General features: G+C 37.4%; 1 long non-coding RNA gene across 1 annotated transcript; it reads left to right on the top strand.

Annotated features, from left to right (window-relative positions):
* Positions 1-49,514: 49,514 nt before the first annotated feature.
* Positions 49,515-142,732, top strand: LOC134759766 (uncharacterized). The gene is made up of 4 exons (XR_010136494.1): positions 49,515-49,659; positions 70,303-70,419; positions 76,310-76,528; positions 140,714-142,732. It is a non-coding gene; the product is annotated as an uncharacterized LOC134759766 (long non-coding RNA).
* Positions 142,733-144,179: the final 1,447 nt, after the last annotated feature.

Here is a 144,179-nt window from a genome sequence, read left to right as displayed (position 1 = left end):
CAAGCGGTCAGGGATACAAGTTGCTGAGCGTTGGGGATACAAGCGGCTGAGTGGCAAGCAGAGAAGCAGCAACTAAAGTCAGAGACTATGGGTAAACGTGGCTAACTTCAGACAGTGCAGCTTCAGGGAAAGACCACGTTCTTCCCGCACCATCCCCTATCCACCTCTGGTAACACAGGTCTCCTAAGGTGAGCTCAGGGAGGTCAGAAACCTCCCGTGGAGCATAAGGGCAAAAGCTCACTTAATCTTGATTTTCATTACTAATACAGACCACGAAAGTGAGGCCTCACAATCCTTCTGACCTTTTGGGTTTTAAGCAAGAGGTGCCTCCATCCCACTGAGAGCCATCACCCAATAAAATCCTTCACATACACTACCCCTCAATTTGTTTGTGTGAACTGATTCTTCCTGGACACAGGACAAGAATGCCAGTGCCCAGAGGGCAGGGGCATGGACGCTGCTGTGGGGCCCGCACAGAGCCTGCTCCCACCAGAGAGGAGCAACTGGCCACTTCCAGTGTTCGTTCCCTCTGGCTCCCACACTTGCTTGCTCACACGCTCCCTTTCTCAAGGAGTGGCCAGCTGCGGGCTGAGTGAAAGGAGACATTCCAGTTCCCACGCATGAAGAGGGTCAAGGGAACAATCCCATCTTAGAATCACTAAGTTGGTTTCCTTCAGTTATTTTTTCCCCTGATGTGGAAACTTGTACTTCTTTGGCTAAATAAGTTTTAACTTTCTTTCCTGACACTTGAATTCTGTGGGAGTATACAGTGTAGATAGACAATATACAGGATATTAAGCTGTGAAGGTGCAAGTGTGTCCAATTCTTAATTGTAAATTGTCTTCTGAGATGGTCACAGTTGAGTTTCAGGTGACTGAGGACAGCTGAAATACGTGTAATTATAACGCCATTATCATTTGAGGAATGTCATTTTAATATACCTCTTTAGGGTTTTTAATTCACACAAAAATATTTGTGTATATACATATATTTTTTCTAAATTTTAATAATCTACACTGAAAGCCAGCATTAATTTCTCAAAACCTTAAAGAGCAGTCTATTTATTCTCACCCTATAGTTCCTTCACTTAGTTTCCAGAAGATCACAATTTTCTGGAATTCCTTTTACCTCTTGGACAATTTCTTCTCATTCTCTTTTGCATGTTTCTCGTCATTCACTTAATCTCTGAATATTCAGCTACTCTAGGGCTCAGTCTTTGTATCTCTTCTTTTCTCTTTTCTATCTACACTCAATCACTTAGCGATCATATTCCATATCAAGACTTAAATACCATCACTACAGATAACTTCCAATTTTATATCTCTAGCTCAGTTTCTCTGAATTTCAAAAGATTGTATCCAAAAGGAAACTCTATCATTCAGTTTTCTCAGGTCAAAAATGTAGGCATCACTTAGATGTTTTTACACATCATTTCACATTTCATTCATTAATAAATACAGTAGGTTCTGACTTCAAAACAGGTCAATAATTCAATCATTTCTCACCAATTCCACTGCTATCCCCCTGAAACAAGTCACCATTATCTTTCCTAGAATACTGCATAGTTTTCTATCTGATGCATGAGGTAATTCCAGGCAGGAAATAGATGGCAAATATGACTAATTAAGAAGGATGTAATAAAGAGACCATTTACAATGTTGTAAGCATATATTAGAAAGTCAGCAAGGGATAGTGTGGTCCCCAGTGCTGGCACTTTCAAAGAGACGTTGCGTTTTGGACTCAGAGTCATGAGACGGCTGCTGGAAGGGACTGTGGTGCTAGCTGATGGACACAGACAATCCTCAGGAACCTGGAGGGACAGAGGGAAAAGGTAATAAGGACATAAATTTCACTCTCCTCCCAATCTCCCTTGTGAGCGGCTCTCATTAGTTGAACACAACTGCAAGCTGGAGTTTAAAGAAGCCATTTAGTAGTTAATATATTTCATACAGGTTGGCCTTCTGAAGCGCAGAGCAGGAAGAAGAGGGAGAGCAAGTGACCTCCTCTGCTGTCATCCCTTGCTCATACCTTGCTCTTTTGTTAAAATCTATTTTTAACACACAGTCAGAGTCATTTTGTTAAAACATAAGACAGACTGTGTCAGGTAGCTGCCTAAAAGCTTCCAATGATTTTCTATCTCTGTCACAGAACAGTCTAAGTCCTTAAAGGGGCCTACAAGGCCCCGCCTCCATGCTTCTGCCACTCTCCTGGCCCCATCTTCTATTATTCTCCCGTCTTACTATGCACTTTCCTTGACTTCCGCCAGCTAGACTCCTGCTTTGGGACCTTCATTGTTTTCCTTCCTTCTGCTTGCAATCTGCTCCCCCTGAGTCCCTGCAATTGGCTTCAGGCTTCACTCACATGTCACGCTCTCCGCGAGGCCTTTCTCATTCATCCTAATGTAACACCTGCCTTCACATCACGCCCTAACTCCTTTTTCTCCAGAGAAAAATTCTACATTCTGTTCTAGTTCTTCCTTCCATTTTATTTATATTTTATGTTATATAACTTAAACATATGTTTTATTTGATATTTTGTTTAGCATACGCTCCATGAGGATGAGGATTGTCTTTCACTTTGCTTCCCTGTTTCTTCCCCAGTGCCTAGATAAGTGCTAGCACAAGGTAGACCCCATAAATACTTGTTTAGTGAATGAACAGCACCATAAAAGGATAAGATCTATCCTCTTTCCTAAGTATTTTCCTATGTTAAAATACTTGATATTGTATGAATGCTGCAAGTTGCTCCATTTTCAACATGCACTGAAACAAACAACCGGTGCATCCTTGCCTCAATCTTGCTCTTTGTGATTGCTAGGTAAGGCAGCATATGTAACATTGCAGCTTATTGATGGATAATAATCAGATACTTAAGCACAAAGTAGCAGGAGAAGGAAAGCTGGCCCTCACCATATAATTTCAATTAGTGGTTGTGAGATTTGCAATGTTCTCTGGAAGGAGATTAGCCCTTAGCTATTTAAATTCCATGTGTACAACTAATAGACTAATAGTAAACTGCTGGAGAGTGTATCTGATGTGGGTAGTGATATACAGAATTAATGGGAAAATGTGTTACATCACTTCAAACATTATCCTATGCTCTGGGGACTTACACTGTATCAGCAGCAAAATCAAAAACAAGTTACAGTGCCTGGCATGTTGTTTTATCTCTCTTTTGCAAACCAATTTGCCTCCTCTTTGAGAAGATGATCATGGCATTTGTTTATCTTCAGATGCTGTTTTATAAATGTTGCGCAAATAAACTCAAGTAATTTCAATTTAGAAATGCAAGTAAGAGTGATGATGACCTAAGCATGGTATTTAGGCTAAAGTAAAAACCCTCTGCTTTGCATTCCCCATCTGTACAAAACTATTTTAAAATGTAAAGAGAGATTAGATTAGGTGTCCTCAAATAATATCAGGGTAGAAGAGCGAAATATATCAGCATATAGCATTTCATTTTGAAAATGTTCCTCAGTTTGAAAACATAATTACAACTATAAATAAAATGTGCTCAAATTGTGTGTTGAAAGTAAATTCATGTTTTAAATATATTTGCTAATTACTACAGCAAACATTGTCATTTAAATGAGACTTCAAACCTCTATAGAAAAAGGCAAATAATTTAGTATTCCTTTATCAAGTAATCAAACACAGTTTCCTAGAAGTAATGAGGTGTGTATACTTGTTTCCAATAAACCCATCTTAATTATTGATTTACTATCGCCTCTCCACCTACTTATCAGTGTAATCCACATCTTTGATCTCTAAATATAACTCCTTAAATCCTGAAAGCAGAGAAATAGAAAACATCTCAAACATTTCTGAACTGCTTAAAGGAAATATTCCAGATATAAAACACTAAACGAATCCGGTATGTGATAGCAGGAAAATACTCAGGCATTAGTTAAGGTCAAATGATCTATTTGGATATATACACCAATTACTTGAGAAATCCTGAAACTAAAGAACTTGTCAACCATTTCAAATTCACACACACACACACACACGCACACACACACAAGAATATATTACAGAATATAAAAATGTATCCTCATGAAAACTGACTAAATCACAATCTTACTCTGAAATACATGCATAAAAATATTTATTTTGGTGATCAAAGCATCAAAGTTTTCTTAGCCAAAATAAATTCAGAATGGATTAACTTTAATCTGATCAGGATAATGACACTGAATAAGTTCTATTTAGAGTCCAAATGTTTACTGGTACTAAATCCGGCCTTACTGTCCCTTAATTGTCTTTCCCATTTCCTGGGGTGGCTGTTTAATTGTTAAAACCCTGCCTAAGTTCCCTGCTTACTTCACCTCACTAACTCTCAGCAGAGAAAATCTATGTAACTTAAAAGGACCTTCCTACTTTCTTTGTTTTCAGCTACTAATTTGTGTTGATCCTTAAGCCATCTTTTAAGTGTTTAAACACAGCAGCTCTAGGCTGAGGATGCCTGTTTTGTACCCTATTTCTACCTCCACTTTTTAGCTGTGTACCTCAGTTTCCCCATCTAACAAATGAGAGCTGCCGTCAGGTTTCAATGGATCTGACACATAGTTCTTGCTCAACCAATTCAAATACTTGAAAGGTGAAGGAACACTCCCTTGAGTCTGAAGTCTTACCCAACACCAAGCTTCACTAAGGATTAGTAAAGTAGACCTACAACAAATAGAATTTCTCTCTGGAAGGACCTTGAGCTATCAGTTGCAGCTTCCAGAAAGTTCCTATATTGGAATATGTTTTCGTTTCAGAGTAAGAGTTGAGCACTACATATCTATGTAGTCAAATCTCAGAGAAAGCCATTTAGTGTGGTTTCTTGGTTTTGAACTTGACTAGTTGCTGAGGTGACTTCTATTCTTGAGTTAACTGAGTCTCATAATAATGTGAAGCCCACCAGCATGTGCCACTACCTGGTCTTCTGGCACCAAGTCTCTGCATTCTTTTTCCTACTCAAGCCTCATACTCAGCACCCATGCCTAATGGCAGATATCTCAGTTCATTGCCACTTGACCCAAGTGGAAAGGGTTGGAAGAGATTTTGACCCACCTGAATGTTCCCACTGCAGTACACCAGCCAATTCCCTGTGGCACCTGTGCCAAGTTTCTTCTGCCATTTGCACATTTGGAGCATTCTGGGATTTGCCCTCACATTTGAACCAATCTTCCCCTTGCCACATCTTGACAGTTTTTTCCCCCCCTGGTTCAAATAATCTCACAAGTGTTTCATATTCTACCAATGGAAGAGAAGGAGGCCTTGCCAACTTATTTTATGAAGCATTTATGTATTAGTCCATTTTCACACTGCTGATAAAGACATACTCAAGACTGGGCAATTTATAAAAGAAAGAGGTTTAACTGTACTTACAGTTCCACATGGCTGGGGAAGCCTCACAATCATGGTGGAAGGCAAGGAGGAGCAAGTCACATCTTACATGGATGGCAGCAGGAAAAGAGAGAGAGCTTGTGCAGGGGAATTCCTTTTTTTAAAACCATCAGATCTCAGCCAGGCATGGTGGTTCATGCCTGTAATCCCAGCACTTTGGGAGTCCGAGACAGGTGGATCACAAGGTCAAGAGATCAAGACCATCCTGGCCAACATGGTGAAACTCCGTCTCTACTAAAAATACAAAAATTAGTTGGGTGTGGTGCCACACTCCTGTAGTCCCAGCTACTCAGGAGGCTGAGACAGGAGGATTGCTTGAACCTGGGAGGTGGAGGTTGCAGTAAGCCGAGATCACACTACTGCACTCCAGCCTGGTGACAGAGCGAGACTCCATCTCAAAAAAACAAAACAAAACAAAACAAAAAAACCCATCAGGTCTCATAAGATTTATTCACTATCATGAGAACAGCATGGGAAAGACTTGCCCCCGTGATTCAATTACTTCCCACCAGGTCCCTCCCACAACATGTGGGAATTCAAGATGAGATTTAGGTGGGGACACAGCTAAGCCATATCAATTTATATAAAAGAATTTCCATCCAATTAATTGATATATCCATGATATGGTCTGGCTCTGTGTCTCCACCCAAATCTCATCTTGAATTGTAATCCAAATTGTAATCCCCAGATGTTGGGGGAGGGAGGGGACCTCACGGAAGGTGATTAGATCATGGAGGCAGTTCCCCCATGCTGTTCTCATGATCATGAGTGAGTGCTCATGAGAGCTGATGGTTTTATAAGGGGCTTTCCCCGCTTTTGCACATTCTTCTCCTTCCAGCCATCATGTGAAGAAGGATAGTTTTGCTTCCACTTCCACCATGATTCTAAGTTTCCTGAGGCCTTCCCAACCATGCAGAACTCCATGAGTCAATTAAACCTCTTTTCTTTATAAATTACCCAGTGTTGGGTGTATCCTTATAGCAGCGTGAGAACAAATTAATACAGTCCATAAAGTTCAGTACCTAAGGAAAAAAAGCAGTGTTAAATATAAACATTGATGTGAGGTTCTACAAGAAAGAAGACAGGTTGGACTAAAACTATCCTCATGAGGCATGATACCAGCATTTTTTAAAATTTCAAATCACCTCGATTGTTATAACGAAGCTAAGTTTTAAATATTGGTTATCTTTCAAAGGAGCCTTTTATTTTCTGTGTATCTTTTCATTGAAATTAGTTTTTTTTAATTATTGGTTATCTCAGCCTTAGCTCACTTTGAGTAAGTCCTAATTTTATTTTACATAGGTTAAGTTGAAACCATGTCTAACCAATGGCATTTGTCTCATTCTTTAGAAATTACCATTCATTTGATTTTGATATTCATATTCTCATGCATCTTTTATATATTTACTACAAATGCAATTTCCATAGATACTGTGAAATATTATTTTATATGTTTTTACACCTTTACCTAAAGGTATCTTATTTTAAGTACAATTTTGCAGCCACATTTTTATATTCAAAATTATGTCTGTGATTTTCCTAGTGTCATTTATAGCCAACATTTATTCATTTCCAGCACTGTATAATATTTTATTGCATTAACCTTAAAACTTAATGCTGTGTGATATGGAGGTTGCTTCCAGTTTTGCACTATTGTAAACAATATTGCAATTAACATTTTTGTACAAGACTCTGAATATAAAATCAAATTTTGTTTAGTGTTATACTAGCTAGTGGGAGTGTATACATATTTTCAACTTTATTAATTAACGACAAATTGCTTTGCGACATGGTAGAAACAACATATCTTCATCCACCTCAGCATTGAATGAGCATTCCTATTTTTCCACAAGCTCATCAACAGTCAGTACTGTCAGATTTGGTTTTCTTTCTATTTTTTCTACTTACTCCTAACCAACAGGTTTGAAATGATATTTCATGGTTTTATAAATCTTGATCATTATTAATCTTGGGGCTCTCTTCTACACTGGAAATTGTAATTGATAATATAATTAATTGATATTTAAAAATTTAATTTTCATGTTCACAGCTGTTTTTATGTTCCACACTTTCTCTGTGTTTAATATTTCTGCTAGTGAAAAATATTTGAGTGGTACACTGTTAATCGTCACATGTCTAGAAATGTTCCTATTTTAACCTAATTCTTGAATTCCAGTTTATGTGAGTATAGAAGGACAGGTTAACAGTTTTTAGACATGTTTAATATGCCTCTCCATTTTCTTTTGACATTTATTTTATTGAGAGGTCTGTTCTAAATCTAATTGACATTTTTGGTAGATGATCTGATTTTCATGTCTAATAACTTTAAGGTTTTCTTTTTTCTTATCCTTGATATTATTAATTGTCTACTTTTATGTGCCAAGCATTTTTTGAAACATATATTTTAATTCATATAAGAAGCTTCTGTACTTTTACAGATATTCTGCAGCTCCAATGATATCCATCTTATTACATTTATTTTTATTTTTCCTGCCTGTAACTTGAAGTATATCTTCCCCAAGAACTTCGGTTTTTCTTGAATTATGGAAAAGTCTCACTCTATTCCTCTAACATTTTTATTTTTATCAAATTTCTAGCCTGAACAACATAGTGAGACCCCAATCTCTACAAAAAAAGTACAAAAATTAGCTGGGCATGGTGGTACATGCCTGTAGTCCCAGCTACTCAGGAGGCTGAAGCAAGGGGATTCTTGAACCCAGGAGGTCGAGGCTGTGGTGAGCTGTGATTGTGCCACTGCACTCCAGCCTGGGTGACAGAATGAGAACCTGTCTCAAAAAAAAAAAAAAGGAAATAAAAAGAAAAAATTTATGCCATTATCTAATTTAAGAGAGTCAAATGGAAATGCAGTTTCCTAGGAAAGTAACAGTTGCCATCATTGCTCTCCCATGTCTTTCTTTTCAGAGAAAACCACATTTCCCTCTCTTAGCAGATAATTTTAGTATTTGCCTCCACACCTCTCAATAAAATGCTCATATTGCTACTTATTTTTTCAGCTTTAAGCATTATCAATATTGACTTATCATTACAGAGAGTGAAAATTTAGCTTTCCTTCCTCTTTCTGCCTTCATGACACACATGCACATAGTCTTTTGTGGAAGACACACTCTGATATGGTTTGGCTGTGTCTCCACCCAAATCTCATCTTGAATTGTAACTCCCACAATTCCCATGAGTCATGGGGGGAACCCAGTAGTGGGTGATTGAATTGTGGTGGCTCTTTCCCGCACTGTTCTTGTAGTAGTGAATAAGTCTTACGAGATCTAATGGTTTCATAAGGGGAAACCTGTTTTGCTTGGCTCTCATTCTCTCTCTTGCCACCGCCATGTGAGATGTGCCTTTCACCTTCTGCCACGATTGTGAGGCCTCCCCAGCCATGTGGAACTGGAAGTCCAATAAACCTCTTTCTTTTGTAAATTGCACAGACTCAGTTATGTCTTTATCAACAGTGTGAAAATGGACTAACACCCTAAAGCAACCGCCTATGAGTTACACTATTATATAATCTCACCCCAAGTGCAAGAAGAACACTTGTGGCTTTCTTCTAGCCCATAGATTATGACAAAGGTGAAAGATTTTTGCAAATGTGACTAAGGCCCAAAAAAATGAATTTGGGGAGAATGTCGTGGGTAGGCTTGACTTATAATGTGAAATTGTTTACAGGAGGGAATGGGGCACTCCCTGAGGTCAAAGATTCTTTCCTAATGACCTTGAAGAAACAAGCCACTGTGAGTTCTACAGCCACAAGGAAATGAACTCTTCCAACAACCTGAGGGAGTTTGGAAGTGGGTCTTTCCTCAGATGACCATGCAGCCCAGCCAACACCTTAAATGAAGCCTTGTGAGAATCCAACCAAAGAATCTTGATAAGCTGAGCTTGGACTCCTACCCAACGAAAACTGTGAGATAATAAGTGGTGTTATCTTAAGCTGCCAAATTTGTGGTACTTTGTTATAAGCAGTAGAAAACTGGTACCCTTCTCCTTCTCAACCTCGCCAATAGCTACAATTTTTGTCTCGTAAATTTTGAGTGTTCATATGCTTATGACTGGCACATGCTTTTCACATCAGGTAACTATGGCTACTTTTCTTTAGTGCAGAGGAAGGGACCCCTTTTTTCAATATGTCTTTATCAGTTGATCTATTTTTCTCTCATGACATTGAAATATATTAAATATTCGATTAGTTTCATTATTCTGAGTCCATTCCAGAGTTTTCTGGTTTGAACTCATCTGAATTTTTTACTCTCTTTTCCTAGTACACAGCTTACATGCTGTAACTTCTCTTCACAATCATCCTGTGGATTCTCTAACTTCTGTGTTTCAGATGCTGTTTCCTAAGTCACATTTATTCCTCTTTCTTGGTGTACTCCCTTGTTTGGTAGATTATGTCTTCTAGGAGCTTCATGTCTTTATTTTCCTACTAACACTATTGACATTTTGTTTGGGTATATAATTGTAGTTAAGAGATAAATTTCTTTCAGAATGTTGAAGTCATTGTCTAGATAACTTCCAGTGTTGCTATGGGGAAAAACAAAGGTATTTCAATTTATACTTCTCTGTGTGCAGCCTATTTTTTCCTACCTGAAAGTTGGGAAACTTCTCTTAGTCTACAGTATTTGACATTTCAAATGGATGTGCTTTGGATAGTTTATACCAGGATGACTTGCTTTTGCTTTTGTGTCTATTTATACCTACCTTCTGTTTGTTTTCTCTTTTTATATTTTATTCATTATTGTTATATATTTATACTAAAGGAGGTATATCAAAGCATGAACTCTCCACAGTATCTAGACTGATATAAATTTATTAACAAAGTCAAAAACAAAACACTAAATTAAATACCAGCACATTTAAAGCTTTGAAATATATTCTTATTATGAGGCAAATTAAACCTAAAAGCATTAAACATTTAAAATCTGAATTGCACAAAATATTTTCTCACTATACAAAAACCTCTACTTGTCTCCTATTGAAATATACTTTTACTCAGATTTTCAATTTCTTTAAATCTAAATGAGGAAATTAGACTCTATATTGATAAACTTATTATTAGGTAAGTTTAAAAATACTTAATGGAATTTTCAGCTTTAAGAGTTTCAATTAAATTTTTAAAAAATGTCTCGAGTGCATGGATAGAGAAAGAGTTTTAATCTTTATGAAAGTGCTAAGAATAGAACAATTCAGAAAGAACAATAAAAATTTAAATCATGGTCTATATTTGTCAAAGAGAAATTAACAATCCACATAACTTTGCTAAAGAGATTTTTTTAATATCCCAGAATATTATAATTCTTTCCATTTGTTTCTGGGATGCTAAATACTTGGTAATGAGAGACAAAATTCTCATTTAGTTGACATCTTAGAAAAATAGGACGTTTAATGTTCATTGTTCCTCCAAAACAAATAATTATATAAGAAGGTTTTTAAATAGTGTTTTACTTTTCACAGAGAGCAAAAGTATTTATACAGTAAGAACATTGTAAAAATAATGTGCAAAAGTGTAAGGAGTCCTTTCTGTTATTAATTTGTACTTGTAAAATAATTGTAATAAAATTATGTATGGATTAATTATATCAAAGCCATGAGAATGAATGGAAATTCAAGAAATAGAAATAAACTGTTGCTAGAGTTCAGAACAATTAACTTTTTCTTTTGAGACATCAAGGAATTTGGCTTAGAATGGCTTTAACTATTAAAGTTAACTTTTATTTCTATATCCATAATATTATCCAACTCTGTGACTTTTTCCAAAAACCAATATAAAAGCATTTTGCATGTAAAGTAGTAAAGCATATAACATGTACCATTAAGTTTCTATTATTTGGGCCAAGCATTTTTCATCCTCTTTATTTTAATCCATATCACTCTGTGGTTTTAAAGAAGAGGAAACTGAGGGTCAGGAAAGTTAGGTGTTGACAAAGACTGTCTGATTTGACCAAAATTTTAGTTAGGATCCTCTGACTAGGCTTCACTAGGCTCAGCCTTGGGCTTCCTCTCTGTTCTCATTGAATCCAGTGTGAGCAAGAATCCTGCTAAGTGGGTTTATTAAAATCTCCTTCCCTCGATATCTGACCACACAAGCATAATCCTATCAAGTCAATTTAGCCATAAACCTCTTATCCTTCATGTTTCCTCTTAGTAATTTTCCATCCACTGACCACCTCCCTGCTCCTTGGTTATAAATTGTCACTTGTCTTTGTTGGAGTTAGAGTTGGATCCAATCTCTCTGCCCTACTGCAAGACATTGTTGGGATGGTCCCTATACCTAATGATTTAGTCCTTTAATAAAACCTGCCTTGCCATCTTTAGCAAGTGTCATAGATAATTTCTCTTCCTTACAGTACATTGTTCAGCGCTGTACAGCTGGTAAATAGTAGATGTGAATACAGCTTAAGTCTAACACCCAAACATCTATATCCTACTCCATCCAACTGTTTTTGCTCAGATATCTTCATAAACTAATTTCAGTGATCTATGGTCAACTCTACTGACAAAAGAGATAGCAAGAATAATTGCTTCAGAGTTTTCACATGATTTTCAAGAATATGAAAACTGGCCTATAAAGCACAAGCCCACATCGTCTCCCTTTCTGTCTTGAAGCTCACGGGTAGGCAGGTATCTCATTCAATCATAAAGTAAAATGGAGTTCCCACAAGGTTTTTGTTTCTGCAGCAGTCCCAGATCCTGGTTGGTATGATTGTCTGTTTTGGGAGGAAAAACCCAGGATAGGTGCTGTAAGAAAGCTTTGGTTTTCCTAAGTTTTGCATCTGCCCCTAAAAAGTAAGTGCAGGGCTGCTTAGTATGCCCCAGTAGTGGTCCCATTGATACCTATGTAGTCCTATTGCTATTACCCATCCTTCCCCAACACAGCTCCCAGAAAAATTCTGGTCTCTTCATTCCCAGAAGTCATCAGAACTTTAAATTGGAAAGCACTTGACTTTGTCACCCTAAACTGAGGCCTATTTATATGAAAATTGCAGGCAGTTTTACATGTTTATTTTTTTCATGCTACTAATTTCCCCATCTTGCAAAGCTAAGTGAAATAGATGCCCTGGAGAGGCAGCAGTCTGTTTGGTTTTTCTTATCATATGATGACTAACCTTTGCAGAAAAGTTAAAAGTTTTTAAAAATTAAGTATCTATTAATCTAGAAAAAGCACAGAAAACTGTGTTTTCCTTTGAAGGCATAAGAGTGAAATGACGCCTTTTCTTATTGTTTAGTAACATGAGTGTGAGCAATGCCGCATAAGGCAGATGACTTTGTCTGCTCTTCCCTTGTAAATCAATTACAGAGTGGGAAGAGAGCAGTACTTCACGCTATGCTAATTTGATTCTGCAAACTCCTTCAGCCTTATGTCAAAGTTCAATAGCTCTTAGGATCAGAACAATTTCACTCATACAAAATTTAACTTCACTTCTTTTTATGTTTCTTAGTGGAGAAGCTGTTACCTTCAGTAGAATCTCTTTCTATTTGAAAAAATATTTATTGTTACTTATTTTACTGTTCTCTTCTTTAAGCTGAATGTGCTTAAAATCTTTATTTTAATATGTTACATAGTCAAGAACACAATTCAGTAACTTTGAAAACATAAAGATATTCTAAAGCACAAAGTTATTTTTAAGATGCCCCCCAAAATATCTCCCATTCCACATGCTCTTCTACATAAGCTTGCCAGTCTTTCCATTAAAAAGTGCTATCTATGCCCCCTCCACTTGAATCTGGGAAGGCTTGTGACTGCTTCAATCTATGGAGCACAAGAGGAAGAGACTGTGTGGCTTCCAAGATCGTGTCATATGATGTGATGCAACTTCTACCTTGTTCCCTGGAATACTCGTACTTGGAGCTCTGGGTTACCATGCATAGAGTGTGACTACCTAGAGTGGCCATCTTGTGAGGAAACTAAGACACACAGAGAGGTCATATGTAGGCTCTCAGGTCCAATCTTCCAGTCATCCCGAATCAGGAACCAGACACATGAGTGAGTCTTAAGATGACTCCAGCCCCCAGCCTTCGAGATCCTATTCATCATAGAGCAGAAATAAGCCATCCCCACTGTACCATGTCCAAATTCCTGATTCACAGCAACTGTGAACATAATAAAATAGTCGTTGTTGTACAACACTTAGTTTTGAATTTGTATGTTGTGCAAAAATAGTAACCAGAATGTTTTCGCCTAAACTAACACAACATACTGGCTTTTGTTTGTCTGTTTGCATGCTTGCTTGCTTCTTGGTCTTATCTATTTCTGCTAAACTTACAGATGAAACAAGAATTTGCTCTTCATATATTTCTATATCCTTTCCTTCCTACTGCCACAATTCTTGGAGAAATCTACCTGACAGAAGAATTAGCTTTAAAATTTCTAGAGCAAAAAAGTATCTCTTCAGTTACCTATGATTTGGTCTCAATAGAGTAATCATCAAAATTCTTAAGCATCCCAAGCTCCCAGCTGAAAAAAAATGTTTTTTTCCCATTCACAGAAAGGTCCAGAATACCATTTCTGTGCAGAGGTTGGATAACATCTGGCATTGTTAAATTCCAAGTCAGGTTTTCACACACTCGTCTCATTTCTCAATATAAAGATATTTCTTAGTCAACTAAGTTATCTAGATTCCAAACATTTATTTTTAATAGTAAATAGCTCATAGAGGGAATTATTAACTTAATATGAATTTTTTTCATTTTTATCTTCTCAGTACTCAATATCTTGATACTTTGAAGAAAAGGCAGATTGTAAATTTAAAGCAATAAAAAAGTTAGCAAGTGTTATGTTTTTTAAATTCATTCAGTTTTGTCTGGAATCTCTTCTCACATGATACTGGCTACCATCACAGACTTTGTTTTTGCCATATTCTTGCCAGTTTCACTGAAGTTTTTCATTTGAACATATCTTTCTTTCACTAGGAGAAATATAATAAAAGATTAGCAACCAAGGAAACCATTAAGTAATCTGTGAACACATAAATAAGAGAATTAAGACAATTATTCTATACAGTGGCTCAGTATCTTTGTCTTTGCTAAAATTACTAATCAAAAATATTTGCAAGAAGCAAAGTACTTATACTGTATTTAGGTCTGCACAAAACGCTAAAAGGAGAATTTCTTACTAACTGTTCAGCGTCACCACACTGTTGTATACATTATAGGGTAAAGAAATGATAATGTCTTCACAGTGGTGGGAATGTTACATTATTCTGGGTTTGCAATAATACCCAGAGGAATGGCCAGTTTTAATAAAATATGTATAGAAGAAGAAAACCTATTTGGTGCATTTTCAGATTGATGCTTTCTCCATTTTCTGTTCAAAAAACATTTGCTTTTTAAATTAGTAAAATCATAGATGTATGTGATACATACATCCTGAACATTATGCTTATAAAGAATTTGGACTTAATCAAATTGTATTGAAATGGAAATTACTATAATAAGACCTGCAACTATACAGTTATTAAAAGTAATAATTTATAATAATAAATGTGAATATTTATGCTGTTGCATATTTTCAAGGCTTTGTCTTAAATACTTTATGTCTTTTCATACTTGGGCTTCACAAAACTTTCATAATATAGTTATTACTATTATCTGTATTGTAAAGGTAATATATTAAGAAAATTAACTCACGAAGCACATTGTGGAGACCACAGGACAGAAGCCCATTTGTTCTTCTCTGATTCACATAAATGTTAACTATCAGGGTGTATTTACTGATATTTCTAAAGACTTAGAATCTCAAACAAAAACACATAAGCAAAAAAAAAAAAAACTATCATATATATCTATTTTTTTTAATTAAGACATAAGACTTTTTTTTTCTTTTGAGACAGGGTCTCACTCTGCTGCCTAGGCTGGGTGTGGTGGTGCAATCATGGCTCACTGCAGGCTCAACCTCCCCAAGCTAAGGTGGTTTTTCCACCTAAGCCTCCTGAGTAGCTGGGACTACAGGTGCCCACTCCCAATGCCCGGCTAACTTTTGTATTTTTTAGTAGAGACAGGATTTCACCATTTTGCCCAGGCTGGTCTTGAACTAAAGGATCTGCCTGCCTTGGCCTCCCAAAGCTCTGGGATTACAGGTATGAGCCACCACACCCAGCCCAATTATTCTGCTTTATTAAAATTTAACTTCTTAAAACAAAGCAAAAAATACCAAATATGAACACCATAATTTGGAAAATTAATAACTGTTTCAATTATTTAATTTTAGGGAAGATGAAACAAAGCAGTCAGGTAAGATTACAAGAATGTGTATGTATGTGTGTGTTGGGTAGTGGGAGCGGGGAGGCAGGGGCAGGTTATGAGCATTTTCTTAATAGAAAAGAAGGGAAACGAAAATACAACCATTATATTTTAAATTTTCTTACATTTTTATTTACTTATTTTAATTGACACATTGTATAGACTCTTTTAAAATGTTAATCCCTAACTGTCCAAAGAAAGTGTTTGTATGACTACTTAATTCCCATAACTGTGGATCAAGAGAATTGCCAGAAATTGGCATAGGCGAGAGCTATGCTTTCATCTGTATAATCATCACAAACCTAAACTCAAGAGCCTACTAATATTACCTTGAAAGATAGGTGTTCATAAAATAACTTGAGATCTTTGAATTACAAGTTAAAAAATCTTAATTTTGAAGATATGCTTCATTAGAGGAATGAACACATTGTTTTATACATCATGAGGAATGAATACATGGTTTTATAAATCATCGTTTTCTGTATCTAAAATGTTGCTTACCAGTAACTGGAGCACAATGAATGCCTATTTGTGAAATAAATCACTTAAAGTTAATTTTCAAGTTCAGCTAGAATGACATCAAGACAGGGATCGTAAAGGAAAGATTTGTTAATCTGATAAACTTCTATCTTAAAACTTTTGAATTAAATCAAAAACAAAGACTACAATGCAATCAAAGAAGTCTACTATAAAAACAGAAGGCAAAGAGCAAATTGAGAAAATATTTGTAATAAGATGACAAAGTTTGCATACCAAAATCAACATAAAAGAATTATAAAAATAGCAGAGAAAGGTAGCTATCTTAATTGAAAAATGCACAAAGGCCACAAACTTGTAATTGAAAGAAGGAAATTTAAAAATTTTTAAAACAGTTTAGAGTATTTGGTGACTAAATTAATATTTTTACATTTATCAAGTAGGCAAAGATTTAAAAAATCTCTAGTGGTAGAGTGGGTGGTGAAGAAAATGTAATGTCATCGGCTGGTCTTGAGAGAATGAACTTGTATAACTCTACAGGCAAATTTGAAAATAATGTTGAATACTTACATCCAAAGAGGAGGTTGATTAAGAAACTGAATTAAAAATTGGCGATTTGATGAAGAATGCATTTTTATAATAATAAAAATAAAGATGAAAACTTCAGAAAAAAACAATAAAGGAAAGCCATGGTTAATGTATGCAGCAAACCAACTGTAAGACTACATTTTACTGCAGTTTAAGATTCTCCTTTGAGCTGCACAGGTTTTATGAGATACGTTTTTTTCTCTGAATCCAATAAGAATATGAGGTTCTAATTGTGACTGATATTTACATAATTATATTGATGTTCATTATTTATCAAATTTTAGATGAACTCTGAAGGCAAATCCTGGGAGAACTGATTACCGTAATAGAACACCATGTAAGAGTTATAAACTCTGATAGCAAAATAATGATATAGCTGAGAGAAACTGGCAGAAGAGAGAACTGGAAAGAAATATAGGGAAACTTATTTTCTCATTTTGCATAATGGGAAGCCAAGAGTTATGTCCAAAACTGACTAAATAGTATATCAGTTAGTAATGTGTTCAACTACAAGTAACAGGAAAACAAGAATTAAGAATAATGAGAATACACATGGATGTGCCTGTCTCAGTCCTGGACTGGTACACCTTGTCAGTAATTTAATGAAGATCTGAAGTCTTTCTTTCTTCTCCTCCAGGGCCACAAAATGGCTGCTGCCACTCCCAGCTTTATGGGAATTTAAACAGCAGGAAGGGGCACAGCCAAATAGGAACAGCTTTTACACTGTTAGTGGGAATATAAATTAGTTCAACCATTGTGGAAGATGGTGATCTTCCTCAAAGATCTAGAACCAGAAATACCATTTGACCCAGCAATTCCATTACTGGATATATACCCAAAGGAATATAAATCAGTTACAAAGACTCATGCACCCTATGTGATTGCAGCACTATTCACAATAGCAAAGACATGGAATCAACCCAAATGCCCATCAATGATAGAATGAATAAAGAAAATGTGGTACATATATACACCAAGAAATACTGTGCAGCCAAAAATGGAACAAGATTATGTCCTTTGCAGGGACATAGATGGAGCTGGAAGCCATTATCCTTAGCAAACTAACACAGGAACAGAAAACCAAATACTTATAAGTGAGAGTTAAACAATGAGAACATATGGACACAGAGAGGGGAACAACACACACTGGAGCCTGTCAGTGGGTAGGGTGGGGGAAGGGAGAGCATTAGGAAAAATAGCTAATGCATGCTGGGCTTCATACCTCGGTGAGGGGTTGATAGGTGCAGCAAACCTCCATGGCACACATTTACCTATGTAACAAACCTTCACATCCTGCACATGTACCCCAATAAAAATTTAAATTTAAAAAATGGTGTTGACTATATTCCCCATCTACCCCTTCCACTCTGAACAAAGGTTATATAGGTATCTAGGCTCCACTGGGATATTTGGATAATTACTCTGTGATTCTCCCCTGTGCACATTAATAAATTTGTATGCCATTTCTTTAAAAAAAGAAAATGGGTATTGAGTGAATCATTTCTTAACATCTGCCATAATGAAGAAAATAATTTTTAGTACATAATTTGTGGCCTTCAAACTAATAATGCTAACAATAGTCAGGAGGATAGCTAAACTGAGCTAAAAAGCCTCATTATTCATAGCAGGTTGTCAAAAATAATATCCTAAGTTGATATATTAAGAAATAAAGATAATAAACAGAAAAAATTAAACAGAATTAAAGGAAGTTTTGCCTTAGGAATGGAGATAAGATGTTGGTGTATATGAGTATCTAACAGGAGAGTTTTGATTTTTATTCCAATAACTCATTCCACAGACTCTGATAGGTTGGCTCTTATGTCCAAGGAGCTGCTCTCATCACATCACGTGGGATGCAGCCAAGGATAAGACAACAATGACCTTACCCTTCATTTATGTTCTAATAGCAAGTATGATAAATCAGATGTACATATAACATTAGACAGTAATATGTGATGAAAAGATAGAGATGTGGTTAAGGGTGATTTGAAATGAGGGTCCCAAAAGCCCTCTCGGAGGAGGTGAGCTCTGAGCAGAAATGGGAATGATGTACAGAGTGAGCCTTATGGAGAGATGCAGCTACAGGAAAAGTTGAGTCAGGTCTGCTGTATCTCAGAGATGGCACAATATTTTCTTTGAAAAGCCAGAGGGCTGACTCCAAACTACTCTACAAGGCACTAATGAGGTTCTAACTTTAACTGTTATTGATCAGGCTTGTCAGAGCAACAGTGATCAACTTCATCCAAGGCCACAAAATATATTCTAGTAGGACTAACCTTGAATCCATTGTATTAATGCAATGCAAAATAAATTTGTAAAAGTTTGTCTGGATTGTATTATAGTCAAACACCAAACCAAGGAATTATTAATTAATTATCCATTAATGGGAGGTTTATGAAAAGATTTTGCATAGAAAAGTAACATGATTATTCTGGCTGTCGTCGAAGGAGAGATTGACACCCACCTAAAAGACTACATTTTTCAAGCTTCTTTGCAACCATGTTTGGCCATGTGCCCAAGTTCTGGCCAAGGAAATTTAAGTGTTGTGAATAATTTCCAGAGGTCTCCTTAAAAGGGAGGGAAGTCCCACTTCTTCCATATTCCTCCTTCTTCCTGCTGGGAATACTGATATAGTGGCATTTGAGCAGCCGTAGAGGACTATGAAGTGACCTTGAGAATTGAAGCTATATGAGTGGAGGAATAAAATCGGAAGATTCTTGTTTTCTGATTCTGTGGATTTTGCACAACCTGATCTGGACCTCCTACTTCTAGATCATTCTTACAGAAAAATAATTTCCTACATTTTTAGTACCATTGTTTTTTGAGAGAGATTCTTGTTTTTGTCAAACAAGGCAAATCCGAATTAACCAGGTGGTACTCAAGAAGGTCATACAAAAGAAAATACAGCCCTTTTACCTTCAGTCTCCAGTTTAGAAAACTCAGCAGAGGAGAATTCCACTTCTGAAACATCAGAGGCTAACAGAAGGAAAATCACTTAAGCTATTGATCAAAAAGAATATAAGAACTGGAAAGATTTAAAAAGAAATTCATGCTACTTAAAATTTTAAGTCGAAGTCTATCAAATTTCTTTCTAATGTTGTATATGATTTGATCAACTTTGTTCATTGCTAAATGTATCTGATCCCTATTCTTTCATTTCCTATTTTGTTAATTTTGTGCTATTATTTATGGTAAAATGAAAATTATTTTAAAAACTGTCCTAAAAGAGTAGACTTTTGTTAAAAGGAAAAGTATTTCAATGGTATCCACATCTGATCACTATATTTCTTTTGCAAATATGGTATTTCTTAGCTTTAAAAGGAACTCATAGAAAACATTAGAAAGAGAAGACTGCCCAGACCAATGAAACATGCTACTCAATCTCACACTCACACTCTTGTATGAGACACACCAAAACACCGTCTGTTTCTCTTTTCTTGCCAAGGCACTGAGAACTTATTCCTAGTACTTCGTTCAACTCCACAAAGTATAGACCTAGAAATGAGGTGTAGAGTCACTATATTACCCAAGAGCAGAGGTATATAAACATCACATCCTCCACCCAAATGGCCACTCTTATTTCTGAATGAAGTGTGGATTGTACACTTTGAGTAACATATTTTGACATCTGTAACTTAAGAGCTTGCATGTAACTAACAGTGAAAGGACAGGGAATTATATGTATCATTTATAAAAATTCTCACCCTCTACAGGTTCATATATCAATATTTCCTTAGTGCTACTTCACTTTGATCTCTTTAATGTATTTGATAGCATTACCTCCTTTTCTGTCAATCTTTTTCTTTCTTAACTTCTATGGAATACTTCTCTACTTTTCTGTTTCTATTTTTAACACTGCAAAGACTTGCTTCCTTGGGTTTATCTTCCTCCTCCTGTCTTCCTTTTTTTTTTTTTTTTTTTTTTGAGACAGAGTTTCACTCTTGTTGCTCAGGCTGGAGTGCAGTGACACGATCTCAGCTCACTGCAACCCCCCCCTCCCAGATTCAAGCTATTCTCCTGCCTCAGCCTCCCAAGTAGCTGGGACTACAGGCACATTCCACCACACCCAGCTAATTTTGTTTTGTTTTGTTTTGTTTTTTTGTATTTTTAGTACAGATGGGTTTTCGCCATGTTGGTCAGGCTGGTCTCGAACTCCTGACCTTAGGTGATCCACCCACCTCGGCCTCCCAAAGTGCTGAGATTACAGGCATGAGCCACCACACCCGGCCCTTTCTCCTGTCCTCTAATTTTAGATTGTTATTTTGTCTCCCTCCTGCTTCAGAGTAATTACCTAAATATTTTCATCTTCTCTACATAAACTCAAGCTGTTCTTCCTAAATCACATCCAGTTCCATACTTTCAGCAGTAACATCCATGGCAGGAACTCTAATACCTACCACCATTGCTCATGCTTCTCTAATGAATTCTGGTCTTGCATATACATTTGCCTGGATAAAACACCCCGTCAAAGCCTCTTCAGAATGGATTCCTTAACATGTGTACAATTTTTCAAATGTGTACATGTCTTGTATCCCCAATTCTAGGTAATGGGAGCAATCTATCTTCAGTCCTTCAGGCTAAAGGTGCTTCTGTTCAGAAGTCTTTAACAGTTACTGATTGCATACTGAAAATAAACACACAAAATATCTTGAGATATTTTTGAAGGCCTTCATATCTGTCCCCAGTCTTACCAGTCTTATTTACAAAACTGAATACCACATTCCAGATTATCCTTTATTTGGTTTTCATTGTTCTCTCTACCTGGTGGGCTGTCCCCCCTCACTCCAAATCCATTTGCCAAAATATTAATTAATGTAAAAGGGTTATGTCAAATACCCCCATCACTATAGTGGAATGAACAGAAATCGTTTCTTAGGTAAAATAGAATTTTATCAATTATTCTTTTATGGCACTTTTTTTATCATGATTATATCTTGCGTAGATGTCTCATTATCACTACATGACTGGTCAATAAGGTTCATAAAATTGAGTTTATGTCTCATTCATTTTTTATTTCTCTTTAGTGCAGTTCCTATTAAGGAACCTTACATGTACTAATTAATCAATTTGTCCTGAATGAATGGATGAATTAGTGATTAAGTGGAATGAATTAAACAACTTAAAAGAAAATCAGCTGGAAATGTGCCAATAAGAGTGTTTGGAAATGTTTAATTTTATTCAAAATGCATCAGACGAAAGATAAATGGGTATCACTAATGTAGATGAGTATTTACTATATCATGAATCATATTGAAAAATTATTCCTAAAATATTTCTTAGAAACTAGATATTTCTCATTAATGCTGGTTTTCTACATGTTTATGTCCAAATAGTTCCAAGTGAATCTAAATGTCTTTAATAGTCCTGTTATAGACAAAGCAAAAGATGAATAGCATTCAATTAGGATCACAGTATGCAGTAAAATCACCTCACAGTCTAATATAATTAGTTACCATCTCATTCCATAATGCCAGAAAATGTGGCTCCTTTATTCACCATTGATTCTCCTAGTACCTAGCACAGTAACAGACATAGTAAATAATAATACACACACACCATGTATTATTTTTAGCAATTTTCTAATGTATTTTCCAGCTTTAATGAGACGTAATTTTCAAATTTAAAAATTGCATATTTTCCAAGTGTCCACCATGATGATTTGATATACATATACATTGTGTAATGATTATAACACAATCAAATTAATTAATACAATCAACATCATCCATAGTTACCTGTGTGTGGTAGTTGGGGGGTGGGGGTGGGGATGGTGAGGTCACTTAAAATCTGCTTTTTATCAAATTTCAAGTAACAATATAGTATTATTAACCATAGACACCATGCTAAACTTATTCATCTTATAACCAAAAATTTGTACCCTTTGACTCACATCTTCCCCATTTCCCCTGCCCCCAAATTCTGGAAATCACCTCTCTATGCTCTGTTTCTATGAGTTCAAGTTTTTAGATTTCACATGTAAGTGAGACCATACAGTATTTGTCTGTCTGCGTCTGGCTTATTTCACTTAGCACAGTATCCTCCAGGTTCATCTATATTGTTGCAAACAGCAGGATTTCCGTCTTTTTTTATGGCTGAATAGTATTCTCTCTGCCATTTTCTCCACATAGCATTTATCACTATAAACTTGTTAATTTTGCCATTTTCTCCACTTGTGTATGTACACACTACATTTTCTTTATGTATCCACCTTGATCGTTGTGAACAGTGCTGCAATAAATGATTTTTGTGAATAATACTGCAATAAACTCAAAAGTGTAGATATGTCTTCAACATACTGATTTCTTTTTCCTTGGATATATAGAGTGGGATTACTAGATCATATGGTAGTTCTATTTTTACTTTTTGAGAAGACTCCATAATTTTTTCCATAATGGCTGTGCTAATTTACATTCCCACCAACAATGTATAAGAGTTTCCTCTCCTCTGCATCCATGCCAGCATTTGTCATTTTTGGCCTTTTTCATAATACCCATTTTAACTGGGGTAAGATGCCATCTCATTGTGGTTCTGATTTTCATCTCCCTGATGATTAGTAATGCTGAGCATTTTCATATACTTGTTGGTCATTTGTATGTCTTTTTTCCAAAAATGTTTATCCAATCATTTGTACATTTTAAAATCAGATTATTTGATTTTTTGCTATTGAGTAGTTTGAGTTCCTTGTATATTCTGGATATTACTCACTTGTCAAATGAATAGTTTGCAAAATTTTCTCCCATTCTGTAGGTTTTCTCTTTACTCTCTTCATTGCTTCCTTTGCTGTCCACCAGCTTTGTAACTTGATATAATCCCATTTATCTACTTTTATTTTTGTTGCTGGTGCTTTTGAGGTCTTATTAATAAAATCTTTCCCCAGTCCAATGTCCTGAAGAACTTCTCCTATATTTTCTTCTAGTAGTTTCATAGTTTTGGGTCTTACATGTTTGTTTTTAATCCATTTTGAGTTGGTTTTTGTATATGGTGAGAGATAGGGGCCCAGTTTTATTCTTCTACATATAGATATCTAGTTTTTCCAGCACCATTTATTGAAGAGACTGTCCTTTCCCCAATGTATGTTCTTGGTGCATTTGTTGAAAATCAGTTAGCTATAAATATGTGAATTTATTTCTGTTTTCTCTATTCTGTTCCAATGGTCTGTGTCAAAAAAAAAAAAAAAAGCCCAATTTCATTATCTTTTCTTCTCTTTTTTTGTCTGTGTTTCTAATTCTAATTTTTGTCTAATCTTCATTATTTTAATTCTTCTTCTGACTTTGGGCTTAGTTTCTTCTTATTTTTCTAGTTTATTGAACTGTGAAGTTAGGCTGTTTATTTGAGATCTTTCTTTTCTCTTAATGTAAGCATTTATCACTATAAACTTGTTGATTCTGCCATTTTCTCCACATAGTATTAAGGAGTGAAATGACCTGATTCTCTAATGTTTCTCAGCAAAACAGCCATTATAAAATTTGGTGAAAATAATTTATATTTTCATATGCTTATACACATCACTTCTACATGCTTACACTTTCTCTTTCTCCCTCTCTGTCCTTGTTCTGACAGACATGTTTTAGATACATGAAATAATGCTATTCATGTAGGAAATAAATATTACTGAATAAGTAAATGAATTTAAATGAATTGGGGTCTGGCTTTTCTTTTTAATTAGACCGATATCTTAGGTAAATTTTACCATTCTGATATTTACCATTCTTTGAAAATTTGTAATTTAAGGTATTTAAATTAAATTTCCTTGGGGAAAACATATACACAATTCATTATACCAACATGTAAAATGTAATAGATTTTTTAAGTACCCATTCTCTAGTCATGAATATAAGCTGGATCTCTCTGAGCATCACTCACTTGGGATTGAGTATGACAAAGTTTTTAATAATTTATTTCTTCTCCCCTCTCATTCACTCCCTCACTCAGAACAATTTCCGTTACAGATGTCATGTGGACTTCTCTGAGGAGAAATATAGATTTCAAAATGTCAACTTCTCTAGCAGAAACGTGATTGTTTTCTCATTCCTTCTTTGGCACTTCTGGTTCCCAAACATATATTTGTGAAGTGTTTGACAGTCCTATTGCTTCTAGCTGATCTACTGTGCTGCAGTTTATACTTCCTTTTACTTCAAAATATCCAAGAATTCAGGGACAGATAATGGCTTTAGATGTAGCAACTCCTTCCAGCAAACCAATGTAATGATTTTGAAATATCTTATAAATATTCTTTCACTTTTAACATTCCTTGGGGATGATACTTTGAAATATCAAAATAAACTAAGAATGTTAATACTTCATAAAATTTTATGTAACCTTCTTGTAGCAGATGCAAAATGAGGAAATGATATAGTCCTTGAGGTGGTTAATTTTATGTGTCAACTTGACTGGGCCGGGTGGTGCCCAGATATTTGGTAAAAGATTACTCTGTGTGTGTCCATGACTGTGTTTTTGGATGAGATTAACATTTCAATCAACAGAGCTGAGTCAAGCAGATTGCTGTCACTAATGTGAAGGCTAATCAGTTGATGGTCAATCAGTTAGTTGAAGGCTTGAAAATAACAAACAAGGCTGACCTACCACAAGTAAGATGAAATTCTTCGTGCCCACCTGTTGAGCTTTTTTCCTGCCTTCAAACTAAAACTGAAGCATTGGCTCTTCTTGGGCCTCACGCCTGCCAGATTTTGGACTGGAACTGCACCGTTGGCTTTCCTGATTCTCAAGCTTTAGGACTTGGACTGGAACTACATCATTGCCTCTCCTGGGTCTCCAGCTTGCTTATTACACATCCTGGGACTTTTCAATTTCCAAAATCACGTGAATCAATTCCTTATCATAAATATCTTGAAAGAGATAGAGATATAGAGAGAGAGACAGAGAGAGAGAGAGAGAGAGACAGAGTGTGTGTGTGTGTGTGTGTGTGTATGTGTGTGTGTGTGTTGGCTCTCTTGGTTCTGTTTTTCTGGAGGACCCTAACTAATACAGTCCTAAATACATTTTTATTCCTGGAGGTAATTTGTATATTCTTAGTTGCTTAAAGCAAAGGTGAGTGGAAATGGGTCACATTTGGTAGAAGAAAGGACCTTTTGTTTAATAATCGAAGTTATGCCAGGCATCAATTATCCCAAGAGGTGTCCTCATTCCATGCATCAAAAAGATCCATAATATTCTTCCCAGAGACATCTTTTTGTTTAAGAGCATTGAGGGCATTATATCAAAACATTTTTGAAGGATTTTTTTTCAAGTGTTGACACCACTAGCAGTTTTGGCAAGGAAAATATTTTGAGCAACCACCATTAGGAATAGAACTAGAGTAACAACAATATAATTTATAAAACAAGTCCCTTTGTCTCCTCTAGCCATTTCTGCTTCAAGTTTTAAGACTCCCAAATATATGAAAACCCACTTTTAGGCTTAAAGACCCTAAATTTAAGGATCCAAAATATATAAAAACATATTTTAAAATTCAGCAAATAAAATAGAATGTAGCCTTTGTTCAAGAATCAAAAATAGCAAACTCATGCAATAAATTAGGTTGACCTAAAACAGACTAGAGTACATAGAGAAGCTTGATTGCATGAAAAATATCTTGCCTGGGTACGGCGGCTCATGCCTGTAATCCCAGCACTTTGGGAGGCCGTTGCAGGAGGGTCACTTGAGCCCAGGAGTTTGAGAGCAGCCTGGGAAACATAGCAAGACCCTGGCTCTATTTAATAACAAACAAAGAGGAGGGGGTTCCAAGATGGCCAAAAAGGAACAGCTCCAGTCTACAGCTGCCAGTGTGAGTGATGTAGAAGATGGGTGATTTCTGCATTTCTAACTGAGGTATCAGGTTCATCTCACTGGGGCTTGTTAGACGGTGGGTGCAGCCCACAGAGTGTGAGCCAAAGCAAGGTGGGGCATCGCCTCACCCGGGAAGCGCAAGGAGTCGGGGAATTCCCTTTCCTAGCCAAGGGAAGCTGTGACAGACAGTACCTAGAAAATTGGGACACTCCCACCCTAATACTGCATTTTTCCAACAGTCTTAGCAAACGGCACACCAGGAGATTATATCCCGAGCCTGGTTCAGAGGGTCCCATGCCCACAGAGCCTCACTCACTGCTAGCACAGCAGTCTGAGATCAAACTACAAGGTGGCAGCAAGGCTGGGAGAGGGGCATCCGCCATTGCTGAGGCTTGAGTAAGTAAACAAAGTAGCTGGGAAGCTCAAACTGGGTGGAGCCCACTGCAGCTCAATGAGGTCTGCCTGCCTCTGTAGACTCCACCTCTGGCGGCAGGGCATAGCTGAACAAAAGGCAGCAGAAACTTCTGCAGACTTAAATGTCCCTGTCTGACAGCTTTGAAGAGAGTAGTGCTTCTCCCACCGTGGAGTTGGAGATCTGAGAATGGATGGACTGCCTCCTCAAGTGGGTCCCTGACCCCTGAGTAGCCTAACTGGGAGACACCACCGAGTAGGGGCTGACTGACACCTCATACAGCCGGGTGACCCTCTGAGACAAAGCTTCCAGAGGAAGGATCAGGCAGCAACATTTGCCATTCTGCAATATTTGCTGTTCTGCAGCCTCCACTGGTGATACCCAGGCAAACAGGACCTGGAGTGGACCTCCGTCAAACTCCAACAGACTTGCAGAAAGGACATCCACACCAAAACCCCATCTGTACATCACCATCATCAAAGACCAAAGGTAGATAAAACCATAAAGATGGAGAGAAACCAGAGCACAAAAGCTGAAAATTCTAAAAATCAGAGGGCCTCTTCTCCTCCAAAGGAATGCAGCTCCTCACCAGAAACAGAACATAGCTGGACAGAGAATGACTTTCACGAGTTGACAGAAGTTGACAGATGATTGGTAATAACAAACTTCTCCTAGCTAAAGGAGGATGTTCAAACCTATCACAAAGAAGAGAAAAACCTTGAAAAAAGATTAGTCGAATGACTAACTAGAATAAACAGCATAGAGAAGACTTTAACTGACCTGATGGAGCTGAAAACCATGGTACGAGAACTACGTGATGCATGCACAAGCTTCAGTAGCCAATACGATCAAGTGGAAGAAAGGGTATCAGTGATCGAAAATCAAATGAATGAAATGAAGCGAGAAGAGAAGTTTAGAGAAAAAAGAGTAAGAAGAAATGAACAAAGCCTCCAAGAAATATGGGACTATGTGAAAAGACCAAATCTATGTCTGACTGGTGTACCTGAAAGTGACGGGGAGAATGGAACCAAGTTGGAAAACACTATTCAGGATATTATCCAGGAGAAATTCCCCAACCTAGCGAGGCAGGCCAACATTCAAATTCAGGAAATACAGAGAACACCACAAAGATACTCCTTGAGAAGAGCAACTCCAAGACACATAATTGTCAGATTCACCAAAGTTGAAATGAAGGAAAAAATATTAAGGGCAGCCAGAGAGAAAGGTCGAGTTACCCACAAAGGGAAGCCCATCAGACTAACAGCTAATCTCTTGGCAGAAACTCTACAAGCCAGAAGAGAGTGGGGGCCAATATTCAACATTCTTAAAGAAAAGAATTTTCAAACCAGAATTTCATATCCAGCCAAACTGAGCATCACAAGTGAAGGAGAACTAATATCCTTTACAGACAAGTAAATGCTGAGAGATTTTGTCACCACCATGCCTGCCTTACAAGAGCTCCTGAAGGAAGCACTAAACATGGAAAGCAACAACTGGTACCAGCCACTGCAAAAACATGCCAAACTGTAAACACCGTCAATGCTACGAAGAAAGTGCATCAATTAATGGGCAAAATAACCGGCTAACATCATAATGACAGGATCAAACTCACACATAACAATATTAACCTTAAATGTAAATGGACTAAATTCTCCAATTAAAAGACACAGACTGGCAAATTGGATAAAGAGTCAAGACCCATCAGTGTGCTGTATTCAGAAGACCCACCTCACATGCAGAGACACACATAGTCTCAAAATAAAGGGATGGAGGAAGATCTGCCAAGCAAATGGAAAACAAAAAAAAGCAGGGGTTGCAATCCTAGTCTCTGATAAAACAGACTTTAAACCAACAAAGATCAAAAGAGACAAAGAAGGCCATTACATGATGGTAAAGGGATCAATTCAACAAGAAGAGCTAACTATCCTAAATATATATGCGCCCAATACAGGAGCAGCCAAATTCATAAAGCAAGTCCTTAGAGACCTACAAAGAGATGTAGACTCCCACACAATAATAATGGGAGACCTTAACACCCCACTGTCAACATTAGACAGATCAACGAGACAGAAAGTTAACAAGCATATCCAGGAATTGAATTCAGCTCTGCACCAAATGGACCTAATAGATATCTACAGAACTCTCCACCCCAAATCAACAGAATATACATTCTTCTCAGCACCACATCACACTTATTCCAAAATTGACCACATAGTTGGAAGTAAAGCACTCCTCAGGAAATGTAAAAGAACAGAAATTATAACAAACAGTCTCTCAGACCACAGTGCAATCAAATTAGAACTCAGGATTAAGAAACTCACTCAAAACCCCTCAACTACATGGAAACTGAACAACTTGCTCCTGAATGACTACTGGGTACATAACGAAATGAAGGCAGAAATAAAGATGTTCTTTAAAACCGATGAGAACAAAGACACAACATACCAGAATCTCTGGGACACATTTAAAGCAGTGTGTAGAGGGAAATTTATAGCGCTAAATGCCCGCAAGAGAAAGCAGGAAAGATCTAAAATTGACACTCTAACATCACAATTAAAAGAACTAGAGAAGCAAGAGCAAACACATTCAAAAGCTAGCAGAAGGCAAGAAATAACTAAGATCAAAGGCAAGAAATAACTAAGATCAGAGCAAAACTGAAGGAGATAGACACAAAAAACCTTTCAAAAAAATCAGTGAATGCAGGAGCTGGTTTTTTGAAAAGATCAACAAAATTGATAGACCACTAGCAAGACTGATAAAGAAGAAAAGGGAGAAGAATCAAATAGACGCAATAAAAAATGATAAAGGGGATATCACCACCAATCCCACAGAAGTACAAACTACCATCAGAGAATACTATAAATACCTCTACACAAATAAACCAGAAAATCTATAAGAAATGCATAAATTCATGGACACATACACCCTCCCAAGACTAAACCAGGAACAAGTTGAATCCCTGAATAGACCAATAACAGGCTCTGAAATTGAGGCAATAATTAACAGCCTACCAACCAAAAAAAGTCCAGGACCAGACGGATTCACAGCTGAACTCTACCAGAGGTACAAAGAGGAGCTGCTACCATTCCTTCTGAAACTATTCCAATCAATAGAAAAAGAGGGAATCCCTTCTAACTCATTTTATGAGGCCAGCATCATCCTGATACCAAAGCCTGGCAGAGACACAACAAAAAAGAATTTTAGACCAATATCCCTGATGAACATTGATGCAAAAATCCTCAATAAAATACTGGCAAACCGAATCCAGCAGCACATCAAAAAGCTTATCCACCACGATCAAGTTGGCTTCATCCCTGGGATGCAAGGCTGGTTCAACATACACAAATCAATCAACATAATCCATCACTTAAACAGAACCAAAGACAAAAACCACATGCTTATCTCAATAGATGCAGAAAAGGCCTTCAACAAAATTCAACAGCCCTTCATGCTAAAAACTCTAAATAAACTAGGTGTTGATGGGATGCATCTCAAAATAATAAGAGCTATTTATGACAAACCCACAGACACTATGATACTGAATGGGCAAAAACTGGAAGCATTCCTTTTGAAAACAGGCACAAGACAGGGATGCCCTCTCTCACCACTCCTATTCAACATAGTGTTGGAAGATCTGGCCAGGGCAATCAGGCAGGAGAAGGAAATAAAGGGTATTCAATTAGAAAAAGAGGAAGTCAAATTGTCCCTGTTTGCAGATGACATGATTGTATATTTAGAAAACCCCATCGTCTCAGCCCAAAATCTCCTTAAGCTGATAAGCAACTTCAGCAAAGTCTCAGGATACAAAATCAATGTGCAAAAATCACAAGCATTCCTATACACCAATAACAGACAAACAGAGAGCCAAATCATGAGAGAACTCCCATTCACAATTGCTTCAAAGAGAATAAAATACCTAGGAATCCAACTTATAAGGGATGTGAAGGACCTCTTTAAGGAGAACTACAAATCACTGCTCAACAAAATAAAAGAGGACACAAACAAATGGAAGAACATTCCATGCTCATGGATAGGAAGAATCAATATCATGAAAATGGCCATACTGCCCAAGGTAATTTATAGATTCAATGCCATCCCCATCAAGCTACCAATGACTTTCTTCACAGAATTGGAAAAAACTAAAGTTCATACGGAACCAAAAAAGAGCCCGCATTGCCAAGACAATCCTAAGCCAAAAGAACAAAGCTGGAGGCATCATGCTACCTGACTTCAAACTACACTAGAAGGCTACAGTAACCAAAACAGCATGGTACTGGTACCAAAACAGAGATATAGACCAATGGAACAGAACAGAGCCCTCAGAAATAATACCACACATCTACAACCATCTGATCTTTGACAAACCTAACAAAAACAAGAAATGGGGAAAGGATTCCCTATTTAATAAATGGTGCTGGGAAAACTGGCTAGCCATATATAGAAAGCTGAAACTGGATCCCTTCCTTATATCTTATACAAAAATTAATTCCAGATGGATTAAAGACTCAAATGTTAGACCTAAAACCATAAAAACCCTAGAAGAAAACCTAGGCAATACCATTCAGGACATAGGCAAGGGCAAGGACTTCATGTCTAAAACACCAAAAGCAACGACAACAAAAGCCAAAATTGACAAATGGGATCTAATGAAACTAAAGAGCTTCTGCACAGCAAAAGAAACCACCATCAAAGTGAACAGGCAACCTACAGAATGGGAGAAAATTTTTGCAATCTACTCATCTGACAAAGGGCTACTATCCAGAATCTACAATGAACTCAAACAAATTTACAAGAAAAAAACAAACACCCCATCAAAAAGTGGGTGAAGGATATGAACAGACACTTCTCAAAAGAAGATATTTATGCAACCAACAGACACATGAAAAAATGCTCATCATCTCTGGTCATCAGAGAAATGCAAATCAAAACCACAATGAGATACCATCTCACACCAGTTAGAATGGTGATCATTAAAAAGTCAGGAAACAACAGGTGCTGGAGAAGATGTGGAGAAATAGGAACACTTTTACACTGTTGGTGGGAATGTAAACTAGTTCAACAATTGTGGAAGACAGTGTGGTGATTCCTCATGGATCTAGAACTAGAAATACCATTTGACCCAGCCATCCCATTACTGGGTATATACCCAAAGGATTATAAATCATGCTGCTATAAAGACACATGCACAAGCCAGGTGATATCTTGCAAAGCTCAAAATGTACTTATGCTATTACCCATCAATTGCATCCCTAGAAATTACTTATGAGGAACAGCAGAAAACGTAAGACAATTCATAACAGCCTCATTTTTAATATAGAAATACTGGGGAAAAAAAGCAGTGTTTCATTATCCTGCTACCTAGGTTCTAATATTAAATTCAGCTGCAATCTGAAAATTTAAACCAATACAACTCAGGGCACTCATTCTTTCATTTATTTTGGTTGAAGTTCCTTGTCCTGAGCACGTTTTTCCACTCTGTTTTCTAAGATCTTTAAATCTCATTTTACATTTCTAAGTATAGTTATGGACTTAATTATAAATTAATTCTAGCATATAGTAGTGAAAAGCACAGTTTTGAATCCTGACTCCTGCACTCAACATTTTCAAAGTCATTAACCTCTCTATGTCTGTTTCCTTGTATGTAAAATGAGGATAAGAATAATTCCCATCTACACCCATCTACACAGGGTTGTTCCTGTGATTAAGAGAGTGAACTGTTTGGAATAATGACTTGCAAATAGTAAGCACAACATACATTTTTACTATTTCCATCATTATTATTATTATTATTACCAGTAGTAATGATAATAATAGTGAAGGAGGAGGAGTGGAAGCTGTTACAGTAGTAGCATAATGCTATGAGCAGCATGAACAACTCCAAGCCAGGTGTACATATATTCCCATTGATAAGATATATTCCTAGACACCCCAGAATAACTAAATATTTCAGTTCTTTGAAACTTTTAACTACTAAGACAACAATGTGATACTTGAGACATCAAGTCTGCAGATTTCAACTTAGTATTTTCTCATTTACTTCTATGGGAAGACAAGGAAGAGGAAAGAAGGTGGGAGAGAGGAAGGAGTAGAGGAGAATTATATATATGTTGCTTCTATTTCATATTATACCATGTAATAAATATTTGAAATGTGGTCTTATTTGGAGAACTGACAAAATGTATTGCCTTATCAACATGAAAGATCATCTGAACACATTTCTTTAGAAATGTTTATAATATAAAATCAGTCATTGTCATATCAGTGACTTTATGAAGTTATATATGAGATATTTTCAAAGACAACTATATTATGTATTGTCCTCATTGCAACTTAGACTTGCAATTTTTTAAGTGCAGAAATTCTTTGCATGAGTAAACTATGATGTGAGATTTTAGAGTTCATACTTACAATGATTTTTTGGAAGTGACAGTTCAAATTGTATTTCATATTTGTTTCCTAGAATAAAATATTTTTATATGTGAATAAATACTAAACATAATCTTTGAATTCCAATGTGCCATATTACCTGAGTGATAGACTTGCATCCAAGTACACAGTCTGACAACTGTGCATGGCCGTTGCTCTGCATGTATCTGCATGGCTTTACATTGCACTGCATAGCTCTGCATGGCTGCTGCAAACCTTTGGAACTGGCTTTATCTATAGCACAGAGCATTGCTGATCTTATCCTCATGTCCTTTCTGCAATATACAGCCACCATAACAGTTCCATGCACAAGACCAAATAATAGTCAGACACACAAATGTAGAATCATTCCTCTTCCTGTTTTACCAAGACAGTAGTTCTAAACTCAGATACATAATAAAATAATCTGAGGAACTTTTAAAAAGTACTGAAGCCCAGGCCCCAGATTCACAAGCTGAATTGTTCTGGGACGTGGCATGAGCAGTGGTACTTTTAAAAGTGCTCCGGACAGTCTAATGAACAGTGTTGAGAATTACTGATCTAAGGTACATGGAAACGACCCGAATGGTACTACCATGCAGACTATGTATAAATGTGTTCTTTTCTAATAGCAAAAGCAAAAAAGTCTCCAAGGGAGATACTTATCTAAGAAGATATAATCCTGGCTTCTCTGAAATAGACATACATATAAATTATTATATTAACGTAGAAAATCAGCGTGATCTGATCACTAGATGGTGTTAGAAATACCATCTGATCACTAGATGGTGTTAGAAATACAAACATTTTCCAAATAGGCAGATTTATTTGCTGAAGTTACTTTGCAGAAATATGCCACACCCATGGAGATGGTTCATGAAGCTGAACAACCTAGGTATTACTGATTGAAATAATAATCACCTGATTATACCAAAAGGGAAAGAAGTTATCAGTTACATTTAATCACTGTTTTTAGCTCATATTTAATCAAATAAAATATGAGCTAAAAACAGTGATTAAATGTAACTGATAACTTTAGAATTAAAAATTCTTCTAAAAAATTATTGCTACTTGACATAATGATATTTTTAAGGTTCTTTTTAACTCTCTGTGGGATTGGAAGCTCTGGAACGCAGAGGCTAGGACGCATCTGAGGTTAGAACGACCAAAAACAGAACATAGAAATGACTTTCATAACACTAGAGCAAGAGCCTGACCATGCTGCCCATGCTCCTAAAAGTATCTCCAGAATGAGAAGGCAGGCTATGTGAAGTACAGACAATAATAAATAAAATAATTAAAGGAAATATGTCTGAGCTTGGCTCTTTAGGAAGAAAGGGCCCCTCTGAATGTAGAACATAAGTATTGATAGAAGGTACATATTTAGACATATCCTAGGGAAAATTCTGAATTGCAATGACAAAAGAAATCCCATAAGCTTCCATAAAGAAAAATGAAATAGGTTGTCTTCAAATGAAAGAGAATTAATCTGTCTTTACATTTCTCATCTGCAAGATTAATGCCAGAAAATAATAAAGCAATGTTACATAGTTCTGGATAAAAAAGGATTGTGGCCATGGGCTTATACCCAGACAAATGTTATCCATGTACGTGGCAAAAGAAAGGCATTCAGATACATCAGAATTCATGAAATATAGTATTCACTTCACTCTTTGAGAACATTTTCTGAGGAATTACTCTAGGGAAACAAAATAAATCAAAAGAAATATATCAGCATAGTTCTCAATAGAATATTTTGAAACCCTTGGAAGGATAATGTACAACCTCATAGATTAGAATTGAAAAAGAAAAAGGTCTACAAGTTATTAAGTAAAGGGGTTGGTATTAAGACAGTAAGTTCATTATAATTCATTATATTATATATATATTGCTATATAGATACAGATCTCTCTGTCTCTCTGTCTCTCTCTCTCTCTCTCTCTCTCTCTCTATATATATATATACAACCATTTTCCAAATAGGCAGATTTATTTGCTGAAGTTACTTTGCAGAAATATACCACACCCGTGGAGATATATAGATATAGATATAGATATCTATATATGTAGATAGATATAGATAGAGAGAGGGATGCTGTGTACCTCTGAAGATTAGTACAGTTAGTGTTTTATTTTTCAAAGGGAGAGAGGTAATAGAGAAAAATGCTGGATGCACGGGCACACCTTGATTTATTTTTTTTTCACATCCAGCTTACACAGTAACAAATAGGGCTTCAAGATCTGTTCAGACTGGAACAGTAGCTCCAAGATTTCTTTTGAAGTTTGGGTCAGGGAAACCTCAGCCTCGATTACCAGCACTTTGATGGGGTTTAGAGCCGAGTCCCCAGTAATGTGTTGCCTTTCTTTGCATCTTTGTGCATCTCTCTCTTCCACTCAGGGACCTTGTAGGAATGGTAGTTGTGGTTGAATATAGCATACAGATATCACTAGGACCCTCTCCAAATGCTGTCACAATCTTCACATTGTCACATAATGGCACCCTAAGCTGGGCCTGATACACACCCCGCTCCACATCCGTGACTGGTGGAAAAAAAAAATGTCTTGGCCTCATTCAAAACATATTCACCTTGATTCATTTTCAAACCAGCAAACAATGGTGCAAAGATTAATTATCAGTTGATGATACAAGTGAGTGAGTGTATGCAGATTTCTTGTCTTTAGAGTTTTTCACACAAGCAAGACTGAAGTTTGGTGGTCATATATCATCTTCATAGAGCCAAGAACCAGCTAGGTCACAGACCTCACTGCGTTTTATACCATGCTGTTAAGCTAAGGGAGGATCCCGTCAACAGTCTGTCTGCTACCAGCTTCTATTTCTTCCTGCAGTAGGTCTGCCAGGGCTTACACATACAACTTCTCACTGTGAGAAACCAGTTCTCAAGTCATTTTCACCTACTTTCCTAAATCTTTCATAGTTCGATTGCACAGAAATTTACTTTTGCATATATATCCCAAAGTAATAACCTAAAAGTAAAACTCTTTGAATATTAAGCTATCCATTGCAGTGTTCTTTATATTAATGAAAGCTGGAAAAAATTTTAATGTCTAATAATGTAAGAATAGTTATGTAAATTATGGCATTTCCACCCCATGGAATATTATACAACCATTACAATTATAATTATAAAAATTTATCACAGTTTAAAAACATTTTGACATAATTGAATGGAAAAAAGCAAAACCAAGAGTACACAATTATACCTATATTTTTCATTTAATTTTGCAAAATAGCTATCCAAACAGACAATAACCAAAAGCAGAAATACAATGATTATATTTTTGGAAATGACAGAATTCTGGATATGATGACTGTTATTTGTTTGGTTTTCATTTAGCAATCCATTATTTTCGCTCAGAGATAGGTCAAAAAAAACTTCTTAAATTAAATTTTGAGTTCCTACCGTATGTAAGTCATTTTGCTAAATGTATGTGGCAATGCAAAGATGAATCTTAAAATGCATTCTTTCCTATGGAATTTATAATGCAATTAGTGGAAAATCTATGTGTGTAATTTTTGCAAAGGGTTTAGGGTGAGATACTCTCGGAATTAACAAAGGAACACTTAAAATCCATTTTTCCTCTTCTTCCTGTAGTTTAATATAATGTTTTTAAATTAACTTAGTGTAATAGTCCATTTTCACACTGCTATAAAGAAATACCCAAGATTGGGCAATGTATAAAGGAAAAAGTTTTGACTCACAGTTCCGTATGCCTGGGGAGGCCTCAGGAAACTTACAAACATGGCAGCAGGTGAAGCAGGCACGTCTTACATGGCAGCAGGCAAGACAGCATGTGTCAGCGCAAGAAAAACTACCATTTATAAAACAATCAGATCTCATGAGAATTCACTCACTATCACGAGAACAGCATGGGGGAAACTGCCCCCATAATCCAGTCACTTCCTACCAGGTCTCTCCCTAAACACCTAGGGATTACAATTCAAGATGAGATTTGAATGGGGACACAAAGCCTAACCCTATCACTTAGCAAAAGAAAAACTATCTAAAGAATAAAGAAATTAACAGAAAGCACTCATTTAGTATGGAGCCATGAGAAAATAAGATCAACTGAGGTAGAATTTAGTAATATCCCCTCCCTAGTTCTGCCCTAGAGAAAAGAAACTACTCCCAACAAGTGAAAGAATGTGGCCGTTAGTCAGATGCAGTCCCAGAGTGGAGGAAGGGTCATTCATTTATTATCAACTGGTGTCACTTGTTACCAAGGTTTTCAACTCATTGCCAATATTTAGCTGATGGTAGTCTCATTGTCTTTGGAACTCTAATTCAGGGAGGAGTGTGCCCTTAAGATTGCTCAGAACATTGTGATCTAGATGGCTTTCTGTTTTCTAGATGACTTTCTCAGTTTTCATTGAGAAATAATGAATTAACACAATGCTCTTTATGACAGTTGGGTTACTGCAAAGCCACCTATCAGAAACAAGCCCTTATGGGATTCTGACATCATGAATCTCTTGCACCTACAAAGCTGAGGACTGGACATCTGAGGGAAGTGATCTGAGATAACTCTGCCTTTTTTTGCTCTGTCCAAGGGCCACAGCATTTTTTAAAATAACAGCCACTATGTCCTCCCTTCAAAATGCAACTTCCCTCACACAGACACAGAGTGTAGAGTAGGTTGAGTCAGGTGCTAAAATAGAGAAACTGAAAATCTACAATATGGAACCAGGTAAATGGAGGATCCATTCCAATGCAAGCACTGGGAAGAGATGGGCATGACTTGTGAGGTTAGGAAAGGCTCTTAGAAAATCTTGGAAGGAGATAACATTAGTGATAAGCCTTTAAAGATGAATGGGCTTTTGCTGTGCTGGGAAGAAACAACTTTTCATTTTTCTGACCGTGTGGGATTTAAGCAGTGAGAGGAAGCAGAGTTACTGAGCATATGTACAGTGAACTGGGAAAGGGCACTACATGATATTATGCCCCTGCCTCCCAGACCTGGGGATCCAGCCTAAGATGTAGAGATGAACATGAGGTATAGCTACAGAAAGGCACTCACAAATCTAAAAATAAAATTCAATATTTAAATAGATTGCAATCTACTATGTGAGAACCCCTGAATTTAAAAGGATATACTGAACTTCTCTCAAAAGGGGCATCAGTTGCAATGATGTGCTTTTGCTACTGCAAGACTTTCCAAAACACAGCTTGATATTTTGAGAATTTTACACCCAACAGTGGTCAAGAGTATTAGTCCCAGAGGGGAGTTTTTATACAAGACAATTTTATCTTTGTAAAAACTACTCTCGTATATAGTTCTATCAATATGTACTCCAATTGGATATTATACTCTTATTAAAATATGTTTAGCAAAGGAAAAGAATATGCCATACCATTAATATTTTATATCTTTAATTGATAGCATTCTTAAACTTGCATCCCCAGGGTAAGTATTCATCAAGAGAATTAGATGACAAGCAGTAGACTGGGAGAAATATTTACAAAAGACACATCAGATAAATGACTGTTATCTAAAATATACAAAGAACTCTTAAAAATTAATAATAAAAACACAAACAACCCAATTTAAAAATGGGCCAAAAACTTTAATAGACATATCACCAAAGAAAATGTACAAATGGCAAATAAGAAGATAAGAATGTTCCACACTATATGTCTTCAGGGAAATGCAAATTAAAACGACAATAAGACCCTACTACACACCTATTAGAATGGCCAACATCCAAAACACAGACAACACCAAATGCTGGCAAGGATGTGGAGCAACAGAAAGTCTCATTCATTGCTGGTGGGAATACAAAATGGTACAGCCATTGTGGCAAACAGTTTGGTGATTTCTTGCAAAATTAAATATGTTCTTACCATATGATTCGGCAATTGCACTTCTTGGTATTTACCAAAAGGAGCTGAAAACATGCCTGCACAAAAACCTGCGCATGAATGTTTATGAAACATTTATAATTGCTAAAATTTGGAGGCTTGAAACAACAACCATTATAATTTCTCATGCTGTCATATCTCTATGGGTCCGCTGGGCACTCCTGCAGGGACCCAGCTCATACATGCATCCGTGATCAGCTGGAAGACTGGCTGTAGCAAAGTCAGTCTAGGAAAGGCTTGCCTGGGAAGACAGCACTGCTCTTTATGATGCTCATTTTTCTAGAAGAAAATTCTGGACTTACGATAGTGTCTGGGTTCCAAGATCAAGAATGGAAACATAAAAGGAACTGGCTTACTGTCACTTCAACCACATTCTGTTACCCAAGGTAAGTCACAGGACAAGTACAGATCCAAGAATGAGACAATATACTCTACTTCTTGATGTGAGGAGCTGCAGAGTTATATTACAAAAAGTGTGAATACTAGAAGGTGGTAGAATTTTCATAAATCTACCACGAACATAAATATTATCCTGGAGTAGGTGTCTAGGAACATCGTAAGTAACCAAATATGATGAGTCCTTAGTGTCCCAAATGCATTTTCTTACACATCTAAAAGGATTAGAAACTCAGTAACAGACAACTTTCACCTAAATCACCCAAAGATACAATTTTATCACTCAGTAGAATGATATATCCATTTTCAGAAACTAAAGCTACTGTCTGTCATCCAGAACTCTCCTTTCCTGCCACTGAACTGTCTGGGAACCCAAATCAGACAGTTGTAAATAAGAAGAATATTAGAAGCAAAAGTGATTAGTCTCAGGTGAGATTGTTTTCTGACCATACTGAAGCCTCATGAAATACTGTACCCCATTGCTTGTCTTGTGATAAGAATGTTGTGTCTCACTCTCTTTCTCTCACTCCCTTTATGCCCTAAAAGATATAATTACACTAAGGATCTTCAGATGAAGAAGTCATCCTGGATTATCTGGTCCTAAATCCAGCTACAATAATCGTTATAAGAATAAGGCACTCCAGCCTGGGCAACAGAGCGAGACTCTGTCTCAAAAAAAAAAAAAAAGAGTAAGGAAGAAGGAGATTAGACACAGAGAAGAAAAGGAGACAACGTGACTATGAAGGTGGAGATTGGTGTGATGCTGTCAGAAGTCAAGAAATCAAGAAACACAACAGCCACCAGAAGCTGGAAGGATAAAAGCAGATCTTCCCCTAGAGCCTTCAGAAGAAACATGGCCTTGGCAACCCCTTAATTTTGGACTTCTGGACAACAGAACTGTGAGAGAATAAATTCTTGTTGTTTTAAGCCACCCAGTGTGTGGTAATTTGTTACAACCATCTCAGGAAACCCAGGAAACAGAGTATAAAATAATTTCTTTTTTAAAATAGTGGCTAAAGATTTGGGCCCGCAAAATTCATCAGAGCATCACTGCAACCCTGGCCTGAGAAGGTATCTTAAAAGCTAAGTATCTAATAATAAAGCACTTTTTAACTTTAATTATTCCACCCATTTGAATAGAATCCAGACAGTTTTGTTTCATAGCACATGCTATTCCATACATGGAAAAATTCCCCTTATGTATTAAACGAAAGGAAAGCAAGCCAAAACCAGTGTCTACTTTACAAACCCAATTTTTTAAAATATATAATTATATTTAAGTATGTATGTATAAAAGAGAGCATACAACAGTTTAATGATTAAAATATTCACAATTCTTTTATTTTTCATTACCATTTACAAAAACTCCAAAATTAAAAGCAATAATAATACTTAGCAGTAACAATTTGAAATTTTGTTCCATCATAACTTGTCTTTCAATGTAACAATACATGAATTCTGATGCAGACTAAGGTGTAAATATTGTTTTATTTCCTTGATGATTCAAAACTGTTGCAGATCTTGAGTGCTATAGATTGTTCATTCTCAGTAACACGATGTTTCCATATATTAAGCTAAAGAAGTAGATATAAAGCCCATATTTATTAGACAACTGCAAATTATGCCCTCTATCTAAAAGTAGGAAGACTTGACCAAATATTTAGGGCTAATACTTAAGTTATTCTGAATGCCAAGCTAGAAGTTGATAAAACTATGCATTTATCAATTTCCTTGTTACAGATCTGGCAAATTAATTACATGCCTCATCTATTGTGTATAAAGTAATACTCCTGGTATTTTTTCTTAATCTGATGAAATATATACATACATAAATTCATCTGACAAATATATATATCTCATCAGCTGAAGAAAAATATATACATGTAAATATATATACACACACAGACACATATATATACACATACACATACACACACGATACAGATATATCATGTGAGAAGGGCTAAAGCATCAACTTATAGACAGCAGTTCATAAATATCCCTCTTCTAATATGTGTCCTTCATTCTCAATAGCCAAATATATAAGATCATTCTGCTAAAATACATTTTCTATTAAAGATATCAGCCCATTTAATTAAAAGTATTTCTGATATATAAAGCAAAAGTTCTCTCCCCAACAAGTGTCTATAATTTTGGGTGTAGATGCAAACAGCAGAAAGATTTTGCTGTCTCAATAATATACCTTAGCCCATTTTTCTTCTTTTGAATCAATGCCTAGCATGCTTATAGGCTCATCTTGGTGCCATAGGCTGAGCATTTTTATACTTTTATACTCAAGCATGGTTCTAGCTGTCTATTAAAAAATACAGCTATGTCTTGTAATAAATATGGCACTAATTTTAATCTATCCTAAACAAAAATATATGCAAACTTTACCTCTCTTTGGGTAATGTTCAGTCCGTTGCAACAGTAAGAAAATATATTGTTTATCAAGTATTGGTAAGCATATAAAACAATAGGAACACTTAAGCAACCCTAATTAATGTGGGAATTGGTGTTTAAAAAACAATTTGGGGAACAATTTGGCATTACACAGTAAAGGTGAACATGCGTATACCTAGCAACCCAGAAATTCTGCTTCTGGCTACAGAAAGCCACAGACCCTGGAAAAACCATCACATGTGCCCCAGGGATGTGTACAGGAATGTTCCTAGTGGTCATAGTTGCGTTGTTGTGAAACTAGAATCCTTGAAACAGCTCAAATGTTCAGCAACTGTAAAATGAACAAATAAAGTGTGTTATATTCATTCAGTGAAATGTATACAATAGAATTTTAACAAGTTATTCAATGGAACTTTATATACACATATAATGGCTTCAGTAAAATGCATTAAATCAAACTACATGTCAGCATAGATAAATCTCAGAAGCATCATGTTGAGTGAAAAAAAAGCAAATTGCAAAGTATATATTATATTTCCATTCTTCTGAAGGTCAGAAATCACACCTAAACAACATATTGTCTATGGCTGCCTACCTTTCTGGTGAACTGATAAAGAAAAGCAAATAAATGAATACACAAAATTCTACACAATAGTTACTCAGAAGGGGAGAGAAGGATTGAAGGAGCCTATGGAGGGTTTCAAAAGTACTGGGTGGTGTGTATATTGGTGTTAATTGTATAGTGGTATTCTCAAAACTATATGTTATATACACTTTATGCTGAGCAGCGGTCCCCAGCCTTTTTGGCACAAGGGACTGATTTCGTGGAAGACAGTTTTTTCCACAGACAAACAAGGTGGAGGGGAGTAGGATGGTGGGGAGTGGTTTCAGGATGAAACTGTTCAACGTGAAAGCATCAGGCTTTAGTTAGATTCTCATAAGAAGCACACAACCTAGATTCCTCCCATGAGGGATCCTAGATCCCCAGTTCCTAACAGACCATGGACCAATACCAGTCTGTGGCCCAGGGATAGGGAACACCTGATACACTGAGTGTGTTTTGCAGTGACAAAAAATTTGAAAAGTAAACATTGTTCTATCTGATATTGCTTTGAATAATCTAAGAAGGGAAAGATAAGAAATGTAGCTTTTATCTGGCTTGCTAGGAATTAACACTATTCATAGGAGTAGAAGTTGTAAAAATACCTCATGAATTTAACATAAATTCTCAATTCACCTTTTTTTGAAAGGTCTTTGAATATCAGAAATTGGTCCCATTTTCATGCTAAATATCCTCCCCTGGCTGAGTCCCCTGAAGTCTTTCCCTTATTTCCAAGATCCTCAAGCCCCAGAGGCAGCTGCTTGAGTTGTAGCTTAACCTATATTTAGTAATAATGGTGTGGACTTTTATTTTAAACAATGTTTCTTTCAGTCTAAAACAACCCAACTGCAATCAAAATTGGCTCATAATTATATGAGGAAAATGTGATATGGCATTACTTTCATAGTTCTTGTGGGTTTATTAAATAATAAATATCATACTTTGTGTCTATTGTTGTGATTCTGCCTTCCGAAGTCTTTTTACCATCAGGAAATGACTTCCGCAGAGAGCATATCTAATTCATACTTTTCTGTGTATTTTTTACCACTCTTGAAATCTGAGAATGTATATTAAAGGTGCCCTTTTCCTAAAAGCCGTAATCTTCATAGAGTTCATATATAACATTGATGTGATCGTGTGATCGATTTTATAAATTTATAAACACTTTATAGACTTAACTGTTAGACGTTTGAGTTTCATGTTAGAAGTTCTAAAAGCCATAATTTTAAAAACTTTTACACAAGATCAGTCTTTCTGTCACATTAAAAAGTTACAGTAAATAAAGCTAAAAATGCAGAAATAGCTTTTTCCTCTCTGGGTTGATATTAAAAGACATTATTGCTTTCTCTCAGGATTATTTTAGTGTCTTAATTATAGTAAATTAGAATAATTAGAGAGAAATTATGTGAACCCTACCATTCCCCCAAAGCCTTTATCCTGCCTTTTAGTCAGATAATGAATGTTAATATAAATAATTGATACATTCTGAGTGCTTCCAAGTCTTCACACCTTACATTTTTCTTTTAAATTTTACTCCTGATAGAAGGTGAATCATGTCAGGCATTATTTCTTTGGTCTAAAGAGTACTAATTAAGCTTTTGGTGAACATTCTTGCAAATAAAACAAAGCAATTCCATTATAATAGAAAGGCATATGCATTTATTTTTATTTTTTTAATCCTCATGGACTCAGATACATGCAAGGTCTGTTCAACAAATATAGCCAAAGCATTTTTTTTTCTGTTTGTTTTCATGAACATATTGATTAATGTTTTAAGTTTTTATAAAATGTGTTCGGTTACACTTTAGACATGAAGGTGTAGTCAGATAAAACAATTTGAAACATATTCCAGTGGGCAAAATATTACATGCAGACTGAATATTAATATTTAACACTTCCAAGGACATAAGGAGTGCATACCGGTGCCAGGGTCTGTGCTGGGCACTGGCAGTTCAGCGGCGTTTTGTACATATATCACCATTGCCACTGTAAAGTTTGTAAGAAGTCACAATGTGATGCACCTTACATCACATTGTAAAAAGGGAAATATGATGCTATAGTAGGACGTGACAAAGGGACTGCTCTGGTCTGAAAAGCCCAAGGAGACCTTGCTGGGGAAGCTATAACTCAGGGAGGGACCAATAGAGACACAAGCTGAGGCTGTAAAAGAGACTTCCTGACGGAGGAGACAACATGGGCAAGCGTGTGGCGTAGACAGGTCATGTTTGGCTCCAGGGATGAAGAGAGCGCCAGGGTGGCTGGAATATAGAGTGAGGTGTGTGTAGGAGTGAGATTAGTCTGAAGAGGAAGCCAGGGCCCAGCAGGTACCTTTTAGGGAAAAAAAATGTTCATTCTTGCGGGAATTCAAAATTCTAATGAAAGCAAACTTGAAGCACATTTCTGCACCTAGCACACTTAGTTTTGGGGGAAAGAAACATTGGCAAATATCTTTCACATGATAACTTACCCACCAGTAGCACCCATCTTCTCTCCACATGCACATCCCAAGGTAATAACATAAGTGTTCAAATATGAGTTTGCTAATGTATGTGGCCATTGGCACTGGAAATTTGCATCAGCTGGGTAATCCTGTTTCCTAATCTGTGAATCTGATGTGAATGTATCTACCTCAGAGAGTTGCTGGAAAAATTGAATGAGGTGATTAATGCAAAGGCCCCAGTCCGTGGTGGATGACTGGCACAGAGTATATGATGCCCTCAATCAATTATTCTTCCTCTTAGCCTCCCTCACACTCTCCCATGGATGTGCAAGATGCCAGAAGTGTGTCGTGTGAGGCCATGGTCACTTACCTCTGATCTAGACAGACACTAGCCCGGAGCAAACAACCAGCCCTTTCTACTGTCCTTGTCTCTTCTTAAAGCATTTAAAGCGTTGGATGGTTCATGCTATTGGCATGAGAAGATACCATTTTCTTCCATCCAGCAATTAAATCCACATCCCACATCTGTTATCAGCAAAGGAAAATGTAGTAAAAATACAAATTAATAATTCAGCTTCTTCTTTTGATTCTGATTTTGATTGTATAATTAGAATGACCACATAATTTGTCATTACTTACTTTTGAGAGTAAAAAGGGAACACTATAAATAATTATTCCGAGACAGTAGGGGAAAACTTAAATATATGGTCCTGCTCATTATAATACACATCACAGATATAAAAAAGAAATGATTGTAAGACACACCTGTACCAATCAATTGTGGCCAAGAGAGGAGAGAAGTGAGCATTAAAATGCCAGTGAGTTAATGCTTTCCAAATTTTCCTGTAGCTATCATTAATAATTAGAAAAAAAGTTAAAGAATATCATATGTATGTAAATCTAAAACTAATTTATACTATGGTCTTACATTTTTATTAGTCTGATCTAAAAGAATACATTTTACCTTACAACTTCAAATTGATATTAGTAGCAACTATAAGTTCTGTGAGTTGTTAGATCCTAGTAACAGATGTTAGTGAATGTTGTTGTGATTGCTGCCCTTTTAACAGTATTTTTTTAAAAGAATGCTCATATCATATTCATCTGTAGGATATTTATTTCTGTAAAATATATAATGAATTTTGGCATTGCATGCTCTTTTTAAATGACGGTGTTAAATGCCAGTTTCTTCACTCAACAAATGTTTATTGGGCAATATGGGGAGAACTGTGTTAAGTATTGAATGAGCAAAACACTCAGACTATGCCCTCAGTAAAACTCTGACTTCTTGTGGCACACAGAGAAGTGGCTGATTTATTGCAGTGCAGTTTGATAACAACTGTGATGGTGAAGTATGAGAGCTCTGAGAATGTATTTGCAGAGTGTCCCTGAGGAGCCACACCATCATCAGGGCAATATGATAACTATTCTCTGACTAAAAACATGAGTAAGATTTAGCTTTGCAAAATGGAGTGGACAAAAATGATGCTGCGAGCAGATGGAGTAGCATGTGCACAGGTGTAGAGAGGGCACGGGATGCTACAGGATCCAATAGGGAAGAAAGCATCAGGTTCTGGAGGATACTGGGATTAGGTGCTGTTTTTCGTCTGGAAGAAGGAGGACCCTGAGCCCTCCAGCTTCTGGTCCAGATACCTTGATGTCAGCATTCCAAAGTTTTGGAAGACAATCCTATTCTTTGCGTTGTGGCTCTAAAACTCTACAATAAAAATGGCACATTTTAAAGGAAATGGACAAAGGTTACCTATTAGGGAAATTTTTTAAAGGTATAATTAAAACATCAATCAAAGACAAATTGGAAAGCATCTGGAGAGAAACTGTCTGATTTAATTGGTGATGTTCAGGTTGAATTAATTAATGAAAACAGAGCTTGTCTAAAAGCCTAGAACTGTATGACTGTGAGAAGTGTTTACCTTCTAAATATTTCGTCTGCTGTAAAACAGTGTTTTTAAGGCGTAATGCTTTGCTATATGTCTGAATAAACAAAGGTTAATTTGTTCCCTATACACATTGTATTTAACAGAATAAATGTAATACTAAAATATGAAAAACTTCTTCTGTAATTATCCTTGTCTCTCACAAGAATTCAAGTAGATTCTCATGGATAAACAGCACTGACTAAATTTCACAAGATAATTGGCATGGGATAGGCCCAAACTAGTCAGTATCTCCTGGCCTCTTCTGAGTCTCATTTTTCTTATCAATAAAATGAAAAATTTAAACTTAATGATATTTACCTCTCTTCTACCTTCAGAATTCTAAACCGTAGGAGTTAAATGGAGAAGAAACAGAATGAAACTTTTTTATTACAAATAAATTTGAATTAAAACCCTAAATGAACAGATAACAAGATACAACCAGTAATTTTACTTTCTGATTCATTTTTGTATCAAATTTATTAGTTTATGTAACTAACATCTATTGAACACTTGCTGTATGCCAGTCACTGTCTTAGATAGTAGAAATATAATGAAAACCAAAATAATTATATTCCTATGCCTCATGAAGTTTGTAGTGTACAGGGATAGATATATTTGAAATAAATAAACACAGGAATGCAGAGATTGTGTTATAATGGAAAAGTAAAGGGTTTGGAGAGACCTGATTTAGACTGGATGAGAAGAAAAGGTGGGGGAGGTAGATGGCCCCAGGACTGAGCACATTCCCTGGGACAAGAAAGAACAGGGAGCTTATCAGAAAGTGGAAGAAGTTTGCTGTGGCTGGAGCTGCATGAGCAGGGGAGAGCACTGTGAGATGAGGCTGGGGAAGTTGGCAGGGACCACGTCACACAGACCTGTACATTTGCCCTCCTCTATGCAATGAGACTTTGCTCAGGAGCATTAAGCAAGGGAATTCCATGATGATCTTTTGCATTAAAATAATCACTTTGGGTCTGGAGTGAAGAAAGGGTTGGTGAGGGGTAAAGCAGAAATAAGCAGAATCTTTAAAAGACTCTTCCAAGATTCTAGGTGGGAGCTTACAGTGACTAGTCAGGAAGGTTGGCAGTACGGATGGGGGAAAGCGGGAGCTTTGAAATCAGTCATAGCAAAAGGGATGCTAAGACAATTGCTTAAATAAAATGATCTTCAGTAGTCTTTGTAGTCTTAAAAAAATGAGATTGTCTCTCTCATCTTTCTTTCCTATTTTTAAAGGCTTTCCAAGAAAAGTAGAAATTGCCTTTGCATTTTTCCCCTAGACAGAGAAAAGCAGTGACGCACACACTTTACCGAGTCTCTCAATCTCTCTTTCTCTCTTTTGGTCCCTTCAGAGATGGATAGACGAGCGTTATAGTTTCTCATAATTACAAAATACCAAAAGACTATTTTCATGTGCTACAAAACATCTTCACAGACTTATATTAAAAACTATTGGTATTTACATTTGCAAGGAATGAAAATTCTTTATGTCTCTGCAGTATTTTTAATCATAACACTTTAGTGGATTCTGTTAGTAAAATATCTGATACCATTTATTTTTTACTTTTACTAGCATCGATGAGTAATCACTAACTGTCTGTTGGTGAGATTGCCAAAGACCTTCACTTAGAAATCAATCACTCCACCACAGGGCTGTGAAGACACAACACACGGCCTACTGTTTCTGTAAAAAGGTTTAAGCATTCCTTGCATTTTCCCACTCGATATATACAGGGGAAATATTTTGCCAGATTACTACCCAAAAATTAGCTTAAACATGCATATGTTCAATCCATCTTTCAAGTATGATTTAGCAAACTATAAGAATACCTTATGCAGCACTTTGAGAGGCTGAGGCGGGTGGATCACTTGAGGTCAGGAGTTCAAAACCAGCCTGGCCAACATGGTGAAACCTCGTCTCTACTAAAAATACAAAAAAAATTAGTCGGGCATGGTGGTGGGTGCCTGTAATCCCAGGTACTTGGGAGGCTGAGGCAGGAGAATCACTTGAACCTGGGAGGCGGAGGTTGCAGTGAACCAGGATCAAGCCACTGCACTCCAGCCTGGGTGACAGAGCAAGACTCCATCTCAAAAAAATAAAATAAAATAAAAACCCTTGTATTTAAAACCATAAAAGAAACTAAGCAGTCACTAAGCAGTTCTGTTCTCAATTTGGAATAGACTCTCATTCCATATATTTCACAGATATCTAAATCTAGGCCTGTAACCATTTCTGACATTTTACTATCTCAAGGTTCATTATGTCTAGATTGTTTTTCTTCAAATAATCTCTCTACCCTGATTTATACTGTGCATAGATGGTTAATCTTTAGATTTTTAATTGCAGCATGACTATATATTTTAATCTAATTTATTGCCTCACATTCAAAGGCATTTCATATATTTTATTTAAAGGTAAGACTGGAGGCAGCTAATATTTCCATTATGAATCTTCAGTTTAGATTTGACCTTTCCTTTGATAATATTAAAGATAAATTATGTCACACTGCTATCTAGAATCTAATGAGTTTTTTAAACGTTTTATTGAAGTTAAAGAGATTTACAAAGTGAACACATCCATGTAATCACTATCGAGATCAAAACACAGAATACACCAGCACCCAAGAAGCCCACTCTCTCCAGCATCCAAGTCATTAGCAGTTCCACCAGAAGTAACCATTATCCATCATCATAGGTAAATTTCATACATTTTTGAACTCTAGAATTGTGCAATATATATTTATTGGTTTTCATCCATCAATATTAAGCTTGTAAGCTTCAATTCTTTTGTTATATATAGCAGTTAGCTCATTCTTAGTCCCGTAGGTTATTTTATTGTATGAGTATACCAACAGTTATTTATCTCTGTAACTGTGAAATGACTTTCAGGTGTTTCCAGTTTGAAGCTATTAACAAATGCTGTTATGAAGATTCTTGTAAATCTTTTTGGTGCACATGTGTATGCATTTGTTGCTCTTGGGTATCTATCTAGGAGTGAAATTGTTGGATCAAATGGAAAGAGTATTCAGTTTTATTACATAATGTTATGCAAAGTGGTTCTACCATTTTAAACTCCCTAGCAGCAGTGTATGAGAGCTCCAGTAGCTCCACATCCTCATCAACTTTTAATATTATCAGTCTTTCATTTTAGCCATTCTGGCTAATGTATTATAGAATCTCATTTTAACATTGAAGTCTTAACTTCCATTTCCCTGAAAAGCAATAAGGTTGAGCACATTATATTGTTTGTTGACTATTTGGATATCGTTTTGTATATATTTGAGACAGTTTGGGTTGTCTATCTTTCTTTCCCTTTGAGTTGTAGTTGTTTATATATTCTGGATATAAGACTTTTGTCAGATACATGTACTACAAATGTCTTCTCCCAGTCTGTGATTTTTCACTTTCTTAATATAACACTTGGATGAACAACAATACTTAATTTAATGAAGTCTGATATTTGAAGCTTTCATTTATAATTAGTGCTTTTATATCTTGTTTTATTTTTAAAACCCACCTACTGCAAGGTTACATTCTTCTGTTCTACTTGTAACATTTAGACTTATAATCCAATGTATTAGAAATAGATTTTTATTTATGTTACAAAGCAGGGATCAGCAGTCATTTTTTCCTCACATGGATATTCAAATACCAAGCACCATTGATTGAAAAGGCCATCCTTTTTCTACCAAACTGCAGCATCATTTTTGTCATAAAATCAAGTGATCATATATGTCTGAATCTATTTCTAGACTCTATCCTTTTGGTCCCTCTACCTTTGTCTAATAACATACTGCCTTAATTGCTGCAGCTTTACAGTGTTTGGTTTCTGATAGTGTAAGTCTTCCAGGTTTCTGCTTCTTTCAAGATTTGGCTATATTTTAGCTATCTGAGAAGCTAATCCTGAAGTTCATATGAAAGTAAAATTTACCAGCACCATTTGTTAAATAGGGAATCCTTACCCTACTTCTTGTTTTTGTCAGGTTTGTCAAAGATCAGATAGTTGTAGATGTGTGGTATTATTTCTGAGGGCTCTGTTCTGTTCCATTGGTCTATATCTCTGTTTCGGTACCAGTACTATGCTGTTTTGGTTACTGTAGCCTTGTAGTATAGTTTGAAGTCAGGTAGCATGATGCCTCCAGCTTTGTTCTTTCGGCTTAGGATTGACTTAGCAATGCGGAATCTTTTTTGGTTCCATATGAACTTTAAAGTAGTTTTTTCCAATTCTGTGAAGAAAGTCATTGGTAGCTTGATGGGGATGGCATTGAATCTATAAATTAACTTGGGCAGTCGGGCCATTTTCACGATATTGATTCTTCCTATCCATGGAAAACTGTAGAAAGCTGAAACTGGATCCCTTCCTTACACTTTATACAAAAATTAATTCAAGATGGATTAAAGACTCAAATGTTAGACCTAAAACAATAAAAACCCTAGAAAAAAACCTAGGCAATTACCCTTCAGGACATAGGCATGGGCAAGGACTTCATATCTAAAACACCAAAAGCAATGGCTACAAAAGCCAAAATTGACAAACGGGATCTAATTAAACTAAAGAGCTTCTGCACAGCAAAAGAAACTACCATCAGAGTGAACAGGCAACCTACAGAATGGGAGAAAACTTTTGCAATCTACTCATCTGACAAAGGGCTAATATCCAGATTCTACAAAGAACTCAAACAAATTTACAAGAAAAAAACAACCCCATCAAAAAGCGGGCGAAGGATATGAACAGACACTTTTCAAAAGAAGACATTTATGCAGCCAAAAGACACATGAAAAAATGCTCATCATCACTGGCCATCAGAGAAATGCAAATCAAAACCACAATGAGATACCATCTCACACCAGTTAGAATGGTGATCATTAAAAAGTCAGGAAACAACAGGTGCTGGAGAGGATGTAGAGAAATAGGAACACTTTTACACTGTTGGTGGGAAGATAAACTAGTTCAACCATTGTGGAAGACAGTGTGGCGATTCCTCAGGGATCTAGAACTAGAAATACCATTTGACCCAGCCATCCCATTACTGGGTATATACCCAAAGGACTATAAATCATGCTGCTATAAAGACACGTGCACACGTATGTTTATTGCGGCACTACTCACAATAGCAAAGACTTGGAACTAACCCAAATGTCCAACAATGATAGACTGGATTAAGAAAATGTGGCACATATACACCATGGAATACTATGCAGCCATAAAAAATGATGAGTTCATGTCCTTTGTAGGGACATGGATGAAGCTGGAAACCATCATTCTCAGCAAACTGTCACAAGGACAAAAAACCAAACACCGCATGTTCTCACTCATAGGTGGGAATTGAACAACAAGAACACTCGGACACAGAAAGGGGAACATCACACACCGGGGCCTGTTGTGGGGTGTGGGGAGGGGGGAGGGATAGCATTAGGAGATATACCTAATGTAAATGACAAGTTAATGGGTGCAACCCACCAACATGGCACATGTATACATATGTAACAAACCTGTACATTGTGCACATGTACCCTAGAAGTTAAAGTATAATAAAAAAAAAATTTTTTTTAAGTAAAATTTACAACCAGATGTGGTAGCTCACACCCATAATCCCAGCACTTTGGGAGGCCAAGTGAGAGGATTCATGAAGTCAGGAGTTCAAGGTTACAGTGAGCTATGCACCATTGCCCTCCAGCCCAGGCAATGGATAGAGACTCTTAAAAAAAAAAATACATACAAACATTACATTTAATGGTGAAATATTGAAAACTTTCCCCTTAAGATCAGGCAATAGTCAAAGATGCCTGCCTACAATACTCTCACATTGCGCTAGCAGCAAGAAAAATACAGAATAAAGTTCAAAAAGGGAAAAAACTAATAAAACTGCTGTGATTTTCAAATGGCATGATTTTACACCTAGAAAATCTTTCTTAAAACTATAGATAAAGTAGGCCAGGCACAGTGGCTTACTTCTATAATCCCAGCACTTTGGAGGATTGCTTGAGATCAGGAGTTTAAGACCAGCCTGGGCAGTACAGTGAGACATGGTCCTACAGAAAAATAAAAAAATGTAGACAAACTATTAAACTCGTTAAAAATATTTTAAATTTACATGATGAGTTTCTTCTCTTCCCATAAGTTATATTGAATGATATTGCTTAATTCCAAAACATCTGGGAATTTTATCTTTTTCTTTTTGTTATCACATTCTATCTTTAATTCCATTGTGGTCAGAAAACATCCTTGATATAATTTCTAGTTATTCAAAATGTGTTGTGACTTGCTTTATGAGCCAGTATATAGTTTAATTTTAGTAAATTTTCCATGTGCACTTCAGAAGACTGACTTTGGGAGTTGTATCTGACATGAACTAGCATTCATGTATTTCAGTTCCTCACAATTGTTAATCATTTTCTCAAGCCTTCTTTACTAAATTTTGCCTATTTGTTCCATCCATTACTAAGAGACATAGGTTATATAGCCTTCCTCTATGATTGTGAATTTTTCCATTTCACTTTGTCTGTTAGTGTTTGTTTATACATCATAAAGCCATATAATTAGGTGAAAACAAATTTAGAGTTTTACATCTTTCAGGGGAAATGACCCATATGCAATGAATCTGTTTATTTTGTGTAATGTACCTTGCCTTTAATTCTATTGAATGATATTAATCTGGCCTCACCAGCTTTTTGTTTTGGTTTGGTTTGGCTGGAGTGGGGAAAATAAAAGCAGGCAGAATTTGCATTGTATATCAGGTTCTCCAACCTTTTAACTCCAACTTGTACTACTTGCTCACATTTAAGTTATGTGTCGTCTAAGAAGAATTATAGGTATGTTTTTCCTTTTTATCCACTGATAATCTTTCCCTTTCAGTTGGAATATTTAGTCTTCTTCCATTTAATGTTAGTATCAATGTCTTTTAATTGAAATCTACCATGTTATATTTCTTTCAGAGGTTCTTTGCTTCTTTTTTCTCTTTTCTTGTCTTTTTTTGAAAATAATCAAGTACTTTTATATTTTGGTCTCCTCCTTTATTAGCTTGTTTATTTATTATTTTTAATGATATCTTTGGGATTAAAACATGTTTCTTTGACTTATTATGGTCTAGTATATATTAGTACTTATCTCACTTGCCTGACAAACTTATGACCTTAGAACACTAAATTTCTGTGGGTTTTTTTTTTTTTTTTTTTTGAGATGGAGTCTCGCTCTGTTGCCCGGGCTGGAGTGCTCTGGCGTGATCTCGGCTCACTGCAGGCTCCGCCTCCCCAGTTCACGCCAATCTCCTGCCTCAGCCTCCTGAGTAGCTGGGACTGCAGGGGCCCACCACCACTCCTGGATAATTTTTTGTATTTTTAGTAGAGATGGGGTTTCACCATGTTAGCCAGGATGGTCTCAATCTCCTGACCTCGTGATCCTCCCACCTCACCCTCCCAAAGTGCTGGAATTGCAGGCATGAGCCACCGTGCCCAGCCAATCTCTGTGTCTTATTATTGCCATGAATTTTAATTATATAATTAACATATGTGTAGTAGTCCGTTTTCAAGCTCCTGATAAAGACATACCTAAGACTGGGTAATTTATAAAGAAAAAGAGGTTTAATGGACTCACAGTTCCACGTGGCTGGGGAGGCCTCACATCATAGTGGAAGGTGAAAGGCATATCTTACATGGCAGCAGGCAAGAGAGAAAATAAGAGCTAAGCAACAGGGGAAACACCTCGTAAAATCATCAGGCCTCATGAGACTTATTCACTACCATGAGAACAATATGGGTGAAACTGCCTCTATTATTCAATTATCTCCCACCAGGTTCCTCCCACAGCATGTGGGAATGATGGCTACAATGCAAGATGATATTTGGGTGGAGTCACAGCCAAACTATATCACTATGTGTTATATATTTAATTACATGTTTAACATAAATATTTAATGCAACATGGCATTACTTTTATTATTCTGCACAGATAATGCTCATTTAAATTTAGCTATATCCCTGCCCCTGGGCTCTGCATGGGTTTCTGTTCTTTGTCACCTCCTGAATTCTACTTTTCATCTCCCCAGGAAAAGACCCTTGAAGCCTCTATCTAGTGTCTCAGCCTCTTCCCTGAGCCTTTACCTTGGCTTTACCCTAGGAATGGGTCACATACTAACCAGCAATTCCTCAAAGTGAAAAGCAGTGCTGAGGGTGGACTGGCTTCTCAGTGCTTCCGTTCTCTCTGGAATCTCAATTTCATTGCCATGGGAGCCATGGTCTCTCACTTGGCCTCCCCAGCCCTGTGAGACCAGCAAAAACTCTGCTTAGCCACCATTCTTTCCGTGGTTTCATGCTGGGAATCTCTGCCTTTTTAAATCAGTTTAATCGTGTTTCCCTCAAAGGGAGATTGGAGAGGCTGCAAGCTGCTCCATCATATTGGAAAGTGATAATCTCCCTGATTTCTCATAATTACAAGTTTTCAACAAAATGCTTCTATTTTCTTGGGGAGGAGGGATAGGTTTGAGAGGCAGAGTTAGCAAGCATTTTCCCCCAAATATGTAATACATAATTTTATACTAACTTTTCGTTACAAAAATTTAATTTGATTGTGGACCATTTATTCGCTGCCTCTTTATATTTGTAATTATTTGAGTAGAAAGGGTTTTATTTTTCACATCATGCAGCTTACTCTGGTCTATTTACAGAAGAAGAACATGAAGCCTACACAAGTTAAGGAATTTTTTCTGTCATATAATAACTTATTGGAAGCCCCAGGACTGAAACATGGGTCTAGAGATTTCTAGCAAGTACACTTTTCACTTGTTTCAGAGGTTTCTTAGCCAAAGAGTCAGGTATACTTCTTTCTTCTTTCAAGAGGACAATGAGTAAAATGCTCATAATTTCTGCAAACATACATCAGACACATGGATTATTGATTTGATCACTCTTACTTGCCATTAAAGATAACATTAAATTTTAATTAGATATTATCCACATCAGTTTCTCATGTTTTTGCTAGCTTTCTTTTTTTTTTTTTTTTTTGGAATTTTGAAATATATTTAAGCAGACCAGGAACCATTCTTATATCAAGGGATAGCCTAAAGAGAGGTTCTTCCTTAGCTAAGTTCCTTGTACGTGACCTGATCATTGGTTCTCTCTTTTATGCTTTGATTGACAATAATATTATCAAAAGAAAACTTTTCCTTTTCAATGGAGAGGCTTACAATATTTTTCTTCTATTCTTTAATAGAAACGTTGTAAGGAAACAGCATGCATAATTATTGGGAAACATAATATTTAAGAAGCTTTAAAATATAACATGGGAGGGGGCGGGGCCAACATGGCCAACTAGAAGCAGCCATGATGGGAGGCTCTCTTCTAAAAGAACCGAAACACCATGCGAATCCAGCATAGGCAACCGAGGTATCCAGGTTGTGTCATCAGGACTGACTAGGCAGCTGGTGTGACCCACAGAGAAGAAGGAAGAGCAGTGTGGTGCTGCGGCCCACCTGAGAGCCCCACATAACCAGGCAGCTCCCACTCCCCCAGCCAAGGGAGGCAGTGAGGGAGTGGGCTACCCAGCCAGGGAAACTGTGCTCTTGCCACAGAACTGTGCAACCCATGGATCATGAGCCCATGCCACCAGGGCCTAGAGTCCCAACCATGGAGCTGCGCTGATTCTCAACAGCCACTCAGCTAGAATCTGCTTAGGCCTGCTGAGTTCCCTGGGGGAGGGACAGCTGCCTGCTCTCTAAGCCATCTGAGCTTCTTGTGTGAGGGGCAGCAGCCAACACTAGGACCGATAGCTGCCTAACACACTAAGCTCCTGGGGCGGGGGATGGGCAGCAGCCATCTCTATAGTTCCAGGCCAGGCTTTTCCCCTGCTGGAGCCAGGGTGGCTGGACAGTGTGGTCCTAAGAGGTATTCCCCACAGCCCAATAAACCAGCTGTGGCAGACTGCACCAGAGTGCTTCTTCAGGCCTGACCCTGACCCATCCCTCCTCACTGAGCAGGACCTCCCTTCATGAACTGCAATAACTCCAGCCAGGGGCTAGGGACAGAACTCTGATCTCCCTTGGCGTGAGCCCCTAGCAAGAGGGATATCCCTATCCTCTGCAGACCAGCAGACTTAGTCTTTCCTGCTAGTTCTGAGGAATCCGGGCAGCCCAGACGAGGCAGTTACCCCGAGCACAGCATACCCTCTCCACCAAGGGACAATCAAAGTGCTTCATTAAACGGACCCTGCTCCCTGTGACACCCAACTGGGTTGTCAGATACCCTGTACAGGAGCATTTCTACTGGCATCAGGTTGGTGCCCCTCGAGGTCAGAGATCCCAGAGGAAGGAGCACGCACCCATCTTTTCTTTTCTCCAGCCTCTTCAAGTGATATCTTCAGGTGCAGGAGTGAACCAGATGAATAGGGCCTGAAGTGAACTCCCAGCAAGCCACAGCAGCCCTACAGAAGAGGGACCCGACCATTGAAAGAAAAAAAACAACAAACAGGAAGCAACAACAATAGCATTAACAAAAAGTTCCCAAGAAAACCTCATCCAAGGGTCAGCAAGCTCAAAGATCAAACTAGACAAACTCATGAAGATGAGAAAGAATCAACGAAAAAATGCTGAAAACTCAAAAGGCCAGAGTGCCTCTTCTCCTTCAAATGATCACAACACCTCTCCAGCAAGGGTACAGAACTGGACGGAGGATAAGATGAACAAATTGACAGAAGTAGGCTTCAGTAGATGAGTAATAACAAACTCCACTGAGCCAAAGGAGCAAGTTCTAACCCAATTCAAAGAAGCTAACGACCTTGATAAAAGATTACAGGAGCTGCTAACTAGAATAACCAATTTAGAGAGGAACATAAATGACCTGATGGAGCTGAAAAACACAACACAAGAACTTCGTGACGCATACACAAGTATCAATAGCTGAATCGATCAAGCAGAAGAAAGAATATCAGAGTTTGAAGACCATCTTGCTGAAATAAGGCAGGCAGACAAGATTAGAGAAAAAAGAATGAAAAGGAATGAACAAAACCTTCCAGAAATATGGGACTATGTAAAAAGACTGAACCTACAACTGATTGGAGTACCTGAAAGAGATGGGGAGAATGGAACCAAGTTGGAAAACACACTTCAGGATATTATCCAGGAGAACTTCCCCAACCTAGCAAGTCAGGCCAACATTCAAATTCAGGAAATACAGAGAGCACCATTAAGATACTCACGAGAAGATCAACCCCAAGGCACACGATGCTCAGATTCTCCAAGGTCAAAATGAAGGAAAAAAATGTTAAGGGCAGCCAGAGAGAAAGGCCAGGTAACCTACAAAGAGAAGCACATCAGACTAACAGTGGATCTCTCAGCAAAAACTCTATAAGCCAGAAAGTGGGCGGTGGTGGCAATATTCAACATCCTTAAAGAAAAGAATTATCAGCCCAGAATTTCATATGCAGCCAAACTAAGCTTCATAAGTAAAGGAGAAATAAAATCCTTTGCAAACAAGCAAAGGCTGAGGGATTTCATCACCTCCAGGAGTGCCTTGCAAGAGCTCCTGAAGGAAGCACTAACTATGGAAAGGAAAAACCGGTACCAGTCACTGCAAAAACACACCAAAATATAAAGGCCAAAGACACTGTAAAGAAACTGCATCTCCTAGTGTGCAAAATAACCAGCTAGCATCATGATAATAGGATCGAATTCACACATAACAATATTAACCTTAAATGTAAATAGACTAAATGCCCCAATTAAAAGACACAGATTGAAAAATTGGATAAAGGGTCAAAACACATCAGTATGCTGTATTCAGGAGACCCATCTCACATGCAAAGACACACATAGGCTCAAAATAAAGGGATGCAGGAAAATTTACCAAGCAAATGGAAAGCAAAAAAAAAAAAAAAAAAGCAGGGATTGCATCCTACTCTCTGACCAAACAGACTTTGAACCAACAAACATCAAAGAAGACAAAGAAGGGCGTTACATAATGGTAAAAGGATCAATTCAACAAGAAGAGCTAATTATCATAAATATATATATGCACGTAATACAAGAGCACCCAGATTCATAAAACAAGTTTTTAGAGACCTACAAAGAGACTTAGACTCCCACACAATAATTGTGGGAGATTTTAACACCCCACTGTCAATATTAGACAGATCAAAGAGACAGAAAATTAACAAGAATATTCAGGACTTGAAATCAGCTCTAATCAAGTGGACCTGATAGACATCTACAGAACTCTCCACCCCAAATCAACAGAATATACACTCTTCTCAATGCCACATGGCACTTATTCGAAAATTGACCACATAATTGGAAGTAAAACACTCCTCAACAAATGCAAAAGAATGGAAATCATAACAAACAGTCTCTCACACCACAGTGCAATAAAATTGGGACTCAGGATTAAGACACTCACTCAAAACCACACAACTACATGCGAAGTGAATAACCTCCTCCTGAATAACTTGTGGGTAAATAATGAAATTAAAGCAGAAGTCAAGAAGTTCTTTGAAACCAATGAGAACAAAGAGAGAATGTACCAGAATCTCTGGGACACAGCTAAAGCAGTGTTAAGAGGGAAGTTTATAGCACTAAATGGCCCCATCAGAAAGCTAGAAAGATCTCAAGTCAGCACCCTAACATCACAATTAAAAGAGCTAGAGAAGCAAGAGCAAACAAATCCAAAAGCTAGCAGAAGACAAGAAATAACTAAGATCAGAGCAGAACTGCAGGAGATAAGAGACATCAAAAACCCTTCAAAAAATCAATGAATCCAGGAGCTGGCTTTTTGAAAAAAATTAACAAAATAGATAGACTGCTAGCTAGACTAATACAGAAGAAAAGAGAGAATAATCAAATAGACACAATAAGAATTGCTAAAGGGGATATCACCACTGACACCACAAAAATACGAAGTACTATTAGACAATACTATAAACACCTCTATGCAAATAAACTGTAAAATCTAGAAGAAATGTATAATTTCAAGGATACACACACCCTCCCAATACTAAACCAGGAAGAAGTCAAATCCCTGAATAGACCAATATCAAGTTCTGAAATTGAGGCTGTAATGAATAGCCTACCAAAAAAATCCCAGGACTAGGCAGATTCACAGCCGAATTCTACCAAAGTTACAAAGAGGAGCTGGTACCATTCCTTCTGAAACTATTCCAAACAATAGAAAAGGAGGGACTCCTCCCTAACTCATTTTATGAGGCCAGCATCATCCTGATACCAAAACCTGGCAGAGACACAACAAAGAAAGAAAACTTCAGGCCAATATCTCTGATGAACATCGATGCAAAAATCCTCAATAAAATACTGGCAAACCAAATCTAGCAGCACATCAAAAAGCTTATCCACCACGATTAAGTCAGCTTCATCCCTGGGATGCAAGGCTGGTTCAATATATGCAAATCAATAAATGTAATCCATCACATAAACAGAACCAATGACAAAAACCACATGATTTTCTCAATAGATGCAGAAAAGGCCTTCAATAAGTCAACATCCCTTCATGTTAAACACTCTCAATAAACTAGGTATTGATGGAACATATCTCAAAATAATGAGCTGTTGTCATAAATGACAAACCCACAGCCAATATCATACTGAATGAGCAAAAGCTGGAAGCATTCCCTTTGAAAACTGGCACAAGATAAGGATGCCCTCTCTCATCACTACTATTCAACATAGTATTGGAAATTCTGGCCAGGGCAATAGCCAAGAGAAAGAAATAAAGTGTATTCAAATAGTAAGAGAAGAAGTCAAATTGTCTGTTTGCAGATGACATGATCCTATATTTAGAAAACCCCATCATCTCAGCCCCAAAACTCCTTAAGCTGATAAGCAACTTCAGCAAAGTCTCAGGACAGAAAATCAATATGCAAAAATCACAAGCATTCCTACACACCAACAATAGACAATCAGAGAGCCAAATCACGAATGAACTCCCATTCACAATTGCTACAAAGAATAAAATACCTAGAAATACAGCCAACAAGAGACGTGAAGGACCTCTTCAAGGAGAACTATAAACCACTGCTCAAGGAAATGAGAGGACACAAACAAATGGAAAAACATCCCATCCTCCTGAATAGGAAGAATCAATATCGTGATGTGCATATAACCCGCTTTGGCTATCTTCTTCGTTGTAACTTCCATAAAATATTTCTTGGGAATGAAATACTCTAAATATTGAGGTACCATGCTTTCTTTGTGGCAGTTTATAAGGTTCATTTTTCTCCCCAGATTGTCACATGGCAAGTGATTGAGATCATTAGCCAACTAGGTAAGTTTGTCTTTTGCACAATGAACTTCATCAACTAATGTGCACAGATTCTATCATTCACATAAAAATATTTTTGGAAAGTATGATTAATGACATTAAATTAATCTGAGACACACATTTGTAAATATTTTATCAGCTCTGAAATCAAGATACATGTTATAATTACTGGCTTGCCATATTTAATTGGCAGCATTTAAAAAAAATTTAGTGACACATTAAACAAAGGTGTAACTTATATTCAATATGGTACCATGAAGTGAATTAACTGCAGTGTTAATGTTCTACAAACCTGATTAGATATGACAGATACATTTTTGACTAATTGATCTTAACTACTTGGAGTATTTTCACCCTGTAATTTATTGAAAGCAAATTCACAACAAAGTTGTTTTATTATATGTTTATCCCAGAAACCTCATATTGATTCTGGATATCAGGTAGGGAAGATTTCTCTTCACATTTATGTGTCACCACCACCCTCCCCACCAAAGACTTGATGTCTTTCATCTCCTTTAATTGGGTTTGTGCTCTCCTTGTCCTTTTAGTTTTCACTTATCTCCATATCACTTCACATGCCCGTTCTCCTGCTCTTGCAGCTACAAAATCAGTTCAGTTTCCTATTTATCTCCCATTTTGGTGATCAGAAAGCTACTTTCTAGTCTTGCCCCTCCTATTTGCTTCACGTTTCCTACTATTTTCTTGATTTGGAAATGGGATTATAAGAAATGCCTTCCCAATGTATCTCAAAGTGTTTTTGTGACGATGAAGTATGTGAAAACTCATCGAGAAGTATTAAATTTGATACAAAGAGACCCAGTCCAGTTATGTTATTTGATATTATTTTGACCGCAGCTGCTGTAGATGAGGGACTTAGTTTGAGACACTCTCGCTCACTGCTGGGATTCAGGCAGGTTTAGGCTTGTTTTGCAAACTGATGAGATATACCTGTCAGAAGCCTGTTTACAGGGCCAAGGAGCCACCTGAGAAAGATCCTGAGTTACATCAGTTCCTGGGGTTCAGACATATGTGGGCATGTCTAATAAACTGATGCATCTGTTCAGTCAGGAACCTAGACACTCAGAAACAGATCTTTCCTACATAAGAAGGAGGCTAGCTTGAGTAATTTAACCCAATACCAGTGTCTATTTGTTGGTGAGGAATAAAAACTCTGAACACAATATGATGGTAGTCACTCAAATCTGTCCTTAGTCCTGATTCCTGGAAGCTCTGCCACTAGGACAGCAAAGGTTTTAAGTAAAAATGTCTCTCTCAGAAAGTTAACTGCAATCTGAAGACTAAAGGAGGACAAGGAGAGGAAGGAAAAGTTCAAACAGCAATTTAGCAAATACCTTAATGTGTAGAGAAAGAACATATGCAATTTCAAATGTCAAATCTCCTCATTTTCCTTCCTACAACCTGGCTGCCTCATATCAGTCTTCCTCACTGTCACAGAGTAATTTTTTTTAAATCAGACTCACTATTTTACTCCCCTGTTAAATACTCATATGTCTCAGTATTTCCAACCAATTTTCAAATTATTTAGCATGTCATACAAAGCCCATCATAAGCATCATAAGCTGTCCCAGACACATTTTTTACTCAAAATAAGTATGATACTGAAAAAGGTGAGAAGCATGAGATAATACTAAGCATAAAAACTATAAAAATTGATCCTGTACTATACTAGAACTATATAAAACATATTTACACTCAATGTAGCCCAAATATAGCCCACATTAAATTTTTTTTAGATTTCTTGATTCAAACATCAATATTATACCAACATGGCAAACCACATATGTCATCCTAAATTTTGCTACTTTTAATTCACAGAAGACTTTAGCAAAATAATACTGGCATTATTGTTCACTTTTCATCTTGGATCAATTTGTTGTGAAAGTGACCTTTTTCCATTGCAATTTTTACCATGAAACACAAAGTAAGATGTGAAACTGCCTCTACCTTAGGCAAAGCTGACTTAATCTTATGAGGATGACATGATAACAGCCTGATAGTTAAAAAGCCTTTTGTCTTTGTCATTTTTTTCCCCCACTGAAGTTAGTGTCATCATTTTTAGAAAAGCTATTTTTGTATTTGCCTTGTTTTGTTTTAGGATCATTGCTGACTACTGTTGTTATTTTAGGTATATGAAGTCTCAAAGTAAAACAGGTTTTTATAATTTTCAAATGTGACCCCTATATGCAGTTTATTTGATGCTATTGCGTATTATAGAAATTAAGATTTTTCACCAAAAATATTACTTTTAATAGAAAGTGTTTATCACATTCAACAGCACTCACTTTTTAATCTTTGTAATGTATCTATACATTTTCAGTGAGTATTTTTTCTATTACATTAAGCTTAGCTATATTGGCAATAGGTTTCTTTTAACATTCCAAGAATGTTTGCTTATACACTGGGATGTTTGCAAACGTCTACATATAAGCAAAGGGTTAGCTACAAATCCAGGTACAAGTTTCAAGACCCCTCTCTCAGTAACATGTCAGTCAGAATTTTTTATTTGTTTGAAAGGGAAATAATTATAATGGAAACTAAGCTTCACAAAAATGGTGATTTTTTTTTTTTAAGAATCTGGGCAGCTCATAAAATGGAAAGAGGGGCCATCTGAGAACCTCCAGAGTCCCCAGAAACCCTCCCTGAGCCGCCCATTCTTCCCCTAGGGAAGGCCTAGTGACCATTACACAAGACCCTATCACCTCCCCTTCCCTAACTTCCTCAGACAGTTCTCTCCCTCAGTTCCAACCATTATCTTGTAAAGCCTTAAATTCCTCACATCTTTCTGTTTCATCTTTATCAACACTTCCCTATTTCAACTTTCCTCTTCTTTCACCTAGACTGATAGAATAACCTTCCTACCTTCCTTCTTTTTGAAAAATTTTCTATGTGATAAGTGAATATTCCCAGCTGATACCGGCATCATCAATAAAATAATTATTTAACTACGTATTTACTGAGTGACTATTATGTAGTGGCATTGTGCTGGGACCCAAAGATTAAACAGAAAAATCATAGGTGTTCAATGATACAGAGGATAAAGGTTCAGTGATAGAGAGGAACAGTAATTAAATTCTTACACAAAGAGATTGTAGCAGAGCCTGCTACTGGTCCTCCAATATAATTTATTTTGTCTTCCTTGATAAATGAACTTTTATATGGGTATAATGAATACTCCATTTCCCAGACTCCCTCATTATTGGAAATTATCACACTATTACAGGAAAGGAGAGTTGGCCTTTCTTGTCTCCTATCTCTCTCCCTGCTGGCAGGCATGTGTAACTGATGGCTATCTAGGATGGCACACAGGAGGACTATGCCTGTGGGATGGTTAAGTAACAAGATAGAAGCTGTGTCCTTGGATGACCTCATGCATCAAAGCTGCCCTGCCAGCCCTGGGACAGCCTACCTACAGGCTATTACACTAAGAGCAGTAAGCTTCTTTCTTGTTTAAACCTCTTATTTAAACATTGTTATCTGAGGTCTGTATTACATAGACTCTAACGAGGGGGAGTGTGTGTGTGGGTGTGTGTATATATATATATGTACACAAATGTTATTTTGTATTTACAAACTGTAACTTTTTGTATTTACAGTCTGTAACTTACAGACTGTAATAAGTTATAGGAAACATTGAAAAGAGGAATCTGATCTACTTAGGAAGATCAAGATGTCATCAATTCAGTTATTAAAAAAACTAATGAAAAAAACTGAAGAAGGCACAAATAAATGGAAAGATATCTTATGTTCATGGATTGGATAATTTAATATTGTTAAAATGTCCATACTACCAAAAGCAATCTAGATTCAATACAATCCCTATCAAAATTCCAATGTGACTTTTTGCAAAAATAGAAAAAACAATCCTTAAATTTGTGTAGTAATACAAAGACTGCAAATAGCTAAAACACTCTTGAGCAAAAACAATAAAACTGGAGGCATCACACTGCTTGATTTCAAAATATACTGCAAAACTGTAATAACCAAAACAGCATGATAGTGGCATAAAAACAGACACATAGATCAGTGAAATAGAATAAAGAATCCAGAAGTAAACCAAAACAGTTACAGTAAATTGATTTTTGGCAAAGGTGCCAAAAGCACACAATGCTGAAAGGACAATGCACTCAGTAAATGGCGCTGGAAAACCAGTTATCCACATGCAGAAAGATGAAATAAGGCCCTTATGTTACACTATTCCCAAAAATCAACTCAAATTGGATTAAAGATATAAATGTAAAACCTGAAACTATAAAACTACTAGAATAAAACTTAGGGGAAAAGTTCCATAACGCTGCTGTCTGGGCAAGGATTTTTTGGCTATGACCCCAAAAGCTCAGGCAACAAAAGCAAAAACAGACAGATGGGATTGCATCAAACTAAAAACATTCTGCCCAGCAACAACAACAACAACAACAACAAAAAAAAGAATTAACAAATTGAAGAGACAACCCACAGACTGGGAAAAATATTTTGCAAGCTATACATATATCTGTTAAGGGGCTAATAAACAAAATACATAAAGAACTCTTTTACTCAATAGTAAAAGAAACAAATAACTTGATTAAAATATAAGCAAAGGACCTGAATAGACACATCTCAAAGGAAGACATATGAATGACCACAGGTTCATGAAAAAAATGCTCAGCACCATCTCATCAGGGAAATGCAAATTAAAACCACAATGTGATATTGCCTTATGCCTGTTAGAATGGGTTTTATCAAAAAGATGAAAGATAAGTGTTTGCAAGGATACGGACAAAAGGGAACCCTATACACTGTTAGTTGGAATGTAAGTTAGTGCAGCCATTATGGAAAACAGTATGGAGGTTCCTCAAAAATCTAAAAATAAAACTATCACATGGTCCAGCAATCCCACTTCTGAGAATACATCCAAAGGAATTGAAAGATATATGTCAAAGCGATGTCTGTACTCCCATGTTCAATGCAGCATTATTTACACTAGCTAAGGTATGGAATCAAGTGTCAATCAACGGATGAATGGCTACAGAAAATGTAGTACATTTACACAGTAGAACACAACTCAGCCTCAAAAGAGAATAAAACTCAGTCATTTAGGACAACATAGGTAAATCTAGAGGACATGCTAAGTGAAAGAAGCCAGGCACAGAAAGACAAATACTGCATAATCTCAATTATATGTGGAATTGCAAAAAAGTTGTTGAACTCACAGAATTAGAGAGAAGAATGGTGGCTATCAGATTCTGGGGTAAGGCAGTGAGGGAATGGGGAGTAAATAACTGGTCAAAGGGTACAAAGTTTCAGTTAGACAGGAAGAATAAGTTTTGAGATCTGTTGCTCAGCAGGGTATGTATAATCAATAATAATGTATATTTCAAAATAATTAAGAGTAAGTTTCAAATGTATCAATAAAAAAAGTTAAAAAATAAAGTGGTAGATATGTTGATTAGCTCAATTTAATCATTCCACATTGCATACATATATCAAAACATCACATTGCACTTCATAAATGTAACATAATTATGACTTGTCTATTAAAAATTTGCTTTTACATTTTAAAAGCAAAAGAACACATTACAGCAATGTATAGTCTCTGTCAAAGTCCAGGTTAAAACTGCCAGGTGCATTTGAAGTATTTTTGAGTATTTTCCATAATGACAATTTTTCAAAAGGCAATTATTAAAAGAAAGGTGGAATGTGCAAGCATTAAAGCTATTTTTTTAATTACCTGGTGCCTATGAAGTTCCAGGCACCTTTTTTCCCTAGATGTTAGGAATGTACAGTGAACAAAGCAAAGTTTTTGTCCTCATAGAGCTTATGCTTTAGTGCATAAAACAAGCAATTAATCCATCAGTAAATGGGTATAAATATAGTAAGTAGTGATAATGCTGAAAAAAAAAAGAAAGCAGCATAAGAGGAAAGTGACAGGCTGCTGTCTGAGATAGGGCGGTAAAGGAAGCCTTCTCAGAGGTGGTGGTGCAATTTGGGCACAGACCTGGATGAAGGAAGAGAGTGATGATTTTGGTAATGATCTGGGGAAAAGGTATCCCAGGAAGAGGAAACGATCAGTGCAGAGACTCTGCCACAGATATGCAGCTTAAAATGTGAAGGAATAGCAAGAGGACTGGTGGGAATGGAGCTGTGTGAGCAGATCAGCTTTAAATAACAGAGCTAACGAAACTTCACTGAGCATGTGATTTTTTGTTGGTTCAGCTCATTATGATTCACATTTTGCAACCCTGAAAAAATTGCTTAGAGAAGCAGAAGAATACCATAGAGAAGAATATTTTGAGTTTAAACAGATTAGAAATTTAAAACAATGGATTGCTAAATAATGTTCAAACTCTGCCTTGACATGTTGCTTACCATTATTATTAAACTCTACACAAAATATTGTGGCATAGGTTAAATGAAATACATCATTCAACATATAAGTGTCTTGAGCATCAACCTTCTGTATTTCCTTCTTCCATACCTTTCCAGGTTTAATTTGGTTGGTAATAGACACAAGAAGCACATTCTTCCCAATACCGAGAAAGATGAGTCATCTATTTTCCAGGAGATGATAATAAAGGCAATATTTAGGAGAAAACGTATGCGTAATGCAATTTCAAGAATTGGGAGACAGAAGTCCCAGCAGAACCAGTGATAAAGCCAGAGTCCATGAGTGACAATGATTCCAGAGGACTTTGGGAGTAAGAACATGAGCTCTTTCTGCCAACCCTCTCTCTCACATCTCCTTTGTCCTCCCATCAATAACCTTCAGTAAATTAGAGAATTTCCAGATAACAGAAAAGTGGATTTAGCAGAATTCCCTAGCTTCTTATGACATTCACAAAATTAAAACTATTGTGTGGATTTTTAAAATTAGATTTTTAGCATAATCTTATAATGAAAATGTTTTTAAGAGCCCTCTAGAAAAAATATTTCCTGAAATATTCTGCCTAGAGAAAGATTTGGGGAAATAGTAGCTGCATACCATATTACTGCCAACACTCTCCACCCTTCCTCTACCTGAAAGCACCTGGGGATCTTATGGGAGATTCTTGTTCTTGTGGAATGAGTAATTCAAACGATAGCTCCCATTGTGTTATGAAAGTGCTTCTGTAAGAGATGCAAGCAAAGCACCTTTTCAAAGGAAAGTCTTTAACTTTCCTTAAGACTAAGGAAAAGGTGCTTAGCCTTAACAGTACGGAAAATTTTTAGGAATAAAACACATTTCAATGCCAAAGTCAATAATATCATCTTGAAATACAAATGGATTAGCATATATTGGTGAATTAATGGAACTTGGGATTTTCATTCTTTAAGAACAGATGGTAAATATGTATTGCCAGTTCATTCTAGCAACTGGCTCAGTAACCTCCAATGCAGCTCCTTTCAACATCTTACTAAAATATCAAAAGACAGAAAAAAGATAAATGCCTCAAATCACACAGAAATATATAACTATCAGGCAGCCCATAAATTGAAGGCAGTGAACGTCATTTGCTGTATTCTGAATTGTTTTTCTAAACCCAGCCCTATCAGTCCTACAATTGTTGTCAATTCCTCCAAGATTACAGTGTTAGGCTGCCTATAGTTATATCAAATAGTTTCATGTTTAGATTCAACTGACACAAAATTCTACTAAGCCAGTCTTGTTTGCTGAGCTTTCACAATTTGCAGGGCAAAGAAGTAGATGCCGCAGAGAAACACAGTTGCAGAAAGACAAGGAGGCACAGTGACTGCCTACTCCGTGGAAGATGTCATTTTCTGCTAATTCCACTCCAATGGCAGGAGGCAGAAGCAATGCATGAGAAAGACTCTGGTCAATTATGGCCTCAAGGAGGAAAGTGCAATGTTCTACTAATCCTGGAAGGAATAAGCCAAGCACTCAGGATAAATATTTCAGGACTCTGTTGTAAACACACTGTAGATTTGAATTCTAGCCTAAACAAGGAGTTTTCCTAGAAAATGTTTTCTAAATAGTCAAAGTCCTGTAACTTTGTTTTCTAAATATTCAATGTTTATGACTTAGTTTTCATTCTGCCGCCACTTCACTCTGCAAACTTGGCAGGACAAGTTGCTTAAACTCTCAGCATCTTTACAGTTGGAAGTATCAGGCTGCTAATACTTTCCTAAAGTGATGGAAAGACTGTATTGTTATAAACTGTGTATCCTAAGACAAGTCCTTTAATACCTGTGTTTCTGTTTGTTGACCATTAAAATGTGGACAATGAGAAACATTTGCTGACTTTACCAAGTTTTAGAAAGAATTCAACTAAAATCATAGAAAATGCCTTGTAAGATGTACTTTAGCATTAGGAATACTATTTCTAATAAGAGATTAACTGCCATCCAATAAGGAATCACAATTCTCTATAACCATAAGTTTCCACAAAAACCAATGTTTACACAAAAAAGGCCTTTCCTATAAGTTTTAGTAAAGCAGAAAACTCACTTTTTTTCTATCTTTTCAAGTGTTTAAGTGAAGAACATTTAATAATTACAACATTTTTTAAAATGGCAAACTCATAGAAGGAACTTTTTATACACAGAAGTCATTCTCTAATTCCGAGTTTTCCTGACCACAATGTCAGTTAGGCTATTCATCTGTATTTGGTTATACTTTCAGTTTATTTCACTAGAACCTTATCTTTTATTATTTATAGTTCTGTATCATCTGGTGGCTGCCTGAGTGTCTGAAAGGATTAGTGTAAATTGAGTTTTATGAATCAATTATAGTTGTAAGTGCTCTAGATTATCTCATAATTCACTTCATGAATGTATTTCCTAATTCACCTATTTGCAAGCTGGAAAATTGTTAAGCTGGTTTTCTTAAAGAGATGAGACATGGCACAAAGGTGAAATTGGTAGGAAAGACATATCAGTAATTGAGACTCTTTGGAAAGTGTTTCTTTTATAGCAAAACAGACACACACATGGAAAATCACATTGTCAGTTTTAGCCATTTAGGGGGAAAAGCAACTCACCATTTTAATCAGAAATTTTACAATAACTTTTGAAATTTCAAATTCAACTGTTATTTATTGATGTGAATACTGATGTAATACTCATCTCTCTGTTTCTGTAAAAGGAAAATATGATCCATTTTGCAGATGTCTACCATAGAAAATGAGCTGCTTTAATAGAAGGGGTGATCCACTGAAAGTTGAGTTAGTCAAGATTAAGAAGTAAGCATCTGCCTCCACAAGTGAGTACTGCATGTCTCGCTTTGTTGATGTTCTTCATTATACTTATTATCAATTTCGTAGGAATATTTAATACTGTGAATAAAATATACTGTTCAGAATAAAAGGAAAAGTATCTTTCAAATAAAGACAAGATTCAGTCTATAAGATTCATAGATTACGGAATAGAAGGCTTAATGAGTGGCATATTGTATTTACATAATGTCCCCTGTTTCAAATCACCTTTTTATTTAATCTTTGATTAAAATATCACAAAATCCCTGTACATGCCTGGTACTTTCCATATGAGAGTGTCTTCCAATAAGGAAAACTCATTAAAATATGACTTATAAACATAATGTTGATGGGGTTATGCTAACTTCTAATTCAGTTGGGAAACTGCCAACTTAAAATGCAATTATGAAATATAAGCTATAAAACTGACTATGGTAATGCCAATAATTTGGTAATTACAAGAACATTTGCAAGTGGATACTGAAGAATGTGTTCCAACAATATAGATCAGGGGAGAAGTACTCTGGCTAATAATACTATTCTAGTTCATTATAATTATTTAAGGTATAATTCATAATACATAAAGTAATATAAATCATTCCACTAATTTATTTTGACCCTTTACTTACCAAATAACATCATCTGAAATTGATTCTTTTTCTTAGTTATTCCTAAGGCAAAGAGAATGCACCAATCAACAACACAAGATTTCTAGGTTACCATTGCCGCAAATAGTAACTAATCTATATATTGTTCTATAAAGAGGCTTGTTATCAGTTCACTTAACACAGACTAACCCTCTTCCAAGACAAAAAGGTCATTGTGGTGAGTTAATAAAGTCAAATTAATTAGAAAGCAAACCCAAGACTGATTAGGATCTTGATAAGGACTGACTTTCCCATTGTTGCATTCCCAGACCCTGTGCAAAACAGTAGAATGGCTTTTACCTATATATTAAAACATATTTTTCTGTATACAAATTATATAAGGGTTTAATAATAACTAAGGAAACTTCAGACATTTAAAATTACTTTCCTTTATTCACTCTACTTTTTTTCCATTATTATTTTTATGAAATCATATACAAATAGCTTAAGATGTAAAATGCAACGCAAGGCTACATTTTTTAAAAGACACTGAAATTTTTTATATTAAGTATTATATTAATTAATATATTAATATATATTTTATATGTATTTTAAAACTCTAATTTACTGTGAGATCACAGTAAAATGATGCTATCATTTAAAATCAAGTTAAGACACTCCCTGCTATCCTTGGGTGAAATTGCCAAATATTTGTACAATCATTTTTACTTATTTTTCCATGAGCTGGTTAAAAGGATTGTGATGGTTAATATTGACTGTTAACTTGATTGGATTGAAGGATGCAAAGTATTGTTCCTGGGTGTGTCTGTGAGGGTGTTGCCAAGGGAGATTAACATTTGAATCAGTGGACTGGGAGAGGCAGACCTACCCTTAATTCAAGTGGGCACCATCTATCACAACTAGGATAAAAGCAGGCAGAGGAACGTGGAAGGTCTAGACTGGCCTGAGTCTTCTGGCCTCCATCTTTCTCCCATGCTGGATGCTTTCTGCCCTTGAACATCAGACTCCCAAGTTCTTGAGCTTTTGGACTCCTGGACTTACACCAATGATTTGTCAGGGGCTCTCAGGCTGTTGGCCACAGACTGAAGACTACACTATCAGCTTCCCTACTTTTGAGGTATTCAGACTCAGACCAGCTTCCTGGCTTCTCAGCTTAGAGATGGCCTACTGTGGGACTTCACCTTGTGATTGTGTGAGTCAATTCTCCTAATAAACTCCCCTTCATATATTCATCTATCCTATTAGTTCTGTCCCCTGTAGAGAACCCTGACTAATACAGATTTTGGTACCAGTGATACAGGAGTTAAGAAATAATTTTTAGGCAGATAGTAAGGGTAAATGTTCTCAGTAGAAATTTTCTTGTAATTAGAAACAACCACCCCAACCATCTCTTTTCTTTTTATTATTATTATACTTTAAGTTCTGGGATACATGTGCACAACATGCAGGTTTGTTACATAGGTATACATGTGCCATGCTAGTTTGCTGCACCCATCAACTCATCATTTACATTAGGTATTTCTCCCAGTGCTATTCCTCCCCCAGCCCCCTACCCCCCAACAGGCCCCAGTGTGGGATGTTCCCCTCCCTGTGTCCATGTGTTCTCATTGTTCAACTCCCACTTATGAGTGAGAACATGCAGTGTTTGGTTTTCTGTCCTTGTGATAGTTTGCTGAGAATGATGGTTTCCGGCTTCATCCACGTCCCTGCAAAGGACATGAACGCTTCCTTTTTTATGGCTGCATAGTATTCCATGGTGTATATATGCCACGTTTTCTTTCTTCAGTCTATTATTGATGGACATTTGGGTTGGTTCCAAGTCTTTGCTGTTGTGAATAGTGCCGCAATAAACATACGTGTGCATGTGTCTTTATAAAGTAGCATGATTTATCCTTTGGGTATATACCCAGTAATGGGATTGATGGGTCAAATGGTATTTCTAGTTCTAGATCCTTGAGGAATCACCACACTGTCTTCCACAATCCAACCATCTCTTTTCTAATAGAAAAACCTGCTTGAAAAGCCTGGCCGGCAAGCTTTGATATGCAAGTGCTGGCCATTAGAAACTGGTTTCACTCAAAATGGCGATTCCCACCACCTTCTCCTTATCACCAGATGTACCAAATATCATGGCAACCTCCGGATAACACCATGTGTTTGGAACATAACGGCAACCCACATTTGCATTTTAAAGGGCTAAGGTGGGAGGGCCAGGTTTTTTGTGGGCTACATAAATGACACACCTGGTCAAACCAATCCCCTGGGCCCTATGGAAACCAGACACTGCCTCCTCCAGCACCCCAATATAAGCAGCCACTTTTCAGCACACACGGAGTTTTCTCTTTGTTCGTATCCCCCCTCCTGCTGTCTCTGTATGGCAGAGCTGTTTTCTTCTTCCTTCCTTCTTTCTTGTCTATTAAACTTTTCACTCCTTAAAATCACTCTATGTGTGTCTGTGTCATTTTATCTGAACCGGCATGAGACCAAGGACCCTGGTGTTCCTCCAGTCATCAAAGCTGTGTCACCAGGAGTGGTTCTAGAGGAACAGAATTTTATGGATGGATTCCTTTCTGGAGTTGACTGCTTAATATGATTATACCTCAAAATGCTAAGGACTCTACTTCTAATAGCATGGAGAACACAGATAGTCCTTGGCATGAACTGTTTAAAGAGTTATGTGAAATAAATGCATTTGATACTCCTGGTTCACTGCTTGTGAGAGGCAAGGAGTTTAGTGACTCTATACATAATAACTTTGACCATATGTGGAGAACCAAGGAACATAATGAAGCTGGTTGGTTGCTCCTAAATTCTCTGGACAAAGTGATGTAGGAACACAATAAACTCAGAGATTCTAACTCCCAGCTTCAGAAGCACATACTGAGCCTCAAGTCTTCTAAGACTGCCCTGATTGAGAGTCCTATCTCTTATAAAGAAAGAGCTAAAAATGTGGAAAATCAGACACAAGCTCTTACGAGAGTGGCTGACCTTCAATGAAAGGTGCATACACAGCCTTGCCTTGTCTACTGTTAAAGTGAGGGCATTAATTGGAAAAGAATGGGATCCTGCAACTTGGAATCTGGACATGTGGGAGGACCCTGATGAAGCTAGGGACAATGAGCTTGTAAACTTTCATGAGCCTTTTTTGCCTGAGGAAACAGCTTCCCCATCCCCAGTGGTAGCAACATCCCCTCCCCAACCCATGCTGCCATCAGCCTTTCCACCCTTGTCTGAGGAGATTAACCTTGCACTGCCTGAGGCAACAATGATGGCCTCCGCTGAGCCACTTGCCAGGCAAGACAATGTTGATTCTCCTCAGGACCCAGCCCAACACCCCTGTTTGCCTCTAGACCTATAACTGGACTAAAGTCCCAGCAGGTCCCTAGAGGTGAGGTTCAGAATGTGACCCATGAGGAGGTGTGCTATACTCCAAAAGAACTGCTTGAGTTTTCTAATTTATATTAGCAGAAATCTGGAGAACAGGCATGGAAACGGATATTAAGGGTGTGGGATAATAGTGGAAGGAACATAAAGTTGGATCTGGCCGAATTTATTGATTTGGGCTCACTAAGCAGGGATTCTGCATTTAATGTTGCAGCTCAGGGAGTTAAAAAAGGTTCTAATAGTTTATTTGCTTGGTTAGCTGAAATATGGATCAAAAGATAGCCCAAAGTGAGCAAGCTGGAAATGCCTGATCTCCCTTGGTTTAATGTAGAGGAAGGGATCAAAAGGCTTAGGGAGATTGGGATGGTGGAGTAGATTAGTCACTTTAGACCTACACATCCCAGGTGGGAGGGTCCAGAAGACATACGCTTCACTAATACTTTGCAAAATAGATTTGCGAGGGGAGCACCTGCATCTTTGAAGAGCTCTGTGATTGCTCTTCTCTGTGATCGTGTGAGTCAATTCTCCTAATAAACTCCCCTTTACATATTCATTTATTCTATCAGTTCTGTCCCTTTAGAGAACCCTGACTAATACACAGTTATAGGGAGGTATTACTCAGAACTCTTTTAGTTATAAGTAAAATAAACCTAAACTAAGTTCACTGAGGCAAGAAGAAAGGAGCTTGTTGACTCATAATCAAAAATGAAGGAGAACAAGAATTCAGCTCTCAAGAACAAATGATAAATGGAATAAGAAAGGACAGAGACACAAAAATAATCAGAAATATTTCTCTTTGTCTCTGTCTCTATCTCTTGTTCTCTCTGCCTATTGACTTTTTCAGACACTTTTTACAAATGGAACTGGAACAATAACCGTTATAGCCCAATTCTTACCATTGGTGGCCCAATTCTTACCATTGGTAAGTCAAGGAGTTTCTACTTTTAACTCCCTTGAGGAGTCCAACAGATAGACGTTGATGTTCCAGGCTGAAGTCATCTGCTCGTCCATCTCTGGACCACTTTCTATAACTGGGGAAGTGAGGGTTTGCTGTAATTAACTCAACTTAATCAGATATCTGCCTTTTGAAAAACTGTAGCCCAAGAGGGCCTAGAAAGATCTGTAAAAGACCAGTGTTGGGGCAAGGAAGGGCTTCTCCAACACAAATGGAATATAACAGAAATATGACAAGGAAATAGCAGAATACAGCAAGAAAACCCCTGTTACATGTGTCAACTACCATGGTGCATGACAAGCAGTAAGAAAATATTTGTCCTTGAACAAGTGGGTAAATAAAATAATGATTAGATATCACTGCCTTGCTGCTGTATCTCCTACTGTATCTCCTATTATTTTCATTTCAACTTTTATTTTAGATACAGGAAATATATGTGCAGGGTTGTTACATAGGAATATTACGTGATGCTGAGGTTTGGAGTATGGATCCCATTGTCCAGGTAGTGAGCGTAGTACCTGATACATATTTTTTTAACCCACCAGCCCTTCTCTCCCTCCACCCTCTAGTAGTCCACAGTGTCTATTTTTCCCATATTTATATTCATGTGTGCTCAATGTTTAGTTCCCACTTACAAGTGAGAACACATAGTATTTGGTTTTCTGTTACTGCACTAATTCACTTAGGATTATGGCCTTCAGATCCATCCATATTGCTGCAAAGGACATGATTTCATTCTTTTTTATGTGTGGGCGGCAAGCCACCCAGGTGCCGAGGCAAGAGACTGAGGGCACGAGCTGTTCCAGTATAATAAAATATATAAAACAACAAGAGTTATACTAGATCTAGATCATAGACATGATTATATATGAATATCATTAATCATTAGTTTGTAGCAATTACTCTTTATTCCAATATTATAATAATCCTCGCTCTATAATCATAACCTAGGTAAAACCAGGCCATACAGAGATCGGAGCTGAGGGGACACAGTGAGAAGTGACCAGAAGACAAGAGTGCGAGCCTTCTGTTATGCCCGGACAGGGCCACCAGAGGGCTCCTTGGTCTAGCGGTAACGCCAGCTTCTGGGAAGACGCCCGTTGCCAAGCAGACCGTGGTCTAGCGGTAGCCTCAGTGTCAAGGAAAAACACCTGCTACTTAGCAGACCAGGTAAGGAAGTCTCCCTTTCTCCCGAGGAGTTTAGAGAAGACTCTACTCCTCCACCTCTTGTGGAGGGCCTGACATCAGTCAGGCCCACCCGCAGTTATCCGGAGGCCTAACCGTCTCCCTGTGATGCTGTGCTTCAGTGGACACGCTCCTAGTCTGCCTTCATGTTCCATCCTGTACACCTGGCTCTGCCTTTTAGATAACAGTAGCAAAATTAGTGAAAGTACTAAAAGTCTCTGATATGCAGAAATAATGGCGTAAGCTGTCTCTCTCTCTCCCTCTCTCTCTGCCTTGGCTGCCAGGCAATGAAGGGCCCCCTGTCCAGTGGACACGTGACCCACGTGACCTTACCTATCATTGGAGATGACTCACACTCTTTACCCTGCCCCTTTTGCTTTGTATCCAATAAATAACAGCACAGCCAGACATTCGGGGCCACTACCAGTCTCCGCAACTTGGTGGTAGTGGTCCCCCGGGCCCAGCTGCCTTTTCTTTTATCTCTTTGTCTTGTGTCTTTATTTCTACACTCTCTCGTCTCCACACATGGGGAGAAACCCACTGACCCTGTGGGGCTGGTCCTTACATTTATAACTGTGGAGTATTCTGTTGTGTATATGTACCATATTTTCTTTATCCAATCTGTCATTAATGGGCACCTGTGTTGATTCCATGTCTTTGCTATTATGAATAGCACCGCAATGAACATAAGAGTGTATGTTTCTTTTTATTTTCTTTGAGGTATAAACCCAGTAATGGGATTGCTGAGTCAAATGGTAGCTCTGTTTTAACTTCTTTGAGAAATCTCCAGGCTGCTTTCCACATTGCCTGGGGCAACTTACATTCCCATCAACAGTGTATAAGCACTCCCTTTTCTCAGCAACCTTGCCAGCATCTGTTGTTCTTTGACTTTTTTAAGATAACCATTCTGACTGGTGTGAAGTGGTATCTCATTGTGGTTTTGATTTGCATTTATCTGATGATTAGTGATGATGATAATTTTTTCATATGCTTGTTGGCCACTTGTATATCTTCTTTCTTTTTTTTTTTGGAGATGGAGTTTTGCTCTTGTTGCCCAGGCTGGAGTGCTATGGTGCAATCTAGGCTCACTGCAACCTCTGCCTCCTGGGTTCAAGAGATTCTCCTGCCTTAGCCTCCTGAGCAGCTGGGATTACAGGCACCTGCCACCACACCCAGCTAATTTTTGTATTTTTAGTAGAGACGGGTTTCACCATGTTGGCCAGGCTGGTCTCAAACTCCTGACCTCAGGTGATCCACCCGCCTCAGCCTCCCAAAGTGCTGGGATTACAGGTGTGAGCCACTGTGTCCGGCCTCTCTTGAGAACTGTAGGTTCATGTTTTTTGTCCGTTATTTAATGGAGTTATTTATGTTTTGCTTGTTAATTTTTTTAAGTTCCCTATAGATTCTTTATATTAGGCTGTTGTCAGCCTTTGTTGAGATAACCTATCCATTCTGTAGGTTGCCTGTTTACCCTGTTGATAGTTTCTTTTGCTGTACAGAAGCTCTTTGGTTTAATTAGGTCCCATTTGTCAATTTTTGTTTTAGTTGCAATTGCTTTTGGGGACTTATCCAAAAATTATTTGCCAAGGTCAGTATCAAAAAGGGTGTTCCCTAGGTTGTTCTGTAGGAATGGTATAGTTTGAGGTCTTACATTTAATTCTTTAATCCCTTTTGAGTTTATTTTTGTATGTAGTGAAAGGTAGTAGCCATCCAGCTTCAATATTTTGCCTGTGGCTGGCTAGTTTTCCCAGCACCATTTATTGAATAAGGAATTCCTTCTCCATTGCTTGTTTTTGTCAGCCTTGTCGAAGATCAGATGGTTGTAGGTGTGTGGCTTTATATTTGAGTTTTCTATTCTAGTCTATTAATCTATGTGTTTCTTTTTGTACCAGTTACAAGCTGTTTTGGCTAATGTGAATTTATAGTATAGTTTGAAGTCAGGTAGTATGATGGCTCTGGCTTTGTTCTTTTTGGTTAGAATTGCTTTGGCTATTCAGGCTCTTTTTTGGTTCCATATAAATTTTAGAATAGTTTCTTCTAATTCTGTGAAGAGTGATGTAAATAGTTTGATAGGAATAGTATTGAATCTGTAACTTGCTTTGGGCAGTATGGCCATTTTTATGATACTGATTCTTCCAATCCATGAGCATGGAATGTTTTTCCACTTATTTGTGTCATCTCTGATTTCTTTCAGCAATGTTTTGTTGTTTTCCTCTTAGAGATCTTTCACCTCCCTGATTAGCTGTATTCCTAGGTATTTCATTTTCTTTGTGGCTATTATAAATGGGATTGTGTTCTTGATTTCACTCTCAGCCTGGACATTGTTGGTGTATAGAAATGCTACTGATTTTTGTACATTGACCCTCAACAACCAAGGCATCAAAGGAACGTACCTCAACTTAATAAGAGCCATTTATAACAAACCCACAGCCAACATTATACTGAATGGGCAGAAATTCAAACCATTGTCCTTGAGAAATGAAAGAAGACAAGGATGTCCACCCTCACCACTCCTGTTCAGCATAGTACTGGAAGTCCTATCCAGTAGGACTATCGTGCAAGCAGGCAAGAAAAATGAATAAAAGGTATCCAAATAAGAAAATATGTCAAACTATCTCTCTTTGCTGATGATATAATTGCATACCTAGAAAATCTTAAAGACTCTGCCAAAAGGCTCCTGGAACTGATAAACAACTTTGGTAATGCTGCAGGATACTGTACTTCCTATTCTTGTCTCAATGAAGCAATTTAGTACCATTTTCTTCCCAAAATCTTATTTTGATGAAAATTTTATCTGTACTAAAGATAGCAGCAAACAGACAAAAAAAATCAGTAAGATAGATCCTAATTTTGATTACTTTCACTTATCTAAGAATTGCAAAACTGACTCAGACATGAGGGTGTTAATAAACTAACCTATGATAAACACAGATAATTATATAACAATTTTTGAAAAGGCTAAGATTTAGAGTCAGTGTTAAATACATGTTTGGAATAATTAAGAGCATGGCTTTTCAATAAATTAAAAAGTAAAAGCATATTTTAGGAAGCTGGCAAAAGTCAAATGAGCGAAATTGATTATTGTAGCAAAGAATTGGATAAAGTTGTTGGAAGTATGAGACTGGATTAGTACTTACAAAGATTTTTCAAATTATTTCTTATACTTTCTTGTTTCTGTTTTTTTCACAGTTAACTGCCAATATTCTCATATACTTGTATAACTGTGATAGTCATTGAAAACTCTTCACAAAATATTTTTATTCTCATTCCAGGTAAATAGTGAACTGAAGTTTCACGCCCCCTTTGAATTAAATGACATGCTTCAAAATAAGCTGATGTGGTATTTATCACTTTCAGGTGAAAGTTCTATGAATCAGAGCACAATTTGCCACCCTCTCTTTGTCCCCACCACAGGGACTGACCATTTTTTCAATAGTAAGCAGCTGCTATATCACCTCTTGAACTTACGAGGATGACAAAGAAAATGGCCAACAGCTGATGGAGCAAAAGCTGGAAATAGTACTTTCTTTAAAAATATCAAGGCTCAGGGTTCTTACTGCAGCATAACCAGTCCATCCTCACAGATATAAAAAGTATAGAAAAATATGTATTTATCATATTGGCGTTTGACATTACAGGAGTAATAGATAATAACTATTTAAGAATGAAAATTCGAGATTAGGTATTTTTAGGTGTTAGTTTACTGGTTGTATTTTATTTGTAATTTTCCTTATGTTTCAAATTGTCGTCAATGTCTGAGTGTTTAATAATCATAAAATCAACAACCTTTATGTTAAAAAAGAAGAGGATTATAATAAAAATAAATAAGCTTCATAATGTTAAGTATCAATAATTTCTATATTTTGAAATGTGATTAATGCACTGTAGGTGTTCTTTTAATGCATGTGTTAGTACACAAGTAACATAAGCAATTATTTCAGTTTTATCTTTTATTGCAAATCACATGTGCATACTGCAATTACCTATTTTCATGTAGTATTATTAAGAAGCGTTATTAATTAACACAAAATTTGTTTTGTGCTAGCTGTTTTTAACAGATACCAAATGCATTAATTTTCCTCTGTAAACAATTTGGACTGAATCACACATATTTTGATATGTGGAACTTCATGTTCGTCTTCCAGAAGACCATGCAAACAGTTATAAATTCTACTTTCAACAAATGATTATTTTTAAAAAGTAGCATTCTGATGACATTTTCATTTCTTTTTTTGTCTGCTTAAACTTTGGACTTATCATCAAGTTTTATTAAATTGTTATAAGATGTAGCACATACCTTTTCAAATTTATCATAATTTTATTATGGCTCAGTGTGTCATCAGCTTATTAAAAATTCCCTAAGATTAAGAAGGTGGATTTAATTTGTATTGCATATAAAATCTGACAAATATATACTAACACACATATTCAAATGTATCTGTCAGATTTTCTAAATGCTAATTTTTATTCATTTGGTTTGTCAACAACTGAGGGTATAGAAATCTTATATTACTCTTGTGATTTTGCTGCTTCTTAAAATATATTTCTAACAAGATTTTGCATAACAAATGTCCAGATTACTTTAGTTGATGTGTAAATGTTCACTAAATTTTATGTATTTTTCAATCTGATTTTTATCAAGCAAAAGATTTTATTTTTACCATTTAACTAGCTTTTAACTTAAATATGTTTGGTTATCCTTCATTATTAAACATTCTTGGTCACTATCTTAGGTGTGCTTCTGTTACTGGAAACTGGTCCCAATCCAGACCCCAAGAGAGGGTTCCTGGATCTCACACAAGAAAGAATTTGGAGCGAGTCCATAAAGTGAAAGCAGTTTCTTAAGAAAGTGAAAGAATAAAAGAATGGCTACTCTACACACAGAGTAGCCCTGTGGGCTGCTGGCTGACCATTTTTATGGTTATTTCGTGGTTATATGCTAATCAAGGGGCAAATTATTCATGAGTTTTCCAGGTGGGCCATTCCTGGAACTGAGGATTCATCCCCCTTTTGGACCATATAGGGTATTTTCCTGACATTGAAATGGCATTCGTAAATGGTGGTGGCACTGGTGAGAGTGTCTTCTAGAATGCTAATATATTATAATTAACACATAATGAGCAGTTAGGATGACCAGAGGTCATTTTCCTCTCCATCTTGGTTTTAGTGGGATTTGGCCGGCTTCTTTGCCACATCCTGTTTTATCAGCAAGGTCTTTGTGACCTGTACCTTGTGCCGACCTCCTATCTCATCCTGTCACTGAGAATGCCTAACTCCTGGGAATGCATTCCAGTAGGTCTCAGCCTTATTTTACCCAACCCCCATTCAAGATGAAGTCACTCTGGTTTGTATACCTCTGAAAAAAAAACTTGTAAAGATAAATAAAAACTATATTTTGACTTTCAATATTTTTCACCCAAGTTGAGAGAATAGTAGTATATAATTTAAATCTGAAAATTCTAAATGATGTACAACTTCCATTTATTGCTACATTGTATAATACATACCTATGTTTTCTCTCATTTGTTATCTATACTCATTTTAAACATAGATATCTTTTTTCTTATATACCAGTGGTCACCTTTCAGTTCAAGAAATACAAATTTCAAGAGAAAATCCTATTTAATGACTCTCTGTACGAAATGTGGGAAATTAACATATCATTATTTCTTTCTATGATACCCACCCACATCTCTATTCTGAAAGATACATAACAATTTTAGAATCTAATTTACTTTTTTAAAATTAATTACACACTCAAAAATAATATATGTATTCACTCTCATCTAGAATTAAAAAATATAAAGTCCCCTTTAACCACCAAACAAAAACCCTTCCTTTTTCTACAAGAGGTAACAACTTTTTAGGTAGATGATTATTCCTACAGACATGCTTTTTAAATGGATACACTTTTTTTTACCTTTATATACTTGTTAAATTTTACAAATATTTCTATACCCATGTGATATACATTACAATTTGTGTCTTTGCAATCTTCTTTTTTGTTTCCATTGCTGACCAGTCTCCTTTTAGATCAAATAGATTAATGTATCCAAAGAAAAAATGGTTGTACAACCTCAAGCAATTATTGATTTTCACAGAGCAGGGATTGGCAAATATAGTAAATATTTTAAGCTTTACAGGTCATCTGCTGTCTTTTGCAACTACTCAACCCTGCCTTTGCAATGCAAAAGTGGCCATAGGCAATACATAAATGAAGGACTCTGGCTGTGTTCCAATCAAATTTTATTTATAAAAGCAGACAGTTTCAGAGTCCATATCTATAGCTAAGCTCCTGCTTGAAGGTGTAATATTATTATAATAGCAACAAAAGTAATAATAATAGTTCAATGCTTTGAATAGTTGTTACACTTCTAACACTATACTAACCTAAGATTGGTATTTTCCCTTAATAGAGTGGCCCTTTGTGTCATTAAGAAGGACAGTCTGACTAGGTTCCCCAGACACACCTCTGAAGACTTTTTTTCTCCACCTTTCTTTCAACACTTAGAATTTTCTGTGTGTTTTGTGGTTATTCTGCTCAATCAAATATGTATTTACTGGCAAAACAAAACAAAAGAAGGCAGGTAGTAGACTAGATTTGACCTGAAGGCCATAATTTTCCTACTTCTGATCCAAAGCCTCAGATGTTTTATCTGTAAAATGGGAGTAATAATATACTTAAATCATAAAGTGTGGTAAGGATTTAACAGAACAAATCATCTATGCAACATGCTAAGCACAATATTTGACATATTGACATATTAACAGATACCATCTTATTGACAGCATAATGTTTTCTCAGCATTTTATTAATATTTGTTTGCTCTAGTCCTGACAAGAAGCCTATGAGTTAAGCATCGTTGACTTCTTTTCAATGAATGGTGAAAGCTGAAACTCAGAAAGGTTAAAATAACTTGCCTAAATTTAGACAGTGAGTAATGACACAATTGAGAGTCAAGGTCAGCTTTCTCGGTCTCCTGAGTCAGTTCTCCTAGTTCTCAAATCACCAGAGTGGAGTCATTGGTTAGTCTTGACAAACTCTGACTTCTGGACCATCCCTGTCTTTTGTGAAATGGGAGAATGTCAGTTATATCCTATGCCTGTTCTGATCCTCTTCTACCAGCCCTAGCCCCTACTTTCTTGTTATTAATAGGGTAGGCTTTTTCTATTGTTCCTTCCATCAGAATTCTGATGAATTAAATTGTCTCTGGTTGAGGTCTCGAAATCTCTGCCTCAGGGCTATTCACTGGCCAAGAAATGAATTAACAAACAAGGATGACCCTCCCTGGACTCAGCATTCCCTAGTTGATATATTCTGTACTTTATTATTATTATTATTTTTGAGACAGAGTCTCACTCCATTACCCAGGCTGGAGTACAGTAGCACAATCTTGGTTCACTGCAACCTCTGCCTCCCAGGTTCAAGGAATTCTTGTGCCTCAGCCTCCCAAGTAGTGGGAATTACAGGCGCACGCCACCACACCCAGCTAAATTTTGTATTTTCAGTAGAGATGGCGTTTCATCGTGTTGGCCAGGCTGGTCTCGAACTCTTGACCTCAAGTGATCCACCCGCCTCGGCCTCCCAAAGTGCTGGGATTACAGGTGTGAGCCACCATGCCCAGCCATGTAGTTTATTATTCTATTTGATTTTTAAAAACAAGAGTTACAAAGTAAGCAAAATTGTTCCCTCCTCTTTCTTTTACCAAGTTTCAATAAAGCAAAGAAAATACCTAGTATTGATTATTCTTTGACAGAACAAACTTAAGTAAAATGGAAATTATTGGGCAAATAAAGGAAATTTGAAGAATCTCTGGGAAAACCTGGAGAACTTGGCTTGGAACTCAGGCATGTCCCAGAGTAAGGAAGCCAAAATCATAGGAACAGTACCATAGCAGGAATTCTGTAGTCAGTCCTTCCAATGGAATCAACAGATACTCACTACTTGTAGTCACTCTGTGTAAGTTTAAATGCAAGATGGAATTCATTTTGGCCAAGTACATGTCAATGCCTACCTCTTAGCTGATGGAGACTTGTCACCTAACACCTCACCAGACTATGTCCAGCATAGAAGAGTAATTCCTCAAAAGGAAATGACAGTGGTGTCTGGAAGAAAAAATGGATATAGACAGTCGTAACAAAAACAACAATATTACATGGTCCCAGTAATATTCAATATCCAAAATAATCCTATCTGCTCCTCAGAAACTGAGGTGAGAAATTCCTTAAAGTGATAGGAGCTACCTAGAGAAAATATTCATGGCACATTTTCCTGGAGCATTAATTTTATTTTAATGTTTCTCAGAAACAAAACAAACATGATAATATTATAAATAAGAATTCAAAATTTGCATGGTTTTTCAAAACAAAACCCTTCAAAATCATTTCTGTGCTTCTCATTGGTCACTTCAGACCAAGTCCTGAGACATTCCAGATAGGATTTTTTTCTCCCTTGCTGTGCCCTTAACAAGTTTCTCTTTTTCTCTCTTAAGGCAGGCTCTAGGCACCTTATAAGGTGCCAGTTAAAGTCCTGTGAGTCAAGGAATTTCTCTGAATTTTGTCTTTAGCCCTCTCCCTGGGCAACTTACAACAGAATTCTATTCTGTTTATGTGCAGACTTTCTTTCTCAATGCTGCCATTTGGACTGACAACTTGTTTCCATTTTTGTGTTTGTCCCTGCAGCCTCACTGATTCCTCCTGGGTCTCCCTATACCCCGCCCTCACATCAGCCCATTGTGTTAGGGCATTGTGGCACTAACACAATGTTAGTCTGGCTCTAACACTCTGAAATCCTTGTCACCCAAAATGGTATATCAAATATGAATATCTAGGGATATCTAACATCTTCTGGAATATATCCACATTTCACACTTAATACCTATCCTTGCAGTAAACAGGTATATAACTTCACTTTCATAAGTTGTGTTTTCTTTTAAAAAGCATGAAGCCAATCCCAAATCTCCTGATAACTCCTGTTTTGGGTAAATCTCTGTGTGTACCTTTCATGATTTATGGACTTTGATCATACATTCCTTCATCTTCCATCTTACATGAATTTTAATTTTCCCTTATCTATTCTCTTAAGGGAGATGCTCCAAACTTCTAAAAAGCAAAGTAGAAACTATCAATTCTTACATCAACTGAAATATCATTACCCTTCTCAATATGTATTTTAGTTTTCACAGTTCCTCAACCATGTTGCAGCCATAAACACTGAAGGGGTAAAAATGGAAGCGGATGTCCTGTGGATGCAACATGTCAAGAAAGAGATTTGAAATAAAATTTCAAGTGTGCTTTGACTGGCTGTATTTAATGAATGTCCTTAATCGAATCAATTAACTTCCCTCAGTTTCTACATCTTAACTTTCTTCATCTATAAAGTGGGAATTTTCATGCGTGTCCGTGTGAAGAGACCACCAAACAGGCTTTGTGAGCCATAAAGCTTTTAATCACCTGGGTGCAGGTGGGCTGAGTCCAAAAAGAGAGTCAGCAAAGGGAGATAGGGGTGGGGCCATTTTATAGGATTTGGGTAGGTAAAGGAAAATTACAGTCAAAGGGGGGTTGTTCTCTGGCCGGCAGGTGTGGGGGTCACAAAGTGCTCAGTAGGGGAGCTTTTGAGCCAGGATGAGCCAGAAGAAGGAATTTCACAAGATAATGTCATCAGTTAAGGCAGGAACAGGCCATTTTCATTTCTTTTGTGGTGGAATGTCATCAGTTAAGGCAGGAACCGGTCATCTGGATATGTACGTCCAGGTCACAGGGGATATGATGGCTTAGCTTGGGCTCAGAGGCCTGACATTCCTGTCTTCTCATATTAATAAGAAAAATAAAATGAAATAGTGGTAAAGTGTTGGGACAGCGAAAATTTTTTGGTAATGGTATGGAGAGATAATGGGTGATGTTTCTCAGGGCTGCTTCGAGCGGGATTAGGGGCGGCATGGGAACCTAGAATGGGAAAGATTAAGCTGAAGGAAGATTTTATGGTAAGGGGTGATATTGTGGGACTGTTAGAAGAAACATTTGTCATTTAGAATTATTGGTGATGGCCTGGATACAGTTTTGTATGCATTGAAAAACTAAATGGAATAAGAGAAGGAGAAAAACAGGTATTAAAGGTCTAAGAATTGGGAGGACCTAGGACATTTAATTAGAGAGTGCCTAAGGAGATTCAGCATAGTCCTGCCAGCAAAGATTATTTATTTACTTTAAGAGTTGAGAGTGGCAGTTTGGGGATAGCACCAGCAGATATCAGCTGTGATGGCTTGGAGAAACAGTGTAAACCGGCTGTGTAAACAAGAGCAGGGCATGTATGAGTAGTTGAGAACGGTGAATAGGAGTATGACTAGACAGAAGATAGTAGGGATGACAAATTTTTTGGGGCACAGTCCCAGTTGGTCCGGTGTCTGGAATGAGACTGAGGCCTAATAAAAAGAGCGTCTATACAGGAGCTTAAATGGGCTGTACTCTGTCGCATTCCAAGGACAGGCCTGAATTCTGAGAAGGGAAAGTGGTAAAAGTATTGTCTAGTCCTTTTTAAGTTGGTGGCTGAGCTTGGTGAGGTGTGTTTTTAAAAGACCCTTAGTCCGTTCTACCTTTCCTAAAGACTGAGGACTGTAAGGGATATAAAGGTTTCACTGAATACTAAGAGCCTGAAAAAATGCTTGGCTGATTTGACTAATAAAGGCCGGTCTGCTATCAGACTGTATAGAGGTGGGAAGGCCAAACTGAGGAATTATGTCTGACAGAAGGGAAGAAATGACTGCAGTGGCCTTCTTAGACCCTGTAGGAAAGGCCTCTACCCATCCAGTGAAAGTGTCTACCCAAACTAATAGGTATTTTAGTTTTCTGACTCGGGGCATGTGAGTAAAGTCAATTTGCCAGTCCTGGGCGGGGGCAAATCCCTGAACTTGATGTGTAGGGAAGGGAGGGGGCCTGAATAATCCCTGAGAAGTAGTAGAATAGCAGATGGAACACTGAGAAGTTATTTCCTTGAGGACAGATTTCAACGATGGAAAGGAAATGAGAGGTTCTAAGAGGCGGGCTGGTGGCTTGTACTATAGCATAGCCTGCCTTTGCTGGTGAGTGGCGATTAGGCCTGGTAGAACTGCCATCAATAAATCAAGCGTGATCAGGGTGAGGAACAGGAAAGAAGGAAATATGGGGAAATGGGGTGAATGTCACATGGATCAGAGAGATACAGTCATGGGGGTCAGGTGTGGTATCAGGAATAATGTGGGAGGCCAGATTGAAGTCCGGGCCAAGAACAATGGTAATTGTGGGACTCAACAAAGAGTGAGTACAGCTGAAGGAGGTGGGGAGCAGACAGTATATGTGTCAGGTGTGAGGAAGAAAATAGATTTTGGAAGTTATGAGAACTGTAGAGAGTCAGTTGAGCATAGTTTGTGATTTTAAGGGCCTCTAAAAGTATTAGGGCGGTGGCGGCCGCCGCACGCAGACTTGAGGGCTAGGCAAAACAGTAAGGTCAAGTTGTTTGGATAAAAGGCTACAGGGCACGGTCCCGGTTCTTGTGTAAGAATTCCAACTGCACAGCCCTACACTTCAGTTGTGGGTAACGAAAAGGGTTGGGATGAGTCAGGGAGAGCTAGGGTGGGGGCAGTCTCTAAAGCTGTCTTCAAGGAGCAGAAAAGAGTGGGGAAAGGATTTAGGATCTATGGGGTCAGCTAGGTTTCTTTTTGTGAGTTTATATAATGGTTTTGTTAGGATGGCAAAACCAGGTATCTAAAGTCAAAAGTATCTAACCATGCCTAGGATGTAGAAGGTGTTGGGGTTTGAGAGATCAGTCAGACACGATCGGCAGGGAGAGCACGTGTGTTTTTATGAGAATTATGCTGAGACAGGTAACAGGTGAGGAAGAAATTTGGGCTTGACTGAAGTAATGGGGGCTGTCTGTGAAGCCTTGCGGCAGTACAGCCTAGGTAATTTGCTGAGCCTCATGGGTGTCAGGGTCAGTCTAAGTGAAAGCGAAGACAGGCTGGGATGAAGGGTGCAAAGGAATAGTAAAGAAAGCATGTTTGAGATCCAGAACAGAATAATGGGTTGTTGAGGGAGGTATTGAGGATAGGAGAGTCTATGGGTTTGGCACCATGGGGTGGATAGGCAAAACAATTTGGTTGATAAGGCGCAGATCCTGAACTAACCTGTAAGGCTTGTCTGATTTTAGGACAGGTAAAATGGGGGAATTGTAAGGGGAGTTTATAGGCTTTAAAAGGCCATGCTTGTAGCAGGCGAGTGACAACAGGCTTTAATCCTTTTAAAGTGTGCTGTGGGATGGGATATTGGCGTTGAGCGGGGTAAGGGTGATTATGTTTTAATGGGATGGTAATGGGCATGTGATCGGTTGCCAGGGAAGTAGAGATGTCCCATACTTGTGGGTTAAGGTGGGGGGAGACGAGAGGAAGACGCAAAGGAGGCTTTGGGTTGGGGAGAAGGGCGGCAATGAGATGTGGCTGTAGTCCAGGAATAGTCAGGGAAGCAGATAATTTGGTTAAAATATCTCGGCCTAATAAGGGAACTGGGCAGATGGGGATAACTAAAAAAGAGTGCATGAAAGAGTATTGTCTAAGTTGGCACCAGAGTTGGGGAGTTTTAAGAGGTTTAGAAGCCTGGCCGTCAACACCTACAACAGTTATGGAGGCAAGGGAAACAGGCCCTTGAAAAGAAGGTAATACGGAGTGAGTAGCCTCCATATTGATTAACAAGGGGACGGACTTACCCTCCACTGTGAGAGTTACCTAGATCATCTGTGATGGTCCTGTAGGCTTCTGAGGCAATCGGGCAGTTTCAGTGTTCAGCTGCTAAGCCGAGAAGATCTGGGAAGGAGTCAGAGAGCCTTGGGCCAGAGTTCCAAGGGCTCTGGAAGTGGCTGCCAGGTGAGTTGAACAGTCTGATTTTCAGTGGGGTCCTACACAGATGGGACATGGCTTAGGAGGAATCCTGGGCTGTGGGCATTCCTTGGCCCAGTGGCCAGATTTCCGGCACTTGTAGCAAGCTCCTGGGGGAGGAGGTTCTGGAGGAATGGCAGCTGCGGTTCAGGCATTTGGAGTTCTTGTGTGCTGGAGATGTGGCTGGGGTTTGTCTCACAGTGGAGGCAAGGAATTGCAACTCAGAAATACATTGCTACTTGGCTGCCTCTACTCTATTATTGTACACCTTGAAGGTGAGGCTAATTAAGTCCTGTTGTGGGGTTTGAGGGCCGGAATTTAATTTTTGGAGCTTTATTTCATGTTGGGAGCAGATTAGGTAAAAAAATAAAATGCATATTGAGAATAAGAATAAGACGGCCTTCTGACATTTCAGGGTCTAGGGCTATAAAGCATCTCAGGGTTGCTGCCAAACGAGCAATGAACTGGGCTGGGTTTTTCATATTTGATGAAAAAGAGCCTAAATGCTAACTGATTTTGGGAGAGGTCGGATAAAGAAAAAGGAGTATTAACCTTGACTATGCCTTTAGCTCCAGCCACCTTTTTAAAAGGAAATTGTGGGCAGGTGGGGGAAGGCTAGTTGAGGAACAAAACTGTAAGCTGGACCAGGTGTGAGGAGGGGAGGTGATAAAAGGATTATAGGGTTGGAGAGCAGAGGCTGAGGAAGAATTGGGACCTGGCTCGGCCTGGCGAGGAGGGGAGAGGTCAGATGGGTCTATAGAAAAGGAAGATTAGAAAGACTCAGCGATGCTTGGGGTTGGGACTGAGGGGACAGGTGGGAGGGAAAGATGGAAGATTTGGGACGAGTTACATTGGGAACAGAGACTAGGGAGGGACCAATGTGTAAAAGAATGCCTGGACGTCAGGCACCTCAGACCATTTGCCTATTTTACGACAAGAATTATTTGGATCTTGTAGGATGGAAAAATTGAAAGTGCCATTTTCTGCCTATTTGGAACTACTGTCGAGTTTGTATTGGGGTCAAGTGGCATTGCAGAAGAAAATAAGGCATTTAGGTTTTAGGTCTGGTGTGAGTTGAAGAGGTTTTAGGTTTTTAAGAACACAGGCTAAGGGAGAAGAAAGAGGAATGGAAGGTGGAATGTTGCCCATAGTGAAGGAGGCAAGCCTAGAGAAAAGAGAGAGTAGAGACATGGAGGGAAGGGGTTCGGGGGTTCTTACCCTCCAGAAAAGTGGGAAAGGGGTCGGGGCTCAGAGATAAGAGGTCAGGGTGTGGAAATAAGGGATCAGGGTGCAGAGATAAGGGGTTGGGGTGAGGAAATAAGGGATCGGGGTGCAGAGATAAGAGGTCATGCTGCTACCTTAACATCATACCGTCTTTGAATATATGTAGTTGGGCAACTGCAATGTTGCATTTCTGGCTCAAGCCACCATTCATACTTGTTCCAGATGTATCACCTACTGCTTAGCTAAGACACCTGTCATGCTTAGCATGTTTCTTCACACACCCATAGCACCAATGCCACAGCTGCTTCATTCAGGGTTTCTGCTTGTCACTGCACTAAAAAAAAAATGGGTATGGGAGTGAATATTTCTGGTTTGCATGGAGTTTTATAAAACTAGATCCTATAACATGGTCACTTGGACCTTGAGATGTTTCGGATTTCTAGATGTACCATATATACCAGATGTATGGAACGTGAGAAATGGCTGGATATTTTGGATAGAGTTTTCCAGAAATGAACTCTGAGCAGGTATCTTCATACTGAATAAACTTGAGGAGCACAGTCAGAAACCACATTGCAGTAGTAGGCTGAAGCCAACCTGTACCCATTTGCAGTTATGCACATCTCTTGCCAACTCTGCACTCAATGACAGCAAGTTGGTAATTTTAAATTGGCCATGGTGGGAGATGGCATCTTAGAAATTGGGAAATTTGACAAATACAGGCTTTTTCCCCCCTGGAGATTCAAATGTTAAATATTTACAAGCACACAACTGTCTGAAAAAGAGCCTTCTCTTTCAGCCCAAAAAGAGCCAGGACTACACAGAGGAAGAAGTTGAACTCCTTGGATTTGGGCTTATCCACCATAATAATTCTTAGCCAACCCATCAAGAAATCAAAGTGAGTTTTCTGACAAATATTAAGTGCATCCATTTCAATATTCCACATGGGACCAGTGTGTGCATGGTCCCATGGACACACTCTTTGCAAATGCGGCCCAGGACTCCTTCATTTGCTACCTGGCCCATCTGTGTTCCAACTCTAACCAGGGAGTCATGGTAACACTTTGGGTCACCAGATATCAATGTCAGCAGGAAGCCTATGGCCAACAGTCCATGAAGTATCTGAGTATTCCTTTTTTCTCAAGTCGAAGAGCTACCCAAGTAAATGGCTAGATATCTGCTATAAAAGTATCACCAGTACAACTCCAGATTAGCAGCAATGATGCATCTGTTTCAGATCCAGACACTTTGTGGCAGGATGGCTATTGGGATCTTGTAATTGGATCTCCTAATCCTTTATCACCTATAAGGGAGCAAGGAAAGAGGGATTAGGCAAAGGGAAAAATCGAATCACCATGCAGTGCAACAGAGGCCTCAGCCAATCACAGAGTGATTAGGGTATATCCTTCACTAAGGCAGTTCTCCTCTTCTGAGGGAAATTTCCAGAGAAGGACTCAACATAAGACATTTGGTGCCAGGAGTGGTACCAGGAAGCGGACTCAGCTGAGTCATTGGTAGACAATATTCTGGCAGCTGGGGAAAAGTTCTAAAGTAGGGGATTGAGCATCATATTTCAGTGTCACACTGAGTCAGATTAAAATAAAATCCCCTACATTACATGCAGAACTGTTATTTTCCAACAATATTGAGAATTTGAGTTTAGCTTTGCATACCAATGTCCTTCTCCCAGACTAGATTTTCTCCTCAGTTCTAAGATTCTTCCTTGAAATTTTGCATCATAACATCTCCCTCTACCTCAGAGCCTTCCAGTATGTTTCTATATGTAAAAACATTGATCATTGGCTTTGTCTTCCAGAAGCTTCCTTAACTACCAGGTAAAATTTGTTAATTCAAAAACATATCAAAAATGAAGGAGATTTTCCAAGCTCATAAAACCTATGCCTCTCATGATTTTCCAGGGCATCCTATTACAATTGTCACCACTGGATCTGAAATTGGTGCATTATGGCTGATAATCTTGAGTTATGCTGATGATATTTTTATAGTAGATATTGTTAGCAGTATATACAAATTTAGAAAAGAGAGCTTTATTTCTTTGAAGGGGATTACAACCTGCAGGCAGGAAGCACAGCCCCTGGCTTAAAACAGAAAGCCAGCACTTTGAGGAAGGGAGAGTAAGATAGGAATTTAAGCTTGAACAGGTTAGCCAAGTAGGCATATTTAACAGGATATAGGAGGAGCTATGAATATGCATGAAAAGGAGGACATGTGATTCAGTGATAAGCAAACATGCATGTTACATGCATTTCATGCTCACCTTGGGGTAGAGAATTAACATTCAAATGTATTACAATTAGGCCCTACACTTCAAAAGATCTTTTCTGGACATGAAGGCACACAAGTGTGTAGTCTCAGTAAACCAGCCGGGAACCAGTCCGTGGTCAATGGCCTTCTTATCAGGAGAAAAGTTACTGAAATCAGTCTCTTGTCTGCTTGACGCTATAGTTATGGCTTGTGGAACAGGGGGCTCAGTTAGTCGGTGTCTGGTGGTTGGCAAGTTGTAGCTGCTTCGACACTGTTATCTCAAGGCCAGTGCTTGTTTAGCTTCTAGAAAAAAAGAAAAAACTTGTGGCAGTTAGAATATAGTTTATCCTTTAAGTGTAGGGGTGCATAACTTAACCCTTGCCTGGCGTGGCTTTAGGTCCTGTTTATAATTTAGGTCCTGTTTATAATTTGGTATCATATTGTCACAAAGAGTCTGTTTTGTCAGCCTTATGACCTCTATTTTTGTATAAATTCTGGTCAGTTGTTTTGTGTAAACTGCAAAAGGGAACAGGTATAATGAGACATGTCTGACCTGTCATCCCATCATGGCCAGGAACTCAGTTTCAAGGTTTCTGGAGTCCCTGTGGCCAAGAGGGAGTCCTTTCAGTCAGATGGTGGGGCATGGGATTTTATTTTTAGTTTACAGTATTTACCTTACAAAATAGATGGAAGGCGGGCAGCAGGAGAAAGAAGAAATAATTCTCTCGTTAGGGTAATAAGTAGTTAGGGAAAGACCTTGACATATGGATAATGTTTCTAGGAAGTTTCAGAGGCACAGTTATATAGCTGTTGCAATTAGCATCTAACAAGGAATTAGATTTGTTTATATATACATCACAGGGAAGAAAATTATGGAGGATATTTTTAAGCCACCAAGTGTGCTGAGAATCGATGAAATATTGAATGACTTCTTTAAAAAATAACTTTTCTGGAACTGATAATCAGGTCTGTATAACTGGCCATGCTGAGAGAAAAGTGAGCTAATAGGTTTCAGCATGATTTTCTATCCAAACAAGCTTGGAGTACTTTAAGCAATTAACAAGCTTTCTGGGCTGATTCCACATTACAGGGAAAAAATTGTAATGTGCAATATGCTCATGCGGGAACCCTTAAAAATCATCTCTGTGATTTCAAGTGATGAAGCCATAATCACAAGGCTGGCCTCCATAGACTTTCTGACTCAGAGGTTTCTATGAATCCAATATTCTCATTAATTGGATTCCTTTCACAGATCTGCATCAAGAACTAGGGAAAAAAATGGCCTTTTATGCATAATGACAAGATACAATATCCTAATGTGAATGGCTTCATAACAGTGTTGACATTCTCCCACTGGATTTATAAGGGAAAGGGAGTGACTTACTCCTAAAAGAGCTGATTGAATACAAGGAGATTAGTTCTGAACGAGGTCATTTGTAAAACCACACAGTCAACTACTTAACATGTTACATGGAATCTATACTGGAGACGGCTGCCACATTTGTGGTACTAGCTCACATGGGTCATACTTGGGACAACGTTGAAGATTTTTGTGTACTATAAAAAACAGGAAGCGGTGTACCCATTTTTGCTCATTAACAATACCTTTCAATTAGTTAGAAAAGGTATGACTTCAAGAAAACTAGACAGAAATACAAATATCTTGTTTATCCTAGTATTGAGACTAGCCCAGGGTACAGTTGTTATTTCCCATCCTCTGTCATTAATGTTCCTATCTGAATAAAATAATAGACAGTTTGATTTTCCTTTTGCACTTTGGATCTAAGCAACAAAGAATGAAACATGGATATTCCTTGCACTCTGGTTACTGTATAGCATGTCCCTGCCCTCCCCACTCGACTGCTATCCCTCCCTTCTCTCTGCCTCCAGCTAAGACATGTTATGGGAGCTACAAACCCCTGGCAAGTGAATGCTGTGCACTATGTCAGAAAGCCAACTATCCAGTATTTTGTATTAAGGTGGTATAGGGGCTATATTGGGAGATAAACTTTCATTGGCTTATCTCAAGAGTTTTCAACCTGGAAAATATTAAAAGATGTCACCTCCTAAAAGATGACAGTAGATGAAACTTTATGAAATTTCTCTACTGGAAATTTGAAGAAAAATATTGCCATCCAGCCCTTAATGAAGCAAATCAAATCATACTGTATCAGGACCCTTGGTCAAGATATTATTTTTCATTATTAATACTCTAGTATTTCAGATTTAGTCTTCATATAAAACAAAATAACACATATGTAATAGTGTTGATAACCATGTGGTGGTGCTTCCCCTAAATATTTGAGATGTCACTATTGATAGTGATACCTGTCAAAGTTACACTCATCTCTTACTTTACCTCTATCTCTTTTGCCTGGTCTTTGTTTTCCATGGTCCAGACAACAGAAATATTTTTGGTTCCCAATAGTCTGAGGGTAAGAGCAGTCAGTAAGCCTTAATAAACTCCACAAGAAGAGCACTGTTATCTCTCATGAAGATTCCAGAGCTCCCCTGGGTGGGATGTGGGGGGTATTGCATCAGTATTTAAAACTCTGTGCTACGCTGATAGCATAGATATTCTGAAAGTACAATTCCAGCTGCCCAACTCTGTATTGGCCAGCCTCTATGAAGGCAGCCCTGTGATCCACGAGAAGAAAAGCAGTTCCTCCTCCTCCGCACAGGGACTGCCAGTAATGTGGTATTTTATTTTCTTCTCTTCAGCCCTTTACTCTGTCCACTTCCGTCTTAATTCAGCTTAGATTTCTTTGTCCATTATGAATGAGACTCTCTTACCAATATATATTCGAGTCTTTTCTCAAGAACATAGATTATTCTTCTGTCACAATTGCTGACAAACCAATGTTGTGGGTCTAATTTAGCCGTCAATCTTCTCCAAGACTATGTATAAAATCCTGAACAATGCCGAATATAATTGCACATATTTGCGGATTTATGCCAGTCTCAATTCATGGTTTTGAAACTTGGATAGTCTATGACGTCCAGCAGCCCTTTAACTATGTTTTAAATGTTGCCACTTCGTGTCTTGCAGGCCCTTCAGGTTCACTCTTTCTAAAATATATGTTGTCTCTACCAACCCTGTATCCAACCACTTATTCAAGCCAGAAGTCTTGGCATCTCTTGGAATCGATCCGTTAATTTCCATCTCACTGTCATAACCATAGTTCAGATCACTCTCATCTCTCACTTAGTCTATTTTAACAGCCACATAACTAGCATTGTTGCTCCAATCTTGTATTTCTCCAATCTATTTTCACTTTATATAGACAGAATGATTTTTCAAAAAATCTTTAAAAGATCATGTTTAATGGATTCTTACTGTTATAAAACCCAACCGCTACCCATAGCTTAGGAGGCTCTACAGAGTTTCTGCTTCTATATTTCCCTTATCATGTTTTGCTATTACCTTCCTCCCTAATCATCCAGCTTCTCTGTTCAGGGATACTGTTCTGCAAATTATACATGCACCCAACTTTTGCTTCCAGGGCTTCACACAAGACTTTTCTCTTTTCTCTAGGTCTTGAAAAATTATATCTTGTCACTGCTTGTTTTTCTCATATTCATCAACCTATTTGATTGTTTAAATCTTTGTCAGCCCTTATTTCCTCTGGGAAGCCCTGAGTGTTGTTGAGGTAGACCATTATTCATGCTCTAATGTAACAATTTCTGCATGTAATCAGATCTGTCTCCACCCAATCTCAAGTCCTTCCTTCCTTTCCCTCACCACCCCACCACATCACCATCCAATTTAAAAAGCTGACTATTCTTTTTATCTCCCAAATGTATACCAAATTATTGTGTACCAGAGGCCTCTTGTGTACCACCTAAGGCCTTCTTGGCCTCACCTGTCTCTTGTTCTAGCTTTGCTTGGATTCTGACCAAATTCATGTAGGTGCAACCTAACAGTGTCTCTCCTCCTTCCATCCCTGTATCTGTGGTCTCTTGATCTGGGGCTTTCTTGTTTATGATGCTCAGGACCCTGCTCAACACCCATGCCCAGACTTGTGCAACCCAGAAGTTCAGGGAGCTCAGCACACCAAGAGAAAACTTAAACCAGTGCATGATTTTTTTATCCTTCTTGACCTTCGGGGGATGATTCTAAGATGCAACTTACTTACCTTCTTACCAGTATAGTCCCACAGACCTAACAGTTGGTACTTAGCAGTCACCCAGTTCAATAAGATAACTCACAGTGGTTCTCCATCCTCTGTTACTCCATCACTCCTGTTGTCCCTCACTCCTGCTCCCTAAATAAAAAGTAAAACATAGTATGCTTTCTCAGGCTAAGCTACATTATATTTCTCTCTGTCTTCACTGCCAATTCTCCAGTTAAAAACCACTATCATCTCTTACTTGGATTACTGCACTTTTCTCCCAATAGTCTTTCTAATTTTATTCAGTAGTCCATTCACACTTTTAAAAGTAACCTTTGAAAATCATAAATCTGTTTACTTCATTTGCTTGCTTTAAAATTCTCAGCACTGTCCTGGGTTACAGAAATAAAAAGATAGATAAATAAATAAATAAAATCCTCAAGTAACTCCTCACTTAGAATAAAATCCAAATTCCTTACCATGGCTTGCATAGACCTAGAGGAATTGGTTTTGCCCAACCTTTCAATGTTATCTCATATAACACATGTGTAAGGTATGAAGTAAGAACGTAATTTTATTTTTCATTTTATTTTCCTTGTGAAAAGTTAATAAAAAGGAAGCACCTTCCACAGCGTAAATCCATTTGTCAAAAATCCACAGACTAACCTCGCCTATTCAGACTCCATTAGTCTGTTTTCACATTGCTGATAAAGACATACTGGAGACTGGGTAATTTATAAAGAAAAAGAGGTTTAATGGATTCACAGTTCCACATGGCTGGGGAGGCTTCACAATCATGGCAGAAGGTAAAAGGCACATCCTACATGGCAGCAGGCAAGAGAGAATGAGAGCCAAGTGAAAAGGGAAACCCCTTAGAAAACCATCAGATCTTGTGAGACTTACTGACTACCATGAGAACAGTATGGGGGAAACCGCCCCCGTGATTCAGTTACCTCCCACTGGCTCCCTCTCACAACACGTGGGAGTTATGGGAACTACAATTCAAGACAAGATTTGGGTGGGGACACAGCCAAACCATATCACAGACTAATATGGATTTTAATTAAATTATACATATTTGATTTAAAATCTGAATTATCATTCAACATTATTTTCCCTCAGCATTTTAAGGATGGAATCCCTTTACATATTGAAATCCATTATTACTGATAAGAATTACACTGCCAATTGAGAATTTATTTTTATAAGCAATTTTTATTTTCTAACAGCTTTTATAATAATTTTGTCTTTGAAATCATGACATCTTACTATGATTCTGTGATTTTTAATTTTTTAAATTTTTTTCTGCTTAAGTCTCAGTGTACTCTTTCAATTTGAGAATTTATTTTTTCTCAACTTTAGAAAATTATTAACTGTGATTAATTAAAATTTTGCTTACTGGTCATATATTGGCTCCAATTCTGGCTTCTACATCCCTTAACTAATATTTTAATGCTTTCCACCCCTTTCTATCTCAGTGGTACATTCTAAGTGATTTATTTAGATTTACTGTCCAGATGAATCTTATCTTTAGCTGTATCTTGTTTACTATTCAATATTTACATTCAGAATTTATATATATAAAATTATATGTAATCATATATATCATATATAGTTATAATATATGATATATGACATGCTATATATACTATATGATATATGTAATTATAATATGCAATTACATCATATAGAATTATATATAATATAGAATTATCATATATAATGGATAATCATATATAGGATATCATATACATCATATGTTATCTTGTATATATTATATATCACATATTATATGTTATATATGATATATATCATATATAATATATAAAATATTTTTTAATTTAAAAAGTTATGTTTATATCTAGACTTACTTGGGTTCTTTTCAAATTTTCTAATTCTTTTTATGCATTTTTTATTCCTACCTTACGAATTCTGTTCTTTATCTTTTTGAACACTTAGATAAACTTATTATAAATTTTCTTTCAGACTATTTTGTTTATTTCTAGTTCTAAGTATCTAAATTCTTCTACTTACTGAATCTGTGATTCTCTCCAACAGTGGTTCATTGTGTGTGATTTGGATAAATTCACTATGAGCTCATCTTTATTCTGTCATTTTGTATTGTTTTGGGGGGAAGTCAAATATGCTCTGGACTGTGTAAGTGCCTTACATAGCAGTTTCCTAGTCAGCACTGAAAACAGGGTATTTCATTGGCTCTTAATTTCTTGACCCCACACATTTTTCTAACACCATTTTGAAGTTTTCATTTTTCCCCATGGACAAGTCAGTGGAAGACAAACCTTGCTGCTTCCCAGGTGCAGTGGATGGTGCTTTTCTGGTATTCATTTCAGAGATGGGGAAGTCTTCAGGCTTTAGGGAAGACGCATAGTGCTGGTTTTCTATGCATTTAAGAAATATGGATAAACAGTTATCCTTTTGTTATCTAACACAAAACCAAACTGTTAAGATTTCAATATATTTTCAGTAACCTATTGAGATTGTTGGCAGCAGCCCTTGCTCACAGCTCTGATGTTTCATATTCCTTTTAATCTCATGGTGATTTATCTCTTTTGGTTTCCAAATATTCTTTATCTTATCCAAGCATTCACTTGCGTGTGGAGCTGCTTGGACTGTATTTGACATGTTTCTTGTGAAATACAAAACTTAATCCTCATGATATTTTAATTGGAATTGAGCTACAAATACAAAACATAAAATAGATATCTGTCACTTCCAAGAGAATGTTGCAGGTCTGCATTTACTCAATATTTTGTCTATACCCTCAATACACCAATAAGTCTTTGAGGTTTAATTTGTGCACAGAAACATGAATGTCTGCCATTAACTTTCTCTGAACAATTTTTTAAACTATATTTTCCACCTGCTTACTGGTAATACATAAATACTTGTATTGTCTTACTATACTCTCAATTATTACATTTAGATATTACCCTCCTTGGAGGCTATAAATGAGTCCAGTTGGAAGAAAAGGTGTCTTGTAATAGAGTAGTAACAGTGGAAATGAAGAAAATCTCAGATTTAAGACATATTTATAAATTATGATTGAGGTCACTTGATGGACAGATGTGAGGGTGGTAAAGATAGAGATATCGAGGGTGACATTCCTGTTTCTGCCCTGATGTAAGGTGGAGGTATCATTGATGAGAGAAAGAAGACTGAGGAATGGGAGGGAGAAGCAGATATGGAATGGGAATGAGAGAATTAGTTTAGTTTTATAATAAACTTACACTAAAAACACTTCTTAGACAATAATTTGTTATTCCAATGAAGGAAAGTACTTTGTAGTAAGGCATATCTTTGTGAAAACAGATGATCCATAACAGGAGAGTAACTAAAGGCAGCAGGGATGAAGGGCTAATAAGGAGGCCAAGGACCTAAACAGAATATTGGAATCTCCTCTCCCAGGCGGTGTCCTGATGAGGTCAAGAGGTCCACTCAATTTCTTTTTTGATGTAGCTGGAGGAACGATATTGAAATGACATTTAGAACACCCCATTTTCATATCTGACCCATCACAATTACAGCCTTCAGTGATGAAAAAATAAAATTTATCTTTCTATACTAAAAACCTGTGGAGCAGGAGACCTCACAGAAATAAAATGTCTAGTTTTTTGAAATATTCTAAATAGTTTTGGCAGTGGAGAAACATTTCCTTCTCAGTGGCACTCCAACATCTTCATGCTGGAGTCATCAGTGTAGTCATTATCATCTTAACTTAGCTGCAGATACTTTGCATGTGAAGGAGACGGAGAGCATTTTTGAAGGTTTTTACTGGATGGTCTGGCTGTGATAGAGTGTTGAATGATAGCCTGAGGCACTTCTTGTCCGATTTTGTGCATGGTCCTAATTAGAGAGGAACAGTTCTATTGCCAGACAAATGTGTAAGGGATTAATAAGCCAGTTTTGGCTATTATCCGTGCAAATGAGCCACCTAAGTGACAACAGGACAGAAGTGTAGGCTACATTCTCCTCTGCCTTTGCCTGCAAACATGAATTTATATGCAGGCAAACTCTTTCTCAGTCTTCTTAAGGAAACCATCATGGAATTTGTGCGTTCCAAACTTCAGAGTTGATTTCTTTCCAGCCTAGGAGAGTATATACAGTTACACTAAAAATGAACCTAGGAAAACAAAATCAATTCCACGATGGGAAGAGGAAAAGACCATTTCACTGTATTTATTGCTTTATTACCCTCCCTCCCCACAAAAAAAGAAAGAAAGAAAAAATCCACACCTCCTTGAGCCTCATAGGTATCTCTGCTCCAACAGAGAAGGCAGGAGAAAGGAATAAAAGTAAAATATTTCCAGTATAGCTTCCTTTATGGAATATAAGAACTTTTGGAAAATATAAGAATGACTTAATTAAGTAGCTCATTCTACAAACATGTATTGATGTCCAACTATTAATGAGATTTTTGGATCCCTGGGTAAACAAAAATGAGGACTGCCCCTGCAGTTAAGCTTAGGTATGTATGGCCAGCCATTAATAAACTTGTAGAACCATACTTTGGGTGCATTCAGTCGCTTTTTCTTTCACACCGTTTATTTTCTTTTTTCATCATTTTTTTTCATCTATTCAATTATTTACCTTCAAAGTATCTTCTCAGGAAAAAGTTTGACAACATTCGATAACCTGTTTAAATGTTCAATCTAAAACAACTAAAATAAGATGAGGGAATTCTCCCCATGGTAATAAAAAGTATACATTTAAGTAAAAAGCCTACAGTGTTATACACATTAGTAAGATTGTTGTCTTCAAACAAGAATCACTGTTATCAACAATATTTTTAATAATTTTTTTTTAATTCTTTACTTGTGTTTTTCTAATCCATTTCACAGGTAGCTGAAAGAGTAAATGTAATAAAATGCAATTCTGATCATGTCACTTCTCCCATGAAAACCTTTCAATAGCATTTTAATGAGCTTAGGATAAAAATCAATCCCTTAAACTAGCCTTTACTCAACAAGTATTTGCTGAACAGCTAATGTCTGTGCAGCACTGTCGAAGGTACTAAAGTTATACCATGAGTAAATACCAGAATGTTGGAGCCAGGAATTCCATATGGCCGTTTTGGATTTTTGTTGTTGCTGCTGCTGTTACTAGTATTTGATAAAGTATTACAGAAAACATTAAAACAAGTGAAACTATGTACTAAGGAGCATAACAACAGTTTTCTACTGTTTAGTGGTTAAGCCTGTTTAGGGATTGAATCTGAAGTATCTAAAGGAGATAGAATAGCCTAGGTCATGTACTACCACTTCTCCCAGCTGGGTTTTTGGCAGAACCTGGAAAAAAAACACTCAAGTCTGAACTTGATGATGACAGCTGACACTGCTGAGGTTCCTCTGTGTTTGTTCTTCTAAAATAGTACACAGAATGAGGCTGGTTCATCAAATTTTCTTTTATTTTTAGAAGCAGACAGTGAAGATTCAAACTTTTATTTCTTCTTTCAAGTAAATTTAGATTTCCTGGTATCCTGACTGTATATAGCTATTTTTATTTGAAAGCACTTTACGCTTAGTTATTCTACAGAAATATGTAGAAGAGTAATGAGAGCACCAAGAATTACAATCAGGACCATTGGTCTACAGCTCTTGATTCCATTTGGAGATGGCAGCTTGATGTTACATTCAACTTAGGCCTTCCTAGTTTAAGTTCCAAAAGTATGGTCCACCTGCCGTCTAAACAAGTGCGTAACTTGATCTCTTCTCCTTCAAGGACATGTTTCGAAGCACAAATGTTAGATGATTGAGTATTTCTCGTTCATGTTTCTGGTGAATTATTTGCATATGTAAGGGCCCTCAGGATGGTGACCCCATTTCATAATTCCTCTGCCATTCCAGAAAATCTGATTATGAACATCAATTATCCTGCTAAGGTTTTCTGGAGAGAGGGCACTCCACTTTTATGTGAAGCTGAGCAATTAAGTCTTCAGTATGAAGTGGGACTGGATGGCTATTTTCTGCTAAATGGATACATTCCTACTAGAGATGTGATTTTATCAAAGTCATTTAATGACATGATATCTGGATATCATTTTTTTACTATAAAATAGGGACAAAAATAGCTATCTTGTCAATTCCATAGAATTTTCAGAGGATAAAATGACATTAAGTTTATGAAAGTACTCTGTAACATTTCCAGGAGTGGGAAGGATATGAAGTTGAGCCCCTCAACTTGATAGGGAAAAACTACTCTTCATCTGTTGCAAGGAGATTTTGCCTCTCTTTCATTTGGTTTTCCTGTGGGATGTGTATGAAATTTCTGAGTGGAGGGTTAAAATAAGGCTTGCATTTTCTACTCCCATCAATGTTTATCACCAGAAATGTATTTTTAACACAGACTCCTCTTTTACCAGAAAATATGTGTATTTAAATCTCTCTAGCTAAAGATATTAGAAAAAATTTTATGTGATTTTAAAATTAGCTCAGTTTAATTTTAGCCCGAGTTATTATCACAACATTAAATCTATTTGGACATTTGAAAAAAATACAGAATAAGTTAAGCAAACTTCTTTTTTCAGCAAAGCACAAAAAAAATCAAATCAGAGAAACAAAATGACTTTTAAAAACAAAACATAAAATTTCACATTCTACTTTCAGTAAAATACTCCAAATGAGAGTACCAAATTGCTTGCTCTCATTTAAATAGCTCAGCAATACCTGAAGTGAATACCACAAGCTTGTTTTTGTGCCACTTATCTCAGATTTGCCTTTTCATGAACATTTTTGAAAGTGGGAATAATGTCAGTGATAGCTTCATCTCATGTTCTGGAAAAATAGAGCAGAAAATTACCCACCTCTGGTGCATTGGTTGTAGAGCTGCCTAAATTATTCAAACAAACCACAGCACCCATGCTTGCCCTGACTTTTGAATGATTCTCTTTGATATGAGATAGTTCCCTACAGTGGGCACTCAGCTCTAATCTTCACTGCCCTTCATTTCTCAGAATTTTCTCCTCTACAGTTCTGTTTGTACGTCACAGAATTGTCAAAGCCTTAGTTGATTTCTTGACTACCAGAATAAATAGGTAAAAATATTAGGTGTTAAAAAGTGAAAGTTCTACGAAGCAAAGTAAAGCAGAGTAAGAGATAGAAGTAGTGTTAGGGAGCCAGGGAATACTGGGTGTAAGATGATGAGAGAAGGGGCTGTTTTAGATAGGGTGGTCAGAGAAGGTCACATTTATTTGGAGACATTTGAGCAGAGACTTGAAAGAATTCCTAAGCAAACTATGGAAATATTTGGGGGAAGAACATTCCAGGCAGATAATACTGCGTGTGCAAACGTTCTGAGAGACAAGGGGTGTCTAGCATGTTAAAGGAACCCCAATAAGGTCCATTTGGATCAAGTGAAAATGGGTAACAGGGAGATGAGACTGGGGTACAGGGAGCTGTGGGCATTATAGGCAATTGAATTTTACTGTGAGTGAAGTGGGAGGGTTCTGAGCAAAGGATAACAAGATGAGATATTTTACAGCCAAGAATGACATAGCTGGAATTTTGTTTAACAAGTTGACTGGCTACTCTGTTGAGACTGTAGGGAGAAAGACTAGATAGGAATCTATGACAATAATCAAGGCAAAAGAGGATGCTGGCATGGACCAGGTGGTAGGACGGATGGTTTAAGAATGGTTAGAGGCTGGATGCATTCTGAAAGTAGGGTTAATAACATTTTTGAATGGAATCAATACGGGGTATGAGAGAAAGAGAGAAGTCAATGATGATCCTAAGAATTGTGTCATGATCAAGTGTAAGTGTCTTCAGATAGAAAAATTTGGGCATGTGTAAGAAACAGAATGGACAGAGAGACCTTGGACTAGTGTGTGAAGGGAAGAATAAAATATCAGAGAAAGAGAGAGAGAGCAGGGCAAGCTATTCTAAGTAGGAGATAGAAGACCAAAATAAGATTATTCTAAGTAGAAAGGAAAGCCATTTGAGAGGTTTAAACAGGGGACTAACATGAACTGATACATATTTTTCAAAGATTCCTCTGGCTTCTCTGTGGAGATTAGATATATATGAGCAATAGAAAGAGAAACATCCAGTTAGGAGGTGATTGCTTTAGTCCAAGAAAGAGAGAATGGTGATGTGGCCAGGATACTAGCAGTGAGAGATGAAAATAAGTGTAAGGAACTGAGATATGTTTTAGAGGTAGATTCATCAGATGTTACTGACGAATTAAGGAGGACAAGGGAATTAAAGAAATTAAGATAATTAAGGAAATCAGTTTCCCTGATCAATTCACACTCTAGGTATCGTCAGCTACCATTTAGTCAGAAAGACCATATTCCAGATATAATTGTCACAAATACCTCAGTTTTCTGTATCTCCTGCTATACCACAAACTATGCCAATTGACACAATGAATGTTAGAAGTGGGGTTTTATTGATGATATTAGTAGCTTATTATTATAAATACCAAAGTAGATATTAGAAATAGTTTCCCATGAATGTGTGGAAGTAAAGGAAGACTACTCGCATGAGAATAAGCAAAAGCTATTTATTCAGAGCTTGCTGTAGCACGGGAGCTAGCCACTATCATTTGCATTTGGAAGATACTCAAAGACAGGCAGAGGGGCGGGAAAGGTCGGCAGTGGGAGGAAAAGGGAAGGCTTCAGGTACCCCTCATTGGATGCTGCAGGTGGACTAACTAGAAACCAGGCATCTTGTGTGATTAGTTTATTTGAACAATTATGCTTTATGATAATGTTTGCTTAAAATAGTTTCCAAAATACTTTTTGGTAACTTACAACTTTAGACTTATGCTAAATTAAGTAATAGATAGTTATTAAATATCTAGATCATCTCTAAATAAGATTAAATACTGAGACATTGATTACTAAACATAAACTTAAGTTTGGGCTGGGCGCGGTGGCTCACGCCTGTAATCGCAGCACTCTGGGAGGCCCAGGCAGGCGGATCACGAGGTCAGGAAATCGAGACCACGGTGAAACCTCGTCTGTATGAAAAATATAAAAAATTAGTTGGGCGCGGTGGCGGGCACCTGTAGTCCCAGCTACTCGGGAGCCTGAGGCAGGAGAATGGCATGAACCCAGGAGGCGGAGCTTGCAGTGAGCTGAGATCGCGCCACTGCACTCCAGCCTGGGCGACAGAGCGAGACTCCGTCTCAAAATAAGTAAATAAATAAATAAATAATCAAATAAACTTAAGTTTATATACTTTGGCTTCTTTTATAATATGATATAGAAAGGCTACGTATATTTAAGTATGTTGATAAATATGTTTCTTCTTTGAGTATGCTTGATAAACATTGAGAAACTGTACTATAAGGAAGCATAGATCTATAACATTGTGAGATCAAATATCCATTGGCTTTGCTAGTCGGCTACAAAATGCTGGCATGTGACAGACAGTTTACAATTATCCACTTCCTAGTTTCTTCTGCGAAATAACAGTTACTAATAGTTAAAAGTTATGATCAGTGTGTGCAAATGAAAACACGAGAAGCAATAGAGGCAAAGGAAAACAACTTTCTGTGCAAAATTTACAAGATATATATAGGATGTGGTTTTGTTAAGAGAGAAAAAAAAATTATCCTAAAATAAGATGAATGGTTGTACCAGAAAAGAGATGAAAAAGTGTAGGAGAAAGACTGAATGGATTTGAAAAGCTATAAAGGTTTACAGAAAAGAAATTTTACTACTAGGGACCGGTACTGGCTAAGATTTGATGAGTTGTTTTTTTGTTTATTTTTTAATGAGTTTTAGTATCAGTACTATACCGATAGAAAACTAGAGTTTGTTTCCCTCTGTTAAAGTGACAAATATTTCTTAGATTATTGGTCTGCTCTTAATAAGAGTTCGTAAACTGTGTTATTTACCTTTGAATAATTTTTTGTATTAGTTCATTTTTGCATTGCTGTAAAGAAATACCTGACACTGGTCATTTATTAAGAAAAAAGGTTTGTCTCACAGTTCTGCAGGCTTTACAGGAAGCATGGTGCTAATGTCCGCTCAGCTTCTGTGTAGGCTTTAGGAATCTTACAATCATGACAGAAGGCAAAGGGGGAGCAGTCACTTCACATGGCAAAAGCAGGAACAAGGGGGGTGGGGAGGAGGGGCTACACACTTTTAAACAAGCAGATCTCCAGAGAACTCACTCACTATCATGAGGTCAGCATCAAGAAGATAGTGCTAAACCGTTCATGAGAAATCCACCCCCATGATTCAGTCACCTCCCACCAGGCCCCACCTCCAATACTGGGAATTACAATTCAACATGAGATTTGGGGACACATATCCAAACTGTATTATCTATCTAGGAAGTAAAGATTCTGTGTTTTATTAGAATAATTTCCTATGCTTCATGTTGACTTCATTATGTTCTTGACTATTTAAAAAAACAGAGTCTTCTCACTTGTAAAGGAGCTAGAATTTTTATAGTTATTTTACCTCCTATATTTGTTTTTGAAATCTCTCATTGTCACTTTGGTTAAATAGGTAGCAAAATCTCATTTCTCAATAACTCGTAGTCTGATTTAACTAACTGGTCAAACCTCCTGACAATAGTTGACATTTTGTCTTCCAAAAATCTAATCCTAAATAATATTTTTTATACCTAAAACTGACTTGGAGAAACTGCAAAGCAATAAAGGATCTTTCTCCTTGTAAACAGAAAGGTACAAAAAAAATTAGGTTTTTATGAGATGCTGAATTTCATGGGAAGTGTCGTCAAGTAAAATATGCTATGCTTTCTTAGGTTATATTTTTATGGGTAAAATGTTGTTAATATAAATATTTTAGAAATTATGCTAAATTCCTGAAAACTTATCAATGCTTTCACTGTCCATGATAGGTTCTAGCACTGCTATGTCTTCTATAAAACTAGAGTATAGGACTGTCAGTCATAACCCAGGGTTTTTTAAATGTATGCCACAGAAACAGCCAAATATATTTGTCAGTCCATTATTCGTGTAATGAACTTTCATTATATATTTAATCACAGCAATTTTTAGTCTTTTGTCATCCACAGATACAGATGTTCCTCGACTTACAATGGGGTTACAGCTGATAAAACCATTATAAGCCGAAAATATTGTAAGTCAAAAATGCATTTAACATACCTAGCCTACTGAACCTCATAGCTTAGCCTAGCCTATCTTAAACATGCTCAGAACACTTACATTAGCCTATAGTTGGGCAACATCTATCACAAAGCCTATATTAAAGTGTTAAATAGCTCATGTAATTGATTGAATACTGAAAGTGAAAAACAGAAACATGTTATGGGTTATAAATGTACAATTCCTACTGAATGCGTATATATCTCTTTCACACAATTATAAAGTTGAAAAATCATTAAGTCATAAGTTGGGGATTGTCCGTATATTTTTGTTTTATCCTAATGCTTTCCTGAAAGTGCTTGCAATCAGCAACAGACAAGAATGCCCAGTCTTCAACAACAACAAAAATAACCTTCAATAAGGGTTTTTTACAGAGACCCATGGAAGGAACTATACTAAGCACTCTGGGACATATGCTTCTGATGGCCTTGGTCAAATAACTTTGAGACCATACTACTGGACCAAGTCAGAATTTCCATATTTCCAAAACTCTGATGGAGAAGCTGTTGGGTGCATGATATTGCTAACCTAATATCAAGCGGACAAGAAGTAATTCTGTAAGACTGAATGAAATGATGAAAAATGATTATGGATTTGGAATATTACTGATGAATTTGGAATATTACTGATGATTTAATGTTCTATTTTCTTGATCTAAAAAACCTTTTTTCTCTTTTAAGCTACATATAATTCATAAAAAATTTAGTAAATTATGCTTTTGTAAACAGAAATGAAACATTTTTTTCTTCTTGCCTGCTGTCTCCAGAATTCAGAAACTCTTAAGTATTCTTATTTTCATGGCAATATAATTGTTTGCATAGGTTCCGTAAGAATCTGTCCTCCTGGTAACAAGCATAACTAGAAACATTGATTATATAACCAAGACTTTCACTGGAATATCATATTTGAGTTTGACATGCACAGAATGAAATATGACCAGACGGTTTTAAGGAATGAAGTTGACTTTATGGAGTCAATGCTAACAAAACCCTCTTGGGAAAACCATCCAAGTGCCTGGCTTATAGGATTCCCAGCCTTAGAGTTGAGTAAGGAAAGTCACTTCCTGGCAGGCCCAGGAACATTAAAATATTTTGAGAACCTCAAGAAGAGAGGAATTCATCCAAATATATATGCACTACTGGTGAAATCTGGTGACAAGTTCTTAACTCTACCTTCTTAATTTTGCTTTGCTGGAAGTTTTTATAAGGAGTTTCAGATTGCACTTTTAAAAGCTTCTTCAGGCTAGAACGTAGAGTTAAGAACTTGTCACCAGATTTCATCAGCAGTACATATACAGCAGTAAATGACCACAAGAGAAAGCAGGAAAGATCTAAAATTGACACCCTAACATCACAATTCAAAGAACTAGAGAAGCAAGAGCAAACACATTCAAAACCTAGCAGAAGGCAAGAAATAACTAAGATCAGAGTAGAACTGAAGGAGACAGAGACACAAAAAACCCTTCAAAAAAAATCAGTGAATCCAGGAGCTGGTTTTCTGAAAAGATCAACAAAATTGATAGACCGCTAGCAAGACTAATAAAGAAGAAAAGAGAGAAGAATCAAATAGATGCAATAAAAAATGATACAGGGGAGATCACCACCGATCCCACAGAAATACAAACTACCATCAGAGAATACTATAAACACCTCTATGCAAATAAACTAGAAAATCTAGAAGAAAGGGATAAATTCCTTGACACATACACCCTCCCAAGACTAAACCAGGAAGAAGTTGAATCCCTGAATAGACGAATAACAAGCTCTGAAATTGAGGCAATAATTAACAGCCTACCAACCAAAAAAAGTCCAGGACCAGATGGATTCACAGCCGAATTCTACCACAGGTACAAGGGGGAGATGGTATCATTCTTTCTGAAACTATTACAATCAATAGAAAAAGAGAGAATCCTCCCTAACTCATTTTATGAGGCCAGCATCATCTTGATACCAAAGCCTGGCAGAGACACAACAAAAAAAGAGAATTTTAGACCAATATCCCTGATGAACATCGATGCAAAAATCCACAATAAAATACTGGCAAACTGAATCCAGCAGCACATCAAAAAGCTTATCCACCATGATCAAGTGGGCTTCATCTCTGGGATGCAAGGCTGGTTCAACATATGAAAATCAATAAACGTAATCCAGCATATAAACAGAACCAATAACAAAAACCACATGACTATCTCAATAGATGCCGAAAAGGCCTTTGACAAAATTCAACAACCTTCATGCTAAAAACTCTCAATAAATTAGGTATTGATGGGACATATCTCAAAGTAATAAGACCTATCTATGACAAACCCACAGCCAATATCATACTGAATGGGCAAAAACTGGAAGCATTCCCTTTGAAAACTGGCGCAAGACAGGGATGGCATCTCTCACCACCCTTATTCAACATAGTGTTGGAAGTTCTGGCCAGGGCAATCAGGCAGGAGAAGGAAATCAAGGGTATTCAATTAGGAAAAGAGGAAGTCAAATTGTCCCTGTTTGCAGATGACATGATTGTATATCTAGAAAACCCCATCATCTCAGCCCAAAATCTCCTTAAGCTGATAAGCAATTTCAGCAAAGTCTCAGGATACGAAATCAATGTGCAAAAATCACAAGCATTCTTTTTTTTTTTTTCTTTTATTATTATTATTATTATTATTATACTTTAGGTTTTATGGTACATGTGCGCAATATGCAGGTAAGTTACATATGTATACATGAAATCACAAGCATTCTTATACACCAATAAAAGACAGAGAGCCAAATCATGAGTGAACTCTCATTCACAATTGCTTCAAAGAGAATAAAATACCTAGGAATCCAACTTACAAGGGATGTGAAGGACCTCTTCAAGGAGAACTACAAACCACTGCTCAATGAAATAAAAGAGGATACAAACAAATGGAAGAACATTCCATGCTCATGGATAGGAAGAATCAATATCATGAAAATGGCCAGACTGCCCAAGGTAATTTATAGATTCAATGCCATCCCCATCAAGCTACCAATGACTTTCTTCACAGAATTGGAAAAAACTACTTTAAAGTTCATATGGAACCAAAAAAGAGCCCGCATTGCCAAGACAATCCTAAGCCAAAAGAACAAAGCTGGAGGCATCACACTACCTGACTTCAAACTATACTGCAAGGCTATAGTAACCAAAACAGCATGGTACTGGTACCAAAACAGAGATACAGACCAATGGAACAGAACAGAGCCCTCAAAAATAATTCTGCATATCTACAACCATCTGATCTTTGACAAACCTGAGAAAAACAAGCAATGGGGAAAGGATTCCCTATTTAATAAATGGTGCTGGGAAAACTGGCTAGCCATATGTAGAAAGCTGAAACTGGATCCCTTCCTTACATCTTATACAAAAATTAATTCCAGATGGATTAAAGACTCAAATGTTAGACCTAAAACCATAAAAACCCTAGAAGAAAACCTAGGCAATACCATTCAGGACATAGGCATGGGCAAGGACTTCATGTCTAAAACACCAAAAGCGATGACAACAAAAGCCAAAATTCACAAATGGGATCTAATGAAACTAAAGAACTTCTGCACAGCAAAAGAAACTATCATCAGAGTGAACAGGCAACCTACAGAATGGGAGAAAATTTTTGCAATCTACTCATCTGACAAAGGGCTAATATCCAGAATCTACAATGAACTCAAACAAATTTACAAGAAAAAAACAAACACCCCATATGAAAAGACACTTCTTAAAAGAAGACATTTATGCAGCCAACAGACACATGAAAAAAGGCTCATCATCACCGGCCATCAGAGAAACGCAAATCAAAACCGCAATGAGATACCATCTCACACCAGTTAGAATGGCAATCATTAAAAATTCAGGAAACAACAGGTGCTGGAGAGGATGTGGAGAAATAGGAACACTTTTACACTGTTGGTGGGACTGTAAACTGGTTTAACCATTGTGGAAGACAGTGTGGCGATTCCTCTAGGATCTAGAACTAGAAATACCATTTGACCCAGCCATCCCGTTACTGGGTATATACCCAAAGGATTAGAAATCATGCTGCTATAAAGACACATGCACACATATGTTTATTGTGGCACTATTCACAATAGCAAATTGGAACCAACCCAAATGTCCAACAATGATAGACTGGATTAAGAAAATGTCACACATATACACCATGGAATACTATGCAGCCATTAAAAAGGATGAGTTCACGTCCTTTGTAGGGACATGGATGAAGCTGGAAACCATCATTCTCAGCAAACTATCGCAGGGACAAAAAACCAAACACTGCATGTTCTCCCTCATAGGTGGGAATTGAACAATGAGAACACTTGGACACAGGAAGGGAAACATCATACACTGGGGCCTGTCATGGGGTAAGGGGAGTGGGGAGGAATAGCATTAGGAGATATACCTAATGTAGATGACAAGTTGATGGGTGCAGCACACCAGCATGGCACATGTATACATATGTAACAAGCCTGCATGTTGTGCACATGCACTCTAGAACTTAAAGTATAATAAAAAAAGGTGTATATAATTACCATTCTTGCTACAATAATGTAAATAATCAAGCCAAATCATTACTTGACTTATTTTGTGATTGAGGATAATTTACCACTTTTTTAAATGTCGTATCATCGAAAAATAAAACCTAACTGCCTGTGTCCTTACTGGGATCCTAGGCTGTCTTTTAGCTGATCTTTTTACCAGGACCTGAAGAAACCCTTTGAGCTGAAGCCATATGACTTGTTATAAACTTCAAATGACTCATCTCAACAGTAGATCAAGTATGGGCAACTTGTATCTGAAACTGCTCTGTGTGGGCCACACAGGGAGTTCACCAGAATTCCCACATCTTCCATCATCTACTCCAGAAAATAACTATGACTGGACAATCTTACCAAAGCCTCTCTGATGTCGATGCCATCACTAAAAACATTCAAATTGGGAAATCCTTCAGATTGCTCCTGATGTCCTCATTCTACCTTCTAAGAAGCCTAAAGCCCAGTGCATAGAAATCTTGACTGGCTGCCCTCTAGACTCAAAAATTGGTGTACTACAATCATTATTTTTGTTTTCCTTTTGATTTCCATAGAAATTCCCCTCACTAAATGCCTGATTGCTCATAGCAAATATCCTCTACTGTCAAGTCTCAGCAGATGGTTCAACTAGTCTTTTAATAACAGAAATCTGATGAAATAAACTACATAAAACAACTTTCCTAAGTTGTTCAACGGGATGCCTGGTTTTCTTTAAACAAAATGGACAACTGATCAAGATGACCTTAATGTTCTCAGTTTGACTGAACTTTAGACAGATTTCTTCCTGTCTAGGCACCTAACCTCCTTCTAAGAACACTTACTTGCTTTAGAAAAGTTGTAATTGTAGATTATTTTCTCTGCCCTTTTTAAGATGTAAATATTTTTAAAAGCCTCTTCCAAGTTTTACAACAAGGAATGTCTTTCTCAAAGACCAGAAAGCCATTGCTTTCAAAAGTAATCATCAAGGAAGATAGCACTCCATCTCCCAGGTTCTCTAGGAGGACAGTAGCTTAACTTTGTCAGGTACCTTCTTTCAAGTTGTAAAACTACCCCTTGTCATGAAGATACTAGACACAGTTTTTTTTTTTCTTCTTTTGGGTAAAGCCAGTTAACAAAATCAACTGGCCTAAGATCAACCTAGCCCAGCTCTTTGTTTCAAGAGAGTTGAGCTCAGCCATAGTTCTAGTCTCTCTACTCTATTGTAATAGCCTTGAATAAAGTCTTTTTTTGCCTGTTAAAGTAGCCGGCGCAGTTTTATCTTTGACACTGGCTACCCTTATCTATTGAAAAGAACCTAATAGTTAGGGCAGACCAAATGGATTAGGCCAATTCATAGCAATCTGAACACTCTTGGACAAGTTATCTTCTCCAACGCTCAATCTACTCACCCTTTCAATCATGGATATTACCATTTGATTTTTGTGAAGATTAAAAGCACTAGTGTTTATTAAAAACCTATCACACTGCCCAAAGAACTGGACCATCTAAATAACTGTTAATACCTCTTCTTCCTAATTCATCTCCTTGGCCAGTGACTTAACTCACAACAAGGTGATTTACCTGTTCATATGTTACATGTCATAGATATCAGATACTCCTTTTAAGAAGCCTCACATGATCTTCCAGTATTCTTTTTCATTCTTTTAATGAATGAATTCAGGTATAAACTATTTGGAGAGATCACGCCTCCTATTGTTCAAGCCAGGCCCACTTGTAGCCACCATTTTAGCAGCCAATAGATAGACAACAATCCACACCTGCTGAAGACACCTATAGCCTAGAAATATGGAGAGTGAGCAGAAGGAGCAGAAGTGCTGAAAGTGAAAAGCAGACACACACATTTTCACAACTCTTCCCAAGATTAGACACTCCACTAATCTCAATTTGGCTTCAGGTATCTGTGACTGTCATCTCTATTCAAAGCAGCAGCCAGAGCCATTCTCCCCAAATGTTCTCTCTGAACTCATTCTCTCACAAGCCACGTATTTTTTGTACTAATAGCCTACAACTTTACTTTATAAAAGATTTTCAATACATGCAATCTTTTGTGGGAAGTATTTTCTAAAATTAACTCCCTCCCTTTATTAATACTTGTTCTCTCATATTGGGAAATGTGAACAGTAGGTGCCCTTTCATGGGCTTCATTCATCTGTTAAGTATCGAGGGGCCAGCACTTGAATCAATACATGCACTCTTTTAGAATTAAATTGCTCTCTGTTAGAGAGCCAGAGGAAATGTCTTCAAACATGAAATACTTTGTGTTTATCTGTTTCCTTTGTTCAGTTGTTTTGGAACAAATACACCCTTTTGCCTAATTTAAATATCACCTGTGAATGTTTGTAATTATCGTCCGCCAGCATTATATAAGGAGGTGGGGGGAAAAAAGAGTATTTCCTGTTTCTAAAAATAACATTGTTTCTGAAAGCTTTTTAAAAAATAAATTGAACCATATTAAGTGTGTAGAAGGCACAGATTAAATAACACCTGTGCCAACTGATTGTATTAAGGAAATAATTTGCCTCCTCAAAACTCAGATCATTGTCTACCTGGAGAAAGAGGGGCACTTTTAGTAGGAGGTGGGATATAAAATTACTTATGCTCCTCCACCCCAACAAGTTTGGTGTTTGATTTTCCCCACCCATGGAGAATCCAAGAGAATGCTGCGCTCATTGATTGAAGCATTTTGTAGTGTTTGGGTGGAGGGGAAAAAAAAAGAGATTGTTAGCGCTGTACAACATTGGGCATTGCCATAGGGTAGATACCTCTCCTAATTTTCTAGACTGTCCCAATATTTGCACTGAGTTCGACTACCTGGAAACTCCTCCGTCCCAAGCAGACCAAGATAATGGGTCATGCTAGCATTTCATCTACCTCCTTTGTCATTCTTCATTTTTTATCTTTGTGGTAAATTATGGTGATTTAAATGTTGATCTAATAGTTTACCCAATAGTTTTGCTATATTATAAGCAACCTTCTAAGGTTAATTATAAGTGGCAGGTTAATCATAAGCAAACAGCTTAATGATTTTTATCAGAGTATACCCAGACAACAGTAACCATACCAGTCATTTTAACAGGGCGAACTTAATATAAAGAACTGTTAACCAGTGAGAAATTGAATATACAGACAATGGCCAGACCATATTCAAAAATAGAGCTCTGATCCACAACCTCTGCAGTAAATGGCCAAAAATGGTCAGGACTTGGTCAATGATGACCAGCTTCCCTATTTTTTCCTCTGCTTTCAACTCAGGACCAACCAGAAAAAGGCAACTATGTTCTCCAAACCAATCGCATAAGATGCCCTCTTCTAGTTAGTCCACCTCCAGCTTCCTCATGCTAACAACCTGCAATCCAGGCATATCTGGAGCCTCTCCCTTTTTTCACTGCATAACTTTCCCACTCACATGCCTGCTGACAGCCTCTACCAAATGCAAGTAATGGTGGGTGACTCAATCCAATTAACAAGCTCTGAATAGATAGCAACTATTTTTTTTCATTTGGGTGGTCTTTGTTTATATCCACACCAAGCACAAAGGGAGCACTGAAGTTTTCACAGCAGATGTAACTGCAGGAAGCAGCTACTACTCCTAGAGCATGGGGAACAAAGGGAAGAGGTTAAACTTATAAAACGTATTAGTTGGTGCCACAATTTCTTTTGCACCAACCTAAATAGAAGCTTGGAGAGAGGGCATTTCTCGCAGATCTGTAATGATAATGTGCCATGCCATAGGTTCAAACACATGCTCACACACACTCACATTATAAAATTTGTGATACATCATCATAATGGAACTGACGTTCCCTACTAACAGACATAACAGTTCCTACTGCATTTCAAACCATGCAATATCTAAAGCATATATTAGCAGTTCAAAGTATGGTTCAAGGACCCCTGGGATCCTCAAGACTGTTAGAGACTCTGCAAAGTCAAAATTAATTCCATAGCAATGCTAAGAAGTTATATGTCTTTTTCATTATATTGACATTTATACTCGTGATGTAAGATCAATCACAGGTAAATTTGCTGGCACACAGCACAAATCAAGGCAGTGGCACCAAGTGAAAATGGACCAGTAATAATTGTGTCATTCACAGCAATGTACTTGCAGGGAAAAAAAGTTTCAATTAAGCATGTCCTTCATGAGGCAGTAAAAAATAATTTTAATAAATTTTACTCCTTGAGTGTGCCTTTTTAGTAGTGTATATGATGAAATGGGAAGTACACATAAAATTCATCTGCTACATATGGAAGCATGATGGTTATCTTGAGAAAAAGTACTAGTGTGATTGAATTTCAAGCTGCACTTGCCACTTTTTTCATGAAACACTGCTTTTTTATATTTGGGGATTTTTTTTATTTGTACAAATTTGTGGGATACGTGAGAAATTGTGTTACATGTATATAATGCATAATGATTGAGTCATGGTATTTAGAGTGTCCCTCACCCAAATATAATACATTTAAATATAGTTATATAGTTATCCTACTCTGTCGTCAAACATTGAATTTATTCCTTCTATCTTACTGTACATTTGTTTACTTTAACCCACTTCTCTTCATCATCCCCACTCTCCACCCCCACACTTACCCATCCCAGTTTCTGTTATCTCTTTCCACTCTCTAACTCTATGTGTTCAAATTTTTTCACTCATACATATAGGTGAGAACATGCAATGTTTGTCCTTTTGTGCCTGGCTTATTTCACTCTAGATAAAGACTCTAATTCCATCCATGCAAATGACATGATTTTATTTCTTTTCATGACTGAATAATATTCCATTGTGTATACATATCACATTTTCTTTATCCATTCATCTGTTGATGAACACTTAGGTTGATTCCGTATCTTAGATATTGTTAATAGTCCTGCAATAAACATTTCAGTTCAGGTATCCCTTTGATATGTTGATTTGTTTTCCTATGGGTAGATACTTAGTAATGGGATTACTGGGTTTAATTGTAAGTCTATTTTTAGTTTTTTGAGAACTCTCCAAAGTGTTTTTCATAGTGTTTTTCACAAGTTTTCATTACCATGAAGAGCATGTAAGAGTTACCTTTTCTCCACATGCTCACCAACATTTGTGTGTGTGTGTTTTTGTCTTTTTAATAATAACCATTCTAGCTGGGGTTAGACAAAGTATCATTGTGGTTTTAATTTGTATTTCTCCGATGATTAGTGATGTTGACCATTTCTTCATATACCTATTAACCTATGTCATCTTTGGAGAAAGGTCTATTTATATTCTTTACTTACTTTTTAATGGGATTATTTAATTTTCTTTCCTTTTGAGTTGAGTTCCTAGTATATTTTGAATACTAGTCCCCTGTCAGTTAACTGGTTTGCAAGTACCTTCTCTCATTCAACACGTTGTCTCTTTGCTGTATTGATTGTTACCTTTGCAGTGTATAAACTTTTTAGTTTAAAATAGTCCCATTTGTCTATTTTTGTTTTTGCTTCCTATGCTTTTGAGATTTTAGTCATAAATTCTTTGCATAGGCCAATCTCCAGGAGAGTTTTCTCTAGGTTTTCTTTGAGTGCTTCTATGGTTTCAGGTCTTAGATTTAAGTCTTTAATCCATTTTGAGTTGATTTTTGCACATAGTGAGAGATAGGGATCCAGTTTCATTTTCTGCACATGGCTATCCAATTTTCCTATCACTATTTAATTAAGAGGGCATCATTTCCCCAATGTAAGTTGTTGTCAGCTTTGTTGAAGATCAACTAGTGGTAAGTATGTGGTTTTATTTCTGGGTTCTCTATTCTGTTCCGTTGGTCTATTTGTCTGTTTTTATATCACTACCATACTGTTTACGTTACTAGAGCCTTGTAATATATTAAGTCTGGTAGCATCATGACTCCAGCTTTGCTCTTTTTACTCAGGATTGTGAAGAATGACATTGGTATTTTCATAAGGATTGCATGGAATCTGTAGATTGCTTTGGGCAACATGGTTATTTGAATGATATGAATTCTTCCCATCCATGAGCATGAGAAGTGTTCCATCTCATGTTTGTATCATCTTCCATTTTTTTCATCAGTGTTTTGTAGTTTTCCTTATACAGATCTTTCACTCCCTTGGCTAAGTTTATTCCTAGGTTTGTTGGTTGGTTTTTCTAAAGCTATTGTAAACAGGACTGGCTTCTTGATTTATTACTCAGTTAGATCACTATTGGTATATGAAAATGCTACTGATTTTTGTATGTTCACTTTGTAACCTACATCTTCACTGAATTAATATATCAAATTTTAAAGTTTTATGATGGAGTCTTTAGGTTTTCCTAGGTATAAGATCTTATTATTAGCAACGAAGGACATTTTGACTTCCTCTTTTTCAATTTGGATGTCTTTTCTTTCTCTTGCTCTTGCTTGATTACTCTGGCTAGGACTTCCAATACTATGTTGAATAAGAGTAGAGAAAGTAGGCATCCTTGTCTTGTTCCAGTTCTTAGATGAAAGGCTTTCAATATTTTCTCATTCAGTATGATGTTAGCTGTAGGTCTGTCATATATGGCCTTTATTATTTTGAGGTATGTTTTTATAGGCCTAGTTTGGCGTGATTTTTATCATGAAGGGATGTTGAATTTTATTAAATTTTTTCTGCATCTATTTAGATGATCATATGGTTGGTGTCCTTAATTCTGTAGATGCAATGCCTCACATTTATTGATTTGCATATGTTGAACAATCCTTGCATCCCTGGAATAAACCCCACCTGAGCATGGTGTATTATCCTTTTGATGTGCTGTTGGATTCAGTTTGCTAACATTTAATTGAGGATTTTTGCATCTATGTACATCAGGAGTATTGGCCTGTAGTTTTCTTCAATGTGTCCTTATCTTGTTTTAGTATGAGGATTATTCTGGCCTCATATAACGAGTTAGAAAGAATTCCCTTCTCTTCAGTTTTCTGGGCTAGTTTCAAGAAGATTGGTACCAGTTCTTCTTTGTACATTTGGTGGAATTTAGCTGTGATTCCATCCAGTCCTGAGCTTTCCTCTGTTGGGACACTTTGTATTGCTGATTCAATTTTGCACCTCACTATTAGTCTGTTCAGGTTTTATATTTCCTCCTGATTAAATCTTTGTAGGTTATATGTTTTCAGGAATTTATCTATTTCCTCTAGGTTTTCCAGTTTGTCAGTGTATAGTTGTTCATAATATTCTCTGATGATCTTCCGTATTTCCGTGGTATCAGTTGAATGTTTCCATTTTCATTTCTGATTTTGTTTATTTGGATCTTCTCTCTTCTTGCATAGCCTGTCTAGCGGTTTATCAGTTTTGTTTATCTTTTCAAATAACAAACTTTTCCTTTTGTTGATCCTTTGTATTTTTTAAGTCTCTTTATATTTTATTCTCCTATAATTTTTTTTTTTTTTTTTTTGAGATGGAGTCTCGCTCTGTCACCAGGCTGGAGTGCAGTGGCGCAGTCTCCACTCACTGCAACCTCCGCCTCCCGTGTTCAAGTGATTCTCCTGCCTCAGACTCCCGAGTAGCTGGGACTACAAGAGCACACCACCATGCCTGGCTAATTTTTTTTTCTTGTATTTTAGTAGAGACGGGGTTTCACCATGTTGGCCAGGATGGTCTCAATCTCCTGAGCTTGTGATCCGCTCGCCTCGGCCTCCCAAAGTGCTGGGATTACAGGTGTGAGCCGCTGCACCCAGCCCTGCTATAATCTTTATATTTTCCTCTGCTAATTTGCAGTTTGGTTTGTTCTTGCTTTTCTAGTTTATTGAGATGCATTGTTGGATTGTTAATTTGTAATTTTTCTTCTTCTTTGATGTAGATATTTATTGACATAAACTCCCTTCTTAATGCTATTTTTTCTGTTTCACACAGGTTTTGGTATGTTGTGTTTCTATTTTCATTTGCTTCAATAATTTTTTTTAATTTTCATCTTAATTTATTTGTTGACTCAATTGTCATTCAGGAGCATGTTGTTTAATTTCCATGCATTTATATAGTTTCCAAAGTTTCTCTTGGTATTGATTTCTAGTTTTATCCCATTGTGGTCTGAGAAGATACTTGGTACAATTTCCATTTTTAAAAATTTGTTGAGACTTGTTTTGTGGCCTAACATTTGGTCTATCCTGGAGAATGTTTCATGTGCTGATGAAAAAAAAAAAATGCATGCTCTGCCGTTGTTGAATAGAATGTTCTGTAATTGTCTGTTAAGTCCATTTGGTCTAAAGACAAGTTTAAATCCAGAGTTTCTTTGTTGATTATCTGTCTAGATGCTCTGTCTAATGCTGACAGTGCAATGTTGAAGTACCCTACTATTATTGTCGTAGTCTGTCTCTCTCTTTAGATCTAGTAATATTTAGCCATTTTTAGTAAATGTCTAGAGAGAGAAGAAAGGATATCAGGGGTTTGCATTCATTGAGTGCCTGGGGTCTGGGTGGTGCTGCATGCATTAAATCTCATTTAATCTTCACAGCAGTGTCATTGAGGTGAGAAGTCTCCTCTTGTTTAAAGCAGGACTAATAATAAGGCTTTAAAAGGCACTGTGAAGTGCTCTAGGGAGGAAGGTGAGAGTATGCAAAGCAGGCCCTTTCATCAGAAGTCTGGGTCCTATGTGGAGGCCAAATCATGAGACTGGGAGGTAAAGGAGACAGACCAGCAGCTCAGTCATCAAAACTGGAAAAATTAAGGTCTGATGACCCATGTGGGCACTTCCATGTTAAGTCACAAAGACTTGGTTGATCTCCTAAAGTCTGTGGCCAGATGTTTCCAGTTGTGGGAACTGTCAAGGTATATAGACAAAGATCCAGGCAACACCAGAAAATGAGAGACACTATTTAAGAATAAAGATATTACCTTTAAAAATGATTAACATTCTCTATGCTTACCCCCCTACTCTCATGTGATATGAATGTTTAATGTATTAAATTTGCATAATTCATAATTCTAGAGTTCTATATTTTCCTGACAGCTAACTAAAAATTGTAAGGGAGACTAAAATTCTACTACATTCGAGTGTGTGTTGTCACACACATAAGATTTTCACATCATTGAAAAGTCATATAATGTTTTCCTAATTATATGTTTATAAGTTACAACAGTTATGTGTTAATAAGTTATAACATTTATGCATTAAAGATCACTTTCACTTCTTTTCATGGGAGTGCAGTAAGCACAGGAATGGATGGATGCCTTTCCGTGAATGGGAACCTACAGGAGCATTTTTTTTTTCTCTATTCCTGGGCTGGAGGATGGATTGTTACCTGATTTCAAGATAAACTTGCAGTCCTGCTCAAGAAAGTATCTTTTTCAAGGCTGTTCCTTAGGCCATCACCACCTACCATGTGGAAGGAAGCTGGATGTTCCAGCAGGTCATGGCTAGCCTTGTGACTTTTGACAAAGTCTGTAGTTCAGTCACTTGAGACCACAACTCCACAAGATATGATTCTTACTAGAGGACAAACCAGAAAATATGTTGAACTGGAGGTGCTGGGATCCACTTCTGTGTCATTTGCACACTGTAAGAGCCAAGAAAATGTTTTATATGAGAGGATTTATAAAATATTAATGGAAATGTGATTAACTTACACACAGGGAGAGATGAGCTAATTAAGGCAGGAATGATAGAGCTTACGTTGTGATGATAGAATTAAAACCGCGCTTCATCTGCAACTTTCCTAACTTATTCTCTGGTTCTGTTTCTGCAATAGATGCTTCTACAGATGTGTTTTATGCTGTGTCTCCTACCCTTTAAGATTTAATGCAAGTGCTGTCTCTCTCTCTCATTGCAGGAATCATGAGTCTTTCTTTCTTCTTCAGACTAAGGCTGCCAACTTTTTTATGGTGTCACTTGCATGTTGCTGGTGTAATGGGCCCTATGTTCACATCTGATCTCCTTTGTTGAAGGGAACAAAGCTCTTCTCCCTTGGGTCCAGTTCTCATATGGAGGGACTTCTGTTAGCGGAGTACTTTTAGAAGAGTGACTTAGATGATTGATGAGTTTGGGACAAAACCTCAGTGGGCCAGACTAACTTCAGGAAGCACATGTTGTGGTCTGTTCTTCCAAGCCTTCTGTTTTGCAGAAACTGGTCACTTCACTCTTAAAGAGTTCTCTGTGCTCTTCTAGGTTGCCTGTGATTGGATAAACCTAATTTGGGTGTGCAACATTAAAAATACCACTGTTGTCATGCAACTTAGTCACATTCTCCAAAAGCCCTATTAGTATGAAGTTGGCACTTTGATCTCATTCTTCATATTCCTCAATCTCTAATGGAATGAAGAAAGGGGCTATTAGATATGGTCCTTCTAATGTTCTAGTTCAAGGACCATGAGAGATAAACAAAGAGTGAAACTTTGGCACTAAAAATAATACCTGGAGATTAAGGCACCTACTGTGGCCCAAGAGAAGCATGTTTCTATAACTTTGGTTTTAGAAGCTTATATTTTACCACATAACTTGGGCCAGGCATGGTGGCTCATGCTGTAATCCTAGCACTGTGGGAGGCCAAGGTGGGAGGATCACTTGAAGTCAGGAGTTCGAGACCAGCCTGGCCAACATGGTGAAACCCTGTCTCTACAAAAAATACAAAAATTAGCCAGGCATAGTGGCGTGCACCTGTAATCCCAGCTACTTGGGAGGCTGACGCTCAAGAATTACTTGTACCCAGGAGGCAGAGGTTGCAGTGAGCCAAGATAGCACCAATGCACTCCAGCCTGAGCAATAGAGCAAGAGTCTGACCAAAAAAATTAATAAAAATAAATAAATAATGATCTGTAGGCACCCGGCCATAGCAACATATCCAGAGATCTGCCATGCAAGCCTTAGACAGAAGCTGCTACAGGCTGACCTTAAACTCCACAAATATGATTGGACCTCATGTTGAATGCAATACTGTGGTGGATGAACCCTCCTCAAGTGCCAGTGGATGGGCAACATTCTTTTATTTTACTGTTTCACAGGCAGATCTGTTGTGCAGCTGAGTTCTACAGGGCATGAATGAGGTTCTAGATTTAATGTTAGTGCCATATCTAGGTAGAGAGTTAGGGATTGATCCCTAATCCTGAATTCTATTTTTTAGTCAGTTATCAGAAGAAAAACATGAAGCAACTAATCTTAAATTCATAAAACTTTCTCATAGGCCCAAGAGTCACCCTGACATTTGGTCAGAAGGTGGCTTTAATTTAAGATCCAGCTTAGGCTTCACCCAGAGAAGAGCTGTAGATTTTGTTAATAGTCAAATAAAAAGACAGAGGATCCCTACTATAAAGAAAATATGTCAACTTATTTAGTCTTCCTATTATAATGAGAACAACTGAAGAATTAAAATCAAAGAGCAACATACTGGTTAAGGAGAAGCAAGAGAGAGTCTTAAGAGGATGCTTGCGATGTTAGCAAACAGACTAGACAGGGAAGATATCAGAACTTCAAGGTCAGAACAGATGAACATAAAATTTTAAAGGGCCATAATGCTCTTTTAAAAAGTATAGAAAAGGGGGATGTATTTTAGTTCAGTGGTTCTCAAACATGGGTGATACTATAATTACTGGGAAACTACACCCCGGAACAAATAAACCAGAATCTCTGGGAGTGCGATCTGGCCTTAGTGTTTTTAAGGCTTCCCAGGTGGTGACAACATGCAGACATGTTTTGGAAGCAATGTTTAAGCAGAGGACTATTTAATTGTTTTAATTTTGACTATATCAGAACGAGTGCCTAGCACTGAACAAAATCCAGCAAGGAAGAAAGGAAAGATGTTGAAGAGCAGATTGGGATGACTCCTGCAGAGGGGGACAGTATGCAAGAAACCACCAAGACACCCTCCTTTAAAGCCACAGAAGAGGAATCCACATGATTAGCAGTGAAAAATACTCAGATCTTCCTGAGTGAATTGTCGTGAAAGATTATGATTGAAGGTGGAGTGACAGAATTGGGACCATGCCCAAAAAGTTCATGGAATTAGGATAATACTAAAGACAAAGCATATTAAATGGAAGCCATGAAGGACAATCATGGCCTCAAGTCCTGGGTTAGATGTTGGTCTGAGGGAGAGCACCACCTGGTGAGATTTCACAAACCAGAAAAAGTTGGCAAAAAAGATGTTAGCAATAAAATTATTTTGGCAGACCCAAAACTCATTGATTGCCTATCTTTTACTTGGGAGACCATGAGAGATAAAATCTAGAAGATGATGTTAGAAAACTGTCTCTTAATAACACATTCTTCCATGGAAAGAGAAGGAATTAACCTGGTTGGTAAAACTAGACTAATTATCTGGATATACATAGCTTCCTGAGAATTGACTCCTCTTGGGAATTGACTCTTCAGGAAGCATAGTCTGACATCTGCTCTTCTACAAATGTGGCAAGCAGGGGAGGTTATGACTTGGAGGTTACATCTATCTAACCTTGAGTGCATTATTAGAAATTCTGTTCTTGCCTCATATCTAAGCTGCATTTGTCAACATCTCTATCATACCAAAGCTGATATTTTGATCTTACCTTCCTGTTAACTTTGTCTTTCTCAATTGGTTAAGAACTTGGTTAAGGAAAAGGTTTATTTTCCTCAAATAAAAGATCAAAAGTATTGATCTTCAATGTTCTCTAAACTTTGCCAGATTGCAATTTCCTGAATGGTGGAAACCTTAATGCTTGTATTGACAACAGTGCCTAGCACGTATAGTGCTTCCGTAATTATCTGTGAAATGAAGACTAATGTTGGTCTTTCCCTACCTTTTCACCCTGACTTAAGGATGAGAGTCTTTGTGCATTAGTAGTTGACTCTCACTTGTCCTACCTCTGACTAAGGGTGGAGCATTCTGAGGAAAGCAAGAAGGAGCTCTGCGCTCCCCCCTCTAGCTGGAACTGGTTTCTCCTTAAGATCCAGCAGCAGTTGGTGGTAGCCTATGTGCAGAAGGTATCACATCTCCTGAAATGTCAAGGTCAGAAGAGTCCAGAGAAAGAAGCATGAAGCAGCTATCAGGCCTTGGAGCTGGACCTGCCTTCCAGCCCAGTTCACCAGCAATGAGACCTGGGGAATTAGGGACAGAATGTGTGGTAAAAATTCTAGCTAAATATAAAATGTTTACATCTAACATGTATCTTCTGGACAATTTCTTCTCAGTCAGATAGTAAATTTAATATATTTGATATCCCAAGATGAGACATCCTTCCACATCCCCTCCTTAGAGCTGGTTTCTGTTAATATCTTAGCATTTTTATATCCAAGCTGCAGTTCCTCCACCCACCATTCATATTGACACGTGCAAAGTTAAGGCCATAGATCCTCTTTCTAGTATTTCAATGACTTAAAGTTTTTGCAGCAAAGATATGGGGATTGTAGGAATGAAGAATGCATGGATAGTATCTCAGGACCTTCCTTAACCTCATTTTAAAAAGGATAGGTGTTGTAAGAGTAGCATAAGAAAGAAGGAGATTTTATATGTAAATTTCTTGAAATCCAATGAGTAATTAAATTCTGCCTGTTCAAGATAGTCCTGTAGATCATTTTTCCAGGCATTGGACAAGAACATTAAAAGGCCTTCAGTATTTCACTTCTGGCTCCCCTAAGCCTAAGTCCAGAGAAGGGGTCATTCTTTATAATTTTATTCCACTTAGAATACCTGCACTATGCAACAGCCATTTCTGAATGAAATGGAAACATTATCCCGTGAACATATATTCAGATTATCTCTTTTTGTTATATATACTCTTTTATTCCTCATTCTAAACCCCAAGCACTTTTCCTTCTTTCACATGCACTGAAACAACCTGTATTTCAAAAGATGATTTAAAAAAAACCTAATTCTATTACTTGTATATGCAAATAGAGTTGACTGTGGCTTTTTAGAATTCCCTTTAACTCGTGTTTCACTCACTAAAGGCTTGTTACTCTGCTTTAGCCTGGGCTCGGTGTCATCGGCCTAGAACTGCCAGTTCCTTTAGTATTCAACACACAAATTACTTCCGTTTAATGACAAGTTTTATTCCTGAATTTTAATGAGGCCTATTCTAACTTTTAATTTGCTTTGAAAAATGAGATTTTTTTTTGAAGGAATCTACACATATTTAGCACAATCATAAATATTTTAAAAAGAAACATCTCATGCTGGAGAACCATGAAAGACTCATCAATGAAAATAAATAGGAAAGAGCAGTTGCAGGATTAAATTTGCATTATCTCACATCAGATTGGGGCAATTAATATGTTAAACCTTAGTTCACATCAAAGGCAAAGGATGTGTTAAACTTGTCTCTTAAATTATTAATTGACTAAAATGATTTAATTACAAATTCTCTATTTTCTCTTCCTATAGATACATACTTCCTGTGTGTCACACTATTCTTTTGTCATTGAATTTTGAAGTTTTTCCCCCATCGATATGGAATAATGATAAATCCTTAAAATAGATTCATTCCATTCTTGTCAGAATCCATAAAGTTCTATGCAGTTGATCTGGTTTTCACTACTTTTCATATACCACCTTGAACCATAAAACAAAAAGCTAAGTGAAAGCAACTTCTTTACTATATGAGAATTAAAAGAGTTACTTCAAATGAATACTCTGCCTCTGAGATGTTACCATTTCTCTTTTTATTTCACTTGTACATCTGTTTACGTTGAAAAATGTTTCTAAATAAGTCTAACAAAAGTGGGAGATGGTGGTGATAGGACAAGTACAGACAGAGAAAGATTACATTCAAAGGATAATCTCTTCTTCCCATATCTTTGGGTTGCCTCGATTAGCTTGGAATTTTTATTTCTGTATATGGCCACCACACTCTACTTCAAAGAATGTTGCTCTCATTGAAAAGAGAGTCACTTCCATATTGAGGGAAGCAAAGAGAATATTAGATTTGGTAAACCCACGTTCAGCTGAAATTTGTTCAGTTTTTCATCTCTTTTATTTTTCTCCCTATTTTTAATTTTGAAAAAATTTAAACATATCAAAAAGTACAGAAAGTACCATAACAAACACCTATACCTATATTCTAGGAGTATAAACACGGTATTGTTTTTGCTTTTGTTTTTTAAAATAAATAAATAAAACATTGCAGATACAGTTAGAGTCCCTATTGAAAATAGGCCAAGTTTGATTTTTCTTCATTCTCTTTCCAAAAGCAACTGTTAACCCGATGTTTGAATGTATTCTTTCACTCCATGATTTTATGTTTTAACTACTTATTATATATCCCCAGGCTTACTGTATTATATTATTGGTTTATCAAAATAACATGAATGGTATCAGGCAATATGCATTATATTACAACTTGCTTTCATTCTTAATATGGTGCTTTTGAAATCTATCTATATTTGCTACTTAATGATCTTAATCATTTTTAACTGCTCAATAGTATTCTGTTGTATAAATACACAACATGTCCTGTTACCCAAATGATAGTAATTGAGCTTGTTTTCTATTGTTTATTTATGTTTAATTGTGACTATATTAGGACTTATTTTAGACTCCTCCCCACATTATTCCTACTAGTAGCATCTATATTTTGGTTCCATCTTGCTTTTAAACTCTCAAATGTATTATTGTTGTTGTTGTTACTTTTAAATTTAATGTCATGTTCATTTATTTATTTCTACAATTTCTGCTTGGTTCTTTTGTTGTTGTTGTTGTTGTTGTTGTTGTTGTTGAGACAGAGTCTTGCTCTGTCACCCAGGCTGGAGTGCAGTGGTGTGATCTCGGCTCACTGCAAACTCCGCCTCCTGGGTTCAAGCAATTCTCCTGCCTCAGCCTCCCAAGTAGCTGGGATTACAGGCTCCCACCACCACACCCGGCTAATTTTTGTATTTTTAGTAGAGACAGGGTTTCACCATATTGGCCAGGCTGGTCTTGAACACCTGACCTCGTGATCTGCCCTTTTGGCCTCCCAAAGTGCTGGGATTATAGGCGTGAGCCACCGCACCCGGCCTCTGCTTTGTTCTTTTCATGTAAACTTTCCCTTTTTGCAACCTTACAGTTTCTATTCTTTTTCATCTCATTATTCTTTAAACAACTTTTGTTAAAGTCTTTTACAGATTGCTCATTGTTGGAATTTCCTAGGCTGTTTAAACATCCACTTGTTACCTCTATGGACTTTCTCAGGGTGACTTGTTTCCTCAAGAAACTGATACTTTTTGACAAAAAGGTCATCTTTAGTGGGAAATTTTTCTCCCCCATGGGAGATACTCTTTGAAGCAGTTCAATATCTACCTTTCCTAAATCTTCAGCATTCTTCCACAGTCCCACCATCCATCAGGGTTTAGCCTAAGCTTGTTGCTGTGGCTTGAGTTCCTCTCAGTGTCTGGAAACAGGATTTCTCTTTCTTCATTGTGAGGTTGACTTTACATTAATGTTTCCTGTTGTGTATTTCATCCAGCATTTCTGACTTTGGAAGAATAGTACAGGTGTCTCCCCACTTTTACTTTCTAGTGAGTACTCCCAAGTCTTTCCTCAGAGGCCTCAGAGCCCTGCAACTGACACTTGTGCCCACAGAACATTCCTGTTATGGTTTGGCTCTATGTCCCCACCCAAATCTCATCTTGAATTGTAATCTCCACATGTCAAGGGGGACACGGTGGGAGGCAATTAGATTATGGAGGTAGTTTGCCCCATGCTGTTCTCAAGATAGTGAGTGAGTTCTCACGAGATCTGATAGTTTAAAAGTGTGCCACTTCCCCTTCACTCACGCTCTCCGTCTCTCTCCTGCCACCATGTAAGACGTGCCTTGCTTCCCCTTCACCATCTGCCATAATTGTAAGTTTCCTGAGGCTTCTCCAGCCATGCAGAACTGTGAGTCAATTAAAGTTTTTTAGTTCATAAATTACCCAGTCTCAGGCAGGATCTTTACAGCAGAGTGAAAATGAACTAATACAATTCATTGATTATAGAATAAAAGAAAGAGACTTTATTTTGTAACGAATGCAATTTGTAGTACTTAATCTCTGAATATCATTTTCCTTTAGGCAATTTGTCTTCTGAAATCTAAAATTCTTTTCCATATTTCATTCTTATAAGACACATTGAGAGGTAAAACTAAAGCGTCTGGAAAATGTGTATGATTTTATTCATAAATTTAACATACATGAATATTTTATTTGAAAGCAATGATAGAAGTATTAATTTCTAATCTTATTTCATCTATATATTTTGCTTTGTTATTCTCCTAGAATTGTATTCTTTCATGCAACCCCAAATAATCTTTATAAATACCTTTTGTAAATACAAACCTTGTGAAAATTTTTCAAGGAAAGAGTTGAGGTGAAGCATGAGACAGAGAGATTATCCTTGATACTTTCTACTTGAGAGTTATAAGGGACAGACATATACTCCAGAATAGGAGCATAAAAGGAAAAAGCAAAACCTTATTAACCAGGGTAGGTACTATTTCTTGATAACTCCCTTAAAATCAAGGGAGAGGAAAAATATACTCTGTGTTTGTGGTTTGTTCCCTAAGCTTAAATAACACGCAAAAATTATTTGACTACATTTTAAGAATTGGTAATATTAGCTATTTGCCAGTATTGACTTGATATTCCAAAAGCTCCAGATTAGAAAATTTAAATCTATTTTAAATTAAAATAACCTATAAGGTTTCAGGATAAATTGCCATGTATTTCACTTTTTTTGTTTGTTTTTTTGAAGCTGCAGAAAAATTACAATCCTTTGAATCCTCCTAGAAGAATTAACGGCATATAATTAACAACACTCATCTAAAGATACTAACATGTATTAAAGCCCTGTCATTTGACAGACATTTTCACACACTGCTATTTAATTCTATTCGATGTTTTGCTTAGTCCACTAAGGTAATAGTACCATTGCTGTTGTACATATAACGACATTGAAGCTCAGGAGAATAAGGCAATTTTTACAAGGTGATAACTAATAGATGATAGAGGAGGCATTAAAGATGTCTCTACCCAACTCCAAAGAGTCTTTATGATCAAGATGTTGTTCTCACCAACTATGGGTCAGATTCTCTTTTTTATTTTGAAATAATTTTAGATTATAAGATCATTATTAATTACATTAAGATCATAAGAAAATGCAAAGCCAGTACAGAGAGATCCTTTACCCAGTTTCCCCCAAAGATTATATCTTCCATAAATATAGAACAGTAATATCAGTAAATTGACATGGCACAATGTGTATGTGTATTTCTATGCCATGTTATCATGTATAGATTCCTGTAGCAATTCTCTGTGTCCCCACCCAAATCTCATGTTGAATTGTAATCTCCAATGTTGGAGAAGGGAGCTGGTGGGAGGTGATTGGATCATCAGGGCAGATTTCCCCCTTGCTGTTCTCATGACAGTGAGTTCTCATGAGATCTAGTTGTTTGAAAGTGTGTAGGACTTCCCCCTTTGCTCTCTCTCCCCTCTCTGCCACGTGAAAAAGGTGCTTGCTTCTCCTTCAACCTTCCACTGTAAGTTTCCTGAGGCCTGCCAGTCATGCTTCCTGTACAGCCTGTGGAACTGTGAGTCAATTAAACCTCTTTTCTTCATAAATTACCCAGTCTCAGGTAGTTCTTTATAGCAATGTGAGAATGGACTAATACAGATTGTTTGGTAGTTTACTGTTGAGTTTGAAAGTTCTTTACATATTTAGATACGAGAACTCAGAAATGTGGCTCGTAAATGTTTTTCCTAATCTGTAGGTTGGCTTTTAATCCCCTTCACAAAGTTCTTCACATAGAAAAACTTTGCATGAAGTTTAACATTTTAACTTTTAATTTTTACAAGGTGCTATCTATTGTTCTTTTATTTTATGAATCTTGATTTTCTGGACCAGGGTTTTACCTTATCTGGCAGGCAGAATAGGAAGAAGTGTGTCTTCTCCATCCTGTTCAGAACCAGAAGTACTTATAAAATTTGTTTTTTAAACTAGAATCTGTGTTATGCTTACTTGCAAATTTTAAAACAAGGTCCCATAACACACTTGTGGGAGAGTCATTTGCAACTTTTTAGTTAATTTTATATTTTCAGAATAAGACTTGAACATTATTTTAGGAGTAAAATAGTCCTAAATTCTTACAGAAAAAAAATGAACCAGAGCTCTGTTTTTCCTACATTCTTCTTCCACAAGTCTTACCTCTCAGAAGTAGCAATTAATCCTTTAGCTATTTCACTATTTATTGGCTTTGATATTTGTAAATAATGTTTTCATCAATACTTCCTAGCTTATTAATTTTATATATTTAATTTACTTCTTATTATGGATGATTATTTGGCTTTCACAATAACTCCCACTTTGATCCAACCATCATTTCATAATTGTATAATTTTGGTTAAATCAATGTTCAGTATTTATATTATTATGACTTTGTAACTGTTGTTCACTATTGTGCCAATTTATATTCTTTAATTATGTTTTCTTTCCTGTACATTTGAATTTACCTACAACGAATAACTTTTTTTTTAAAACTCATATGCTTGTTACTTATAGTCTCTCAAGCCTGTTTAATACATGGCCATAACCACCGAATAACCATTTGCATCTCATTCTGGTGGCCTCCCTCCTATGGCACTCCTTCCTACTAGTCCAATAGGGGGCGTTTTGTTTCTTAGTCCTGCTTACCAGCTGTCATACAAGAACTTTGGTTTTCTGCTCTTCTGTCTTGGAACCCAATTTTCTAGATCCAATATTTTCATTTACCTTGTCATTTTCTTTCTTCCTAGTTTTTGTAGGCACACGTAAGCAGTGGCTTGCTAAAACAAAGTGCATAGGACATAACATTTTTGAGATGTTCTCTCTTAAAATATTTGTATTCTTTCCTCATGCTTGATTAATAGCTTATCAGGTTAGAAAATTTATTTCAGTTAAAATTTGGAAGGTATTCTTTACTGTCATCCAGCTTCTTTACAATCCTGATGAAAGGATCAGCATCTTTCCAATTACTCCATATTATGTACATGTACTCTTTATGTCTTGACATTTGCAGACATTTTCTTTTAATTCCTTGTATTCTGAAATGTTTGAAGGTAGCAGATATTTGATTCATGAATTGTCTCTATAACATGAAAGTGCAAGGTGAAGCAGCCAGTGATGATATAGAAGCTGCAGCAAGTTATCCAGAACATCCCATTCAGATTATTGATGAAAGTGGATCTTGTCTCTGTCTTCTTCTCCTTCGTTCCCCCTTTATTTCTACCCTAATTTCACAGGGTCTCCAAATTCCCATTGTGGCTTTCACCCCATCACTGGCCTTACCCCTAAAACCCTACAACCAGAGGCACCTCTGCCTTGGCACCCACATTTTCACTCCTACTTTTCCTGCTCATGATAATAAGGAGGATCTCATGAAGAAGGAGAGTAGATTTGTGGTTACCAGAGGCTGGGAAGGGGAGTGAGGTGGGGGATGAAGAGAATGTGATTAATGGTACAAATATAAAGTTTGATAGAAAAAATAAGACCTATATTTGATAGATCAGCAGGGTGACTACAGTTTAAAATAATCTATTATATATTTCAAAATAGCTAGAAGAGAATTATTCACATGCTTTTAGCATAAAGATAAATATTCAAGATCATGAATATTCAAATTATTTGAATATTTGATCTTTACAAATTATGTGAATGCATTAATTACATGTATCCAAAAAATATGTACATGATCATTTATCAATAATAAATGTTTTAAAAACCAATGTATATAGAAAAAATAAGTACACCAATAAGTTAATAGAATTTATTTCTGACCGAAATAATAATGTTAAGAATTTATTTCTGAGACTATTTGGACATACAGAAATGATAGGAATTCATGAACACCTTCTTCCAACAATCACAAGTGCCTGATTCTTGGCAATTACAGCTTTAGCCCCATTTTGTTTCTTTTTCTTTTTATTATTATACTTCAAGCTTTAGGGTACATGTGCACAACGTGCAGGTTTGTTACATATGTATACATGTGCCATGTTGGTGTGCTGCACCCATTAACTCGTCCTTTAACATTAGGTATATCTCCTAATGCTATCCCTCCCCACTACCCCCACCCCAAAACAGGCCCCGGTGTGTGATGTTCCCCTTCCTGTGTCCATGTGTTCTCATTGTTCAATTCCCACCTATGAGTGAGAACATGTGGTGTTTGGTTTTTTTGTCCTTGCAACAGTTTGCTGAGAATGATGGTTTCCAGCTTCATCCATGTCCCTACAAAGGACACGAACTCATCATTTTTTATGGCTGCATAGTATTCCATGGTGTGTATGTGCCACATTTTCTTAATCCAGTCTATCATTGTTGGACATTTAGGTTGGTTCCAAGTCTTTGCTATTGTGAATACTGCCACAATAAACATACAGGTGCATGTGTCTTTATAGCAGCATGATTTCTAATCCTTTGGGTATATACCCAGTAATGGGATGGCGGGGTCAAATGGTATTTCTAGTTCTAGATCCCTGAGGAATCGCCACACTGACTTCCACAATGGTTGAACTACTGTACAGTCCCACCAACAGTATAAAAGTGTTCCTATTTCTCCACATCCTCTCCAGCACCTGTTGTTTCCTGACTTTTTAATGATCACCATTCTAACTGGTGTGAGATGGTATCTCATTGTGATTTTCATTTGCATTTCTCTGATGGCCAGTGATGATGAGCATTTTTTCATGTGTCTGTTGGCTGCTTAAATGTCTTCTTTTGAGAAGTATCTGTTCATATCCTTCGCCCACTTTTTGATGGGGTTGTTTGTTTTTTTCTTGTCAATTTGTTGGAGTTCATTGTAGATTCTGGATATTAGCCCTTTGTCAGATAAGTAGATTGCAAAAATTTTCTCCCATTTTGTAGGTTGCCTGTTCAATCTGATGATAGTTTCTTTTGCTGTGCAGAAGTTCTTTAGTTTCATTAGATCCCATTTGTGAATTTTGGCTTTTGTTGTCATCGCTTTTGGTGTTTTAGACATGAAGTCCTTGCCCATGCCTATGTCCTGAATGGTATTGCCTAGGTTTTCTTCTAGGGTTTTTATGGTTTTAGTCTAACATTTGAGTCTTTAATCCATCTGGAATTAATTTTTGTATAAGACATAAGGAAGGGATCCAGTTTCAGCTTTCTACATATGGCTAGCCAGTTTTCCCAGCACCATTTATTGAATAGGGAATCCTTTCCCCATTGCTTGTTTTTCTCAGGTTTGTCAAAGATCAGATGGTTGTAGATATGCAGAATTATTTTTGAGGGCTCTGTTCTGTTCCATTGGTCTGTATCTCTGTTTTGGTACCAGTACCATGCTGTTTTGGTTACTATAGCCTTGCAGTATAGTTTGAAGTCAGGTAGTGTGATGCCTCCAGCTTTGTTCTTTTGGCTTAGGATTGTCTTGGCAATGCGGGCTCTTTTTTGGTTCCATATGAACTTTAAAGTAGTTTTTTCCAATTCTGTGAAGAAAGTCATTGGTAGCTTGATGGGGATGGCATTGAATCTATAAATTACCTTCGGCAGTCTGGCCATTTTCATGATATTGATTCTTCCTACCCATGAGCAAGGAATGTTCTTCCATTTGTTTGTATCCTCTTTTATTTCATTGAGCAGTGGATTGTAGTTCTCCTTGAAGAGGTCCTTCACGTCCCTTGCAAGTTGGATTCCTAGGTATTTTATTCTCTTTGAAGCAATTATGAATGGGAGTTCACTCATGATTTGGCTCTCTGTCTGTTATTGGTGTATAAGAATGCTTGTGATTTTTGCACATTGATTTTATATCCTGAGACTTTGCTGAAGTCGCCTATCAGCTTAAGGAGATTTTGGGCTGAGATGATGGGGTTTTCTAGATATACAATCATGTCATCTGCAAATAGGGACAATTTGACTTCCTCTTTTCCTAACTAAATACCCTTTATTTCCTTCTCCTGCCTAATTGCCCTGGCCAGAACTTCCAACACAATGTTGAATAGGAGTGGTGAGAGAGGGCATCCCTGTCTTGTGCCCATTTTCAAAGGGAATGCTTCCAGTTTTTGCCCATTCAGTATGATATTGGCTGTGGGTTTGTCATAGATAGCTCTTATTATTTTGAGATACGTCCCATCAATACCTAATTTATTGAGAGTTTTTAGCATGAAGGGCTGTTGAATTTTATCAAAGGCCTTTTCTGCATCTATTGAGATAATCATGTGGTTTTTGTCATTGGTTCTGTTTATATGCTGGATTACATTTATTGATTTTCGTATGTTGAACCAGCCTTGCATCCCAGGGATGAAGCCCACTTGATCATGGTGGATAAGCTTTTTGATGTGCTGCTGGATTCGGTTTGCCAGTATTTTATTGAGGATTTTTGCATCAATGTTCATCAGGGATATTGGTCTAAAATTCTCTTTTTCGTTGTGTCTCTACCAGGCTTTGGTATCAGGATGATGCTGGCCTCATAAAATGAGTTAGAGAGGATTCTCTCTTTTTCTATTGATTGGAATAGTTTCAGAAGGAATGGTACCAGTTCCTCCTTGTACCTCTGGTAGAATTCGGCTGTGAATCCGTCTGGTCCTGGACTTTTTTTGGTTGGTAAACTATTAATTATTGCCTCAATTTCAGAGCCTGTTATTGGTCTATTCAGGGATTCAACTTCTTCCTGGTTTAGTATTGGGAGGGTTATGTGTCGAGGAATTTATCCCTTTCTTCTAGATTTTCTAGTTTATTTGCAGAGAGGTGTTTTTAATATTCTCTGATGGTAGTTTGTATTTCTGTGGGATCGCTGGTGATCTCTTTTATCATTTTTTATTGCATCTATTTTATTCTTCTCTCTTTTCTTCCTTGTTAATCTTGCTAGTGGTCTATCAATTTTGTTGATCTTTTCAAAAAACCAGCTCCTTGATTCATTGATTTTTTGAAGGGTTTTTTGTGTCTCTATTTCCTTCAGTTCTGGTCTGATCTTAGTTATTTCTTGCCTTCTGCTAGCTTTTGAATGTGTTTGCTCTTGCTTCTCTAGTTCTTTGAATTGTGATGTTAGGGTGTCAATTTTAGATCTTTCCTGCTTTCCCTTGTGAGCATTTAGTGCTATAAATTTCCCTTTACATACTGCTTTGAATGTGTCCCAGAGATTCTGGTATGTTGTGTCTTTGTTCTTGTTGGTTTCAAAGAACATCTTTATTTCTGCCTTCGTTTCGTTATGTACCCAGTAGTCATTCAGGAGCAGGTTGTTCACTTTCCATGTAGTTGAGTGGTTTTGAGTGAGTTTCTTAATCCTGAGTTCTAGTTTGATTGCACTGTGATCTGAGAGACAGTTTGTTATAATTTCTGTTCTTTTGCATTTGCTGAGGACTGCTTTGCTTCCAACTATCTGGTCAATTTTGAAATAGGTGTGGTGTGGTGCTGAAAAGAATGTACATTCTGTTGATTTGGGGTGGAGAGTTCTGTAGATGTCCATTAGTTCCGCTTGGTGCAGAGCTGAGTTCAATTCCTTTGTATCCTTGTTAACTTTCTGTCTCGTTGATCTGTGTAATGTTGACAGTGGGGTGTTAAAGTCTCCCATTATTATTGTTTGGGAGTCTAAGTCTCTTTGTAGTTCTCTAAGGACTTGCTTTATGAATCTGGGTGCTCCTGTATTGGGTACATATATATTTAGGATAGTTAGCTCTTCTTGTTGAATTGATCCCTTTACCATTATGTAATGGCCTTCTTTGTCTCTTTGGATCTTTCTTGGTTTAAAGTCTGTTTTATCAGAAACTAGGATTGCAACCCCTGCCTTTTTTTGTTTTCCATTTGCTTGGTAGATCTTCCTCCATCCCTTTATTTTGAGCCTGTGTGTGTCTCTGCACATGAGATGGGTTTCCTGAATACAGCATACTGATGGGTCTTGACTCTTTATCCAATTTGCCAGTCTGTGTCTTTTAATTGGAGCATTTAGCCCATTTACATTTAAGGTTAATATTGTTATGTGTGAATTTGATCCTATCATTATGATGTTAGCTGGTTATTTTGCTCGTTAGTTGATGCAGTTTCTTCCTAGCCTCGATGGTCTTTACAATTTGGCATGTTTTTGCAGTGGCTATTACTGGTTGTTCCTTTCCATGTTTAGTGCTTCCTTCAGGAGCTCTTTTAGGGCAGGCCTGGTGACAAAATCTCTCAGCATTTGCTTGTCTGTAAAGTATTTTATTTCTCCTTCACTTATGAAGCTTAGTTTGGCTGGATATGAAATTCTGGATTGAAAATTCTTTCCTTTAAGAATGTTGAATATTGGCCCCCATTCTCTTCTGGCTTGTAGAGTTTCTGCCGAGAGATCCGCTGTTAGTCTGATGGGCTTCCCTTTGTGGGTAACTTGACCTTTCTCTCTGGCTGCCCTTAACATTTTTTCCTTCATTTCAACTCTGGTGAATCTGACAATTATGTGTCTTGGAGTTGCTCTTCTCATGGAGTATCTTTGTGGCATTCCTGTATTTCCTGAATTTGAATGTTGGCTTGCCTTGCTAGATTGGGGAAGTTCTCCTGGATAATATCCTGCAGAGTGTTTTCCAACTTGGTTCCTTTCTCCCCGTCACCTTCAAGTACACCAATCAGACATAGATTTGGTCTTTTCACATAGTCCCATATTTCTTGGAGTCTTTATTCGTTTCTTTTTATTCTTTTTTCTCTAAACTTCTCTTCTCGCTTCATTTCATTCATTTCATCTTCCATCACAGATACCCTTTCTTCTAGTTGATCAAATCAGCTACTGAGGCTTGTGCATTCGTCACGTAGTTTTCGTGCCATGGTTTTCAGCTCCATCAGGTCCTTTAAGGACTTCTCTGCATTGGTTATTCTAGTTAGCCATTCGTCTAGTTTTTTTTCAAGGTTTTTAACTTCTTTGCCATGGATTCGAACTTCCTCCTTTAGCTCAGAGTAGTTTGATCATCTGAAGCCTTCTTCTCTCAACTCGTCAAAGTCATTCTCCATCCAGCTTTGTTCTGTTGCTGGTGAGGAGCTGTGTTCCTTTGGATGAGAGGCACTCTGGTTTTTAGAGTTTCCAGTTTTTCTGCTCTGTTTTTTTCCCCATCTTTGTGGTTTTATCTACCTTTGGTCTTTGATGATGGTGATGTATAGATGGGGTTTTGGTGTGGATGTCCTTTCTGTTTGTTAGTTTTTCTTCTAACAGTCAGGACCCTCAGCTGCAGGTCTGTTGGAGTTTGCTGGAGGTCCACTCCAGACCCTGTTTCCCTGGGTATCAGCAGCAGAGGCTGCAGAACAGCAGATATTGCTGAACAGCAAATGTTGCTGCCTGATCATTCCTCCAAAAGTTTTGTCTCAGAGGAGTACCCGGCCATGTGAGGTGTCAGTCTGCCCCTACTGGGGGGTGCCTCCCAGTTAGGCTACTCAGGGGTCAGGGACCCACTTGAGGAGGCAGTCTGTCCATTCTCAGATCTCCAGCTGCATGCTGGGAGAACAACTACTCTCTTCAAAGCTGTCAGACAGGGATATTTAAGTCTGCAGAGGTTTCTGCTACCTTTTGTTTGGCTGTGCTCTGCCCCCAGAGGTGGAGTCTACAGAGGCAGGCAGGCCTCCTTGAGCTGCGGTGGGCTCCACCCAGTTCGAGCTTCCCGGCCACTTTGTTTACCTACTCAAGCCTCTGCAATGGTGGGTGCCCCTCCCCCAGCCTCGCTGCCACCTTGCAGTTTGATCTCAGACTGCTGTGCTAGCAATGAGCAAGGCTCTGTGGGTGTAGGACCCTCCGAGCCATGCGCGGGATATAATCTCCTGGTGTGCCGTTTGCTAAGACCATTGGAAAAACACAGTATTAGGATGGGAGTGACCTGATTTTCCAGGTGCCGTCTGTCACCCTTTTCAATGACTAGGAAAGGGAATTCCCTGACCCCTTGCGCTTCCCAGGTGAGCCAATGCCTCGCCCTGCTTTGGCTCACGCTTGGTGCGCTGCACCCACTGTCCTGCACCCACTATCCAACACTCCCCAGTGAGATGAGCCCGGTACCTCAGTCGGAAATGCAGAAATCACCCATCTTCTGCGTCGCTCACGCTGGGAGCTGTAGACTGGAGCTGTTCCTATTCGGCCATCTTGGCTCCACCCCCTTATTTTGTTTCTTCTGCCTCCTGTACAAAAACTATTGATCCTCAGTCATAGAATTACTTACATTTCTTGACAGTAAGCAATTCATGGCAAACACCTGCCTCCTTAAATCTTCCCTCAAATCATCTAACATGAAGCCAAATTATATAATGACTCCTCTCACCACACTCTTATTGAGACATGCCACATGTGCTGATGGGATCAGTCTTCCTTCTTACATCAAGTAACCCGAATTCTTTTGACTACAAGTCTTTCTGGTAGTCTTTGAACAGTGAGCATTACCAGCAGTAAGGCACACTGTCCTCTGAAACTTTACGGTTTACCCATCTACAAAAAGGGGAAATCAAACTAATAGCATTAGCCTGATTGTTTCCAAGGGACTTTCCAGTTCTGTCATGCCATAGCCATAAGAGTTTGCTATTTTTTTCCTTTTGATCTGATTTTATATACTTACCAAATCTATGAGAAACTACAATAATGTTCGTTTCTACTTTTTATAAGAGAAGATTTACAATAATTAGGACAAATACTATTCTAAAAGACATTTCTCTAGTGGTCTCAGAGAGAATGATTAACAGCAGTATTCCTATGTAATCTATGCAAAGCTTTGAAGTCAGAAGTACCATAAACCAAGATTTATGCTATAATAAATAATCCTATAATCCTATATGTAAGCTTTATAATCTTCATCTTTCTCTGGGGTTTTAACCATTTTACAGAAATTGAAGCATAGAAGTAAATTTTTTGGCATGGGAGTTTATAAACCAAATGTGGTTAAAAGCAACTGAGTAATCTTCACTTATGCAGATATAATGATGCAGTCAGTAAATAACATGCAATTTAATTATATTTCTGATACATATGACACATCAGTTATACATCATAATATTTATTTAGTTTAGAAACTTCTTCCTATCTTTTGTTGAAATTTGGCTGAATGGATCATTTTGATTTAATAAGTTTTTATTAGAGAATAAAGATCCCTTTCCCTATAGTTCTGAGAAATTTATTTAAATTTCAATGAAGAAAGATGTGAGAGGAAATGCTGCTAGTGAAGGGAAGAGGTTCATATAGAATAATCAAAGACAACTGACTTTCAGAGAAAAGAAGAATATGAAGAAGAGCAGCAACATTGTCAAAAGAAAACCCCTGCAAAGAAAACAGTTTGTAGAGGAGCAGCTCTCACTGATGTTAAAAGGGCTATGCACTAAGATTATCTTTTGGATTGTGGAAGCAGACATTTCTTGGAAAACTACAAAAAAAAAAAAAATCCAGGAAGAAATCTTTATAAAACAGCGGTCACGGAAGTATTAAAGTGTTTCTAGAAAGTATGTATTTTCTCATATCAGGTAATGTTTTAAATAAAAACTTTAATCATTCTGCCCAACGTACTTACTACTGATGGTTTCTACGGTAGTGCCTTATTTTATTAAATTGGTGGATTGTGTGGGCAGCTGAGGGGTACTATACTCAGATCTGGTAATAATTCCAGCTCTATCCACTCCTATATAAGTCGCTTCCCTTTCCCCATCCTCAGTAAAACAAGGATCAAGACAAAGTGATCAGTAATATTTCTCTCTAGTCTAAAATGATAGTATTCGGAGTTCAAGAAAGAATCATGCTGAGTAGCAGAATCTTGTCTATAAAATACCAATGGCAATAGCATTTTTTATGATAATTATTTTTACCTTGGGTCTTCCAAAAAAGAAGCCGTATCAGTGTTTGCACTTCTGGTAATAGCAAAGTGGATGACTGGAACTAATATTCGTACATAGAGAAAGTAAAAAAAATTTTTAAATCTACTTTAAGACATCACCAATACAATGTATTGAAGAATCATCAGGCCAAGGTCCAGAAGATGGAAATTCTGGGATGTAAGTGATTTTCATGTTGCTTATTCTTAGGCACATTTGTTGACTCAGGAGAGGCCGTTGAAAAGAGGAGTGTCTGGGCAGTTCTTTTCAACATACTGTAAGTCTAAGGGGATAAGAGTTGGAGTTTGGAACCCTCTGGGAAGGTGGGGAGCTCAGAAGCTTTCACAAATTGGGTTGGAGCAGCTGTATCCCAAGGGTAATGGTGAAACAAAGGTAGACTGTCCCTTGCAATACAGATGCTCAGCCTCAAACTCTCGCAGTCCCTAAAACCGAATTAACATCATTCCAAACAGATATTCCTCCAGTCCTTAGCCGAATTAAGTTAAAAAAAAAAAAAATGCTCTCTAGAAAAACATATCATCATCGTAGTCTTTAAACTTTGTCTTCAAATAGTTCTTCAAATATAAATTCTGCAATATAATACTTTTTTTAAAAAGCCACCCAAGGAGATGAGATACCTTATTTCATACCTCTATTTCTCCATGTAGTATTCTACAGTAACAAACTATGATCTTGTTTTGCCTCCCTGGTTGAACTGTGAGCCCTTTTATGGCTCTCCAGTATATAACAATGCCAGAAAGTATAGGTAAACTATAGAAAATACCATCAGGAAAGTATGGATAATACTGTTGGTGGAAATGTAAATTAGTTCAGCTCCTGTGGAAAGAAGTTTAAGGATTTCTCAAAGAACTGAAAATATAACTACCATTAGACCCAGCAATCCCATGATTGGGTATATACCCAAAGAAAAATAAATTATTCTACCAAAAAGACACCTGCACTCATGCTTATCACAGCACTACTCACAATAACAAAGACATGGAAACAACACAGGTGCCCATCAACAATGGATTGGATAAAAAAAAAAGTGGTATATATATACCATGTATTACTACACAGCATAAAAAATAAAATAAAATCATGTCCTTTCCAGCAACATGGTTGCAGCTGGAGGCCATTATCCTAAGCAAATTAACATAGAAACAGGAAACCAATTATCACATATTCTCACTTATAAATGGAAGCTAAGCCCTGTATAGAAATGGATATAAAGATGGGAACAATAGACAACAGGACTCTAAAAGGAGAGCAAGAGGGAGGGGGCCAAGGGCTGAAAACCTTCCTGTCAGGTGCTATGTTCACTCTCTGGGTGATGGGATCAATAGAAGCCCAAACTTCAGCGTCACGCAATATACCCTTGTAATAAACCTGCGTGTGTGCCCCCTGAATCTAAAACTTAAATTTAAATTTAAAAAAAGAAAAAAAAAAGAGAAAAGTATAGATAAAATACACAGGGTCCCTTGGGGAGAAGAAGAATCCTGCAGAGGGGGGGATTCATTTATTCACTCATTCATTCATACATCCACTCATTGCATAAACACAAGCCCTGTATACCTAACCATCTTTTAGATTAAAATATGGATACCATTCCTCAGAGGGCCTGTATTAGTCAGGGTTCCCTAGAGGGACAGAACTGATAGGATAGATACACTATATCTATATATAAACGGGAGTTTATTAAGTATTAACTTACATGATCACAAGATCCCACAATAGGCCCTATGCAAGCTTCAGGAGCAAGGAAAGCCAGTCAGAGTCTCAAAGCTGAAGAATTTGGAATCTGATGTTTGAGGGCAGGAAGTAACCAGCACGGAAGAAAGACGTGGGCTGGGAGGTTAGGCCGGTCTTGCCTTTTCACCTTTTTCTGCCTGCTTTATATTCTCTGGCAGCTAATTAGATTGCGCCCACCAGATTAAGGGTGGGTCTGCCTTCCCCAGCCCACTGACTCAAATGTTGGCAACACCCTCACAGACACACCCAGAATCAATACTTTGTATCCTTCAATCCAATCAAATTGACGCTAAGTATTAACCATCACAAGGCCCATAACGGGGACATCATGCAGAAACTGTCCTCTATAAACCTTACCTAAAGTATAGCTGTTTTTGTGTGTTCTCTCAGCAGATTAGGCTTATGGGGAAACTTTCTGATTTTGGACACCTTCTAGTTTTTTTCTAGTCAGCGGTGTGCTCAAGCCAGTAAAACCACAACCACCTTGGCCTTAAGATAGTTTGGTTTTAAAGAAAGATGTTACCTGTCTCCAACAGACAGATTTCAGGTTAATAGACCTAAATTTGGGGCTCTTCCCTGTCCTGGGGGCAGAAAAGCTGAAAGTCAGATTAAGTTTGAGAAAACTTGAGTCTAGCTCTCTGACTGTCTGCTACTGCCAGGCCAATGGGTCCATGAGGGATTTTGCAGCAATGCTTACCCTCCCTGGGGTCTCTAAAACGTAGCCCACACTGCATTGTGTTTTACATATCAGAGCATAGACTCTAAGGCATCCAGTTGTGGCAAAAGGGGCTGTACAATTTTTTTTTTTGAGATGGAGTCTTGCTGTGTTGCCCAGGCTGGAGTGCAATGGTGCAATCTCAGCTCACTACAACCTCTGCCGCCTGGGTTCAAGTGACTCTCCCACTTCAGCCTCCCAAGTAGCTGGAACTATAGGCATGTGCCACCATGCCTGGCTAATTTTTGTATTATTTTTTATTAGAGACAGAGTTTTGCCATGTTGGCTAGGCTGGTCTTGAACTCCTGAATTCAAGTGATCCACCCACCTCAGCCTCCCAAGGTGCTGGTATCACAGGTATGAGCCACCACGCTCAGCCCTGTACAAATTTTTGTTTCACATTAA

Source organism: Pongo abelii, chromosome 13 (assembly GCF_028885655.2).
Source record: "Pongo abelii isolate AG06213 chromosome 13, NHGRI_mPonAbe1-v2.0_pri, whole genome shotgun sequence".
NCBI lineage: Eukaryota > Metazoa > Chordata > Mammalia > Primates > Hominidae > Pongo > Pongo abelii.
This window is presented reverse-complemented; position numbering and strand designations above follow the sequence as displayed.